At 43.3% G+C, this 144,179-nt stretch overlaps 2 protein-coding genes across 19 annotated transcripts in view; both read right to left on the bottom strand.

Moving 5' to 3' along the window:
* Positions 1 to 24,825, bottom strand: part of kif1b (kinesin family member 1B) — a 240,949-nt gene extending 216,124 nt beyond the window's left edge. For all 15 annotated transcript variants that reach the window (XM_055659646.1, XM_055659650.1, XM_055659647.1 and 12 more), the window contains exons 1-2: positions 24,448 to 24,825; positions 22,384 to 22,529 (exon numbers count right to left, since the gene is read on the bottom strand). In XM_055659646.1, the coding sequence (XP_055515621.1) occupies positions 22,384 to 22,489 (106 nt within the window). In that variant the 5' untranslated portion in view covers positions 22,490 to 22,529; positions 24,448 to 24,825. The remainder of the gene's footprint in view (positions 1 to 22,383; positions 22,530 to 24,447) is intronic.
* A 31,918-nt stretch (positions 24,826 to 56,743) lies between these two features.
* On the bottom strand, positions 56,744 to 135,335 carry ube4b (ubiquitination factor E4B, UFD2 homolog (S. cerevisiae)). 4 transcript variants are annotated; one of them, XM_055659641.1, is made up of 27 exons: positions 135,104 to 135,335; positions 115,099 to 115,279; positions 110,726 to 110,876; positions 109,910 to 110,000; positions 109,527 to 109,671; positions 108,546 to 108,774; positions 98,807 to 98,942; positions 96,388 to 96,488; positions 94,131 to 94,245; positions 92,317 to 92,400; positions 90,158 to 90,214; positions 89,283 to 89,399; positions 87,875 to 87,973; positions 85,723 to 85,836; positions 84,987 to 85,185; positions 84,424 to 84,559; positions 81,005 to 81,104; positions 79,628 to 79,755; positions 77,398 to 77,496; positions 76,771 to 77,006; positions 73,922 to 74,048; positions 73,392 to 73,536; positions 69,686 to 69,820; positions 68,433 to 68,624; positions 65,237 to 65,411; positions 59,309 to 59,455; positions 56,744 to 58,098 (listed from the first exon to the last, which is right to left on the bottom strand). In XM_055659641.1, the coding sequence occupies exons 1-27, from the start codon at positions 135,125 to 135,127 to the stop codon at positions 58,028 to 58,030; spliced, it is 3,534 nt and encodes a 1,177-aa protein (XP_055515616.1). In that variant the 5' UTR covers positions 135,128 to 135,335; the 3' UTR covers positions 56,744 to 58,027. The 4 variants fall into 4 exon arrangements, with proteins under 4 accessions (XP_055515616.1, XP_055515617.1, XP_055515619.1 ...); XM_055659642.1 differs by having other exon boundaries at positions 109,910 to 109,997; XM_055659644.1 differs by having other exon boundaries at positions 110,741 to 110,876.
* Positions 135,336 to 144,179: the final 8,844 nt, after the last annotated feature.

Genomic DNA, 144,179 nt, shown 5'->3' with positions numbered 1-144,179 from the left:
TATACAAGGCCTTCCTGGCAGATTAAATTGGATTCCAGCTTTACACAGCATTTCATGAAAGACTTCAAATACTGACAAGTTATAATGTGAAATAAATATTCAGCAGAAACATCATTTCAATGCAGATCTCTGAGGCCACATGTAATTTCATACATCAATCATTGCAGGGAAAAAACTGTGCATCCCCTCTGATAATATTTTATATTTTGGTTTAAAAATCCATCAAAACATACATTTATTTCCAAACACCAGTACCAACTTTACTTGTACATTATCCCAAGCAGCATATTTATTTTGTAGAATTAGTCGCATGCCCGTTACAGCACAGGAGACCGTTTAAGAAGGAACTGCAGATGCTGGTTTAAACCAAAGATAGACACAAAAAGGATGGAGAAACAGCATCTCTGGAGAGAAGGAACGGGTGACGTTTCGGGTCGAGAATATGGAGAGATAAAGAATAATTGAATGAAAGATATGCAAACAAGTATAACGATGATAAATGAAACAGGCCATTGTAAGCTGTTTGTAGGGTGAAAATGATAAGCTAGTCTGACTTGGATCGGGGAGGAATAGAGAGATAGAGAGGGAATGCTGGGGCTACCTGAAGTGAGGAAGATCAATATTCATACCACTGGGCTGTAAGCTGCCCATGCGAAATATGAGCACAGGAGACACATGTTTGACACATCTTGTGTTTGTTTAGGAAGGAACTGCAGATACTAGTTTAAACTGAAGATAGACACAAAAAGCTGGAGTAACTCAGCGGGACAGGCAGCATCTCTGGAGAGGAATGGGTGACGTTTCGGGTTGAGTGCCTGAAGAAGGGTCTCGATCCGAAACGTTACCCATTCACTCTCTCCAGAGATGCTGCCTGTCCCGCTGAGTTACTGCAGTTTTGTGTCTATCTTGTGTTTGTTTGCTGCCTAAAGAGTAGTCCACACAGTTCTTTCCCATGGAAATTATTTCCCCTCAAAATGACAAATTTGCAGAATACATCAATTCAATACTGCGTTATAGATTGTAAAGGACCAATGTAGAAATCCAATACTCTGGCATCTGATGAGAGTTAGTAATACAGCACGAAGACAGGCCCTTCAGCCCAACTTGCCCATACTGACCAACATGCCCCATCTACACTAGTCCCACCTGCCCGCAGTTGGCCCATATCCCTCTAAACCCGTCCTATCCATGTACCTGTCTAAATGTTCTTTAAACGTTGCGGTAGCCTCTGCCTCAACTACCTCCTCCAGCAGATTGTTCCATACATCCACCACCATTTGTGTAAACCAAGTTACCCCTCAGATTTGTGTTCAATCTTTCCCCCCTCACCTTAAACCCATGTCCTCTGAATTGCTCAGAGATCCTGTAGCTTCAGCATCTGTCTCATTCATTAGTCTGGAATGGAAGCCAAGCGTCCAGAGAACAAACAGGGGTCTAGATCCAGAGCCCGGTCGGTCTATAGGCTCTGCACTGCACCATCAGTCTCAGAAACACATGTAGGTTTACAGCAGATGCAGAGTCTAGCGTGCATGCAAAGCTCCCACACTATAAACACATCAGATTCACTGGAAAATCACATTAACACATACCATATAAGTGAAATTAACTGTTTGGCTTTTCGTTGACATTTCATTTATTATTATCACATGTGCCAAGACACAGAGAAAAACGTTGCTTTGCATGCTATCTAGGCAGATCACACCAATTTGCACACACATTTGTAATCATGCCACATGCAAGTACAACAGGCAGCCCATAAAGACAAAGGGTACAGAGTGCAGAACATGGCTGCCGAGAAAGTGCAGGTTTAAAAAAAAAGGGCAGGGGCTGCAACGAGGTAGACTGGAAGATCAGGACTTCATTGGGTATTCTGAAGTCTGTTAACAGCAGTGAAGAAACTGCTTCTGAATCTGGTGGGACATGCTTTGCATCTTCTGCGCGAGGGGAGAGGAGGGAATGACCAGGTGTGACTGGTCCATGATTATGTGTAGGAATGAACTGCAACTACTGGTTTAATCCAATGATAGACACAAAGTGCTGGAGGAACTCAGCGCGTCAGGCAGCATCTCTGGAGAAAAAGGATGAGTGACATTTCGGGTCGGAACCCTTCTTCAGACTGAAGTTGAGTCTACGAGTCTGAACAAGGGTTCTGAACCGAAACGTCATCCATCCTTTTTCTCCAGAGATGCCGCCTGATCCACCGAGTTACTCCAGCACTTTGTCTCTTCTCTGGATCGAGAATAAATTCTATATAAAAACTTTGAACACTGTAGTCTGCAGATGCTGGAATTTCAGCTCATTGTGTCTATCCAAGATTATGTTGGTTGCTTTCCCCGAAGCAGTGTGATGTATAGATGGAGTCGATTGGGGAGAGGTGAGGGGAGAGAGAGAGATGATACTTGTTTACGCGGTGGACTGGGCTGCGTCCATGACTGCACACTAGTCTGGAAATTCAGCTCATCCAGCAGTGGTTTCCAAAAGGGCCTGTCCCACGAGCATGTGCCTGCATGCGGTGAGCGCGACCAAACCGGAAGCAGGGGCCGCGCGGAGGTCAAGTGAGTGACGTGAAGTTCGAGCGAAGTCCGCGGGAAGTTCGCGCGTGATGTACGGCGTCAAGACTCTGCGTACTGCGTCAAGATGCTGCGCACGCTCATTGAGGCGGTACGTAGGCGTCAAGGCAGCTACTGGCTGCCTTGACGCTGTACACGGTCAGTTTTTCGGAGCCCCGCGCGATGTCAGGACCAGCTCCGCACAACTCCATAAGGCTCCAGCGATTGGTGGGACCGGCCCTGCAAGGCCGTACGGCTCAAGAGACCACGTTAGGTCGCGCTTGTCGCATGGAGTCGCATGCTCGTGGGACAGGCCCTGAAGGATGCTGGATTGCTACAGTTCTGCTAAATTTACTTTTCTGCATGTAAAGTCAAGATTTGTATTCAGTTTGCAACCTGAACAATGAATGAACAACTAACCACATTACAGTCAGCATCCCAATCAATGAACCAAAGTATCATGTTAATCCAAATGGTTTTCCAACCCAAGCTGTTCCATGTCTCAACATTCCCGAAAAAGGAAAATTGAATTAACAGAATATCTGGACCAGATATAAAAGTGTGCTATAATTAGATTTAGTTTGCTAAATAGAGTGCTTCCAGCACGGCTCAGAGTCATCTTCATGCCCTATCTGGTTCCCAAAAGCAAGAATGCAAATTGATCCTTCAAGATTACACTTACTCTTCAAGTTATGTACACTGAGCTGTCATTTTAATTCAACACATTTATGTCGCAAAGTTTCTGCATAACAAGAAGAAAGAAAATCACAGCTTGTATTGTTTCATTTAGTTTAAAAGGAACATACTTTTTTAAAATGTGCACACGTAATTGTGCTTGGATTTATAATGTAAAATGCTAATCAATAATAAAATGGCCTGCACAAAGTGGTTAACATGTTACGCACAGGCTTCAACCTCCAGGTTTCAACTGAAGGGCAACTCAGTGTCATTAGAGGATCGATAGAGGATGAAAGTCTGTGGTGGATAAAACAGAAGGCGTTAAAGAACAAGGAAATTATCAGATCCTGCTACATCCCCCTGGTCCACAAACATCCTCCAGGGAGGAAACCAGTTGACCCCACCCTGTCTGGTCTAGACGAGACTCCAGGCCCACCATTGTGATGTGCTCTTAAATACCTCTGCAGCTCAGGGGCAAATATAGGACAGGCAAGCGCTGGCACTATCAGCAACCACCCACTGTCTGAGATTGGATAAGTGAAAAAAAATGGAATAATATTTCATGACCAGCCTAATTACAAGGAGTTTAAACTAGCTGTTTACACTAAACCTTGGCCATTTCATCTTCTCTCTGCTCCCATTGAGCAGAAGATACCGAAGTTTGAAAGCTGCACTACCTGACTCAGGAGCAGCTTCTCCCCCCCTCTGTTATCAGGGTTCTGAACGTTGCTCCATAAACTACAGAATTGCCTCAACCCCATTGTAGACATTGGACTTTGTCTGTGGAACTGGTGGATCACAACGCTGAGAACTATATTCTGCACTCTGTATCTGCCCTTTTGCTCAACCTTTTGTGCTCGAGTTTGAATTGATTGTATTTATGTATAGTATCCAGTTTAGTTTAGAAATACAGCGTGGAAACAGTCCCTTCGGCCCACTGATTCCACACCGACCGTCGATCACCCATATACTAGTTCTGGGGTAACCCGGCAACTTTAATAGCACATAACAATGTTATTTCACTTATTTATGAACAACTAATGATGAACAGATGAACAGAACCAAACACAGTCAGTCAATGCAAAAAAATATGTACAGATCCAGAATCAACAAATGTTACCCCCTGGGTAGGCGAAATTTCCCCCAGGTTGGGAACCCTTGCACTAGTCCTATGTTAAACCACTACACACTAGGGGCAATGTAGAGAAGCCAATTTACCAACAAACCTACACGTCTGTGGGATGGGGGAGGAAACCAGAACACCCAGAGAAAACCCAGATGGTCACAGAAAGAACACTCACAGCACCCGGACCAGAGTCTCTGGTGCTGTGAGGCAGCAACGCCATCACTGCGCCACTGATTCCGTTGGATAGCATACAAAACAATGCTCCTCCCTGTACCTCAGTACACATTATAATCATATATCTAAATCTAAACCACACTAGATGGGCACACATAGAAGTCACTTTGACAAGATGATGCATAGGAAAGGCAGAGAGGGGTATGGGCCAACAGCCATTAACGGATGCATAGATAGGGCACCTTGGTCAGCATTGGCATATTGGGCCAAAAGAACTGTTTCCATGCTACGTGGCAACTCTGGACGAAGGAGTTTTATACATCCCAAGTGGTGGTAATGACAAAATATATTTACAGAACATGTTGTCCGAACTATAATCTGTAAGAAAGGACCAGTGATGGAAAGGTTTGAGGCCGAGATCACCCAACAAGCAAAAGCCACAAGGATGTACAGACTTTACTGAATTATCAACAATAATGAACCAGGCACAACAAAGGCCAACAATTTAAGCTTACAACAGCAAATAAAAACTTTTAACCAGGAGACCAATCTCACATTACCAATGATTGGATTCTCTGGATGCTCCCTCCAAGTCCAGGTCTCCAATGGATGATAATGATTGATTATCCAAAGTATTTGGCAGAAAACATATCACAAGTACTTTCACACCGAATCCAATTGAGAGTCAGAGAACATGGAAACAGGCCCCACAACACGACTCATCTATGCTGACCAAGGTGTGCCATCTATGCTACTCCCATTCACTCATGTTTAGCCCATATCTCTCTAAACCTTTCCTATCCTTGTACTTGTTCAAATGTCCTTTAGATTATGTTATTGGACGTGCCTCAGCTAGTTCCTCTAGCAGTTCCTTTCATACTCTTCAGGTTCCCTCTCAAATTAAACCTACATCCACTGGTTCTTGATTCTCCGACCCAGAGAAGAAGTGTTCACACCCTCCTGATTTTATCATTCTACATTCAGAATCTGACTCCACTGTGGGGAGCATACCTGCAGTATTGTCAGCGACACATCTAATTTAAATGCTATCGTGGCCTCTTTCAGCACCAATTCCACTGGAGCTCTCAATCATGGCAATGCATCCTGAGAACCAACCACAGCACCATTCTGTCCATTTGATTCTGGTTTGATCCCACAGTCAAAAGGTTGCAGTAAATCTCCAATAGTCCGCAGTTAGCAACAGGAGTAGTGTAGCTGGGACATGTTGTCCAGTGTGGGCAAGTTGGGCCGAAGGGCCTGTGTCCACATTGAATCACTCTATGACTCTAAGAGTAGTTCACAACTCAATAGACAATAGGTGCAGGAGTAGGCCATTTGGCCCTTTGAGCCAGCACCGCCATTCAATGTGACCATGGCTGGTCATCCCCAATCAGTGCCCCGTTCCTGCCTTCTCCCCATATCTCCCGACTCCGCTATTTTTGAGCAACTCCTGTCGCTTTGGCATCAGGTTTTGTGAGATACGAGGGCTACCTCTTCAGACGAGGGGCCGTGGATTCCGCGCTCCCTTGAAACCTAGCTGGTTCACTGGCATATTTATTACAATAATGTGTAACACGCTAAAGAAAGTGAATTAAAAGTGCGTTGAAATATTAATAGAAATAGTATCAAAATCACCTGAAAAATCTGCAGGGTTATCAGAGTTTTAGTACAAAGGCTTTACACTGCATCTTGGTACAAATGACAATGATAAACAAAACCCTAAAAGGTTTTCAGTAAATCTAGCTCACCCCACCAGTAGACGCCATTACATCATCACCAGTAAACGCCATTACATCCGGTTAAGTCTCCTTTCCATGGACAACAAACCTGAAAACTGAAATAGCTCATTCTGCAACAATAGAATCTGAAAATTTCCCATCTTAACTGTGGGCTCAGTCTTGGTGCATGGAGCGCAAAGGAACTCAGGCCCAGTTATAAATTCCCCGCAACTGACTTCATTTCCAGACGTGATTACTAAAACTGGGGAAATAAACTTTTCTACAATCATTTGGTTGCAGTGATGGGTTTTTATTCTAGCTCAATTATATATATAGTGAACCCTCTATATCTGACCCAGTCTGGAGAAGGGTCTTGACCCGAAACGTCACCTACTCCTTTTCTCCGTAGATGCTGCCTCACCCGCTGAGTTTCTCCAGCATTTTTTGTTTTACTTCCTCTTTATCATAGATGGTTTCTTAAAATTTGCCACAAACAACGTGACTACTGTATGTAGCAACAAGGAACTACAGGTGCAGATTTATACAAAAGGACACACAGTGCTGGAGTAACTCAGCAAGTCAGGCAGCATCTCTGGAGAGCATGGAGAGGTGACATTTGACCAATTCAGAATCTATCTGAAGAAGGGTCCCGAGCCGGAAAGCCGCCTAGCCATGTTCTCCAGAGACGCTGCCTGACCCGCTGCGTGACTCCAGCACTGTGCATCCGACATGAACACATCAAATGTCCTCCACAGCTGGTTTTAGTAAGATGATATTGCAGAGCAGAACCAAAAGATGCTAGACAGTTGGAAAATAAGGGCCCATTTGCATCTCAGATGACACAATTTCAATGAGTCATTCCCAAAGTACTCTTCGATATTTTTCCGTCGGTCAAAATTGCAAGGGATCATCTGGCCATTCTGATGCTGGTGTGGGAACTTGCCCGGATACAAGAGTGGCTGAATTTCAGAAGGGCTTCATTGGCTACAAGGCCCTTGGGACACCCAGAGGACTCCATCTTAGACCACTGAAACCAGCCATTCAGCCCATCGGGTTCATGCTGACTCTCAGAAGAGAAATCCCAACCCCTATCTCCTTCTCTCCCTGCAGCATACTCTCTCATACAGACTCATCAACTCACCTTTGATCGCTTTCTGCCCCACATCTGCACTCCATGGTAATTTACAGCAGTCAATTAACCCACAAGCACATATTTGGAATGTGGAAGGAAACCAGAGCACCCAGGAGAAACCCACACAGGCCCAGCGAGAGTGTGAACGCTCCACCTAAGCTCGGGATCAAACCCGGGCCCATGGAGCTGTGGGCTAGCAATACTACCTGCTGCACCATCGTGCCACAACTGAAACGCAAGCTTCTTCCTTGTTGCTTCATTCTTCTGTTTTTAAATTGCCTTGGATGTAAGTGTAAGCTTGGAACAACAAGCTTGAACCAAGGTCATGAAGGTAGACACAAAAAGCTGGAGTAACTCAGCGGGACAGGCAGCATCTCTCGAGAGAAGCAATGGGTGACGTTTCGGGTCTTCAGACTGATGAACAAGCTCTTTATTCCACTTAGAACACAGAACACAGCAGAGGGACAGGCCCCTCAGCCCTCAATGCCTGCGCCCAACATGTTTAAAAGGCAAATTACCCACATCTGCCTGCATAAAATCCATACCCCTCCATTACTTGACTATCCATGTGCCTATCCAAAAGCCTCGTAAACGCCACTATCATATCTACCTTCACCTCTAGCAGCGCATACCAGAAACTCACCTCTAGGCTTAGAAGTCGCTTTGAAGACCCTGAAAGTATAGCAAGAGTACGATCAAAATGCAGGTTTAGTTTAGTTAAGAGACACAGTGCGGAAATAGGCCACTCGACCCGCCGAGTCCGCACCAACTATCGATCCCCGCACAATAACACTACCCTACACACACTCGGGACAATGTTTACATTTATGCCAAGCCAAATAACCTACCAACCTGTATGTCTTTGGATTGTGGGAGGAAACAGAATATCTCGAAGAAAACCCGCAAAGATCACAGACAGAACGTACAAACTCCGTACAGGCAAACACCTGTAGTCAGGATCAAACCCGGGTCCCTGGTGCTGTAAGGCAGCAACTCTACCGCTGCGCCACCGTGCCACCCACAAGCTATTTCTTTCATTCCAAGCCCCCAATTCTTGCTTCTATGCTGCAGAGCTGCTAGTCTGACACTGGGTTAAAGAAGGAACTGCAGATGCTGGAAAATCGAAGGTAGATAAAAACGCTGGAGAAACTCAGCAGGTGCGGCAGCATCTATGGAGCAAAGGAAATAGGCAACGTTTCGGGCCGAAACCCAGAGGGTTTCGGCCTGAAACGTTGCCTATTTCCTTCGCTCCATAGATGCTGCCGCAACCGCCGAGTTTGTCTAGCATTTTTATCATTCTGACATTGGATATGGCCAATTACAATGCGACCAGTCCATGCATTTTCTACAAGGTGATCTATCTCGACCTCAATCAATGTACAAGTGAAGCTCAATACAATGGCAGATTCCAAATATATAGGTTTATACTTGACTGTGGAGTCAATCCTAACAGAGAGTGCATTAGAAGGCGCTAAAAATAAATCAACGTACTGACGCTGCTGAGATGCCAGTGTGAGTAGCCAAGGACAGAGGGGAATCAAGAATGCAAGATCACTCCCGGTGCAGCGCATTCCAAAGCCAAAATAGAATTAGAAATGAATCAACTTTGCAGGAATTTAAGCAGCGCAGATTAAAAATAATAAATCTGCATCAACTCCTTCTGAGCATTTGTCGGTACCTCGCGGACCACACACGTTGGAAATAAATAAACCTGCACAGGAACAGGTCACGTCGCACTGCGTCACTGTTACGTTTGATTCACAGACTCATTTAAAAAGGCTCCATTTTGATAACCTGCACTGTCCTTCCTTCCCGAGAACATGTCGGGCCCTGTCGGCATGGAGTTTGGACCTTCTCCCAGTGACCTGCTTGGGTTTTCACCGGGTGTGCCGGTTTCCCCCCCCCATGCTCCAAAGACATACAGGTTTGTAGGTAAATTAGCACTCGTGTGTGTAGGATAGTGCCAGTTTGTGGGGATCGCTAGTTTGTGTGGACTCAGAGGGTCGTGGGGCCTATGTACGTTATCAATTCTAATTATTAACTATGGAATTCTTATTTGATTAAGAGAAACAGCACAGAAACACCACCACCAACCACTGATAGACAATAGACAAGACAATAGGTGCAGGAGGAGGCCATTCGGCCCTTCGAGCCAGCACCGCCATTCACTGTGATCATGGCTGATCATCCCCAATCAGTACCCCGTTACTGCCTTCTCCCCATATCCCCTGACTCCGCTATTCCCAAGAGCCCTATCTAGCTCTCTCTTGAAAATATCCAGAAAACCGGCCTCCACCGCCCTCTGACGCAGAGAATTCCACAGACTCACAACTTTCTGTGAGAAAAAGTGTTTCCTCGTCTCCGTTCTAAATGGCTTACCCCTTATTCTTAAACTGTGGCCCCTGGTTCTGGACTCTCCCAACATCGGGAACACGTTTCCTGCTTCCAGCGCGTCCAATCCGTTAGTTACCTTTTATGTTTCAACAAGCTCCCTCTCTCATCCTTATAAATTCCAGTCTATACAAGTTCCTGAAATCTGCGCCCAGACTGTGCAGCAGATGAGAACCCCAAACCCCTTCCAGGGAAAGGTCGCCGTGGCAACGTGGGACAAGGGCCGCAGGGTCCATCGCTCGAGACCTAGTTGCCAATTGTTGGCTGCTCCGCTTTACAAGATGGCACCAAGACCCCAAGCTCAAATTAAACCATCGTGTCTGCAATAGGTTTGTCTGGCCCCACGTGGATGACAAACACAAGTCAGGGCCCGTGTCAAGTAAATCCTGCCAGCATTGCCTCCGTCTCAGACCCTTCAGTTACTCACTCCCCAGCTTCTCTCCACTACACTGCAGGAAATCAGCAGCCTAAATTAAGAATTATGTAGGAACATTATCTGTCGGAACTGCAGGTGCTGGTTTACAAAAGAAGACACAAAGTGCTGGAGTAACTCCGCGGGTCAGGCAGCATCTCCGGAGAACATAGACAGGTGACATTTCGGTTTGGGACCCTACAGATTAGAAGGGTCCTGACACGAAACATCGCCTACCCATATTCTCCAGAGATGCTGCCTGACCCGCTCAGTTACTGCAGCACTTTGACTCTTCTCTGGATCAAGAATAAATTCCATATAAAAAATTTGAACATTGTAGTCTGCAGATTATGGAATTTTAACACTGTTCAGTCAAACAGAATTCAATTTATTTTAAGTCCGTTTTGAAAACCTTTTCCTTTTGCCAATTAGAAAAAAAATGTAATGATATATCCTGTCTTTCAAAGCTAATGACTCGATGCGCTTTCTCCAACCTTTATTTGCCACTTAACATGATTACTAAAACCCCTGCCAGCAAAACAGCTTCCCTACATAACTACTCCGAATTTGACCAATTTGTGCGTTCAGAAGCTGGATCATAATTAGTTGAAGCCCTAATAAAAAAAAGTGTTTTCCTGGGCATTAATTGTGGTGGGAGAATACCTGCAGTATCAGTTTTCCATTAGCATTCGATTTCATTCCCTCGCTTTCAGTGCTTTATCCAAGCCAGGTCCACAGATCAATAATCCCTCCTTTAACAGCTACAGAAAGACTGCTGCAAAGATTAGATCAATTAGCAGCGAGCCAGAGACTATAATTCTGCAGCAGTTGCAGTGCACCAAGTTCGTGCACCATCATCATCATCCCTTGAACTAGATTACAGGTCCACCACGGATACCCCAGCAACTGGCGGTCCTTTATTTAGTTTCGAGGTACAGCACGGAAACAGACCCCTTCGGCCCACCGAGTCTGCACCGATCCCCGCACATTGCCACTATCCCTCACACATGAAGGACAATTTTACACATACACCAAATCAATTAACCTACAAACCTGCACGTCTTTGGAGTGTGGGAGGAAACCGAAGATCACGGAGACAACCCACGCGGGTCTCCGGCGCTGCAAGTGCTGTAAGACTCTACCGCTGCGCCACTGTGGCCGCCCTTTAATCCTGACAAAATTACCAGAGCGCACTCGAAACCCCCCCCCCGAAAATGTGGCAGCTGATCTCAACCTCAATGGACCTTCCTGGGCGTCAGTGCGGAATGAATTTGCACCTTGACCCGGAGTCTCTGGAATTCCGCCACGGCCGGAGCCGGCAGATCCATTCCCATAGCCGAGCTCCGAGGCCAACTTTACGGGACAGCCTGTGGGTGGCCTGGGCGAAACGCTCCGGTAACGTTCGGCTCCTCTTGGAGGCCGTGACCCATGTAGGTCCAGTAACACGGATGATCCGGCAAGGCTCTGGAACCAAGGGTGCCGGAAAATTAGTGGTGGAGGACCTATCCCAACAACAATAATTATAGAAACCCCAAATACCAGCAGCAAAGATGTAGTAACGAGGTAACTAACCAACAACATCCACCCTCTTCCCTGTGCACGACATGGAAGTGAAACCGTATCTCCCACTATCTCGACCCTCTATTCCCTTCCCATACATACCTCGTCGCTCCTTATCTCACAGCCTTCTGTCTTTTCATCTCTGGCCTTTGTCCAACCATCTGATGACCCAGACTGCCCACCTGTATCCACCTATCACTTACCTGCCTTTGTCCCACCCCCTCCTCTCTTCCAGCTTTCAACCCCCAACTAGAATCATCACCTATACATATTCTCCACAGATGCTGCCTGACCTGCTGGGTTACTCCAGCACTCAAGGATTTAAGAGAGAGTTAGATAGAGCTCTGGGGGCCAGTGGAATCGGGGGGATATGGGGAGAGGGCAGGCATGGGTTATTGATTGGGGACGATCAGCCATGATCACAATGAATGGCGGTGCTTGCTCGAAGGGTCGAATGGCCTCCTCCTGCACCTATTTTCTATGTTTCAACGTCAGCGATGAAGTTACTCTTTCAATAACTTCTTCAAAAAGAATAAAATGGAACAGCTTCCTCCTGAGTAACTAATGCACACATGCTTGATATTGCTGCATTCGATGGAGGAATATTTCCTCCATGTGATCCATCTACACTGGTAGAACAGACAGTTCTCTATTCATTTATTATGTTTTACAGCCTCTAGACAGTGTGTGCGTTGATGTTAATCTGGCCTCCTCCTCTAATACCACTACCGACATTTCCTTTGAGAATGAAATCAAAAAGTTATCAAATCAGACAACGATTTTAGCTACAAATTTATGACTATGTTTGGTTGCAGCTGTAAGGACAAAATAACACAATTCTTCCCTGGACTCTTTTTGTACTTCCAAGTCCATATTACCTGCATCTTTTAAAGTGAAAAGTGTTCCTCAGGAGAAGGAATAAAATGGAGCTAATTGGACATATCTTCCAAAGACACAACGTGGGAACAATTATCTGAATGCTGTCTACTGTATTCATTTTATGGGCCATTACTTCGAGAACATTACACTAAAGTAGCACCAAAATAAAAGCTAGAGTTTTCTTTCAGCTAAATTTTGCTTTGTGAATCGATTTCAATTTCATCTCCATCAATATTAGAAAATTCAGCGAGTTCCTGGGCATCAACCCACACTAGTACAAGTCTTCCCCAGAATATGATCACCAAACCTATGGACCTATATATGGAGGAGAGTTGGGGACCCCCTCACAGACACAAAAAGCTGGAGTAACCCAGCCGGGCAGACAGCATCTCTGGGGAGAAGGAACGGGTGACGTTTCGGGTCGAGAATCAATTCCATCTTACACCCTCAGGACGGTTGGGGAGGGATTTGCTGGCTGCTGTCAGGTTGCACGCATCTTCTGCCGAGTGAGAAGGGAGCATTTCTGCACCCCTTCTCTCTCCCTTCCGCTCCCAGCTTCAAGCCACAACAATCGGTGGCTAGGCGGTGCCGAGCCGAACTGGGAGCGTTGAGCGGACTCGCTGGCTGTTGTGGCCCCCCCGCCCCGCCTGCCCACACTACCGTCACTGCTCCAGCAGTGACCCTCCCCCACATGCTGTGTGTGTGTGCGTCCGTGTGTGCGCGCGTGCGTGTGTGCGCGCGTCCGTGTGTGTGTGTGAGAGTGCGTGCGTCCGTGTGTGTGTGTGTGTGTGTGTGTGTGTGTGAGTGCGCGCGCTGTGTGTGTGCGTCCGTGTCCATTTTTGTGTGTGTGTGTGTGTGCGTGTGTGTGTGTGCGCGTCCGTGTGTCAGAGTGTGTGCGTGTCCGTGTGTGTGCGTGTCCGTGTGTGTGTGTGTGTGTGTGTGTGTGTGTGTGTGTGTGTGTGTGTGTGTGCGTCCGTGTGTGTGTGTGTGTGTGTGGGCGTCCGTGTGTGTGTGTGTGTGTGTGGGTCCGTGTGTCCGTGTGTGTGTGCGTCCGTGTCCATTTTTGTGTGTGTGTGTGTGTGCGCGTCCGTGTGTGTGTGTGTGCGCGTCCGTGTGTGTGTGTGTGTGTGTGTGTGTGTGTGTGTGTGTGTGTGTGTGTGTGTGTGGTGTGTGTGTGTGTGTGTGTGTGTGTGTGTGTGTGTGCGCGCGTCCGTGTGTGTGTGTGTGTGTGGGCGTCCGTGTGTGTGTGTGTGTGTGTGTGTGTGTGTGTGTGTGTGTGTGCATTTCCAACTTACAAACAGCTCTCGGGAAGGGAACCCAGCCATGACCTGGGGATTTCCTGCGACAGGAACTCCCTTTGTACAACACTTTCGACAAAGTGTTTGCCATTCATTTTTATTTGACAGGAACGCCCACATTCTTTAGATAGATACAAAATGCTGGAGTAACACAGCGGATCAGGCAGCATCTCTAGAGAGAAGGAATGGGTAACGTTTTTGGTCGAGACCCTTCTTCAGCCCACATTCTTTAGGTGGTTGAACTCAGGGCTGTGCAGAACACAAACGTCACCCAGTCTTTTTCTCCAGAGATGCTGCCTGGCCCGCTGAGTTACTTCAGCATTGTGTGTCTATCGTCAGTATGTACCAGCATCTGCAGTTCCTCTCTCCACAGAAACACGTCTTTTAGCCCAACTCGTCCCTGCCGACCGAGGTGCCCCATCTACACCAGTCCCACATCCTCCTGAGCCTTTCCCATCCATGCACCTGCCCCAGTGTCTTGTACATTATTGTACCTGTCTTTACTACTCCTTCCATGTACCTCCGTGTGAAGAAGGTATCCCTCAGATCCAGTTAGAGTTTAGTTTATTGTCACGTGTACCGAGGTACAGGGAAAAGCTTTTGTTGCCTGCTAACCAGCCAGCGGAAAGACAATACATGGTACATGGTTACAATCGAGCCATTTACAGGGTACAGATAAATGATAAGGGAATAACGTTTAGTGCAACATAAAGCCAGTAAAGTCTGATCAAGGATCGTCCGAGGGTCACCAATAAGGTAGATAGTAGTTCTCTGGTTATGGCTTGATGATTCTGTTGCCTGATAACAGCTGGGAAGAAACTGACCCTGAATCTGGAAGTGTGCATTTTCACACTTCTGTAACTTTTGCCTGATGGGAGAGGGGAGCAGAGGGAGTGGCCAGGGTGCGACTCGTCCTTGATTATGCTGCTGGTCTTGCCGAGGCAGCTCGAGGTATAAATGGAGTCAATGGAAGGGAGGATGATCCCTTGAATGTTCTTGTGATCATTTCAACATTACTCTTGTGGTCCGACTTCACTGAACCCCCTCTGTTGCTTTACGTTTTATAGTGTTCCCAGCCTTGTTTGCCAGACATAGCTTATTAAAACAACTCTCTGGTCTGAGATGCAACAAGAAGCCGACCCATAAGGATTGCACATTTGGTGAATTTAATGCAAAAAAATCTATTGTACTTTAGAGGCGGCTACAAAGCCACAAAATAAGTGAAGGCAGTGATTAGAACCCTTACACAGGTCTGGCTCTAGTCTACAGAGATTTAAAGAGCAATGTACAATATGTATAAAATCACAAGAGGAATAGATCAGGTAGATGCACAGAGTCTCTTGCCCAGAGTAGGTGAATCAAGGACCAAAGGACATAGGTTTAAGGTGAAGGGGAAAAAATTTAATAGGAATCTGAGGGGTAACCTTTTCACACAAAGGATGGTGGGTGTATGGAACAAGCTGCCAGAGGAGGTAGTTGAGGCTGGGACTATACCAACGTTTAAGAAAAAGCTAGTGGATGTGGATACGATAGGTTTGGAGGGATATGGACCAAACGCATGCAGGTGGGACTAGTGTAGCTGTGACATGTTGGCCGGTGTGGGCACCATGGCACTGTTTCCACACAGTATCACTATGACTATCGCCCTAACCCCACCTGCATTGTGCAAATTCCACAATGCACCCTGGCTTTCATGTTCCCTCAAAAGTGGGTTTCTTTGTTCAAAAGTTGAGAAAACGCAGTTTACAATCACGGTAACAAAACCTCCAGCCTCTGAGTCAACGCTGTCTCCTGTCAGCCACTGGTGTCGAGGTGCCAAACACCAGCTGCTCTTCTCAGAAGTGTCCCCGAGCTCTGTGCATGTAAACAGTAATGGAAAAAAAACACCGGTGTCCAACGGCAACCAAGTGCCGCTAATTGTGTGTTTGATTCATGCCACATTTGAGAGCATAGAATTGTTTAATAAGTCACTGGTGCAAATAGCCACACACAGCGAAGGAAGCTGGGCACACCCTAAATACCAATGACTGGAGGGTCTCCAATACAGTCAAATCACAAGAGAAATGATCAGAAGCAAGCCCCGAAATATCTGACTGCAACCACTTAAATCCAGCACAGTGGCACAGCTGCTGCCTCACAACGGCAGATATCCAAATTGGGTCCTGACCTCAGGTGCTGTCTGTGTGGAGTTTGCACATTCTCCCTGTGACCACATGGGCTTCCTCCCAGTTCTCTGGTTTCCTCACACTTCCTGAATATGTGTGGGTTTGTAGGTTAACTGGCCCCTCCTATATAGGGAGCGGATGAGAAAGTGGGATAATATAGAACTAGTGTGAACGGGTGACTAATGTTCAGCGTAGACTCGGTGGGCTAAAGGGCTTGTTTCCACGCTGCATCTTTCGATCAGTCATATAACATATAACCATATAACAATTACAGCATGGAAACAGGCCATCTCGACCCTTCTAGTCCGTGCCGAACACATAATCTCCCCTAGTCCCATATACCTGCGCTCAAACCATAACCCTCCATTCCCTTCCCATCGATATAACTATCCATATAAGTCACTGGTGCAAATAGCACCAGTCAATGTGGAATTTAAAATGTTGTAACGATATAGCTACCAGAAATCATAAGAATTCCACGGGCTCTCCCATGTCCTTCGAGGAAGGTAATCTGCTGCCCTTACCTGGTTTGGAAGTCTTTATAACAGTGTGGTTCACTCGCTACTGGCCTTGAAAGCCACTCCAGTTCGAAGGCAATTAGAATGGACAATAAATATTGACCAGGTCATAACACTTAAATCCAGTGAATAGAAACTAGCTGAAGTCATGAATTACAATTTTACACACACACGCACAAATAACTTCCTTGAGGGTTGGTGCAAAGTCTGGATGTCACAAAAGATAATTGGAAGTTGGAGAAAGCCAGCACATATTGTAAGGCAGCACATAAACCTGAACATATGAATCACTTCTGCCGCAATATTACTCATAACACCAATTATTTTTAACCTTTCATAGCATCTATTCCATATATTGCTCAAAGTAAAACTAACAGCTTGGCATCTCCACTGGTCCCAGAGTAAATTGTACGTTTGGACACCTAATTACAGTAAATTCCCAATCAATCTGCCAAGGTTCACCACCCTGACTTTCCAAAGAGCCTATAATTGTGTCCACAACAGCATTAATTTGTTGCCATTAAATAAAATCCTCAATAAACTATGAACTAAACAAAAGGTGTAAGTCTCCTATTTTAGTTTCATGCTTCCTCGATCCCTTTCCCACATTCTCCTCAGCCAATCTCAGAAGTTACAATGATCGCAATCATGTCATGTGATAGTAGAATAAGGCCATTCAGCCCATCAAGTCTACTCTGTCATTCATTCGTGGCGGATCTATCTCTCCCTCCTAACCCCATTCTCCTCATAACCTCTGACCCCTTTACTAATCAAGAATCTATCTATCTCTGCCATAAAAATATCCACTGACTTGGCCAACACACCCTTCTGTGGCAAAGAATTCCACAGATTCACCACCCTCTGACTAAAGAAATTTCCCCTCATCTCTTTCTTAAAAGAACGTCCTTTAATTCTGAGGCTATGATCTCTAGTCCTAGACTCTCCTACTAGTGGAAACATCCTGTCCATGCCTTTCACTACTCTGTACGTTTCAATGAGGTCCCTCACTCATCCAAACTCCAGCAAGTACAGGCCCAGTGCCGACAAACCCTCATCATAGGTTAACCTACTCATTCCTAATCACTCAATCCCACCAGCCAAGTCCTGCCACGCTGCCCTGCCCCCGATGCCCACAACCCCTCCAGTCTCCAACACACTCCCTCCCCCAACCAGATGGCTCCACTCAGAAATGTTGCAGCCCCACCAAATCCCTCCCAGTTTACGCCAGACCAAGGCAGCCAGTCCCACTCACCTGCCCCATGCCCATACACCCTTGCACATCCTCTCTATTCAGAAACTTGCTCTACTCCACTGTTAACACACAACCAAACCTGCCCCCACTCCGATCTCTGGCCGTGCGGTCCACACACTCACCACCAGCAGAGCCAACATCATTTTCATCGTCACTGCTGGTTTTCTGTCAGTCATCTTCATTCTATACCTTCTGGCTCTTGCCCCTTCCACCAGCAGGAACAGTTTCACATTCCCTTCTCTCTATCTCCACGCTTTTCAATATCCCCATTCCTAAAGAACCACTTTAACTTCTCCAACCTGCAAAAGTCCATCATGAGAGGAAGGGTCCCAACCTGAAACGTCACCTATCCATGTTCTCCTGGAGAAGCTGCCTGACCCGCTGAGTTACTCCAGCACTTTTGTGGCCCCACTTTGTAAACCAGCACCTGCACTTCATTGTTTCTACAAAGTCTATCATTCCTAGAATCATCCTGGGGTCTTGACAACTTTCACAATGTCAAGTCCCCTGACATCTGGCTGATGAAATCCTGTGAACTCAGTCAGTGTTGAAGCATCGGGGCCTCTCAAACCAATGGGCCTCTCTTCCATTCCATCTGGAAATAAAAATCACTAAACAAATAGGGGGATTCAGCACGGTGGTGCAGTGGTAGAGTTACAGCCCTTCAACGCCAGAGGCCCAGGTTCGATCCTAAGTGTGCTGTCTGCAAAGAGTTTGTACGTTCTCCCCATGACCATGTGGGTTTTCTCTGGAGCACCCAAAGACTTTGTCCACACTCCAAAGACGTACAGGTTTGCAGGTCAATTACCTTTGGTAAAATTGTAAATTGTCCCTCGTGTGCAGGGCAGTGCAAGTGTACTGATCTATGTTCGGGGTGGACTCGATGGACAGAAGGGCCTGTTTTAGCTCTGAATCTCTAAAGTCTAAACAAATCAGGACATGACTCGTTGTACGTACACTCAGGAGCCCTCCAGCCCAATGGAACCCATGCAGAATTCCAACGCCATCTCATTCGGAGACAATCCTCAAGCTTCCTATTGTATAGATTCAGAGTAACCGACAGGTGATGCTTTACCACACTGGTGATACACCATAGTTACGTCAGTACAATGAAGGCATTATACCATGTAGTCATTAGACCAATTGCCTCAGTATAACAGCCTAAAGCCATTAAATAGTTAAATCTATCTTGTTCTTCCACCGGATTAATCAGCAAACTTTGTATTTAAATGCAATGTAATCTTGGTCATAGATTCCTTCTCTCCATAGATGTCACCTCACCCGCTGAGTTTCTCCAGCATTTTGTCTACTTTCAATTTTTCCAGCATCTGCAGTTCCTTCTTAAACGTACTCTAGTTCGTGTTTAAAAATATCGTGACAGAGTACAAATCCCGTATTGTCTTTCTGCTCATTGGTTAGCACGCAACAAAAAGGCTCTTCACTGTACCTCGGTACACGTGACAATAAACTAAACTGAAACAGAATACAAGGATATCAACTCGAGTACTTCCAGCATTCCCTATTTCAGCAACAGTAATCCACAACATGCATTTTCTAACACAATGTAGCACCACAAGTACTTCCTTCGTTATAGGCAGAAATTCCACCCAGCCAGGGTTGACTAGTGACCAAAGGAGATCAGAGACTACTTGATCAAAAAAACATTAAAACACAAACTCTGTTCACCCCTCAACATATTAAGACCCTCTGACTTTAGAACGCACATGAACGGGTCAACACTGCCTTTCTCTCCCCGAGGCAGTCACAGGAGACTAACTGCATGGATCAGTGGTGAACATAGAAAATAGGTGCAGGAGTAGGCCATTTGGATCCGAGCCAGCACTGCCATTCAATATGATCATGGCTGATCATCCAGAATCAGTACCCGGTTCCTGCTTTCTCCCCATATCCCTTGATTCCGTTAGCCCTACGAGCTATATCTAACTCTCTCTTGAATACATCCAGTGAATTGGCCTCCACTGCCTTCTGTGGCAGAGACTTCCAGATTTACAACTCTCTGGGTGAAAAAGTTTTTCCTCATCCAAGTCCTAAATGGCCTACCCCTTATTCTTAAACTATGACCCCTGGTTCTGGACTCCCCAACATGGGGAACATTTTTCCTGCATCTAGCCTCAAGAATTTTACACAAGATCATAGAAACATAGAAAATAGGCGCAGGAGTAGGCCATTCGACCCTTCGAGCCTGCACCGCCATTCGATATGAACATGGCTGATCCCCTCTCATCCTTCTAAATTCCAGTGAACATTACAAGCAAGATGTTGCAGCCGATACTAATGAACAAGATCCATCCATTGATGTTTTGTTGGAGAACTCTTAACTCAATTTGCCGTGTTTTTATATGGTGAGTAATTTGTGTAGTACATTACACAGCAAACTGTGTCGTCGCCAAAACTCTCTCACATCAGTTCAGCCAAACCTAATTATCAAATTTGAACATAACATCTGTGACGGGAGTAAATTTTTTTATCTAATATAAAAATAAACACAGTCTATTTAACTCTTCACACATAAGATCAGATGGGGCAGAATTATGATGTTCAGCCCATTGAGTCTGCTCCACCATTCGACCATGGCTGATCTATTTTTCCCTCTCAACTCCATTCGCCTGCCTTCTCCCCATAACCTGACACCCTTGCTAATCAAAAATGTATGAATCTCTGCTTTAAAAAATACCCAGCCATCTATGGCAATAAATTCCACAAATTCACCACCCTCTGGCTAAAGAAAATTCCTCCTCATCTCCTTTTTAAAAGGTATGTTGTTTTATTCTGAGGCTGTGCCCTCTGGACCCAAGATCCTTTCCACATCCACTCTTTCTATGTCTATCCCCCCCCCTACACACACTTTCTCCCCCCCCCCCCCAACTCATCTAAACTCCAGGGAGTACAGGCCCAGAGATATCAAACGCATCCATCACAAGAGGCAAGTGGAAAGAAGCAAACTTACTGCACTTACGTTATAGATTACACAGTAAGAAGCCCAAAGAGATAAATCAATAATAGAATTAGGCATGAAAGATGCAGCAGTTTCCAACCTTCTCTAGGAAAGGTTTCTGCCTGGTATTGTTCACCCACCACTGACACTAGATGACATGGTTGTTATCTGCAAATATCTGCACCAAAGGTACCTACGCAGTCAGATCTGTCCAAGTGCAGAGATTGACCTGGCGTACAGCCAATATCATCTCCTTCTCATTCATTCCACATGATGATTTTCCTCACATCAGAACACATCTGATTTCATAGGAGATTTTAAGCAATCTCACAAAACTGCAAAATGTCGATTTTCCCCCCCCCCCTTAATCCTTGCTATTTCAACGTAAAGGATTTAAAATAATCATCATTTGGATAATCTGCATCAAAGGAATGAGACAAATCCAGTCCCTCCCCCCACCTGCCAACTTAGTCAGTACTAAATTACACATGCTCGGAATGCTTGATCAGCACAGGAAATGCTCAGTGTGTGGACACATACACTCACTCACACACACTCACTCACACAGCAAAATTACCCAGAGCGATACACTGCATTAAAATCAATTTTAAAATCGGACACATCCAAGCACGTTGGTGTGCGGCAGTGTGGCTGCTCTGTCAAAATATATTCCCAGCAACAAACACTGTCAAACAAACATGTAGCAAGGAACTGCAGATGCTGATTTAAACTGAATAGACAAACAAAATGCTGGCGTAACTCAGCAGGACAGGCAGCACCTCTGGAGAGAAGGAATGGGTGACGTTTCTGGTCGAGACCCTTCTTCAGAGTAGGGTCATGGGGAAAGGGAAATTAGTAATATAGAACACGAATGAAAGGTCAAATTTCAAAACGTACAATGTTAGCGCATATGAAGTTAGTGCTTACAGATGATCATAAAAACTTTATTGCTGTAAAAGAGGAATATCAAAATAAAAGAATGTGATTCCACAACTAGAACATTCTATGCATTAAGGTTATAACATTTCAGTTGTATAAATACGAGTTGCCAGGATACATAAAGTTATTTTTAACATAACCACACATGTTCCCTCTCCTGATTCATATCACCAGAAAATAAATTATCATCATCTTTGATGTCAACGGGATTACTCCTGGGTTTAAGTAATTTACTCCAAATTAATTTGATTGCACCCACACTCAATCTTAAGCATCACAAAACTGTCAAAATGAAAACATGAATGCCATTGGAAGTAATAAAATAGCAAATGAATTGGCAATTCAGTTAAATTGGTGCAAAGTCATTAAGCATTTTTTTTTAAAACATGTCACATGTATAGAGTCCAAAAAGATCGGCGTGTTAAGGATAAAAGTAAATATTCTAAATATTCAAGAGGGGGTTTCCGTTTCACAAAGGGGAGGGGGTGGCTGCTGCTCTGTTTTATGTTGAAGGTAATCTGATGCCTTGTGACTGTATCTGCAGTGTGGCACAGTCAAAGGCAACAGAGCAGCCTGACTGACGCAGTGGGAACAGAGCAAGCGAGCAAGCGATGGAGGGAGGAGGATTTCACTTACTGGTGATGTTGCCTTGCATCTGAATGATGCATTTGGATTCCTTGTTGATCTCCCGAGTGTTAAAGGGTCTCACACGGACAGCCACCTTGACGGATGCCCCAGACATCTTGCCTTTTTCTCTCTCTCCGACTCACAGCGACCGGTTCCTGCATCAGAAGATTGCAATGAGACTCGTGTTAGCTAAGCCCGCCTCTCTCTCTATTATACACAGACACACAGGAAAATTCACCGGCGCCCCATGGCTCGTTGCCCTTCATCACTTTTCCAGTTGTTACATTTCAAACATGGCTGACGGGAATGTACAGCGGTGAGGATCAAACATTCTCAGCCCCAGATCAGGCACCGGCCATCGACTCACCCCACTCTTCATGCAAACAGCCAGACCCTGCAAACAGCCACTGCAACCTGCAGCCCGCAAACCTCGCATTGAGGGTGTCCACCCGAAACGTCGCCCATTCCTTCTTTCCAGAGATGCTGCCTGTCCCGCTAAGTTACTCCAGCTTTTTGCGTCTATCTTCGCATTAAATATCTTTCTTCCATCCCCTCCCTTAATTTTTTGGGGGAAATACTGTATATTAAAAAAAAACGAAATATTTTAGTCTCTTAATACCAATTGAGCCGACTGGTCGAGAGCCCCCAGCCTTTGGAAAATTAACAATTAAGAGTACACGCCCTTGATCTGCAATGTGACACAAAACAAATCAGTTACAGGCTCCCGCTGAAGCAGAGAATCTCTCCACCCAACGGAGCAGCAACTCGGACAGGCCCGGCTCCAGCTTATTGCCCCAACATGAATCAAAAACAGGAGCTAACCGGGAAAAATATATAAATAAACCTCAGAACAAAATCAACAAAATATTCAAAGAATTCAAATCTTTCTGGCTGGTGAGGAGCTAATTGGGAGGAGGGGAGGGGGAGAGAAGCTATACCGGTTTAAAGAAAGTTTTTAGAAAATTAAATCTGCTAACCGCTGGGGAAATAGATTACACAGGACGATCCCAAGTCTTGAGTCCAGCTGAGTTGGGGAAAGCAAGGGGGTGGGAGTTGAACTAAGGGGAGATTCAATCAGAGGGCTTTTGGGGGGCAATATTACACCGCAGTAACCCCCCCCCCCCCCTCCCCCTCCATCCCTAACTACACAAAGCCTCCTCCCCAGTGCTCCCCCCTATTCCAATACTCAGCCACCCATACCCAGCCTTGGACACCTTCATTCAACCCGGCCGTCACCCATCCACCTCCATTCCCTATCAACCCCCATCGTCTCCAGCGACCTTTCCAATCCCTTCCCCAGTCATTCACACCCTGGAGTGATCCAATCTTCCCAACAACCAATCCATTGATCCAATACACCATTTTTGGGACAGGCATTCCCATTCACCCCAACTAACACACCTTCATGGCTACCCACGCACACAACCCACTATAACCACATCCAACCTCACCCCCACCCCCCACCCACCCCCTCGCACACAAATCCACCCCCAATACCAATACTCACCCAGCTCTCTCCAAACACATCCAGACCCATTCACCTACCCATAAACCGCAAAGACCCAACCCCGCTCAATCACATCCAGCCTTATCCAAGCACATCCACCCCACCTCCTCACACACATACTGCCAACCTAATCCCACTCAATCAAGACCCCACCCTAACTTCATACATATTCGCCATCCACCAGCACCCCCTGCCACATTCATTTCACCCCCCCCCCCCCCATCTCTGACCCCCCTTCATTTGTAAGACCCTCACCACCAAATACAACTCCCCATTCACCCGAGGCTCATTAATTTCGAGCCCATCTCCCCTCCTAGCAGTAAGTGCATGCCCGAGGCCCCATCCCTGCTAAACCACACGTCTGCGGTACACAAAATAATGCTGGAGAAACTCAGCGGGTGCAGCAGCATATATGGAGCGAAGGAGCCTATTTCCTTCGCTCTATAGATGCTGTTGCACCCGCTGAGTTTCTCCTGCATATTTGTCTACCTTCGATTTTCCAGCCTCTGCAGTTCCTTCTTAACCACAGGTCTGTGAAGGTCCAGCTCTAACTCTGTCCCCCTTACCTTGAGGTGCAGACGGGTAGGTTGAGGGAGATGCAGCCGGGGGTTGCTGAGCTGGGGCTGAGCGGCGGCTACAATGTTACAGCGGGCGGCGGGCGGATACAATAGTGGCCGATGTGTCACCGCACTCCAAGCCCATGACAGACAGACAACCCGGGCTCCCCCGCTCCCAATCCAGCCCGCTTCAGCCCCGAGCAGTCCCCAATCTCCCCCCGGACACGCGCATTCGAGCTAATGCACCGCCAGGGAGCAAAAATCCAAATGCAAAAACGAAAAGAGGGAAGCAAAGATTTTTGTTCTACGTTAAATTCGCAGCGTAGAAGCGGCGGAGCGAAGTCACAGCGCCGGCCGGCTGCAGCTCCCTGGGCATTACGTCACCTTGCCGTGATTGACAGGGCCGCCGCCCTATGGGGATGCCCGTCGTCGCGACCGCCGCCAATGGGAACGCGGGGAGGGCGGGACATGGGCCTGGCGATGACGTAAGGATGCGGGCAGAGTGTGGGCCGGCGGCTGGCGGTGAGCTCTGCCGCCACCTGGCGCCAGGAGGCTGCGTGGCACCGGACCGCTGCCCCACTGCCCACTCACTGTAGAGGGTGCAGAGGGAGCCTCAGGCTCATATACAGGAGAGCTCACTTCAAAGCAAAGATCCTAAAGGCGGAAGGAAAATAAGATTCACCCTAAGATAAGAAAATAAAAACAACAAGATGAGAGTTTATTGTCATGTGTCCCAGATAGGACAATGAAATTCTTGCTTTGCTTCAGCACAACAGAATATGGTAGGCATGAAGACAGCAGGTAAATTAAGACTGGAGGTGCTACAACTCCCCAGAGAAAATGTGTAGGGAGGAACTGGTTTAAAAACCAAAAGCAGACACAAAAGGTCCTTTTCTCCAGACCTACTGAGTTACTCCGGCTTTTGTGTCACATATCTCCAGAGTTCCTGCCTGACCGGTTGAGTTACTCCAGCACTTTGTGTCTTTTTGTTTATAACCAGTATCTGCAGTAACTTTGTTTAAGAGGGAACTGCAGATGCTGGAGAATCGAAGGTTACACAAAAAACCTGGAGAAACTCAGCGGGTGCAGCAGCATCTATGGAGCGAAGGAAATAGGCAACGTTTCGGGCCGAAACCCTTCTTCAGACTGATCGGGGGCGGGGGTGGGTGGGGACAAGAAAGGGAAAAGGAGGAGTAGCCCGAAGGCTGGGGGATGGGAGGAGACAGCAGGGGGGTTGAGGAAGGAGAGGAGACAGCAAGGACTAACAAAATTGGGAGAATTCGATGTTCATGCCCCCGGGGTGCAGACTCCCCAAACGGAATATGAGGTGCTGTTCCTCCAATTTCCGGTGCTGCTCGCTGTGGCCATGGAGGAGACCCAGGACAGAGAGGTCGGAGACGGAGTGGGAGGGGGAGTTGAAGTGCTGAGCCACCGGGAGGTCAGCTTGGTTATTGCGGACCGAGCGGAGGTGTTCGGCGAAACGATCGCCCAACCTCCGCTTGGTCTCACCGATATAGATCTGCTGACATCTAGAGCAGCGGACGCAATAGATGAGGTTGGAAGAGATGACCGCTCCCTCCATAACTCCCTTGTCAATTCTCCCCTTCCCTCTCGGTCCACCCCCTCCCCGGGCACTTTCCCTTGCAACCGCAAGAGATGCAACACTTGTCCCTTTACCTCCCCCCTCGACTCCGTTCAAGGACCCAAGCAATCGTTCCAGGTGCGACAGAGGTTTACCTGCATCTCTTCCAACCTCATCTATTGCGTCCGCTGCTCTAGATGTCAGCAGATCTATATCGGTGAGACCAAGCGGAGGTTTGGGCGATCGTTTCGCCGAACACCTCCGCTCGGTCGGTCGCAATAACGGGCTACAATAATCCATAACCAATATCTGGGTTGCAAGCTGACCTCCCGGTGGCTCAGCACTTCAACTCCCCCTCCCACTCCGTCTCCGACCTCTCTGTCCTGGGTCTCCTCCATGGCCACAGCGAGCAGCACCGGAAATTGGAGGAATAGCACCTCATATTCCGTTTGGGGAGTCTGCACCCCGGGGGCATGAACATCGAATTCTCCCAATTTTGTTAGTCCTTGCTGTCTCCTACCCTCCCTCAGCCCCCCCTGCTGTCTCCTCCCATCCCCCAGCCTTCGGGCTACTCCTCCTTTTCCCTTTCTTGTCCCCACCCACCCCCGCCCCCGATCAGTCTGAAGAAGGGTTTCGGCCCTAAACGTTGCCTATTTCCTTCGCTCCATAGATGCTGCTGCACCCGCTGAGTTTCTCCAGCTTTTTTGTGTAATCTGCAGTAACTTTGTTACTTGTGAAGGAAAGGCTTACATTTCTATAGCACCTTTCTCATCCTTCACTGGATTCCCAACCAGCTTTACAAGGAATTATATATCTTAACAATGTGGAATTGTTATGCATGCAGCTGCTCCTCCTTTCAGATGGACACAAAGTGCTGGAGTAACTCAGTGGGTCAGGCAGCATCTCTGGAGAAAAGGAATACTGTGGGTGGCGTTTCCTCATTGTCACCCATCCTTTTCTCCAGAGATGCTGCCTGGCCCTCCGAGTTACTCCAGCACTTTGCGTTTAACCCACATCTGCAGTTCCTCTCTACATAGCTCCTGCTTTAAGCTATGTATAATGACCAGATTATTTATTTGAAGAAGGGTCTCGACCAGAAACGTCACCTATTTCCTTCGCTCCATAGATGCTGCCTCACCCGCTGAGTTTCTCCAGCATTTTTGTCTACCTTCGATTTTCCAGCATCTGCAGTTCCTTCTTAAACGGATTATTTATTTTAGCGATTTTCATTGAGGAATAAATCCCAACACGATTATATGTAAAAAGACTTGCTTCTCTTCGAAGTAGGGCCGCGTTTTCATGTAGTTATCTAAGAGATGCAATCTCGGTTTGATACCTTATCTGGGAGAGTAGTGTTAAAATTCCAACAAAGATAGACCCAAATTACTGGAGCAACTCAGCAGGTTAGGCAGCATCTCTGGAGAACACCGATAGGTGATGTTTCAGGTCGGGACCCGCAGTTCTTTGTTATTACATTAACATCTCAACAACCTGTATTTACACAGAGACTTTCAAACAGTAAATCATCTTGAGACACTTCACAACAATAGCAAACAACATTCAATGATGATTCAATTATACTTTATTGTCACATGTACTTAGGTCCAGAGAAATGCTTTCACATTGTCACCCATCCTAATGACCTGTATCCCATTATCCTGCCTTGACACCCGTTCTCTCCAAGAATTTGTCTATCAATGCCTTAAAAACATCCACTGACTTGGCCTCCACAGCCCTCTGTGGCAAAGAGTTCCACAGATTAACTACCCTTTGACTAAAGAAGTTCCTCCTCACCTCATTTCTGTAAGAGCACCCTTTAATTCTGAGGCTGTAACCTCTGGTCTTAGACTCTCCCACCAGTGGAAACATCCTCTCCACATCCACTCTATCTATGCCTTTTATTATTCTGTAAGTTTCAATGAAGTTCCCCCTCAACCTTCAAAACTCCAGTGAGTAGCGGCACAGTGCTGTCAAATGCTCATCATATGCTAACCAACTAATTCCTGGAACTGTGAGATGCTTTGTTTTACATACCTAGGCATACAAAGAGTCACCCATTGGTAAAGGGCACCATTGCCAATTAAAGTTTTAATCTTTGCATTTGGTGCTAATTGTTGTGGGTGGGTTCTGCTGCTGGGTGGCATGGGTTCAAGAGGAGCCACATGCACCTTTAACGATGTAGGCTTGCCACCCATGCACGGTGAAGGGATTTTTCAATCCATGCCGTGCTTCCTTAGTGATGTGACACTCCACACCCAGTGGAGTTTATTGGCCATTATTTGTGAACATTGAAAGATTGAAGGATACCAGAAATTCAAGATGGCACCAGAAACATGGCGTCTCTTGTGTACAATCTCAGTGTAATATACTATTCTTACACTCTTGTATTAATTATGGTTATGCTTATGCAAAAAAAAAGAATTTCACTGTACCTAGGTACATGTGACCACAACATTTCATTGAGCTATGTTATAATTCACAGGAGCAGAGTTGGGCCATTTGGCCCATCGAGTCTACTCTGCCATTCAGTCGTGGCTGTATCTATCTTTTCCTCTCAACCACATTCTCCTGCCTTCTCCTCATAATCTTTGACAACCGTTACTAATCAAGAATCTGGCTATCTCCGCCTTAGAAATACCTAACGACTTGGCCTCCACAGCTGTCTGTGGCAATGAATTCCACAGATTCACTACCCTCTGACTTAAGAAATTCCTTCTCATCTCCTTTCTAAAGGCGAGTCCTTTTATTCTGAGGCTATACCCTCGTTCCTAGACTCTCCCACTGGTGGAAACATCCTCTCTGCATCCACTCAATCCAGTCCCCCTCTAGTCTGAAGACGGGTTTCAGCCCGAAACGTTGCCTATTTCCTTTGCTCCACAGATGCTGCCGCACCCGCTGAGTTTCTCCAGCATTTTTGTCTACCTTTCACTATTCGGTAAGTTTCAATGAGGTCCCCCCTCACCCTGGAGCATTGATTTGTGCTTTGATTCAGCTGTTAAAGTATCACTATGGTTTGTGATTTGATAATCTATCACCAGCACAATCACCTTCCATTTTCTGGTTTTGCTTATGAAACAAAATGCAAATTAATTTCAACTGGCTTTGTGTGAAGTTCAAATTCTATAAAAAGGTAATAGTTACGGCTGCTAAAGATAGACACAAAGTGCTGGAGTAACTCAGCATCTCTGGAGAAAAGGAGTAAGTAACGATTCAGGTCGAGACATTTCTTCAGACAGAGAGTCAGCGGAAAGCGAAACGAGAAATATAGATGGTGCTGCTAAATTAGGTTAGCTATCTTCCAGAATCTGTGTGGTCAAATGTCACTTGAATGTGAATAACTGTGTGTGTAATACAAGATAGTTTATGACACGTTTTCAAACAACAAGTTTCAGCTTTACTAAAAATCCCCACAATCATTCACTCTATCAACCACATTTCTGTAAACGGTGTCAAAGGTCAGACAACATTCATGTTGATCTTAAACAAAGATCATCTCCGCTCGATGATCTTTGATCTTAAACACCCCACACTGAGAGAGACCTTGGGGTTTAGAGATCCTACAGGCCATGGACAATTTACAGAAGCCAATCAACCAAATTTGCACGTCTTTGGAGTGTGGGTGGAAACTGGAGGGGACCCACGTGGTCACTGTTTGAACGTGCAAATTCCATACAGACAGCACCCGATGTCAGAATCGAACCCAGGTCTCTGGCGCGGTGAGACAATGTGCTGCCCTTAAATGGTTGTAGATCTTGTGAGCTGCGAGTTTCACTCCAATTCAGGCACAGTTTTCTCACCCACCGCTCTCTCAGTTTTAAAGCAGATCACACTCGTATACCTTTGTTAAAAACAGCAAAGTTTAGCTCACTGGAGCTAAAGCTATCCCTGAGCTCACTGATGAGCTTCTTCCTCTAGCCCAGTTCTTTCTCTCTCAGTGTCATCATGTATGAAGATTGGTCGAGTGGTTTTGGGACATGTCAAGGTTTTGGTACTACACAGGCTCCACCAGACAAGCTGACTGACAGATTGCATCAGGAGTTGAGCAAGGACAGAGAGGGCACAGATATAAGGTGAGAGGGGGGAAAGTTAATAGAGATGCGCAGGGCAAGCTTTTTTTTTTACACAGAGATTGGTGGATGCCTGAAACGCATTGCCTGGGGTAGTGGTGATGGAGGCAGATGCAATAGTGGTGTTCAAGATGCTTTTGGATAGGCACATGGAAGTGCAGGGAATGGAGGGCGATGGATCATATGCAGGCAAATGAGATCAGTTTAACTGGGCATCATGTTCGGCACAGACATTATGTACAGAAGGGTCCGTTCCATGATTGTACGGTTTTATGTTCCATGTTGGAGATGGCAAAGAGTTGGCCTGGCCCTGCAGTGCTGCAGCGCAGAGAATGCCAGGGCTCAGGATGTCATTGACCAAGTGCTGGTTACTGGGATTAACACACAAAATGTGTCGGAAGGAACAGCAGATACTGGTTTAAACTGAAGAGAGACACAAAAACCTGGAGTAACTCACCTATTCCTTTTCTCCAGACCCTCTGTCAGACAGCATCTCTGGAGAAAAGGAATAGGTGACGTGTCTATGATTGAGTATAGAAGCTGGGATGTAATGTTAAAATTGTACAAGGCATTGGTGAGACCAAATCTGGAGTATGGTGTACAATTTTGGTCGCCCAATTATAGGAAAGATGTCAACAAAATAGAGAGAGTACAGAGGAGATTTACTAGAATGTTGCCTGGGTTTCAGCAACTAAGTTACAGAGAAAGGTTGAACAAGTTAGGTCTTTATTCTCTGGAGCGCAGAAGGTTAAGGGGGGACCTGATAGAGGTCTTTAAAATGATGAGAGGGATAGGCAGGGTTGATGTGGACAAGCTTTTCCCTTTGAGAATAGGGAAGATTCAAACAAGAGGACAGGACTTCAGAATTAAGGGACAGAAGTTTAGGGGGTAATATGAGGGGGAACTTTCTTTACTCAGAGAGTGGTAGCGGTGTGGAATGAGCTTCCAGTGGAAGTGGTGGAGGCAGGTTCATTGGTATCATTTAAAAATAAATTGGATAGGCATATGGATGAGAAGGGAATGGAGGGTTATGGTATGAGTGCAGGCAGGTGGGACTAGGGGGAAAAAAATTTGTTCGGCACGGACTTGTAGGGCCGAGATGGCCTGTTTCCATGCTGTAATTGTTATATGGTTATACGGTTATATGGTTAATTGGATTAGCACAGTTTGGTACTTGATGGTCTGCATGGACACAATGTGCTGAATGGCTGTATGATTCTATGACTGTAATAGCCAAATATTCTGACAGTCCAGCCCAGCAAAGGACACACAAAGAACCTCTCCAACCTCTCACTGCAAGTAGACCCCACATTTATTTGCAGTCCCTTACCTCATGAAAACTCATTAGAACTTCGCTCCTCAATGACTTTCTTAACACCCACCAGCAAAACGTCAGTTTGATACTGAATCAAACACTTTTATAATAATGTTATTGTAAATATTATGTTTATAGTCTGAAATATTAGCGTACTTTGATATTTCACCTGCTTGAAGCTAGTTCACATGTTTGGAGACACAACAGACTACAGATGTTGGAATCTTGAGCAAAAAACTAAGAACTCAGCAGGTCAGGCAGCATCTCTGGAGGGAAATGGACAAATGTGTACCTGTCCAAGTGTCTTTTAAATGTTGTTACAGGACCCACCTCAACTACCTCCTCTGGCAGCTCGTTCCATATCCACCACCCTTTCTGTAAAATGTTGCCCTTAACAGATTCCTATTAAATCTCACCTCTGGGTGAAAAGGTTACCTCTCGGGTTCACATTAAATCTTTCCTCTCTCACTTTAAACCTATGTCCTCTGGTTCTTAATTCCCCCTAACCTGGGTAAAAGACTGTGCATTCACCCTATCAATTCCACTCATGGTTTTATCACCCCTCAGCCTCCTGTGCTCCAAGAAACTAAAACATTGATTTCAACTACGATCATTTTGGAACCTAGAAGGGATATCTAAATTCACTGGTCTAAACTGAGGTTTAGATTTACGCACACTCACACCCATTGGAGATTTCTCGCCCACATTTTTATTTTGAGGCGAGTGGGTAGGGACACGGCTCAGATCTCAGTGCTGGCATCAGAATCTAAACCACTGCTGCTCCCAACAATTGTTGAAGGCTATTTGTATCTGATACACTCCCAACCAATTCTGGACCCTCTGTAACTATTGAATGGCAAAATGCAGGAAAAGGTTCAGGTAGAAATAAGCTGGGAAATCAGAGAAGCAGCAATTATGTCAAGAGTGTTGTATTGTTATTTGTCCCAGACAGAACAATGACAATGGCAGCAGCACAACAGAATATGTAAATATAGTACTCTAAACAATATAATATATGGAAAAGTTTTAAATATATATACACACATACACAGAACCACATATATGAACACATATATGTGCACACACACGCGCACACATATACAGACACATACACGCATATACACACACACATATGCACACGTACGCACACACAGAAACACATATATACACAAGCACATACACACACAAACACATATATATACACACGCGCACAGACACAGAAACACATATACACATGCACATACACACACATAAAGAAACGCATATTACACACGCGCACACACACACACATGCACAGAAACATAAATACACACACACACACACAGTTTATATACACACACACAGAAACACATATATACACACGCAACTATAATCACACACGCATGCAGAAACATATATATGCTCACACACACACACACACACACACACACATACATAAATAAATAAAAACAAACAAACAATGATGGGGCAAAAAGGATAAAACCAATGCCTCGAAGTCTATGTAGTTCAGAGTTTATTTGGAGGTTGTTGTGTTTAATAGCCTGATGGTTGTAGGGACAAGCTGTTCCTGAACCTGGACATTATAGTTTTCTGGCTCCTATACCTTCTTCACGATGGCTGGAGTGAAATGGTTTCTTGGGGCACAGGGTGGTGTGGGTCTCGGACGATGCTGCCTGCCTTTTTGAAGCAGCGGCCCCTGTAGATTCCTTCGATGGTGGGGAGGTGGAAAGGATCTGCTCAGCTGAGTCAAGCCTGTTTGTCCCACACAGTCACACTCCTTGCCAAACAGCACGTATTTCCTTATTTTGCCCTTTGTTTTTCTGGGGATTGATTGATCCGAGTTGAATTTCTAGGTACACAACGAACATAGGTCAGAACCAGACGAGTTTAATAACAAGTCTTTACATCAGAAGCATACGCATGGTTCTGTCTTCCTCACAAGGGTTGCAGCTGATTCAGAGATTGGTCACAGTTCTATTGCTGCTGCCACGTTTGCAGTGAGTCACTTGCTCCCAGCACATCGTTTCATGTGACGTCTTTCAGCAGCAAGGGGGCAGGAGGGCATCCAGCAGGTTAACAGCACTGAACGGAAATCACCTGAACAGAAGAGAACAACAGTGGGAGTAGAGGCCGACAGGAGAAGAGTGTGGCAGACATTCAGTGCAAAGGGAAACACAAGTGGCTCACTGCACACACAGCATTCACATTTGAATGACTTAAATCGCCTGATATTTCAGAAGCTGACACACTGGTCAACCTGAGGAGCACCTTCCGAAACAGACTGGTTCCACCAAGATGCAGGGCCGAACGCCACAGGAGATCCTTCTACCCTGCGACTATCAAACTGTACTCTCCTCCCCCTTCTGTCGTGGGGTAGACTGAATCCCCTCCCCCCCACCCCCCCCCCCCCCAAATTTGCTCATCCCCAATTCTTTCAACTGGTCACTTTAATTTCATGTTTCATGTATCGTGTGTGTTATAACTGTTGGCAGATCAATTTCCCTCCTGTGATTAATAAAGCTCTATTGTATCGTTTCATCAAACCTGTTTACAGTCGAAGGCATGCAGAGGGAGTACCGGGCATGTGGGTGAGTCCATCCACAAAGCTTCATCATCATTGAGGATCACATGGATGTGCAGGGGATGGAGGGATATGGATCATGTGCAGGCAGAGGAGATTAGTTTCACTCAGCATCAGGGCCAGCACGGACATTGTAGGCCGAACGGCTAGCTCCCACACGGCGCTGTTCTATGCTCTATCTGACGGATTAGGATGGTGCAGTGGAAACAACCCCTTTGATTGTTGGGTGGAAATAGTTGCCACAGCTGCCGGCCGTGTAGCTGGTGGTGACCAGCAGTGACCAGCAGTGACCAGCAGTGACCTAGCTGCCAGCTGCGCAGGGTGAGTGATGGGCAGAATGTGGGAAATCATGGTCATCATGAGGTTGTAGATGGTCGTAGGTAGGCCGTAGCAGGTCATGATGCTAGTCGTAGGTACTCGTGCCATCAAGTAGGTCGGGGCGTTTTTTCAACACGATGAAAAATGTCCACGAGTAAAAAAGGTCGTGAATTGGGTCGTGAAAGTGGGACAGGCCCTTTACTCCAGCATTTTGTGTCTACCTTCTCTATACCATTCCCAGCTTGATAACAGCTTTCCTGTAATATGGTGCCCAAAACTGAACACAATATTCTAAATGTAGCCTCTCCAACATCTTATATAACAGCAACATGACCTCCAACTCTTCTACTCAGCACTGTGACTGATGAAGGCTCATGAGCTGAAAGCCTTTTTGACCTCCCTATCTACCTGTGAGCTAAAGAGGGGAAAGCAAAAGGGAAGAGGATGAGTGAAGGGGGAAGGGAATTGGAGAAAGGAGATTGAGAGAAGGGTGAACCAAAGGAAAGTGTCGGGGATAAGGGAGAGGGGCAGGAAAGTGGCGTTGGTCGGAACAGATTTGCACCTCTCATCAGCTGGAGTACGGTCCCGACCTCCCATCTATCTCAGTGAACTATCTGTAATTGTTCTTTCTCCTGCACTAAATGTTGTACCCTTTATCCGTGCACTGTGGACGGCTTCTTTGAGTTCATGTATAGTCTATTCGCAGATTGGACAGCACGCAGAATGGACATCTCGCAGAATGGACAGCACGCAGACTGGAAACATAGAAACATAGAAATTAGGTGCAGGAGTAGGCCATTCGGCCCTTCGAGCCTGCACCGCCATTCAATATGATCATGGCTGATCATCCAACTCAGTATCCCGTACCTGCCTTCTCTCCATACCCCCTGATCCCCTTAGCCACAAGGGCCACATCTAACTCCCTCTTAAATATAGCCAATGAACTGGCCTCAACTACCCTCTGTGGCAGAGAGTTCCAGAGATTCACCACTCTCTGTGTGAAAAAAGTTCTTCTCATCTCGGTTTTAAAGGATTTCCCCTTTATCCTTAAGCTGTGACCCCTTGTCCTGGACTTCCCTAACATCGGGAACAATCTTCCTGCATCTAGCCTGTCCAACCCCTTAAGAATTTTGTAAGTTTCTATAAGATCCCCTCTCAATCTCCTAAATTCTAGAGAGTATAAACCAAGTCTATCCAGTCTTTCTACATAAGACAGTCCTGACATCCCAGGAATCAGTCTGGTGAACCGTCTCTGCACTCCCTCTATGTCAATAATGTCCTTCCTCAGATTTGTCGACCAAAACTGTACGCAATACTCCAGGTGTGGTCTCACCAAGACCCTGTACAACTGCAGTAGAACATCTCTGCTCCTATACTCAAATCCTTTTGCAATGAAAGCTAACATACCATTCGCTTTCTTTACTGCCTGCTGCACCTGCATGCCTACCTTCAATGACTGGTGTACCATGACACCCAGGTCTCGCTGCATCTCCCCCTTTCCCAATCGGCCACCATTTAGATAATAGTCTGCTTTCCTGTTATTGCCACCAAAATGGATAACCTCACATTTATCCACATTATACTGCATCTGCCAAACATTTGCCCACTCACCCAGCCTATCCAAGTCACCCTGCAGTCTCCTAGCATCCTCCTCACAGCTAACACTGCCCCCCAGCTTAGTGTCATCCGCAAACTTGGAGATATTGCCTTCAATTCCCTCATCCAGATCATTAATATATATTGTAAATAGCTGGGGTCCCAGTACTGAGCCTTGGGGTACCCCACTAGTCACTGCCTGCCATTGTGAAAAGGACCCGTTTACTCCTACTCTTTGCTTCCTGTTTGCCAGCCAGTTCTCTATCCACATCAATACTGAACCCCCAATGCCTTGTGCTTTAAGTTTGTATACTAATCTCTTATGTGGGACCTTGTCGAAAGCCTTCTGGAAGTCCAGATACACCACATCCACTGGTTCTCCCCTATCCACGCTACTAGTTACATCCTCGAAAAATTCTATAAGATTCGTCAGACATGATTTACCTTTCATAAATCCATGCTGATTTTGTCCAATGATTTCACCACTTTCCAAATGTGCTGCTATCCCATCTTTAATAACTGACTCTAGCAGTTTCCCCACTACCGATGTTAGACTAACTGGTCTGTAATTCCCCATTTTCTCTCTCCCTCCCTTCTTAAAAAGTGGGGTTACGTTTGCTACCCGCCAATCTTCAGGAACTACTCCAGAATCTAAAGAGTTTTGAAAGATTATTAACATCTCGCATCTCGCATCTCGCATAATGGACATCTCGCAGAATGGACAGCACACAGAATGGACAGCACGCAGAATGGACAGCATGCAACAAAAGGTTCTCACTGTAACTTGACTGTAACACTGTAACACAAACGCGAGGAGATCCAAGATGACAGGAGATCAGGCTCTGCTGCCCTGGCAGGACCCATTGAAATGGATTTGAGTTTCATACAGTGGCTTGCAAAAGTGTTCATACCCCTTGAACTTTTCCACATTTTGTCACGTTACAACCACAAACGTAAATGTATTTTATTGGGATTTTATGTGATAGACCAACACAAAGTGGCGCATAATTGTGAAGTGGAATGAAAATGATACATGGTTTTCAAATTTTTTTCCAAATAAAAAACTGAAAAGTGTGGCGTGCAAAGGTATTCAGCCCCCGTTACTATGATACCCCTAAATAAAATCCAGTGCAACCAATTGCCTTCAGAAGTCACCTAATTAGTAAATAGAGTCCACTTGTGTGTAATCTAATCTCAGTATAAATACAGTTGTTCTGTGAAGGCCTCAGAGGTTTGATTGAGAACATTAGTGAACAAACAGCATCATGAAGCCCAAGGAACATACCAGACAGGTCAGGGATAAAGTTGTGGAGAAGTTTAAAGTAGGGTTAGGTTTTAAAAAAATATCCCAAGCTTTGAACATCTCACGGAGCACTGTTCAATCCATCCGAAAATGGAAAGAGTATGGCACAACTGCAAACCTACCATGACATGGCCGTCCACCTAAACTGACAGGCCGGGCAAGGAGAGCATTGATCAGAGAAGCAGCCAAGAGGCCCATGGTAACTCTGGAGGAGCTGCAGAGATCCACAGTTCAGGTGGGAGAATCTGTCCACAGGACAACTATTAGTCGTGCACTCCACAAATCGGGCCTTTATGGAAGAGTGGCAAGAAGAAAGCCATTGTTGAAAAAAAGCCATAAGAAGTCCCATTTGCAGTTTGCCACAAGTCATGTGGGGGACACAGCAAACATGTGGCGGAAGGTGCTCTGGTCAGATGAGACCAAAATTGAAGTTTTTGGCCTAAATGCAAAATGCTATGTGTGGCGGAAAACTAACACTGCACATCACCCTGAACACACCATCCCCACTGTGAAACATGGTGGTGGCAGCATCATGCTGTGGGGATGCTTTTCTTCAGCAGGGACAGGGAAGCTGGTCAGAGTTGATGGGAAGATGGATGGAGCCAAATACAGGGCAATCTTGGAAGAAAAGCTGTTATAGTCTGCAAAAGACTTGAGACTGGGGCTGAGGTTAACCTTCCAACAGGACAACGACCCTAAACATACAGCCAGAGCTACAATGGAATGGTTTAGATCAAAGCATATTCAAAGTCTACTGGCAAGACTTGAAAATTGCTGTTCACAGTCGCTCTCCATCCAATCTGACTGAGTTTGAGCTATTTTGCAAATGGGCAAAAATATCAGTCTCTAGATGTGCAAAGCTGGTAGAGACATACCCCAAAAGACTTGCAGCTGTAATTGCAGTGAAAGGTGATTCTACAGTATTGACTAAGGGGGCTGAATACTTTTGCACGCCACACTTTTCAGTTTTTTATTTGTAAAAAAATTTGAAAACCATGTATCATTTTCCTTCCACTTCACAATTATGCACCACTTTGTGTTGGTCTATCACATAAAATCCCAATAAAATACATTTACGTTTGTGGTTGTAACGTGACAAAATGTGGAAAAGTTCAAGGGGTATGAAAACTTTTGCAAGCCACTGTATAAAACTCAAATCCATTTCCATGGGTCCTGCCAGGGCAGCAGAGCCTGATCTCCTGTCATCTTGGATCTCCTCGCGTATGTGCAAGGAAAGACCTGGCTGTGCATGTCATGGGCACTCCAAGGTTATTCACACACAGCAAATTCCCATTCGGGGCTGGGCTAGACGCCAAGCTCGACCCCAAAGCATGATTGAGAATCACAAGGAGCCCAATCAACAGGGCAATAACGAAACAGTTTCCAACCTTTCACTTTAACCAACACTTCACCCTCTCTTGCTTTAAAAACCTAAATTTGAGAGTTTTTTTCAAATTTAGCAATACGATGTGGAATCAGGCCCTTCAGGCCACTGAGTGTGCACCAACTGTCCCAGGAGACGTGTTATGATCAATCAAGTTGACCACTCCAGCCTTTGGTGGAAGGACAGTTTCGATGTTACGGTGGTCAATCTTATTTCTGCTCCGTGTATGAAGTTGTGAATAACGACAAGTAGTGTAACTTCATAATATGTTTCATTGTGTGAAAGATATGTCTTCTAGATGCTCTGGGACGCATCCTCAGTGATGTGACCTGGGTTCATCGGGTGTTTCGGGTCTCACAACATCAGCCACCCTCGCGCAGGTGACCCCCGGTTACCCTCGCCCAGGCAACCCCAGGTCACATCCCAGCGCATCTAGAAGATGTATCTTTCACACATTAACCATGAGGCAATCCGACTAGACAAAGCCCCTGCATTCCTCTCAAGTACTCCTTGTCTGAGCTGACCCTGGATGGCACGCATGCGCTAGACAAGATACTCCAGGAACAGTCTGTACGAATACCCGACATAGTGACTGATCTACACCGACCAGCGATCACCTTTACACTGGTTCCATACTACCCTGGTTTCGCATCCTACACACAAGGGACAATTTACAGAAACCAATGAACCCACAAACCCATACGTCTTTAGAGTGTGGGAGGAAACCGGAGCACCCAGAGAAAACCCAGGCAGTCACAGGGAGAACGTACAAACCCTGTACGCACAGCACCCGTAGTCAGGATCGAACCCAGTTCCCTGGTGCTGTAAAGCAGCAACTCTACCGCTGCGCCACTGTACAGTGAATGTTCGTCTGAGATGTCTCAAATGAGAAATATTCCCACATCTACCAAAAGTCAAACCACCGAAGATAAACAGGCCAGATTGTTGCCCTAAAGAAAATTTAAGCCACAGGATATATTTTGCAACCCTGGGATTTCTTCGCTTGACAACGGCGTGGCCTTTCTCTGAGATCTTCGGTTTCCTCCCACACTCCAAAGATGTACAGTTTGTAGGTTCATTAGTGGAGTAAATTGTCCTTGATGTGTGTAGGATAGTGTTAATGTACAGGGATGGTTGGTCGGTGTGGACTCGTTGGGCCGAAGGGCCTGTTCCCTTGCTGTATCTCTGAACTACATGAAACTAAACATACAGGTTTTTAGGTAGTCGAAAATGCTGGAGAAACTCAGCAGATGAGGCATCATCTATGGAGCGAAGGAATAGGTGACGTTTCGGGTCGAGACCCTTCTTCAGACTCAGACAGATTTGTACGTTAATTTAGCTTCAGTAAAAATTGTAAATTCTCCCTGGAGTTTAGAATTGTGCTCATGTACGGGGTGATTGCTGGTTGGTGCTGGTTCGGTGGGCTGAAGGGCCTGTTTCCATGCTGTCTCTCCAAACTAAACTAAACTTAGCCCAGCATGCCCTATCGATCCTCATTTCCATATTTGTCTGAAATTTCTTGGAAGCAACCACCTGGAAATATATTTTGTGTTTCTAAAAATGTTTTTTACTTCTTGGCTTCTATTTGAAGTGGAGAGATTTGCATGTTTGTCCTTTTAAATATGTGCCAAATTATTAATAAATCACTTTCAGCAGAGGAGGCTTGTCCTGATTGGACACGTCCTTCATTGACCTAATTGTAAATGGCTCTGTCTCTCTCGGGTACAAAAATCTTGGATAATGTTTTGAATATTGAGTGAATGATTGGTTGGTGAAAATAAATGATGGCGACCATGTTAAAACTGGTGAAGGATCCCATCTCCTCCCCTCCATTCGTTCTTGGAAGCCTGCTGTCCTCCTGCCATTCCCAATGTTGGTTCAACAGTAGTGAAACCCTCTCCTGATCCCAATAGCAGTTTCACAACAGCCTACGAAGAGTATTCCTACTTATTCACTATGGATTTTGAATTTCCCACGACAAATCATTTGGGGACTGGTGAGAAATGCTCACCTTCCCAATAATTCCTCTGTCTCGTGAGGTTCCACTCCTGTCACACACTGACTTGAAGGAGACATTCTGCTCATTCCTCACTGTGGTTGGGTCTAAATCCAAGAGCTCATTCTCTGGAAAGACTCCAGTGGTTTAAGGCCCAGGTCCATCACCAAGTTTTCAAGGGTAGATACAGACTGGGAATAAACGGCAGCTGTGACGAGGGCCCCAACATCCCCTGCACTGAATCAATTGCTGTCTGAATTAGCCGGTTATCAACTGGCAGGTACTTTCGTGCAAACTCCACAAAATAATTATTGACTGTCTACATTAATTATACATTTTTATAATCAATAATCTTAGCTCAAATTGCTTTTCTAATTCAGAGCAGAAAGATTTCTGAGTGCATTATGACATCGCCTGTATCCACCTATCACTTGGTGGACACAATGCCAGATTACTCAATGGGACAGGCAGCATATCTGGAGAGAAGTAATGGGTGACGTTTCGGGTCGAGACCCTTCTTGCCTGAAGAGAGGTCTTGACCCAAAGCATCACCCATTCCTTCTCTCCACAGATGCTGCCTGTCCTGCTGAGTTGCTCCTGCATTTTGTGTCTACCTTTGATTTAAAGCAGCATGTGCAGTTCCTTCCTCCACCTATCACTTGCCAGGCTTTTTCCCACCCCCACCTCTCTACTAGGTTTCATCTCCTCCCCCCCAAACCACAATCAGACTGAAGAAGGATTACGACCCAAAACGCCTCCTGCTTAGTTCAGCAGGTCAGGCAGCAAAGTTACTCCAGCACTTTGTCCATTTTTGTATACCAGTTCCTTAAAGTTCCTTGTATACCTGATTTAAAGCAGCATCTGCAGTTCCTTGTGTCTTGTTCTCTCCCCTTGTTTACCCTGAAGCTCCATACGATCTACTGCTTCTGTCTCTCCTCTGCCTCTGCTCTGTCGACACTCCCAGTCCTCACGCAGGGTCTCGAACTGAAACGTTGACCATCCCTTTGCCTCTACAGAGGCCTTGTGACCCGCTGAGCTCTTCCAGCAGTTTATTGCTCTGCTCCAGGTTCCAGCATCTATAATCTCTTCTGTCTCCATCTTTTATAACACTATGATTTTATTCATAGTTATAGTTGGTTAATATAATTCTTGTGTATGAAAGCTCTATGCCTGTGGTTTGATACAGAGGTGAACATGGTTCGGGGTGGCACAGCTGGTAGAGTCACTGCCTCACTGCGCCAGAGACCCGGGTTCGATCCTGACCTTGGGAGTTATCTGCGTTTAATAGGTCACACAGTACAAATAGCCACACACAGTGAAGGAAGCTGAGCACACGTTAAATACCATGAACTGGAGGGTCTCCAATTGTCAAACCACGAGAGAAATGCTCCGAAATATTTGACTACAACCACTCAAGGATGGTGCAGCGGGGAGAGCTGCTGCCTCACAACGCTGGAGGCCCGAACTCCATCCTGACCACGGGTGCTGTCTGTGTGAAGCTTGTACCTTCTCCCTGTGACCACCTGGGTTTTCTCTGGCTGCTCCGGTTTCCTCCCACATTCCATAGACGTGCAGGTTTGGAGGTTATTTGGCCTCATTAAAAATTACCCTGAATGTGTCGGGAGTGGATGAGAAAGTGGGATAACATAGATCTAGTGTGAACGGGTGATCGATGGTCGGTGTGGACTTGGTGGGCCGAAGGGCCTGTTTTCAAGCAGTAAATTTCTATCAATCCCACATGTCCAAACTGGTATATCCTGTATGTCGTTGACCTTTTTATATCCCACATCTGCTGAATCGCTCTGGTACAGTAAGCAGAGAAGTCATCGCTGTCTCTAAAATTACTCCGCTCTGCTGAAGCGGCATATTTAATTGGGCCGCCAGGGTAATTACTGACTTGAGCAATCGGTAAAGTGTAGAGGTTTCAGTGGAAGTGTCGGGGCCATGTGCTCACCAGGTTGTCCACCGGCCCGTGAGCTGTATTTATAGTCCGTCTATCTGTGCCGACAGCTGAAGCGAGAGCTGGCACGTGCATGTTAATCCCTGTAGTTCAGTGAGGGTGTCTCACCTGTCTCCGTTTTTCCTTTTATCTAATTGTCTGCTTGCAGCTATCATTCACCTGAGAATAGAAGCAGTCCCTGTGAATTATTTGTGCCTCGTGTGTGCGTTGTGCTCAGCGTATTTAAAATTCCAATGAGAATTATTGCCTCACAGCGCCAGAGACTCAGGTTTGATCGTGACTACGGGTGCTGTCTGTACAGTTTGTACCCAGTGACTGCGTGGGGTTTCTCCGGGTGCTCTTGGTTCCTCTCACACTCCTAATAAATGCAGGTTTGTAGGTTGATTGGCTTCTGTAAATTGCCCCTAGTGTGTAGGATCATGTTAGTGTGCGGGGATTGCTGGTCGGCGTGGACTCGGTGGGCCGAAGGGCCTGTTTGTATCTAAAATTAAACTAAACTTTGGTGGATGAATTGTGTGGGTAGTGGATGGATGGAAGCAAAAGGATTTGCGACACGCTGCAAACACCAACGATACTACCCACTGTCGTGTAGGAAAGAACTGCAGATGCTGGTTTAAATCAAAGATGGACACAATGCTGGAGTAACTCAACGGGACAGGCGGCATCTCTGGAGAGAAGGAATGGGTGATGTTTCGGGTCGAGACCCTTCACTCTGAAGAAGTCGAGTTCCTCCAGCATTTTGTGTCTCCCAACTGTCGTGATTGCACCAGGGACTCTTGGCTTTTGCTTTGTTTTGGACTTTATTGTGATATTTTATTTATTGAACCTTTTCTTTTGTTTATCGTTATCTATTGGGTGCAGTGTTTACAAATCTACTCTGCTGCTGCTGCTGCTGAACTAAAAAAATTATTGTTCTGTTTCAGTAAACATGGTAATAAAACATTCTTGTCTCTTGACCTTAATGGGCAATTGATGAACTGTCTTCACCAGTGTCTACACCTAAATGGCGGTTAGATGGACAATGCAATGTCATGAAATAAAATGATCATAACTACTCCCGACTGCCCATCTGAATCAGAGAAAATGATCAAAACTAAAGGCTGTATTGACAATCATTGTGTTAAACCTTCCAGCTTCCTCTAGGGAACCGGGGTGGATAGTCTTTTGATACAATGGGGTTTGGATATACCTCCATCACCAAACCCAATCACCAAGCTGTTAGATGGGAAAGGGCCAATAATATATACCCTTAAAAATAAAAACTACTGGCCGCCACTAAGGCAGGTGGAATGGAGGAAGCTCCACTTGTTCTATTTCGTCATTCATTTGGGCGGCCCAGTGGTAGAGTTGCTGTCTTACAGCACCAGAGACGCGGGTTCGATCCAGGCTACGGGTGCTGTCTGTACAGAGGAGATCTTCGCTTTGCTCCCACATTCCAAAGACGTAGAGGTGTGTAGGTTAATTGGCTTGGTATAAGTGTATATTGTCCCTCGTATGTGTAGGGTAGCGTTTTATGTGCGGGGATCGCTGGGCAGTGTGGACTCGACGGGCTCTAAACTAAAGAAAGCAATTCAATATGCAAGACTGCTGCGTGTGAATGGAACTGATGACGTTATTTATTCATTCACATTGATCAGGGATGGCAATTTCCCTCACTCGTTGAAGCTAAATTATTGATCCCTCCCACAGCAATGACACATCCAATAGTGGAACAGGGACACAAACTGCAGATGCTGGAAGTCGACAACAAAATAAATCAGGTAAATGTCAGAAACGTTCAGCAGCTCAGGCAGCAATGACGGAAAGACAAACAGTCACCTTTGGAGTCAAGGAATTGGGAAAGATAAGCAAATGTTTTTTACGTTTGAAGGAGGGGTGCAGATTGGAGGGGACAGAGGGAACGTCTTGGTGAGCAAACCAAGGACTTACCATCGCTCTCCCGCCGGGGGCACCAACATCAAGACCCAGACGGAGCAGGGCCTTACAGGAAATTCAGAGTGTCTCCGAGGATCCTCCAGTGCTTCTACGCAGCGGCGGTGGAAAGCATCTTGTCCAGGAACATTACCATCTGGTTTGGGAATTGCTCTGCCAAGGACAAGAAGGCTCTGCAGAGAGTAGTGCGTTCGGCCGAATGCACTATGGGAACTTCACTCGACCCCCTGCAGGAACTATACAACAGGAGGTGCAACTCCAGAGTAAATAAAATCATGGGAGACCCCTTCCACCCCTGCAACGGACTGTTCCAGCTGCTATGGTCAGGCAAACGCCTCCGTTGCCATACGGTGAGAACGGAGAGGTTGAGAAGGAGTTTCTTCCCAGAGGCAATTCGGACTGTAAACGCCTATCTCACCAGGGACTAACTCTACTGAATGTTTTTCCTTCCATTATTTATTATGTAAAATAATATGTGTGTTATGATTGTGTTTATAATTTGTTTGGTTGTTTTGTTGTTTGTCTTTTGCACAAAAGTCCGTGAGCATTGCCACTTTCATTTCACTGCACATCTCGTATGTGTATGTGACAAATAAACGTGACTTGACTACATCGCCCGGCACGGCCTTAACGGCCATGGGACTTACCATCACCTGCCGGGGGCTTTAACATCGGGAGAAGAATAAAGAACAGGGAGAGGCAAGACTTTGCCTTCCATCACAGTGAGGAGATGTTTGGAGATTCACTGTGATGGATGTTTTTGTAAATTGTGTTAATTGTATGTCGTTTTTTTTTCTTGTTTGTATGACTGCAGAAACGCAATTTCATTTGAACTTAAGTTCAAATGACAATAAATGTTATTCTATTTCTATTCCATTTCAAAGTTGTCAAGCTAAAATTGGCATTTGGAGATTGATAAGAAAACCAAATTGAAATCAAGGTACATTTGTAGAGAGAAAGATAAACATTGAAGTTAACAATTTCAGGCAAAGTCCTGCTAACTGCAACATACTGTGATAAGAAACCACGCTGCTGTTCCTTAGGTTGATGATGGAGCAATGTCGGAGGCCAGAGATGGAGACCTGAGTGGAGGTGGGATGGAGAATCTAAGTGATAGGCAGTTGCAAACCTGTGGACTCAAGATATCAATCCAGCATTTGGTTTGCCCTAACACGACATAAGTGCATGCTTCACCCGAGAGATATGTTTGGGTTCTTGGATGGAGGGAAGCGTCACCATGCCAGTCAGTGAACCTCCCAGATTATATGGGAACGCACTGTGAAAGGGGGAAATGTCAAAGATAAGAAGTTTAGCTTTAAATTCAGAGGGGAAAAATTTAAGGTGCAGGTTAAGTTTTTTTCTCCACAGCCACTAGTTTGTGCCTGGATCCTGCTGCAAGGGTTTTTTTTTGTTTTTTTTTAATGTTCTAGGAACAGAATTAGGCCATTCAGCCCATCAAGTCTATTCTGTCATTCAATCATGGCTGATCAATCTTTTCCTCTCAACCCTGTTCTCCTGCTTTCTCCCCATAACCCCCGACACCTGTACAATCAAGAATCTGTCAATCTCCACTATAAAGATATCCACTGACCTTGCCTCCACAACCATCTCTGGCAATTGATTTCCACAGATTCACCACCCTTTGACTAAAGACATTCCTCCTCATCTCCTTTCCAAATGTACATCCTTTTAATCTGAGGCTATGTCCTCTGATCCTAGATTCTCCCACTAGTGGAAACATCTAGTGGTGGAAGCACATGATAGAGGCTTGCAAGAGGCTTTCAGATGGGTACATGGACATGTAGAGAATGGATCATACAATGGGACGAGTGACTTTGGCATAATGTTCAGCACATTATGGGCTGAATGGCCTGTTCGTGTACTGTTCTGTGGTTACAATGATTAGGTATGTTACAAAACCTACCTGAATCGCCATTGGGAATCTGCCCAAAGCCACGTCTGCGATTTTGGCGCTGTTTGGAGGGGGCGGGTTTAAAACGCGATTTTTACTAGGCTGTACTAATCGCACATGTTCAGCCTAGTAAATCATTAACGAAAAATCGCTGCAAGACCCGGTCGCAAAAGGTATTATTAGTTTTATAGGCCTCGATAATATAGTTATAATAGTCTTAAAATTACTGTTTTATTCCGCAACCTCTCGCAGCCCCAGGGTTTTATAGAGCAAACAATTAAAGGTATGTACCTTATTTTTACATTAAATGGGGCATATATATAACCCTGTAATTAAAGTTATCTATAGCGAATAGTTTATTTTGGGCTTTTTATATCAAGCAGTATTTTTCTCGGCATTTGAGGGCACTAATCCAGCGCGCTGTCAACATTCTAAACCAGCGCGTTCACAGAAACCCACTAGAAAGCCGATTTAAATGGGCATTTATTTACAGCAATTGAACACTAAATTCCTTCCATTTGGCCTATAAATTAATGTAAATTAGATATAAAAATCATGTTATATTGTGAATTATTTGTGAATAATCTTTGGACACTTAGGCTATTTAAAAATGTTAATCTTTCCTTAAGAAATGGCCTGTTGACTATCCAAAATCACAGCTTTTTTGTAATGTCCATTGAAAATCAATAGGGAACAAGATGCTAATTTCCGAGTATGAAAATGGCCATAACTTTTTTAATACTTGAGATATGAAAGTGAATTTGGTGTCAAATTAAACTTATTGTTATGCTTTATCTGATGGGATAAATTGCAGACTTGATTTTTAAAATCTCAAAATTTTGTAACATTGCTACAATGATGAATGGAAAAACTTGCTCAATTAGCTGGTCTTGCAATTAATGACAGGAAAAAAAGGAAAAAAGTCCTGCTCTTACCAGCTGTGGAAAGGGAAAGCACACATGCACAAAGTAATGTATTGGGAAGTTTTATTCACATTGCATTTCAAGTTACAGAAACCTACAGGTTATCTTGGTTCTGAAGATAGAATCAGAGTGCTTTATTGTCATTTGTCCCAAAACAGAACATTGAAATTCTTACTTGTAGCAGCACAGATATGTAAACATAGTCTAATTCCCAACCCAAGATGTCACCTGTCCATTCACTCCACAGATGCTGCCTGACCCACCTAGTTCCTCCCACACTGTATTTTCCTCTAGATTCCAGCATCTGCCATTTCTTGTGTCTTCAGGTTATCCACTGGATAACGGACAACCTAGAAAATCAAAACGAGAATTCTCAGACCACAATGAAGACTTTGAAACACACACACATGTAACAATATGCATCATATATTTTTATATCATGCTGGAAATCTGTTCATTACATTGTCTTTAGCAGATGGAGGACAGTCCTGGTTATTTTTTACAAAATGAATTCTTGCCTTTGTCATTGTTATCTGTAACAGAGTCACATTCAGTGGCTACAAATTCCCCTTGTGTTGGCTTGCATCCGTCTAAATAATTTGAAAATTAGATATTTAAAGGGTCTGTCCCACTTTCACGATTTTTTACACTCGTGGACATTTTTCATGATGCTAGAAAAACGCCCCCACCTAAATGCCACGAGTACCTACGACTAGCATCATGGCCTGCTACGACCTCGTGACGACCATGCTGCGAGTACGAGTCAAGGGCAAACTCGGCAGAGGTCATGAAAGTGGGACATGCCCTTAAGCATTACAGGAGCAAATCGGCTGCAGCATCAGATTAACTGTCAAGCCAAGTTCACCACATATAGTAGTACAAAGAGAAGATAACTGGCACAGGCTGGGTTATAAATGACGGATGGTACCAGTTCAGCCATCTGTTATATGCAGGCAGCATCCAATGGTCCCATGTATTCAAAAAGAAATATGATTGGGAGCTGATCCAAATGCCATTTAGAGACACATTTCTACTCTTGAGAAATGAAGAGGCAATTACCTGCAATCAATTCTGCTTTTTATTTGAAGATTTATTGTCTGGATAAATAAGAGTGCTCAGCATGTATTGCAGATATGTGTCACCATGACATTTTCCATCCCGTTGGGTTGCTTTACACTGGCTGCTTCTGATAATCATTCTGTTGAATTAACCAGTGGTTGATGGGCAAGATCTCGTCACAGCAAGAATAAACAAACAGAAAGCCATTTGATTTTCAAAACAGTACATATTCAATGGGAATATCAACAATCAGTAAGTGTCAATCTGGTTCAGATTAGGTAGAAAAACAAACTTTAAATTGCGATTGCCCTTCCCCCACAGACTGTACCATTACAAATCTACCCTTTTCTGAACAATTATACAACCCACACGGCTTCAGGAGCACTGATCCGATGTAGCTCAAATGAAAGACACCGCATGAAGTTACTTAGCAGGCCAGACAGCATCTCTGGAGAACATGAGTAGACAACATTTCAGGTTGGGATCTTTCTGCAGACTAATTGCCAGGGAGACATACCTGGAGTCTGAGAAAGGGTCCCGACCCAAAACATCACTTATCCATGTTCTCCTGAGACATAGCCTCTCTCTGAGTTACTCCAGCACTGTCCTTTGTAAACCAGCGCCTGTAGTTCCTTCTTTCTACATTTTTGTACTTCAAATGTAGTACATTTGAAGAAATGTTCTAACCCAAAATGGCACATGTCCATCCCCTCCCTCAGATGCTGCCTGATCAGCCGAGTTCTTCCAGCACTGTTTTGTGCTCAAGTTTGCAGCATCTGTAGCCTCTTGTATCACTACATCAGATGAATGCTATTCATTGTTATTTCAATATTATAGCTTGCAAAATCCAAGGCAACATTCTAGTCTTGTGCCAGGGGAAATATGTTCAAATCCAGCTCATCAACAAGGAATTATAGCAAGAGAGAATGAAATGGGAAACTTGTGTCTTTTTCAGCAATAGTGCCATAAACCTGGAACTAGTGATCAGGTACCACATTACCAGTCACATTGAACCTGGGTTCAATGACTAGATTTATAAATGCCTCAGGCTTCATTATGGGAATTTGAAGTTGTTATCTAGACGGAACTGTCCTGCCTGCGATTGTTTTACCTAAACCATTTATAATATTCACTACACATCACAGGAAAAGATTTACCACCAAGTCAATGATTGTATACACTATCATTTGAAATGATACACACCTCTTATAAAGCTCATTCTTTCACTTATTTTGTGAAAAGGTGACAATTTACAGGCTTCTGTTTAACTCCTTTGCCAGTACAGGACAGAAAGCTTGTTTTTACAGCATCTTTCATGATCATAATCCTCTAAAATGGCAGCCCACAAGATAACGCAGAGTGTGACCAGTGTGGGAGTGTGGAGAATTACAGCAGACAACCTCCACAGTCTGCAGCAGAATAACAGCTAAATCATGGTGGGTGAGCAATGAGTATCGATCACTCCTGCTCTGCACATATCGCCATGAAATCATTTACTTCCAAAGATGGAAGAGGAGGCTTCAGTTTCAAAATATTCAAATAATGGTGTCTTCAGCAGTGTAGCATTATCTATACTTTACCACAGCATTGGCCAAATAATGTGTACGCTGATTAATGATGAGAACTAAAGCGATGCAGAATATACGAACACATTGCACGTGTGACATTTTAATGCACAAAACATTAATAAATACACAATACTCTAAATACTTTCAACCCAAAAAGTGGGAGATTCCACAAGATTCCCTCTTTGCTTTCCTCTGCAATTCTATGCAAGTTTTGCCTTTAATCAGACACTGTTTAAACATGTGGCTGTCTATTTGCTAACATATGGATTAGTTTATCTACAGTAAAGGCTTTAAGTTCCATATTGATCTAGAGAATGTGTTGGAAGGAACTGCAGATGCTGGTCTATACCAAAGATAGACACAAAATGCTGGAGTAACTCAGCGGGACAGGCAGCATCTGTGACGAGAAAGGATGGGTGATGTTTCGGGTCGAGACCCTTCTTCAGACAGTCGAAAAATCACCCATTCCCAAATCACCCAGAGATGCTGCCTGTTTCGTTGAGTTACTCCAGCATGTTGTGTCTATCGTTGATCTAGAGATTGCTGTGGAGAAAATGCTCCCTCTTCCATTTTCAGTAGCGGTCAGATGTCACTCAGGGTCCTCAGCTTACATCAGTGCATCATTCTACCAAGCTGGCCAGACAGAACAATCGCAAGAATTCTCAGAGATCAACCAAAAAGAAAAAGCTATTTTCTAAAGCAATTAGAGACATGTCAATATGATTAAGGTAGAAGCTGAGGTAACAAGTTTTAAATATAAAACATTTATTTTAAAACCAGTTATGTTATGGAATTTGTGCAAGAATTACAATACATATAGAAAATGGTTCATTTAAGATAAGAATGTTTCCCAGCCAGGAATTATGGCTTCGAACACCACTAAAACCCCACATACACTCCACACAACAAACCACTAGTGTCAGACACCTTTTACAATGGGGCTACTTCAGAAGCAACTTAAATTCATGTAAACTTAACATATTTCCCTTGATATTAATGACGGTGTAAATAGCCCAGCCTGTGGCAAGAGATAAATCACCTACTGAAATTCACACATTAAACTGTACTTGCTTTAAAATCCCAAAGTTGCTGTTAATAACACAAGGTAAAGCCAGTGAACACAGTTTGACCATCATTACCACTGTCAATTTGTGCATGTAACCTTTAACTAATAAAAATGTGGTTTTACAGGCTTTAATCTCACATTTGGCATTTTAAAACCTCGAGTACCCTAAATCCATTCCTCACACGCTCAGATTTTTAAACAGTTTTGGATCTCCACTTCTTCAAGACACTCATACAGCATGGAAACTGTCCCTCTGGTCCAACTTGCCCACGCCAACCAAGATGGCCCATCTACACTCGTCACAGCCTTTGGCCATATCCCTCAAAACCTTTCCTATCCATGAACCAAGATCCATAATATTTTCATCTAAAATGCCAGAGTGCTCCAAAAATTAAAAATAAAATATTCAGCAACATCATGACCAGATAATCTGCTTTAGTGATGTTAACTGAGAAGCATGGCCAAGGCAACATTTTCCCATGCGTTCCATCAAGTGCATTGACAGGGGACAGGGAAAATACAATGGCAATTCTATATGGCTATCAATTTCTGTATTAAGGGGATTTGAACTCAGAATCTTCTGACCCAAGGGAGAACAGTGCTGCTACCCACGGTGCCACAGTTGGCAAGGCATTTCAAATCTTGGAGAACTCCCAAGATAATCCTTCAATTAATTACACTTTGCAAACACCTAGGGCAAGACATTCACTGCATCAATCGAGCAAATGCCAAGTCTACAATGCACATTGGCAGGAACCTTCTACAAACAAACTTGAAACATGAAACAAAAACATTTAGAGGTCAAGTTGGAGGCCCAAGTTATGATAATTAAAAATGAAATGAAATGAAATGAAATGATGAAATGAAATGATTCAATTTATTGTCATTGTCAGTGTACAGTACAGAGACAACGAAATGCATTTTTAGCATCTCCCTTGAAAGGGAGACACAGGGCGTCGCGGTGTGCCCGCGCCTGCCGCCGTAATTACATTCCATTACAGGCAAAGGTGGGTGAAGTGTCTTGCCCAAGGACACAACGACAGTATGCACTCCAAGCGGGATTTGAACCGGCTACCTTCCGGTCGCCAGCCGAACTCTTAGCCCATTGTGCTATCTAACCTTCGATTGTGGTGATGTCATTCTGCTCTTTGGTGTTGTTTGAAATCTTTCAAATTAAATTGTTTGCTGATATTTTGCTATATATTGATCATTCTTTACTGCAATCATCTTGGATAAGCTTCAGTGAACGTTGTTCAAAGTGATTTGAGTTGTTGATACTTGTTGATACTCTGGCATTTTACATCCCCAGTATCAATGCAGCCAATTAGCAAAGTGACACATCTCTTCAATACAAGAGGAACGTCAATTTCCAATGTGCATTCCCAATCAAAAGCATTCACACTGTATATATATCCTCACACATTGTGTACCATGACTAAATATAATTTTTATTCAATGTTTATCACCTTAAGGAATATTGTTTCAAGTTACTCTTGCACTAACATTTTAAAATGCTCGAAACAATTTTACTTTTTGCCATTACAGGCAACAATTCAGACCAAATCCCAACCAGGGCCCAATGCGTATAAGTAACAGTAGAATAAGTTTCTTCAAAGAAACTCATACATACCTTTGCCAGGTGAGATACGAATATGATTAAACCTGTAAAATGGAGGCAGTATTATAACCAAACAAACCCCACATTAATGTTTAAGAGGGAACTGCAGATGCTGGAGAAACAAACCCCACATTAAGCTGGCTCCAACACTCTTAAATGAGTTGTACGTGACATAGCTGGTACCCCCAAGTGAAAATAACGCCACATGACTAACGCCTCCAGTCAGCTGAGTAGACAGTAGATTAGCACAGAGCCTCACTTGGAACTCTGTTCAGAACCTATTGTTTCAATTTATAGATGTCATTCAACTAAGTATCCATCATTTACTGTTTAAAAAAAAATTTTTTTCCTTTTAAAATCAAGTTCAGATAGTTAGTGTACTTTCAATGTACAGGCTATTTAGTACATTAAAAGTAGTAGTGTAAATATTAATCGCATACAGTAATACTTCATTTACTGCTTCCCCGCATAGCACCGGTTTGCTCTAACACTCTTTTCTCTTGGAGCCTTATTTTGATTACGTCAACGATTAAGAGTCATTATTAAAAATGTAGGCAAGATAAAAGCTTCTGTGATGGCGACCTCATGGTTAATGGAGACGACTTTGTTCAAGGAGCAACAAGAAGTTGATTAGTACAGGTGTCAGAGGTTATGTGGAGAAGGCAGGAGAATGGGGTTAGGAGGGAGAGATAGATCAGCCATGATTGAATGGCGGAGTAGACTTGATTGCCCAAATGGCCTAATTCTACACCTATCGCATGATAGTTTGAGCATTTTGAGAAAATGGAAGATATGCTTTGCGTTTGTGTTGATGACCAAACGCAGTTGTAATGGCCCTTGTGGAGCATTGTTTCCTTTAGCGCTTTATTTACTAGCAATGTATCTAGAGCACTAAGCAAGGTTTTACAGTGCTGATGATCTGTCAATATCCAGCATTCAAATGCCACAATTGAGTTATGTACTGGAGGGCTTGGAACAGCAAACTATGTGATACAATGAACTGAACCCAATCCCACAGGACACTTAACACTGGGAAACGGTTTGCTTCTGCTGTGGGCTTGCAATGAAAATGACATCTTTCAAACACTTCCTCAATTATCCTTCTTGCTACTCTGACAGTTAATTAATCCGCATGAAAACACATACAGATAACAAGGATAATATAATTAAAAGTAATAAACCTGGAAACTAGGAGATGCACACAATAATTCATCTTCAAACCAAACTGTGGCCATGCAACTGAATTGGGGGTTCAGTATTGATGTGAATAGAGAACTGGCTGGCAGACAGGAAGCAAAGAGTAGAAGTAAACGGGTCCTTTTCACAATGGCAAGCAGTGACTAGTGGGGTACCGCAAGGCTCAGTGCTGGGACCCCAGCTATTTACAATATATATTAATGATTTGGACGAGGGAATTGAATGCAACATCTCCAAATTTGTGGATGACACTAAGCTGGGGGGCAGTGTTAGCTGTGAGGAGGATGCTAGGAGGCTGCAAGATGACTTGGATAGGCTGGGTGAGTGGGCAAATGCATAGCAGATGCAGTATAATGTGGATAAATGTGAGGTTATCCACTTTGGCGGCAAAAACAGGAAAGTAGACTATTAACTGAATGGTGGCTGATTAGGAAAAGGGGAGATGCAACGAGACCTGGGTGTCATGGTACACCAGTCATTAAAAGCAGGCATGCAGGTGCAGCAGGCAGTGAAAAAAGCTAATGGCATGTTAGCATTCATAACAAAAGGATTTGAGTATAGGAGCAGGGAGGTTCTACTGCAGTTGTACAGGGTCTTGGTGAGACCATACCTGGAGTATTGCGTACAGTTTTGGTCTCCTAATCTGAGGAAAGACATTCTTGCCATAGAGGGAGTACAGAGAAGGTTCACCACACTGATTCCTGGGATGTCAGTACAGGTGCACAACCTTTTATCCGGTGTTCCGGAAACCGAAAACCTCCGAAAACCGGCCATTTTTTCCAGGATGTCATCGGCACAACAAAGTTCGCGTTTGGCGCCAAACTTGACCCGAAACGACCCATGGTCAACCCAGGTCTGTACTACTGTAGCGGCTGCCTCCTCCCCGGAGACCGGGGAGACACTTAAACATCTGTAAATCATTGCTTAAATGTTAGTCAGTTAGTTTGGAGGGCTTTTATGTGAAGGGGGGGTTGAAGGGGTAAACTTTAATTCTTAGTCCCCTACCTGGTCGGAGAGACGGGGAGCGGTCAATGCCTTACCGGGTCGCCGTGCAGTAAGCTCCGCAGCGCTGTGGCCGCCAACTCCCAGCTGGGGCTGCGGGCGGCGCCGGTTGTAGCTCCGACCTCGGCAACTCTACCCCTGGCTGCGAGACGCTCCAAATCCACTGCCGCCCGCGGCCGGACGCCCACCACCCGGACAATGCCTTACCGGGTCGCCGTGCAGTAAGCACCGCAGCGCTGGGATACCAGCGGGGAGCGGGCAATGCCTTACCGGGTCGCTGTGCGGTAAGCTCCAGGGCGCGGAGGTCGCCTTCTCCCAACATTCGCGGAGCTGGGGCCGCGGGCGGCGCTGGATTTGGAGCGCCTCGCAGCCAGGGGTAGAGTTGCCGGGGTCGGAGCTACAACCAGCGCCGCACGCGGCCGGACGGAGCCCCCAGCTCCGCGATGTTGGGAGTCGCCGACCAGGTATGGGACTAAGAATTAAAGTTTCCCCCTTCATCTACCCACCCCACCACCACCACCACCACCACATAAAATCCCTCCAAACTAACTGACTAACATTTATGCAATGATTTACAATGATTCCCCGGTCTCCGGGGAGGAGGCAGTCGCTCCAGACTTTTCAAGCCGCCCGCGCTACCTACCTAATCTACGCTAAAAATCTTCCATTCGGAAATCCGAAAATGTCCGAAATCCGACAAGTGTCTGGTCCCAAGGCTTTCGGATAAAAGGTTGTGCACCTGTACTTTCATATGAAGAAAGACTGGATAGACTTGGCTTGTACTCGCTAGAATTTAGATTGAGGGGGGATCCTATAGAAACTTACAAAATTCTTAAGGGGTTGGACAAGCTAGATGCAGGAAGATTGTTCCCGATGTTGGGGAAGTCCAGAACAAGGGGTCACAGTTTGAGAATAAGGGGGAAATCTTTTAGGACCGAGATGAGGAAAACATTTTTCACACAGAGAGTGGTGAATCTCTGGAATTCTCTGCCACAGAAGGTAGTTGAGGCCAGTTCATTGGCTATATTTAAGAGGGAGTTAGATGTGGCCCTTGTGGCTAAAGGGATCAGGGGGTATGGAGAGAAGGCAGGTACAGGATACGGAGTTGGATGATCAGCCATGATCATATTGAATGGCGGTGCAGACTCGAAGGGCCGAATGGCCTACTCCTGCACCTATTTTCTATTTTCTATGTTTCTAATTGAATGGGAGCACTTGAAGGAAATATTTGGAAAAATACAGGGATAGAATATTAACAACTAAATTATATATCGCCTTTACCTATTAACCCGACAATAAAATGCCCTCATTATTTTAATTGTGAACTTTTACATCACTAAAATTAGGTATTTATAATCTGCATGAATGTAATAAAACTTTCGTATTTGACTTTAAAATGATTTTAACACTTGTACAGTAAAAATTAAACTAGAATTTCAAGATTAGTAGCAGCTATCATGCTCATAAGCCGAGAATTTATAGCAGTTGTTTTCAATTAAGAGATTCCAGCAGAACACTCATCACAAACTAGCAATGTAAACAATTTCCGTTTTAGTATTGGACTAAATTCAAAATAAAGAATATGTATCTTGGCAACAAAAGGATTTCCTTTTTCCATTACAGATGTTACCGCAGTGAAGGGAACGGTGTCCACTCCCATTTTACTACATCTGATTCATGCAGTATGTCGATTTTATAGTAAAACATCTCTGAAGAAAGGTCCCAACCCGAAACATCACCTATCCGTGATTTCCAGGGATGCTGTCTGATCCGCTGAGTTACTCCAGCACTTTGCGTCCTTCCTGATAAAACATCTTCCTGATACAGAGTGATTTATAACTACGAGAAGTAGAGGCAGCGGAGACAATATTTCTGAAGTCACTGCACGTTTGTGGAAAAGTGACATTTAGCTGGCAATCAATGAAATTTAGGATTTTTCTTCCATACTTTATTTAACTTGCAAATAAGATTTCCAAAATGCAAAGTAACTTCACATTACTTCAGTTTGCTACAATTCAGGACAGTTGAAATAACCAACTCTGCAGCAAATTATACAAAATGTAAATGAGATAAAAAAATTATTCAGAAAATGTAGACAACCAACATGAATTAAAAGCTCAAATTAACAGGAGTGAATACAATAGGGCAGACAAAAAAAAAATCTTGATTTTCTTTCTATTCACAAGTCAGATACTCGAGAGCATCAACAATAATGAACAGATGCTGCCTGATCAAACGAGGATGTGCAGCGCTGTCTGCTTTTATTCCTGATTGCCAGCATCTGCAGTCATTTTTGGCATGAACTATACCATTTGGAACATTTCAGTGTAAGGCTGAAGAACTCTTGGAAAACAAGAGTGCCCTCTGGTGTGCTGTCACAATAAAGGCCCTCCGGGAGAGGAAGGAAATCGAATGGCTCCTGCATTTAGGATGCTTCTCAGAGCATGTCTTGAGAAAACCTTATTGCAATCAAAATATCCCAATAATGCAGCTCATACAGTGGAAAAAGCAATGGCCGTAAAACATGGTTGGTAGAAACGGAGGAGAGTCGTAACTTCTTAGCTACAGTGTTTGCAAACAAGTCTATGCATAAAGTGGAACAGGAGGGAGAGAGGCAGCTAGAAAAAATATAAATTAATGATAAACAAATAGAATTCAATAGTCTCACCTTTAATCCTGTGAGCCAACAGATTATGCCTCATAATTAAAACATCAGTTTTTAGGGATAGGGCCTGTGCATCACTTTGGTTTTGAAGAACATTTAGTGCAGCAAACAAAACAGTCCCTTCAGCAGCGACTGGGCACAAGATACAGTAATAATTTCAACCTAAAATACAGACCATCTTCCGTTAATACAGTCGTTTAAAAAACATCGTTGCTCAGACCCTTTTAGTTTCCAAATTACAGATCCGAGTACACCACTGTTACACTTGGACTGGTCACATGTTGCTGTACTGAAAAAGGTATTTTAACTTGTACCCTACACCTCTGAACTTTTTCTCCTTTAAATTGTTTGTTCTTTTAAATTAAATTTATTTACAGCGACATAACATTTTTCTAATGTTTTCAGTTCACCCTTTTTAATACGAGTGCAGCAGTCCTGCCTGCAACAATTCATTGTGGAGCAGATTTTCTCTTGGGTCTCAATATACTGGTGGTCTACACTCAGAACTACAAACATCTCGCATTGGATCCATCTTCCATGAAACATCACTGCAAAAAGCGATTTGAATGTTGCTTCGCTTTCATCCAGGCATGGATCTTTTCCTTTAGTTCAGGCACTAAAATACAAAATGGAACAATGTAGAGAGCAGAGTGGAATTAGTCAAGCAATCGACTTTCAAAACACTTAAAGACATGGTTAAGCAAAATTTAAAGGGTGCTTGCTTACACATATCTGAATATTTCATGTTTGTTTCCTGCTTTGTTACTGTGAGATGTTGCATTGATGGAATTTGCAGTGAGAATTTTACATATTGCAATCCACTCTAGATAGGCAAGCCCCAACTTCACAAGTATTTTTAACTCCACCGCATTATCTCCAGTAAGACAGTGGTACAGCCAGTTGAGCCGCTGCCTCACAGCATGAGACCAGGTTTCAGTGTGGATCTCAGGTGCTGTCTGTGAAGAGTTTGCACGGTCACCCTGTGACTACATAGATTTTTCTCTGGTATTCTCCCACATCCCAAAGACGTGTGGGATTGTAGGTTAATTGGCCTTTAACATTGCACCTGTTTAACAATTGACATCAGTCGGCAGGGAGTGGATGTGAAAGTGCGAACGTGTGATCGAAGGTAGCCATGGACTTGGTGGGCAGTATCTCTAAACTAAACTAACACTTCCACGGGTGCAAGAAGCTTTCATTTGAGAGCAGCTTGGTGTTTAACTATGCTGACCGTAACAATGCTGACTAACCCTGGACCCAGATGATGTGCAAACACTTTCCACCAGGAATGCTTGTTGGTCTTCAGTGAGGAAACTCTGGCTCAATGTTTCCCTGTGCCGTATGTAACCAATTATACACATCATTGTGGTATCGGAACACAAACCAGACTGGACACTGAACCAGGTAGGCCCAGGTTTACTCCAAGAGGTCTGGTTGTATCCCACATCGCATGGTGTATGGGCTCGTAGGTAAAGTGAGCTCTCTAAATTATCGCAACTGTATGGAGGTGGGGGTGATGGGGCAAAGAAAAAGGAGTTGATGAGACAGTGGGGAGATACCATGGGTTAGTGTTTGATATTAAGCATGGACGATGGCCAAAGAGCCCCTTCCTATGTGCGCTCTCTCTCGCTGAGATGAGATTTCTACTCTGCAGTCTGAAGAAGGGTCTCGACCTGAAACGTCACCCATTCCTTCTCTCCAGAGATGCTGCCTGTCCCGCTGAGTTACTTCATTTTTTGTCTATTTTCCACTCTACAGAGTTCAGCAAATTATGCTGATATTTTTGAGCTGCAAATCTTATCTATGTTTAGAATAACATACTTTACCTGGCTCTAGCATATTCTCTGTTAAATGTTGGCGGTTAAATGGGTCAGTTGGAGAATTCAGTAAATGTCTTAAAATAATGGAGCGGTCCATTATCGTTCCTGAAGGCAGCCTGACAGGATCATTCATCAGGGTGTCCATCAGTGGATCTGCAACAATGAAGACCTTTCAATCACAGCTCAACTCCACCAAACAGTTCAAGATTAATTTACCCAAATTACTCTGTAGGCTCCGGTGCTACTTGTCAGCAATGCGCTGGGTCCCAGCACTGAGACATCTGCCTCTAAGCATCCATCAGCTACAAAGTGAAAATGAGGAAGGTACATGAACGTGGGTTACATCACCCCTTGATGTCAGCATCACCACTTCTGGGAGAAATAAGCAGTTCACGTTCAGCTCTCAATAGTCCTGCCATCTTGCTTCCATTACAGAAATGGAGACACAGGAGACTGCAGATGCTGGAATCTTGAGCAACAGAACGTGTTGGAAGAACACGGGGCTCCAATTAAGGATGGCACGGTGGCACAGCGGTAGAGTCGCTGCCTTACAGTTCCGGACACTAGAGTTCAATCCTGACTACGGATGCTGTCTGTATGGAGTTTGTACATTCTCCCCGTGACCTGCGTGCGTTCTCTCCGGTTTCCTCCCACTCTCCAAGGACGTACACGTTTGCAGGTTAATTTGCTTCAGTAAAATTGCGTGCGTGATAGTGTTAGTGGACGGGGATCGCTGGTCGGCACCGACTCTGGGTCAAAGTGCCAGTTTCTGCACTATCTCTAAATTAAAACCCAAACTAAACTCAGCGGCTCAGGCAATATCAGTGGTGGGAAGTGGACAGACAACGTTTTGGGTCGGGACTCTTCCTCAGAGTGACCCATCAATCTGAAGTGTCCCAACTCAAAGTGTGGTTTGTCTATTTCCCTCCACAGATGTTGCCTGACCCAGAGTTCTTCCAGCAGTTTGCCTTTGGCCTACTTCTATTACAGTGAGGTTTCGATATAAGGCCCTCATTAGCTCGAGCACTGCCACATCACGCAAGCTTAAACTGCCACTGTTATACCAGTCTTGTAAGGAGAGTTTGGGAGATTAGTTTCTACAATGAGTTATAGAAATTCAACCCTGCAATTAAAAGGACAGCAGTTATACAGATTACTGTTGTATGAATGAATTTACTACAGGTGCACAACCTTTTATCCGGTGTTCCAGAAACCGAAAAGCTCCGAAAACCGGCCATTTTTTCCAGATGTCGTCTGCGCACTAAAGCTCCGTTTGGCGCCAAACTTGACCCAAAACGACCCACGGTCAACCCAGGTCTGTACTACTGTAGCGGCTGCCTCCTCCCTGGAGACCGGGAGACGCTTAAACATCTGTAAATCATTGCTTAAATGTTAGTCAGTTAGTTTGGAGGGCTTTTATGTGAAGGGGGGGTGAAGGGGTAAACTTTAATTCTTGGTCCCCTACCTGGTCGGAGAGGCGGGGAGCGGTCAATGCCTTACCGGGTCGCCGTGCAGTAAGCTCCGCAGCGCTGTGGCCGTTGGGGCTGCGGGCGGCGCCAGTTGTAGCTCCGACCCCGGCAACTCTACCCCTGGCTGCGAGGCGCTCCAAATCCAGCGCGGCCCGCGGCCGGACGCCCCAGCTCCGCAAATGTCGGGAGTCGCCGGCTTCGCAGCGCTGGGAAACCAGCGGGGAGCGGGCAATGCCTTACCGGGTCGCCGTGCGGCAAGCTCCGGAGCGCTGTGGCCGCCGACACACAACATCGCGGCGCGTCGCTGGATTTGGAGCCGCGCAGCCAGGGGTAGAGTTGCCGGGGTTGGAGCTCCAACCGGCGCCGCCCGCGGCCGGACGGAGCCCCCAGCTCCGCGAGGTTGGGAGTCGCCGACCAGGTAGGGGACTAAGAATTAAAGTTTCCCCCTTCACCTCTACACCACCACCACCACATAAAATCCCTCCAAACTAACTGACTAACATTTATGCAATGATTCTCCCGGTCACCCGGGAGGAGGCAGCAGCTCCAGACTTTTCAAGCCGCCCGCGCTACCTACCTAATCTACGCTAAAAATCTTCCATTCTGAAATCCGAAAATGTCCGAAATCCGACAAGTGTCTGGTCCCAAGGCTTTCGGATAAAAGGTTGTGCACCTGTATCAAGATTTTATAAAATCCACAACCCAGCGTTGATTGGAAATCAACCTATAACAATGTCTGCACACTGAATAATTCTCAGATCTATACATCATACTTCATTGGTATCTTTTTTCAAAGACAGACAAGGATTTTGACCATGCCAACATCCTCATAATTAAGTGCTCCTCAGTTGATCAGATTGGACAAAGCAGGTGCTCTGCCGTAGCAGTGATGTCTTTTGCTCAGGTCCTGGTGTGGGGCTGGCAAACAAAGTCAGGAATCAAACAGTTGCCAAGTGAGACAATTGCCTCAACACCTGCGGCTACAATGAGTCCAAAGGAGTCTAATTAACAAACTATACTCGCGTGTGGAACACTGCCGTTTCAAGGCTGAAGTGTGCCTCAATCAACTCTATTTTGTAAAATAATATATGGTCACACTGATCTGTTCTGTATTTATTTATGCCTACTATATTCTGTAGCTGAAGCAAGAATTTCATTATCCTATCTGGGACACATGACAATAAACTCTCTTGAATCTCGAATCGTGAATTAATGTACAATTTGCAATCAGTCCAATTTAAGTAAACTTGTAAATCTGCATTTATAACTGGTTCACACCCAACTAACATTATACAATGCCGGGTGTTCACTATCCCCCCCAACCTCCCCCTCTCCAACACCGAACGGTCTGTCCTCAACAGAGGTCTTACCTTTGCCCCCCTCCATCCCCATCTCAATGAATTCCACGCCCACCACGACTTGGAGCGCTTCTACCGTCGCCTCCGCCTCACAGCGTTCTTCCATGGGAAGGAGTCCTCGCCCCCCACTGATGACCCCTTTTCCCGTCTCCAACGCACCCCCTCCTCGTGGAACCCCCCTCGTGGCCGATTTCCGGCTTTAGAACTCTTCATCAATAACTGCCGTCGCGACATCAACCGCCTCAACTTCTCCACTCCCCTGTCTCACTCCAATCTCTCACCGCATGAACGTTCTGCCATCGACTCACTCCGCAACAACCCAGATTTGGTTATCAAACCCGCTGACAAGGGAGGTGCCGTGGTAGTCTGGCGCGCCGATCTCTACAAAGCTGAGGCCATGCGCCAACTCTCGGACACCTCCTCCTACTTACCCCTGGACCATGACCCCACTGACGAGCACCAGGCCACCATCTCCAGCACCATCACCGACTTCATCCACTCCAATGCCCTACCCGACCGAACCTCCAACCTCATCGTTCCCCAGCCCCGCACGGCCCGATTTTACCTTCTCCCCTAAAATCCACAAACCTGACTGTCCCGGAAGACCTATTTTCTCTGCCTGTTCGTGCCCCACCGAACTCATTTCCAAATACCTTGACTCCATCCTATCCCCCTTGGTTAAATCCCTCCCTACCTATGTTCAAGACACCTCAGAGACACTCTCCGTCGTCTCCTCGCATTCCATTCTCTAGGCCCTCACCCCCTCATCTTCATCATGGACGTCCAGTCACTCTACACCTCCATCCCCCACCAGGATGGTCTCAAAGCCCTCCGGTTCTTCCTCGACCAGAGGAGCAACCTATACCCAGCCACTGACACTCTCCTCCGCCTAGCGGAGGTGGTCCTTACCCTCAATAACTTCACATTCGACTCCTCCCATTTCCTCCACATACAAGGCGTAGCTATGGGCACACGCATGGGCCCCAGCTATGCCTACCTATTTGTCGGGTATGTCGAGCAATCCTTGTTCAATACATACCAGGGCCCCATCCCCGACCTCTACCTCCGCTACATCGATGACTGCTTTGGTGCCACCTCCTGCACCAGCACACAACTGACTGACTTCATCCACTTCACCACTAACTTCCATCCGGCACTCAAATACACCTGGACCATTTCCGACACTTCCCTACCATTCCTTGACCTCACTATCTCCATTGCAGGTGATAAGACTTCTGACCGACATCCACTATAAACCCACTGACTCCCATGGCTATCTGGACTTCTTCCCACCCTGCTTCCTGTAAGGACTCCATCCCCTACTCCCAATTCCTCCGTCTACGCCGCATCTGCTTCACGGATGAGGCGTTCCACACCAGGACATCTGAAATTTCCTCATTATTCAGGGAACGGGGGCTCCCCTCCTCCACCATAGATGAGGCTCGCACCAGGGTCTCTTCCATACCTCTCTCCACATCCCCCCACTCGCAACGTCAGAGTCACCCAAGTCCTCATCTTTCACCCCACCAGCCGTCACATACAAAAAGTAATCCTCCGTCAGTTTCGCCACCTCCAACGTGACCCCACCACTCGCCACATCTTCCCATCCCCCCCCATATCTGCCTTCCGCAAAGACCGCTCCCTCCATAATTCCCTTGTCAATTCTTCCCTTCCCTCTCGTACCACCCCCTCCCCGGGCACTTTCCCTTGCAACCGCAAGAGATGCAACACTTGTCCCTTTACCTCCCCCCTCAACTCCGTTCAAGGACCCAAGCAGTCGTTCCAGGTGCGACAGAGGTTTACCTACATCTCCTCCAACCTCATCTATTGCATCCGCTGCTCTAGATGTCAGCAGATCTATATCGGTGAGACCAAGCGGAGGTTGGGCGATCGTTTCGCCGAACACCTCCGCTCGGTCCGCAATAACCAAGCTGACCTCCCGGTGGCTCAGCACTTCAACTCCCCCTCCCACTCCGTCTCTGACCTCTCTGTCCTGGGTCTCCTCCATGGCCACAGCGAGCAGCACAGGAAATTGGAGGAACAGCACCTCATATTCCGTTTGGGGAGTCTGCATCCTGGGGGCATGAACATCGAATTCTCCCAATTTTGTTAGTCCTTGCTGTCTCCTCCCCCTCCTCAGTCCCCCTGCTGTCTCCTCCCATCCCCCAGCCTTCGGGCTCCTCCTCCTTTTTCCTTTCTTGTCCCCGCCCCCGATCAATCTGAAGAAGGGTTTTGGCCCGAAACGTTGCCTATTTCCTTCGCTCCATAGATGCTGCTGCACCCGCTGAGTTTCTCCAGCTTTTTTGTGTACCTAACATTATACAATGCTCTGGTACATTACACTTAGAATAGTATCATTGGTATGATCTTCGTAACCAAAGATTGATACACTTGTAATAGTTCAATAAAGGTTTACTGACACCTCAAATTCAAAGACACCCCCACAGAGAGATAGTAAACAGAGATCAAGCATTTAAAAGACAAAGGAGCTCTAATTGAAACAGATTCTTGGAAGACTTTATCAGGGCAAATGAGGAGTTGCTGCATTCCCTGGCGAGGACATCTAGAACCAGGCACACAGTCTCAAAATAAGGTCATGCATCGACATCAGAGACAAGAAATGTCTTCACCCAGAGGCCTTGGTCCCTGACTGTACTCAAATTAGAGAACAATAGATTGTTCTACATTAAAAAAGAATCAAAGTAAGATGAATGAGGGGAAAATAACATTGAGGTAAACAATCTTATTGAATGGCAAAACAGCTGCGACACCTACTTCAACTTCTAATGCTCAAACATACAATTAATTAATTTGAAGCCACAGACTGCAGAAAATATTTAATTGGCTCTTTTGGTTTCACTTCATTTACCCCCAGCATCAGATCGAGAGACAAATATGAGGAACTTCTGCCTACGAAACAGTACGAGTTTCTCTTCATAAGAGCTGGTTGTATAGTGGGAAGGCATTTCAGACATTATTTTATTCCGAATTCCCAGATTATAACCAAACCAATATGACACAAATTCCATTGAATTTTCTAATGATGGGCTTCAGGGAGAACCAGTCCACTCTGATTCAGCATTAGAATTTTTCCAACATTCACTCACCTCTGAACTCATCTGGTGCATCACCGTAGTCGATTTCCGCACGGGCATTCTTTGTCACAATCTCTTCTACCTTTTCTGCCAGCAGCCTGAACTTTTCTATAGCTATTGTTGATTTAATTCCTGCTTTTCTCATTTTCGAAATGACTTCATCAAAGAGTTCTTTACTGTACGATCGCTGTTCCCAAAAGCGCAAAACAGAAATGAAAGACAATTTACAAGTGAAATTATAGCAAATCCATTACACAAAACATTTACATAATAGAAGGGTATCAAATCCATTTATTTTTGTATTATCTTTTAAACAGGAATGTGTTTATTAGAGCTAATACAATTAAAATTATGTAAAATTATGAGGCATAAAATCGCAATTTGATTTCAGAAGTTACTGATTTGGATCCAAAAATAATAGGAGTTAGGGGAAGAGAAGCTGAGGAGGTAGATGAATATAACACATTCCCTCAATACCCAAAGATGAAGTTACTCTATACCCCAATTCAGTTCCAGTGGTTTAGCAGGAAAGCTCACCTGTATTCCTTCATCTCACTACACCGCAGGCTGCAACTCTGCTCAAAGTCTCCTTGCAAACACTTTCCCAAAGATGTCACTTTTAAACCTTCACCCAGCAAAATTAGCCCACAATGAATAAACAAGTGAAAAATAACTGCAAAGCGGTGATAAAAATCAGCAGATAAAATGTCTTTGCACTAGCATTCAATGATCTTTACAAGTATCAGAAGGAACATGTAAAGGACATGGTTAGAGGCAACATTTAATGACACCACATGAAGTTTAGTTTAGATAATGTGGAAATAGGTCTGTTCACCATGATCATTAATCACCCGTTGACAATAGTTCACTGTCATCCCACTTTTTCATCCACTCTACACGTCAGGGGACAATTTTAAAGGCCAGATAACCTACAACCTCGCACGTCATTGGGGTGTGGCAGGAAGCCCAAGCGCCTGGAGGAAACCCATGTGGTCACAGAGAACGTGCAAACACCACACAGACAGCAGCCGAGGTCAGGATTGAACCCAGGTCTCTAACATCGGGACAGCAGCTGTACCAACTGCATCACCGCACCATGGCACAGACAAAAATCAAGAGCACAGATTGGCCACTTGGGCCTTCCAACCTGCTGCATCGTTCAATAGTCATGGCCAATCCAATTTTAACCTCAACGTCACATTCCCATCTGGCACTGGTACCCTGTCACCCTTCAGTTTATCAAGAATCTATCTACTTCGGCCTTAAAAAAAATCCAATATTCTGTGTTCCAAAATTGGTAATTCAATATTCTCCGACAGAAAACCACCACCCTGTGAAAACCTCCCAGAATCGTGCATGTTTCACGTGGCGCAGTGAAAGACTTCAGATCACCTAGAGTGCTGCGTACAGTTCTGGTTGCCACACTACAGAATAAATGTTGTGGCAACAGGTTCACCATGTTGTTGCCTGGACAGGAGGGCTGTAATCTCTTACAAAGAGAAATTGGATCGTCTTTATCCCAGGTTGTGAAAGGTTAGAACTAGAGGGAAGATATTGAGAGAGTTGAAGGGGTACGTTTTTTCCCCCCAACGAGCATATGGGCTGAACGGAACAATTTCTATGTCTGACAATGATTCTATGGGTAATGAGGAACTGCAGATGCTGGTTTAAACCAGAGATAGCCATAAAAAGCTGGAGTAACTCAGGCAGCATCACTGGAGAGAAGGAATGGTGACGTTTTGGGTCGAGACACTTCTTCAGACTGGTTAGGGATAAGGGAAATGAGAGATATAGACAATGATGTGGAAAGATAAAGAACAATGAGTATAGAAGCTGGGATGTAATGTTAAAATTGTACAAGGCATTGGTGAGGCCAAATCTGGAGTATGGTGTACAATTTTGGTCGTCCAATTATAGGAAGGATGTCAACAAAATAGAGAGAGTACAGAGGAGATTTACTAGAATGTTGCCTGGGTTTCAACAACTAAGTTACAGAGATAGGTTGAATAAGTTAGGTCTTTATTCTCTGGAGCACAGAAGGTTAAGGGGGGACCTGATAGAGGTCTTTAAAATGATGAGAGGGATAGACAGAGTTGATGTGGACAAGCTTTTCCCTTTGAGAATAGGGAAGATTCAAACAAGAGGACATGACTTCAGAATTAAGGGACAGAAGTTTAGGGGTAATATGAGGGGGAACTTCTTTACGCAGAGAGTGGTGGCAGTGTGGAATGAGCTCCCAGTGGAAGTGGTGGAGGCAGGTTCATTGGTATCATTTAAAAATAAATTGGATAGGCATATGGATGAGAAGGGAATGGAGGGTTATGGTATGAGTGCAGGCAGGTGGGACTAAGGGGAAAAAAAATGTGTTCGGCATGGACTTGTAGGGCCGAGATGGCCAGTTTCCGTGCTGTAATTGTTATATGGTTATATGGTTAATGAATAACAGATGGAAAAATTAACGATGATAAATGAAACAGGCTATTGTTAGCTGTTTGTTGGGTGAAAACAGGAAGCTGGTGCGACTTGGGTGGGGGGGAGGGATAGAGAGAGAGAGGGAATGCCGGGGCTACCTGAAGTGAGAGAAATCAATATTCATGCCACTGGGCTGTAAGCTGCCCAAGCGAAATATGATATGCTGTTGCTCCAATTTGCGTTTAGCCTCACTCTGACAACGGAGGAGACCTAGGACAAAGATCTGTGTGGGAATGGGAAGGAGAATTCAAGTGTTTAACATCTGGGAGATCAGGTAGGTTCAGGAAGGCTAAGCGAGGCTTTTCAGCTAAACGATTGCCCAGTCTGCGTTCGGTCTCGCCGATGTATAAGAGTCAACATCTTGAACAACGGATACAGTAGATGAGGTTGGAGGAAGTGCAAGTGAACCTCTGCCTAATCTGAAAGGACTGTCATGGTCCCTGGACAGAGTCGAGGGGAGGAGGTATAGGGATAGGTGTTGCATCTTCTGCGGTTGCAGGAGAAGGTACCTGGGGAAGGATTCTATGAGATCAGCTACCGCCATTCTCCTAAAACAGCATACATTACAAGTAAAAGAAAAAAAACTGCAGACGCTGGAAATCTGAAATGAAAAACAGAAAAAGCTAGAAACATCAGTACATTAGGCAGCATCAATTCAGAGAGAAAGAGCTAATGTTATAAGTCGGAGACTATTACATTGTCAGTTGTTTAAAACTCTGAATGCATGTGCACAAACCTGGTCATCAGCAATGGCTTTTGCAAATCTGGGACAATCCAAATGCAGGTAGATGTCAGTCAACTGATCCAAAAGCTTCTTCGGTTCAAAACCATACTTCTCCGGGTTTTCTACTTTTAGGTCACGGCATTTCGGACCACACAGCTGCTGCAGGTTGAAGTTCAGCATTGCTGCTAAACGCGGCCCAAGCTCCTGCAAGTCATTTCAGCAAAATCAACTGGTGTGTTACAAAAGCCCCTCCTTTATCAGTTTTCCAATTGGATAATAGTATTTCAGAGTGTCGCGCTAATCAAGAAACGTTTTCCTGCACAAACTAATGAATTGTAACCTACCCAATGTCAATAAGGAGAGTAGTTGTGATGAACTGGTTATCCCCCCCCCCCCCCCCCCCCCCCCCCCCCCCCCCCCCCCCCCCCCCCCCCCCCCCGTTTGCCAACCCCCACACAAATAGTTGAAAGAGAGAACATGAACGGCTGAATAATTGCACACAGAGCTTTGGTCAGCAGGGTTGTGTACAACACCAGTGCAAGCCGAGGTACACACCTCTCACTGCCATTCTGCTCATTTACCTCAAAACTGCCAAGTTCTGAACAGGCACGCTCACATCTGTCTTGACAAAATGCCTGCTGAAAACCAAACACGACCGCTGCTCAGTTTTAGACTTGATATATACAGGCCCTTCAGCCTACCGTGTCCATCCTGACCAGCGATCAACCCGTACACTAACCTACACACACCTCAAGCCAAATAACCTACAAGCCTGTACACCTTTGGGGTGTCGGGGGGGAAACCAGAGCAGCCGGAGAAAACCCACATGGCCACAGGGAGAATGCACAAACTGTCTGTACAGACACAACCCAGAGTCAGGATTTAACCTGGGTCTCTGGCGCTGTAAGGCAACAACTCTACAGCTGCGCCACTGTGCCACCCAGTTAGCTGGGGAACAAAACATAACTAAAACTACAACGATGGTGGCAGCAGTTTGTGTAATGGAAATTAGCCCTTACTTAGGAATTGAGAAATCGCTAGCGAAAAAATCTAAAATACAGATGAAAATTCACTCCAGGAAACTTGTGAAGGTAAATAAAATTGCAACTAATTTCCTGACACATGCAGATGCAGCTTTGCGTTACAGAAAACAGTGATACCCAAAGTTTCCATTGAACGCAATCCCCTCCCCACCACCCGTGCAGCTGTAAATGTAGATCTTCCACGTTCATTTGGTAACTAATGAGAAAACAGAAATTACTCACGGGTCGAAGGAAAGGTTTTTGCACTTGTTTCGTGAGGTAATGGAACATATCCACAGTCTCGGCACCAAGAGCGAGGTATGAACGGGAGACACGCTCGTCTTGAGTCAGCTGGGACTGCCGGCTCTGTTGCTGATCCTTACAAATGTAAAAGGCAACCATTGAGGTGAACACCAAACTTGAGTGAACAAATGGAATATGCTATTTCAACTGTCATTATTCTGCCACGGACTAGAGATGAAAGCAGTTTATTATTTACGACATGGCAGCATGATTATTCTCAGAATGAGCTTAAAAGATTTAATGGCTCATTAGAGAGAGACGCTATTAGATACTCCAAAGGGACACTATATGACAGCTTAATGGCGCTTTAAGAAACGTATTTAAAAAAAATGGAGAAGCAAACAGTATTATTGGCAAAACAGTTATTTTACGTTCATATATTTACTAGATGCGGGCTCAACTGTCATCCATTTTCAATACCATCAATTCATTTTAGAAATTAGTCAAGTCAGTGTCAAACAGCAAGGAAACGGGCTCTTCGGCCCAACATGCTCATGAAGGCCAAGATGTCCCATCTACAGCAGCCCCACTTGCCCGCGTTTAGCCTTTATCCATTTAAACCTTTCCTATCCATGTACCTGTCCAAAAGTTATTATACCTGCTTCAGCTACCTCCACAGACAGCTCATTCCATATATCTACCATCGTGTGTGGAAAAGTTGCCCCTCAGGTTCCTATTAAATCTTTCCCCTCTCCCCTTTAATCTATGTTCTCGGGTTTGTGATTCCCTCTGCATAAAAGACTGTGCATCTACCCTATTTATTCCCCTCGTGATTTTATATACCTCTATAAGATCACTTCTGATCCTCCTGAATTCCAAAGAATAAAGTCCTAGCCTGCTGAACCTCTCCCTACAGCTCTGGCCCTCAAGTCCTGTCAACTTGAGTCCGGAGTTCATCTAAAATCACATCTGTGCCAAATCAATGAAGTGCTCCTTTCTTTATGGGATGTCAGTGAATTAGCTAGACTTTATGACATGAAGTTTCAGATTCACTTGACAAGATTCTAAACTGCAAGTCCAGTTAGTTGTGCTACCAAAATCATACTTGGTCCATCAAATATGAATGTTTGGTTTGTTCTGTGAGAAAACAATCCCAAAGGGAAGCCAGAAAAAGTTGTGTTATAAAAATGGTTTAGCAGTACACATACTTCCTTCAGCAGCAACCATGTGTCTTGTGCATAATCCACAAATATGAAACATGACTGCACAAATGATTGACAGCAGGCCATGCAAATAAAAATAATCCAGCACACTACTCAAAAATGTCAAAAACACTACTTCTGTGCATTCCAAAATTGGAAATACTTCCATTCCATCTAGTCATAGAGTGATACAGTGTGGAAACAGGCCCTTCAGCACAACTTGCCCACACTGGTCAACATGTCCCAGTTACAATAGTCCCACCTGCCAGCATTTGGTCCATATCCCTCCAAACCTGTCCTATCCACGTACCTAACAGTTTCTTAAACGTTGGGATAGTCCCAGCCTCAACTACCTCCTCTGGCGGCTCGTTCCATTCACCCACCACCCTTAGTGTGAAAAAGTTACCTCTCAGATTCCTGTTAAATCTTTTCCCCTTCACCTTAAACTTATGTCCTCTGGTCATTGAATTACCTACTCTGGACATGAGACCGTGTACCTACCCGATCTATTCCTCTCATGATTCCAACACCTCCAGAAGATAACTCCTCATCCTCCTGCGCTCCCAGTCTACACAACCTCTCCCTATAGCTCAGACCGTCTGGTCCTGGCAAAATCCTCGTAAATATTCTCTGTACCCTTTTGAGCTTGACACCTTTCTTACAACATGGTGCCTAGAAATGAACACAATACTCTAAATGCAGTCTCACCAACGTCTTATACAACTCCCAATTTCTGTACTCAATGTTCTGACTGATAAAGGCCAATGTACCAAAAGCCTTTTTGACCACCTTATCTACCTGCGACTCAACCTTCAAGGAATCATGCACCTGCATTCCTAGACCCCTCTGCTCTTCATCTCCCCAGAGCCCTACCATTCACTGTGTAGATACTGCCCACGATAGACTTCCCAAAATGCAACTCGCATTTCTCTGTATTAAATTCCATCAACCATTCCTCCACCCACCTGGCAAATTGATCACGATCCTGCTGCAATTTTTCACAACCATCTTCACTATCTGCAAACCACCCACTTTTGCATCATCAGCAAACTTGCTAATCTTGCCCTGTATGTTCTCATCCATATCATTGATGTAGATGACAAACAGCAACTGGCCCAGCACCAAACTGCGTGGCACACCACCAGTCACAGGCCTCCAGTCCGAGAAGCAATCTTCCACTATCACCCTCCGTCTCCTTCCATGGAGCCAATTTTCTATCCATTCAGCTATCTCTCCTTGGATCCCATGCGATCTAATCTTCCAGAGCAGACTACCATGTGGAACCTTGTCGAATGCCCTACTGATGTCCATGTGCACAACATCTACAGCTCTGCCCTCATCAACCTTTTTGGTCACGTCTTCAAAAAACTCAGATTTGTGAGACATGACCGCCATGTACGAAATCATGCTGACTATCCCTAATCAGCCCTTTTCATCCAAATGCCAGTATATCCCGTCCCTCAGAATACCCTCTAGTAACTACAGATGTTAAGCTCAATGGCCTATCATCCCAGCAATTTCCCTGCAGCCCTTCTTGAGTGGAAGTATAACATTTGCCACCCTCTGGTCTTCCGGCACCCCTCCTTTATTTAAAGATGACTTAAATTTCAACCAGGGCTTCGGCAATTTCCTCTCTAGTTTTACACAATGTCCTCGGATATATTTGATCAGGCCCTGGAGATTTATCGACCTTCATACCCAACTGTATCTTCAGCACCACCTCAACGGTCACACTGACTGCTCTCAAGACACGTCCAATGACTGCCCCAAATTCCTCAGTCCTCCTGTCTTTCTCTTTTGTAAACAGAGGAAAATACTCAGAGGACCTTGCCCATCTCCTGTGGCTCCACACAGACGTGACCGCATTGATTCCGGAGAGGACCCACTGTCTCGAGTTCCCCTTCCCCCCGTCTCTATCTCCTACACACAACCCAGAGCCCTCCATAACCTGCGTTCCTATCCAAAAGTCTCTTAAATGTCACTATTACCACCCCCAGCGGCACTTTCCATGCACTCACCACCCTCTTAAAAACGTGCCCCGCACATCTCCTTTAAACTTTGCCCCTCTCACCAAAGCTCTGTCCTCTGGTATTTGAAGTTGTGATGGTCCCACTCAAATCCCAGTCACCAGGTCAGCCTCAATTCCCAACACAAGGTCCAGTGTGTTCTCTTGTCGGATTGGACCATCTGCATACTGTTTCAAGAAACCCTTTTGGACACAGGTAATAGATTCTGCCCCCTCCAAGCCTTTTGCACTAAGTCCCAGTCAATATTGGGGAAGTTAAAAATCACCCACTAAGACAACCCTGATACTCTAGCCTCTATCGGGAAGCTGTCTACATATCAGTTCCTCTATCGCCCACTTGCTAATGGGGACCCTACAGCACAATCCCATGAGAGTGCTTGCAACTTTATGTCTAAGCTTCATCCTTCTTTCACTGGCCATCACCCGTCTCCTTGCTGAAAAACAAATTAACTAACATGAAACAAAATATCGGGTTTACCCTGGGTAACGCGTCCCAACGCTCTTTGTTCTTCATTTCTTCCTGCACCTCGTGGATACGTTTAAGAGAATCCAGGCTCTCATCCAGCAGGTATGTGGTATCATTTATTAACATATTGATGTAACGGACAAATTGCTTTCCAGAACTATTATAAAACAAAATGTGCAAATGTAGAGTTAGATATCCCCAAAAAGAGCAAGTTGGTAAATCCACTTTAACTACCAAAAGCCTTTGACTGCACACTATTGTACTTATTGCCATAAATTTAGTCCTGCTCTCCCCACCTCTTTTCCAGCTTTCTTCCCCCCCATTCCCATCAGTCTGAAGGGCCTCTCCCAAAATGACGCCCATCCATTCCCTCCACAGATGCTGCCTGACCGCCAAGTTCCTCCAGTACTTTGTGTTTTGCTCAAGATTCCATGATCCTTCATTTCTTGTGCCTCCATGTTACTGCTTCACTGCAAAATCGCTAGCTTCTTCACTCTTGCACGTTTACCCATCATCGGAGAAAAAGAGATGCGGCAACTTACTTAAACTCTTCCATAAAGGTGCCTTGATGCGCTACGTTCTGCCAAAGGCTCTTAAATATTGTGCTGATGTGATAACGGATAGTGAACTTGTCATAGAATTCACTTGTTGCTCCAGTATGTTCAACATCTAAGTAGTAAATTAAATATCAAGTTAATACTACTTCTCAAATTCATCTGAAACTCAGTATAAAACAGTAGAAACGGGGTTTGCAGTCTCTCCCTGCGGGGGAATACGATCTTTTTGTCGTATTCCCCTTCCCTGCCTCCGTCTTTGCTGAGGCCTAATGGAGCTGACGACCTCGAGGCTCCGGAGGCAGAGCACCATCAGGACTCACCCCGAGCTCGCTCCCGTGAGGGTGGTCCGGCTCAGGGCTGGAAGAGGTTGGGACGCTCCCGTGAGGACGGCCAGCCCGAGGGTGGAACGAGGCTCCCGTCGGAGCGGCCGAGCTCGGGAAGGTGCGGCACTGGCAGCCCGAGGGAGGTTCGGCGCCCGAGTCGGGGCAGCTCAGCCCGGGGAAGAAGCGACGCCCAAGTCGGGGCGGCCCGGTCCAGGGGAGAAGCGACGCCCAAGTCGGGGCGGCCCGGTCCAGGGGAGAAGCGACGCCCAAGTCGGGGCGGCCCAGCCCGAGGCTGAAGACGGCACAGTACTCACGTGAGGGTGGCTGGGACGGTGTTCTGGCGGTGGTGGCCCGAGTCCGGGGTTCGGCCACGGGCCAGCGGCTGCAGGACTGGTGGGCGGCAGCTTCAACCACCCCGGGCCGCGGTGTTTGAGCCGCGGGACTGTTTTTAAAATAGCCCGGTGGGTATCTCCCCAGCGCAGAGGGAGAAGAGGAGGGAAGAGACTGCAGACCTAAGATTTTTGCCTCCATCACAGTGAGGAGATGCTGGGTGGACTCACTGTGGTGGATGTTAATATGTGTTCATTGTTGTTTTATTGTATTGTATTATATGTATGACTGCTGCAATTTCGTTCAGACTTCGGTCTGAATGACAATAAAAGGCTATCTATCTATCTAGGCACAAACCTTTTAAATACGTGTGAGAGAAACTGGCCTGTGATCCCCGACACTTATGCACGCAAGGTTACTGACCGACAGCGCACTCCTCTCTATGTTCAGAGATCAGCAGAACTGGATACATAGAACCTAGCACATCAGAGTAGTCAACTAGTTCTCCTGTGCCCAGCACATGAAGACAAGTCTCTTCAATGACGTGCTTCTTTCACACAATATTAATGCAAAAATGCAGCCCTGGTTGCAGAAGGCAAAATAAAGTCTTAATCCAAGAATGTAATGACTTCAACATAATGCCGCCTAAGGGCCAAATTAAAAGAAAGATCCACAGCTCAATACAAACACGCTAAATTTCAATTGTGTTTTATTTAATGGTTGGGTTTCAAAATGAACAAATCATGTGAAATCTGTTCATGCTACCTTTGTTCTCAGCTGAGGCAGTTCTTGCAATCATTTGGTTTTGTCACTTGATATTTCTCCTTAAAAGCAATAGGTATCGTTTTGGAATGAATACTTTTTGAAGCCAAACCAACTAGAAGACCAGCTAAGAGGATGTGTATTGGGTTGTCAACACCACAGTGAAAATACGCCATAATGGGTCCAACTCTCCAAGAGGGGAATGAAAGGGCTGGAATAAAAAATCTAAGCAAGCATTTCTTTGTGATGGGTCTGTACAGGCCCACCACCAATTTTCCGGCACCCTTGGTTTAAGGGCCTTGCCAGATTATCTATTTTATGATCTTATTTTGTCGGACCAAGAGACCACATCCTTGGGGGGCTGAGATACTGTGGACGTCGGCTATGGGAATGGATTAGCCAGCTCTGGCTGGGCCCGTGCTCCAGAGCGCAAATCCAATCCACCAATCGGTCCCGGAAGTCCTGATGAAGTCGTGATCAGCCACCTCACCTGGCCTAGGAGCCACATTTTGGGGGGGGTTTCAAGTGCTCTCTTAGAATTTTGTCTGCATTAAAGGAGGTACTGGACAGTCGGTGGTGGACTTTACTTTAAGTACAAAGGGAAAATTCTCTTTTTATTAAATATACACATTTTCTTGTAATTATTTAGCTTTGTCACAGGATATTTCTCCTTAAAACAAACATAAATAAGCCGCCTTCAGTCTCGACCCGAAACTTCGCCCATTTCTTTTGCTCCATAGATGTTGCCTCACCTGCTGAGTTTCCCAGCATTTTTGTCTGCCATAAATAAGCAGCAGGTATGGGCCAATTCAGTCCCCAAACCCTTCAAAAGATTGCTGATCCAGCTGTAACCTCCTGTGCACTTATATCGCAGAAACCTTTCTAAACTTTGCATCTCTAGTAAAACATTGCCTTAAAAATGTTCAAAGAAATTGCCTCCACTCCACTTTGAGAAGAGATTTCCAAAGATTCACGACTATCAAAAAATGGCACCTCCTTTCTACATGAAATGAGCAACTCCTTAATTTTGTTTTTGTAACAGCAACCCGTTTTTAAGATTCTCCCACAAGTATCAACTTTTCCATACCCATGACATCAAAACCTCTGGATCTTAGGAATAACTTTAACTAGTCTTGGGCCCCGTGGACTCTTTCAGGAAACCAAAAAAAATCTCAATCTGTTTGAAAAATTGTCACCCACTATCTGATGTTGGTCTAATGATTCTGCTTCACTACTGAACAAAGAAACTTGACTATTTTCAGAAGTAATATAATAAAAGTTTGATTTAAACAATAGTGATCTCACAAAGCCTTGAACACCACTCTAAGCTCACCTGTCCAAATATATATGACGCATTCCCCTTGCACTAACTGGAGTGTTTCCATCCCATTGTTCAAAGCAAATTTAAAAACGTGATACCTGTGTAAAATTTCATTAATGCAGGCACAAGTTGTTTCGTGGCTAATGGGTGATTTTCCATCATTTCATAGAACTTCTGTGTTCGAGGCTGAACTGTCGGGTTGGTCACAAATACGACTTCCACAAGCTTGGCAATTAGATAAGGATTTCGGATATAGTTTTGACTACAGGTGAATACAACAAGGAAGGTCACGACATCCTGAGTACATGGCTCGTATAAAACCTGAGGGGAATATCTGTAGAAAATGAATAGCATTAAATTAAATGCACAAACTGGCACATGGCACAACAAAACAAAGGCACTCAGAAATTCAATAGACCTCATAAAAAAATAAAATAAAAAAAATCCTCGAATTCTTGCCAGGGTAAATGTAAACCTCAACATAAGGGACTGCTGGTTTTCACAAAAAGAGTGCTGAAGTAACTCAGCAGACCCTTCTTCAGGAGAGTCGACCCAAAACGTCACCTATTCACGTCCCCCAGCCCGATGTGCTGAGTTACTCCAGCACTTTGTCTGAATTAAAAATTAAGCAGCACAGTATAAATACAAGTTTATATTAGTTTAGGTGCCGACAAAGTTAGAATTACCCCCGCGATGTCAATCCCATTGAAATTACATTTACTTACTGTACAACAAACAGCAAAAATTCAGCAATATCTTCCAAGTAGAATTCAGGCAATGCTGCAAACACCTTGGGGATATCAGGATTAAGGGGCAGTGTCATGCTGCAAGGAAGGAAGAACAAACATTTTGCACTCGAACTTCATAAAGCACAACTTGAGGTTCACAATCTCATCCTTTTCCTGGCTGCACCTCAAGGCAGACTGACCCAAGTTGAGTGTGACTTTTTAAACATCGCTCAGAGCATGTTATCAAGACCACTTACAATAACACCCCTCTGGACTCTCACTGGCTACTGCTTCCCCTTATTTACCCACTCCAGTCCGGCCTACTCTAATGCACAAGCTGAAGATATTCAGATGCAAAGTAAGCAGGAATATAATATCCACTAATTATCATGACGAGGAGATCTAACTGCATAGGAACATTTCCATATCCTAACAAATTACTACTTTTCCTTCTGACCCAGCTGGCCATTTAGGCCATGTTACACAAGGTCACAGAATAACCCTGTTCCTCTGACTACGGTCAGGAAGCAGTGAATCTATTACAGTGCCCTCCATAATGTTTGGGACAAAGACCTATCATTTATTTATTTGCCTCTGTACTCCACAATTTGAGAATTGTAATAGAGAGAAAAAAAAAGGAAAAAAATCACATGTGGTTAAAGTGCACATTGTCAGATTTTAATAAAGGCTATTTTTATATATTTTGGTTTCACCATGTAGAAATTATGGCAGTGTTTAGATAGTCCCCCCATTTCAGGGCACCATAATGTTTGGGACACAGCAATGTCATGTAAATGAATGTAGTCATGTTTAGTATTTTGTTGCATATCCTTTGCATGCAATGACTGCTTGAAGTCTGCGAGTCATGGACATCACCAGTTGCTGGGTGTCTTCTCTGGTGATGCTCTGCCAGGCCTGTATTGCAGCCATCTTTAGTTTGTTTGTTTCGGGGGTTAGTCCCCTTCAGTTTTCTCTTCAGCATATAAAAGGCATGCTCAATTGGGTTCAGATCGGGTGATTGACTTGGCCACTCAAGAATTGACCAAGCTTTGAAAAACTCCTTTGTTGCTTTAGCAGGATCAGTATCTTGCTGTAGAATGAACCGCCGGCCAGAGTTTTGAGGCATTTGTTTGAACTTGAGCAGATAGGGTGTGTCTATACACTTCAGAATTCATTACGCCACTACCATCAGCAGTTGTATCATCAATGAAGATAAGTGAGTCAGTACCTTCAACAGCCATACATGCCCAGGCCATAACACCCCCACCATCGTGTTTCACAGATGAGGTGGCATGCTTTGGATTTTGGGCAGTTCCTTCTCTCCACCATACTTTGCTCTTGCCATCACTCTGATATAACTTAATCTTCGCCTCATCTGTCCACAAGACCTTTTTTCCAGAACTGTGGTTGTTCTTTTAAGTATTTCTTGGCAAACTGTAACCTGGCCATCCTATTTTTGCAGCTAACCAGTGGTTTGCATCTTGCAGTGTAGCCTCTGTATTTCGGTTCATGAAGTCTTCTGTGGACAGTGGTCATTGACACCCGACTCCTGAAGAGTGTTTCTGATCTGTTGGACAGGTGTTTGAAGATTTTCTTTATTATAGAGAGAATTCTTCTGTCATCAGCTGTGGAGGTCTTCCTTGACCTGTCAGTCCCTTTGCGATTAGTAAGCTCACCAGTGCTCTCTTTCTTCTGATGTTCCGAACAGTTGATTTTGGTAAGCCTAAGGTTTGGCGGATGTCTCTAACAGTTTTATTCTTGTTTCTCAGTCTCATAATGGCTTCTTTGACTTTCATTGGCACAACTTTGGTCCTCGTGTTGATAAACAGCAATAAAAGTTTCCAAAGGTAATGGAAAGACTGCAGGAAAGTCTAGGTGCTGAGAGCTCTCTTATACCTGCATTAAGGAGGTATTTAAACACACCTGAGCAATGACAAATGCCTGTGAAGCCATGTGTCCCAAACATTATGGTGGCCTGTCATGGGTGGCCTACTTATAAACACATCTGCAATTTCTACATGGTGAAACCAAAATGTATAAAAATGGCCTTTAATAAAATCTGACAATGTGCACTTTAACCACGTGATTTTTCCTATAACACATCTCAAATTGTGGAGTAGAGGCAAATAAATAAATGATGGGTCTTTGTCCCAAACATTATGAAAGGCACTGTAGCTACGCCACTATGCTGGGCAAAATTTGTTCAGCTCTGCTGTGGAATACTTACTCTGGGTAGCGCGAATCAATCAGGCGAAAGATCAGTTGAATTAACGTGCCATAGAACTGGAGGCATCTCCTCAACAGATGTTCATCCAACAAACCTGCATCAGCACAAGCCTTACTCCGCACCAATTTCTAGAGGCAAAATACAAAGATAAAATGTCTCCGTAAATAGAAAATAAATTCTCATCCAAACTGTACTAGGTTAGTTGTGTTTTTATACACAGAATTTAAGGACTTAATCCAATGCCAAATTGCTATGTCAGGTTTACAAGTAATAAAAATGCTATTTAAAATATTCATGAAGTTGAGTCAAACAAACCTGATACACCAATAGTAGAAAACCAAAATAAACTTAGAGCTTGCATACAATAACCAATCTATACATTTTAAACTGACAATCCCACTGAATGCACTTAGTCATCAAGTGGATAATCTAGGCTGATATCTCAAAGTACAAAGACAATGCAAAACAATTGGACGTTCTACTTCAAGGCTATATCCAAAAGGTTCAGATTGCAATTTCCACCGCACATATAGAAAGTAGGGCACTAGCTCAAGATAGAACAAGGAAGTTATCCTTGTGTTGACAAAATTGTGTCTCAATTATCAGATTTAAAGTGGCGGATGTATTAAATTGTTTACAGGATCTTGCTGTGCTTATATTAACTGCTCCATCTCCCAGACTTGACAACAGAGCTTGTGTTTCCAAGGTGCTTCAATGGACTTGAAGTACTTTGGATCATGTAGTTATACAAGGTCCTAAGAAACTTGGAAATAGCCACAAATTCACACAAGTCTTCTTTGTAAGTTTAATGACAATTTCAAACTTTTTCAATGTCCAACTTTTTATTGCTATTACTACACAGGCAGGGAGGAGTAGCAACTGATGTCTGTGGGAGAATCGCAGACAAATTTATGTCTGTGGGAGAATCGCAGACAATCGCAGACAAATTTATCATCTGCGATTCATCATCCATGAATCGCAGATGATAAAAACAAATCCTTTCCAGTTCTTTCCAGTTTAATTGATTCTTTATTGAAGTAGTTGTACAGACAAAGAAGTGAACATACCAGATCCTCTTTATTCTTATACAAATTGTAGCTTTCCGTTCTTACTATCTGACCTGGTAAAAACTGTATTCTTTCTCCAGTCTGATGTAGCCACTCCCTGTGACTACGCTTATATGTAACGTTCATCTATGTATCAAAAGCCCACCCCCAAGTGTTGAAAATAATTCTGCAAGAAATATCTAGACAAAATAAAGTATGCTAACAGTAACTAGCCCAAGCATGAATGGCTCCTACAGTAAGATTCTAAAACGGCTGCAATCAAGGAGCAGCTCTGGTGGTAAAGGGGCATTGCTATCCAAGGCTTACATACCTTCAATTGAGTTTTACATCGTTTCAACATCTCTCTATGTCTGTTTGCCAATGGAGAATCTTTCCACTGGTTTTCACTATTTTTCAGTTCCTCAACGGTCCTATGAGAAGAAACAAGGTAAATGTTATCATCAATCTGAAGGGCCGAGACCTGAAACACCACCTATCCACCTTCTCCAGAGATGCTTGCCCAACCCACTGAATTACTCCAGCAGTCTTTGTAAACCAACATCAGAATATAGTTTGAAGATAGATCCTATAAAAGTTGGCATTGGTACATTTACAGTTGAAGAATGCTTGTATGAGAGTGGTGTAATTGTTATGATGCCAATCAACTACAGTTGCTGGTTTACAAAAAAAGTGTTGGAATAACTCAGTGGGTCGGGCAGCATCTCTGGAGAACATGGATAAGCAATGTTTTGGATCGGAACCCTCCTGAAGGAGGATCCTGAACAGAAACGTCATCAATCCAGAGATGCTGCCAGAACAATTGGGTTACTTCTGCACTTTGTGTCTTTAATTGTTACAAACTTCTTTCATTAAGTATTACCATTCCACACACAATTTAATTTTCCAAGTGCAGACAATTATTTCATCTCTGCTATTCTTCCAAGCCGGACAACGTCAGCGGATTAATTCAATGATGTAGTGAACCAATGAGCACAAGTGCAAATAAATCTTTTAACAACGAGGTTAATTGTGCATCCTTCGTCATTCACTGTACCAATATCAGTGTTCCCACTGTAAATGAAACATTTGTACTTAGTGTCTTTCGTAATCTCTGGAGACCCAAAAACACATTACAGCCAATTCAATTCTTCATGTTCATCAAATTAGTAGCCAATTTGTACACAGCAATCTCCCACAGACAGCAATGTGATAATGACCACATCCGAATTAGTGATGTCAACTGAAAGATAAATACTGGCAGGGATACTGATACATGCTTGTCAAAGCAAGTGCCGTGGGAATTCAAAGACTTTCATGAGAGCAGGCATATCTCTCACTTCTCATTAAAAGATCACACCATTGAAGGACAGCACTTCCTCAATGAGACACAGGGTGTCAACCTGAACTATGATCTCACTACTGCTTCATAAAGCCAGAGACTAGAGTTCAATTCTGGCCTCGCGTGCCGTCCACGTGGAGTTTGCATGTTTTTTGCAACTGCGGATGCACTGATTTCCTCCCACATCCCAAAGTCGTGCAGGTTTGTAGGTTAATGGGCTTCTGTAAATTACCCCCTAGTTTGTAGGGAATGGGATAACAGAACTAGTGCGAACAGGTGATCTATGGTTGACATGTGGGTCAAAGGGCCAGTTTCCATGCTGTATATCTAAGCCAAATCTCTAGAGTATATTTTGAGTACCAGGGAGCAGCCTTTGAAAACTCCTCTCATGTGACACAGCATGTTATTCAGTATGAAACATAGTTAAGGAAAATTCTATACTATCGTATCCCTGGTGTAGCAGTCACATGAAGTAACCCTGACCCAACGATCAAAGCCAAAGGGGAGTTGTAATTACTGCTGTAATTCTGAGATTCAACATGTTTGAACATTGGATGTGGTTTGGTAAGTGAACCAGTAAAATCTGGTAATTTAAACACGTTTGGTGCCAATTATACCCACTGTAAAAAGACAGTTGAGAGATGTGAGGTAAAGCAAAATCTCTCAATTTTGAGGCAGAACCATTCCTTCTCAATCTCTAACTTGAAGATGTGTAACTTTACAAATTTTTTATACAAAAGATTTCTGTACTGTTATTGGCCACAAATGTATGCACATCATAAAACATCAACAAATGGGCAAACTCTCTAAGACCACATTTAGAGTATTCCGTCCAGTTCTGGTCACCCCAATACAGGAAGGATGTGGAGGCATTGGAGAGGGTGCAGAGGTGGTTTACCAGAATGTTGCCTGCATTAGAGGGTTTCACCTACAGGGAAAGGTTTGATAGACTTGGATTGTTTTCTCTGGAACGTCGGAAGTTGGGGGGTGGGGGAACTCGATACAAGAATATAAAATTATGAGGCATAACAGTCAGAACTTTTTTTCACCCAGAGTGGAAATGCCCACTAGATGGCATCGCCAACAAGATGAGAGGGGGAATGTTTAGTGTGGGGCAAGTTTTCTTTTTCCCCCCGCATAAAGAGTGGTGGGGTCTGGAACACATTGCCAGGGGATGGTGGTGGAGACAGAAGCTATAGTGGCATTTAAATTTTTAGATAGTCACATGGAAGTGCAGGGAATAGAGAGATATGGATCATATACAGGCAGACAGGATCGGCTTAATTTGGCAACACATTTGGCATAAACATTGTGGGCTTACTGGCCCTGTCCCACAGTACGAGTTCATTCCAAGAGCTCTCCCAAGTTAAAAAGAAAATCAAACTCGTGGTAAGCACGGAGAATGAACGTAGTGGGTACGTCAGAGCTCGGGGATGTCTCACTAACTGCAGGTAAGCTCGGGAAGACGTGAAGATTTTTCAACGTTGAAAGATGTCCACGAGAGCCCCGAGTGCCAACGAGCGGCCATTACCGTAAATCTCCAAGTTCGAATCGGGGCAAACTCGGGAGAGTTCTTGGAATGAACTCGTACCGTAGGACAGGGCTTTTAGGGCCCATTTGTCTGTTTACTGTTCTATATTCAATGCAAAAATAAATAAACATTCAGGTAAACCACATGATTATACGAGTTGAATACTGGAGGGAGCAAATTTGCAAACCAAAAAACGGCACTATCTATTTGATATTGCATGTATAAAATCAGAAGCAATGGCTCAGTCAATAGCAATCTTGTTTCAGGATCAAAATAATGGTATTCTAGAGGTGCAAGCAGCAGAGCTTCAGACAACTCTACTAGGGAGGAGGAGTGCTGCACTATTGGAGATGGCAAGCTGCTACACAAAGGTCCATCAACTCAAATCAAACTTATCATAAACAAGACATTAGCACAAAAACGATTAGCAAAAACAGGCCAATTGTAGTGCAAGAAGTGGCCTGTAGTATTCTATTGTAAAGGTAGTTTAGTTTGTCTTGTATACTGGGATAGAGTGAAAAGCTTCTGTTGCATGCTAACCAGCCAGCAGGAAGACAATACATGATTACAATCGAGCCATTCACACTGTTGATACAGAAGGGAATAAAGCCAATTGCAAGGTAAAGCCAGTAAAGTCCAATCAAAGATAGTCCGAGGGTCCCTGATGAGGTGGATGGTTGTTCAGTACTGATCTCTAGTTGTGGTGGGGTTAGGAGCTTATTTTCTGTGAATATTTCTGCTGTAATCAACATAAATGGAATACCTGGCCATTATCAGATTGCTGTTTATGTAGGAATCAGTTGCTGGACTTTCCTTCAGTACATCAAAGTGAAAAGCACAATATAACCAGAAAATCACATCTCTATTTTTTCCTTCCTACCTGTTGAGATCTCGAATAGCTCGTAGTCTTCGTATATAACGTCGGCAACTTGGCAAGATAGCAAGATGATGGGCATGTAGCGTCAGGAAAAAACATTCTGTTGGGAACTTTGGCTCGGCAAACGTTGACTGATCATCTATTGGTTAATATTTTAAAAAGATGAGATTGCACAAAGTCACAATGTTATTTTCAGAATATTTAGAATTAATATCAATCAAGCCTGGTGACTATACTGGCACATTGTGACATTTTAAACACAATTTAAACCAACACCAGTCTCTGCTGTTTTCTAATAACATTACCCCGTTTTTTATTGAGAGGATGCTGCCGTTTCTGCTTCAAGCTTCATTTTCTGTTTTCTATGCAGAATGTATTGTGTAAATGTACTTTTATTCTATGTGTAATTAACAACTGAGCACCCAGACATGCAGCATGCCCTGTCTTTGGCTCAATAATTGACATTCTAAAGAGGAAAATAATTCTATAGATGATTTAGTAAATACACAATTTTTGAGCAGTGTTATTGTTATTGCATTTTTATGTAATATTCCATATTTACTCACTGAGCTCTGCAAGCCAACTTTTAATTTCGTCCATCGAGGCTTTCACACGAGTCTCGTCTGCTAGAATGTTGATACGACATTTTGGGTGGAAAATATACATTGGATCTACAGTTTCTAACTTGATCTTTGTGCTCAGTTGCTGAAGCACCCAAAGAAAATTCAGCATGAATCCATCTGTCGATACCATCCGGTCATCTGTCTGAGAAATGGATTTGTTGTATTTAGATTTTTCCCCAATGCAACTCAATTCTCTGTTGTAACTACAAACGGTTTCAAAAGTTTTTAATGTTCTATATTCTTTACAAAAACTAAATTTATACTTTAGGTTTTGGCTTATTATCACATGTGCTGAGGTACAGCGAAAAGTTTTGTATTATGCATGGTATATCCGATCGGTTTGGATGGCATGCATAACACTCAGTTCAAACTCGGGTACAATAGAGAGCAAAGGGGAAGATACAAGGTTCAGTTTTCTTTGCTGGGTACACTTATTTCTGCTAAATTCTACAACAATCAGAATTATTACCTTTTGCACCACCTGATGGGCTTATATGGCCTGGATAGTACACAAAGCATAGTTTTTCACTGCATTGTGCCAAGCACGACATTAATAAACCAATTCCAATAAAGATCTAAAGTTTCATATCTTTATCCATCACCAAAGGTTTTCATTTCATCTTCATTTCGAAGTAGCAGCAATGAGATAACCTGCCATTGAGATTCATCCTGCACTTACTTGCATTTGTGCTTTCTTCATGTTGCGATTTATCACTGCCGCCATATAATTTAAAGCACTCTCTCTGGTCTCACCATTAAGCAAGATGTTGTGCAAAATTTTGAAAAGATCATTCTGTAACACAAATAGACATTACAAGCTGTGAGAACATCGAACCCACCACTCACCCGAAATAATTCCAAAAGGCCCCAGTTGTTACTAATTTGGAAATAGCACAGCATATCATGGGTTTTAATCTGCATATGTCACTACAGTAATTCCTTACTAAGGCGACAACCAAGGGGACTGATCTTCCATTCCAACTATGACAGCAACATGTTGCACACTAAAAGATGCAGACTTCAAATAGTTGCAATAAAACCAGAAAGTGCTGTAAATACTCAGCCAATCAAGACACCTTTGTGCGAAGAGAAATGACGCTAACGTTTCAGGTTGAAAACCCTTGATTGAACTTAAAGATTAAGGTTACAATATTTGTTACTCCAAATGCTAACATGGTTTCAATTATTACATTTTTCACCATCAACCCAACTACCTCTGAGAGGGTGAAGTGGGTTACATTTGGACTGTTGCAGTGCTTATAATTAGAGTCCTTCCACACAATGCTGGATGGGGAGTTCCGGCCTTTAAGCCCAGGGACAACTGAACTGCTATATAATTCCAGGACAGGATGGTGCACAACTTAAACCTGCAAGTATGTACTTGTGTAGGAAAGAACTGCAGGTGGTGGTTTAAATCGAAGGTAGATATAAAATGCTGGAGCAACTCAGCGGGACAGGCAGCATCTCTGGAGAGAATGAATGGGTGACATTTCAGGTCGAGACCTTTCTTCAGATTTGACCTTGTGGTGCTCTTATCATTGTAGATGTGGTTTAGAAAATATTGGTAAAATAACGTACAGTGCATTTTATAGTTGGTACACAACACAGCCATGGGGTGCTGGCAGAGGAGTGAATGTTTAGAGCGGTGGACAGTATCAATGGTACTTTATCATCACATGTACCTAGGCACAGTGATTTGTTTTTGCATGCAGTTGAGTACCAATGTTGCTATACATTCGATACAATCATACACAAGTACAAGAGTGTAAGATAGCTGGTAACATTGAGACAGTACTCAAGGTTTCTAGTGCCATCTCTTGCTTTGCCCTGAACAGAACCAATCATGCATGAAGCTTCACAGATCCAGGCTCTCACACACACACACAAAAAACAGCTGATGTTTCAGGAAATGCCTAGCCCGAAAGATATGCAAACTGAAACTTTTGTTAACTTCCAACATCTATTATTTCAAGTTTTCAGCATTTGTGATTTTTCTGCTAGTTATTTGCCTGTGCACTTTTAACTAGCATTCAATTAATTATAATATTGCAACAATATTTCATATAAATAAAAAACAGATGTCTGTAATAGATAAAATGGTCGCACAAACCAGGGCAGTGAGCTTGGGTTAGAAAGAGTTGTATTATTTAGAGGTTGATCAATGAATGTACATTTCCTTTATTTTTAATTTATTTTTTTATAACTATTTTTATTAGAAGTGATGTACAATAATAATAATATAAGACATGAATAACTTCTTATTTTAAATTTAATAGTAGAAAAAAAAGTAAGAAAAGCAAGAACTAGAGAGAGAGAGAGAGAGTATTGTATAGCTCGAAAAAGAAAAGCAGCGGTGATGTGAACTAAGCAAAAATAAAAAGAGTAGGAAAGAGAAGAGAAGAAAAAAAGAAAGAAAAAGAAATTGAAAGGGATATGCCTCCTTCATATCTTTACCCACCTCTCACCCGGTTCTGAAAGACTTAATTTCTAAGGTTGTGTTGCACCACATGCTTGTAATAGATCGATAAATGGAGACCAAATCTTTAAGAATTGGTCTGATAGGACTGAATGTACATTTCCAAAGCTGCATTAACTCCACTAATAGGTTTATGTGGAATTTAGGCAAATACAAAACATCATCTGACCACGATCTAGCAGATAAATCAGTGAGATGCTTTTTTTTTTTTTTTAATTACCACCAAAGGGATCAAGATATTTATTGCTGCTGCATTTTATAGAGATGTCTTGTGGATACAAGGATAAAAAGCACTTTGCAAAAAACAGTTTAGGAAAAGCCAGAACATATTAGAGATTCAGCTGGAAATACTTACCCTGGCCGATTCCAGATGGTGTTGCAAGGATTGACTGACAACTCGAGTATTTTCAAGTGTAAGTGTAGGCCCAGAGAAATATTTCTCCACAACTCTCGTCTGATACAAAACACAGATTAAGTCAGAACCCTGACACCTTGCATTAAGAAAATGACCATTCAAAAAAATAACATTGAATTATTAGCTTCTTGGGTCTAGCATGTAGAACGCAAATGAATGATTAGGGTCAGATATTCATGTCTACATTCATCATTCACTTGCTTATGAAAGACCATGAAAAATGAGGGAGGAATCATTTTGAAGCATCCTAAGTAGGATAAAACTGGCTTAATTTATATCTTTTCACAATTTTCTAACTAAAACTAAAGCTTATTTTGGGAAGTAGTGAGACTGGGATCTACGATAATTAAAAATAGATAATTTACTTTTATTTTTTAAGTAATTGTTTAGATTTGAAGTAAAGATTCAATTTGAAGTCGCAGATCACACTAAAGTAATTTCCCACCACTTTCTCTGTACCTAGATTGCATCGCAATGAGTTTATAAGGTCAGCCAACTTGTCACCAAGTCGAAAAATGCCAGCAGCATTTTAATTTTATTATGCATACTGGGTGAGCTGTTTTCTAGCTATTAGCACAGAGGTCACAGGTTTAATTTGAGAAAGGTTAGATAGCAGATGAACAAAAGTTACTCACGAGGTTAAGGTCTTGCCCAAAATAACAGAATACTTGGAAACTAATCATGTGCCCTCTTCCTGTGCTGTAACTTTCTATGATGCAGTCTTTATGTGTAACCTTTCTGCCCTATGTCTCAATTGGTTCGAGGTAGTTACACCACTAGGTGCTTGGTCTGGTCTTAATTATGATTGACGGCGCTAAAATGTGTACACCTATTTAACGACTCACAGCTTTTTAACCATTCCTCAAGAGCGAAAAATGGTAAGAGTAAATGAGTATAAATCCCTTCTCGAACTTAGATTGGATAAAGTGTGTCAAGGCATAGTTTCTCATGCAGTTACTAAAAGCTATTCTGCAATTCTAAAAATCAGTTCTCTATTCAATTCAATTATACTTTACTGTCACGTGTACCCAGGTACAGTGAAATGCATTGTTTTGCATACAACCCAGTAACATCATACAGCAGACCTCACCCAGGCAAGTTTCGCTACGTTCCTAGCGCTGGCAAAGTTACAAAAGTTCAGCGAACAGTCCCATCTTCTATCTGGCTCCGCACATGGCAGCAGGTGCCCCCCCACCAGACCACCCCCCTTCATTTGCCTTCCTTCCCCCAACCCCCCGCCGGGTCACCCCTTCGCTCTCGACGGCTTCCCCACCGGTTCACCATTACAATCAGAATGGTACTTTGAATTAAAGATGAAACAGATAATTAAACACACTGCAGTACTTACATCATCCTCAGCAAATACAGACAGGCTGAAGCAAGCACCAAGGAATGACAGCCTTTGCAGCTCTCTGCCTGTGCCTTGACTCAAAGGATCAGGCAAAAACAACGGCAATGATATCACCTATGAAGGCAAAATAATGTAGAGTTCATGGTGGATTTACCACAAGCATTTCCCATTGGCAAATAAGGTCCCTGCCAAGCCTCATCAACTAACAGTAAAAATGTAAACTTCCCCAGCTTCAAGCAGAGATGCTGGAGAAATCACTGGCCCGATTTGTCTATCCCAATTTAAGAATGCCAAGAATAACTATAAACATAGAAAATAGTTGCAGGAGTAGGCCATTCTGCCCTTCGAGCCAGCACAGCCATTCAATATGATCATGGCTGATCATCCAAAATCAGTACCCCGTCTCTGGCTTTTCCCCCCCCATATCCCTTGATTCCCTTAGTTCTAAGAGCTAAATCTAACTCTCTTGAAAACATCCAGTGAATTGGCCTCCACTGCCTTCTGTGACAGAGAATTTCACAGATTCACAACTCTCTGGGTGAAAGAGTCTTTCCTCGTCTCAGTCCTAAATGGCCTACCCCTTATTCTTAAACTGTGACCCCTGGTTCTGGACTCCAACATCGGGAACACGTTTCCTACATTTACCCCGTCCAATCATATAGCAGGCCAAAACACCCTGAACTGAAGCAAACTAATTTAAAACTGACCAGAGAATGAACCTAGAGATATTCAAGTCTGCATAGATTAGTTACGCATTGGATTCTGTCAACAAGCTACTTATTTATAGTTAGTAAAAAGTTTAATCTTGGCATTAAAAAATAAGTTAAAAGTGTATGTAGCTGGAGACAGATTCAATAGAAAATAAAACTTACCAAAGTGCACACAGGATGAGTTTTCCCAAACTTAATTTCACACAGTTCTTGTAATGCCTAAAAGGAAAGGAACTTATGACAAGATCGGAGAACTAACAGACACTAGCTATGGAAGACCAAATCAATTGGTCACTGATCAACTTTCAGATAAATAACATTTATAAATGTTCCATTTTGCCCTGGTTTTGTTTTAGAAACATAACTTTATATACTTGCAACTTAATATTCTTTTGACATCCATGGTCAGTAGATGTCAGGACTTCTTCTACCCACCCACAAAGTTGGATATATTCCAAATTTCTTCCCCAAAAAGTAATACAACTAGTTTTAATGTTAAAGATTTTTCTAATACTGAAATTTTACATTGTAAACAAACCACTCAACACGAGGCAACATTTCCACAACTCAGGGGTTGAAGCAGGAGTATAAAGTTTGCTTTGAGGAGTTTTGCAGTAATCAATAGTTATCATAGTCTGAGCAATGCAGAATGTAAAAGCAAGTAGCCTGAGCTCTATTAGATATCTGAAGCCTCTGGGCACTTGGACTGTGGTACTAATACAGGACATTTATGTTGTTTACAAGACTTTACAGGGAAGATCCACTTTTTTTGTTACTTCAAGTTCCAAAATAATTGTGCACGAGAATTAGATGATCTGCCCAAGGTGTAACGTTTGAGACCACGTAAGGCCCTGTTGTGACTAGCACAAGCAGAAGGAAAACACGTCCGACATCTTGTAAGTATGATTTATTCTGCCCCACCCGCGCACACTTCTCCAAGGTCACCTGCTCTCGATCACGAGGCACAGCCCTTTATATTAAAGGGGCACTGGCATTTACATATACAGCACATCTCCCCCTTTACTTTAATTACAATTCTCCCCCTTCCCTTAAATTACCTTACATTCCCCCCCCCCCCCTTCAACGTTGGTCAAAGTTAATAACTTGAACCTTAATGAATTTAATGTGGATAAAGTACCACAAATAACAGTGCTCGTCATACTACAAAACTATAAAAAAATTGCCCAACAATTTTACATAACAAGTCGAGTTGGGGGTTTTGACAACCGCCCACTTCTCGTGCAAGTCGTCTTTCCAAATCGTTCTGTGTCGTATTTCTGTTGTGTGCGAGTGTGGCTTGGCTCGCTTTGAGCCGATTCCCCCTCCACAGACCCTTGTGATGCGGCCTGTGATAGTTTGCTTGAGTTTTGGAGACTAGCTCCTTCTGGGTGAGGGGATCCTCCTTGTGGGAGAGTGTTCGCATTTGTCTGCTGCGTGTTGCCAGGGCATTAAGGTTCAAGTTATTAACTTTACAATACAAACGTTACAGTAATAATATAATCTGCTTTGAAGCAACTGGTTAATCAAATTTGAAAGAAAAACAGAGGAGTAGAATTGTATTTTTATATAAACTTCCTTGTTTTTTTTACTAGTTTGTGGGATAGGGGCAGCACTGACAAGCACCGCAAAGCCAATTCCAAATTGTCTTAATCTCATGTCTGTGAATACTTGAGGAACACTGCTCAAGGGTAAATTCCCAAATTTTGACCCATTAGCAATGAAGTATAATGTATTTCCAAGTCGGGATGGGTTATATATTGAAGGGGAACTTGGAGGTAATACTGATCTCAATTTACTGTTTCCCAAGCCTTCCAAGGTCACCTGCTCTCGATCACGAGGCACAGCCCTTTATATTAAAGGTGCACTGGCATTTACATATACATCACACAAGGGAATTCTTTGAATCTGGAATGTCTGCGCCCCAGGATAACAGATCCACCAAAAGATCAAGGAGAAAAAAAAAACATTTGTAGAGTGCTGCAAGTGAGTCACATTAATCTGCACAATAAACTGAAGACAAAGTGCTGGAGTAGCTCAACAGGTCACGCAACATCTCAGGAGAACATGGATAGGTGATGTTTCGGGTTGGGACCCTTTGTGTGTGCGTGTGCGCATGTGTGTGTGTGTGTGTGTGTGTGTGTGTGTGTGTGTGTGTGTGTGTGTGTGTGTGTGTGTGTGTGTGTGTGTGTGTGTGTGTGTGTGTGTGTGTGTGTGTGTAAGAGGAAAGTAAGCTGGAAGGACAAATGTAATAGCAGTGAACTACTGACGTACTTGGACTCAAACAGAATCCCCACTGTCCCCTCCCCCGAAGGCCTTCTTACCACAAGTGGATACTTGAAGTTATCACCATCCAAGGAGCATTCTTTCACGGCTGATGCCAGGCCTTGAATAATTGGAATAAAGATCTGTTGAACACAAGATAAAAACATCAAGCTCAAAATAAGTAACACTACAATATAACCTACTCAAATTTACAAAGTCAAGTTCCATCCATGTGATGTCCAAGAGTGGAAAATGTGCAGCTAACCCTTGTTATAATGAACCATAGGTGGGGGAATGGTGTCTGTTATTGCCGATTATCCGCTATAATCAAACAAGAGATTTGCTTCAACCACCTAGCGGTCACACTGAGAGGCAACAAGTTGTTTGCAAATAAAGTTTATTTCAGCTAAAAATTTATTTTTGTTACTGCAAAAAATATTACGGGCTGTTCATTACATTGTTTAATAGAATATCACTGCACAAGTGTTAATCGAAGCAATTGCTTTTCAATTTCAATGCCTTCCCGCAGTGTAACTAGCAGCCGTATTCTTAAAGGGACGGTTCCATCTACTATAACTAAAATCTGTCATAGAGGTCCATAATGCCGAGGGTACTGTAGATGAAAAGATGATAATGTAGGGAGGAAGTGCAGGTATATGAAAGTACATTTTAATCATCCTGGCAGTATCTAAGGTTATAATTCTTCCTGCTATTTCTGCTTATTTATACAATACATTCAAAATCTATATGCCATTCCCAACTTTTCCTAATATCCATGCAAAAGAGTATGTTCATAAGCTTGTTTAACCCAGAAATGCTACTAAAGAATAAATCTCTTTAAACCAATGCACAAATTCATTATTTTCCCTTTTTGTCTAGTGCCCCTACTGCCATCACCACCCAAACTTGGTATTAGTACTGTTACTGATATTGGTTTATTAATGTCACATGTACTTGAGTAATGCTATCCAGTCAAGTCATACAACAAGGACAATCAAACTATACGCAAGGAAAATAGCTAATGGAAAGCGAAAAATACAAAGTGTAGAATCAGAGCGTTACAGCTAGAGGAATTGCAGATAAAAAGTTGCAAGGACCACAACACAGCAGGTTGGGAGATCCAAACCACACCATTATCTAACAAGTAGTCTGTTCAATGGTCTGAAAACAAGGAAGCAGACAGACTTCGTAATTCATCACAATTGCCTTTATTTTTCACTCTACGAGTCAGCAGATATCCCTAGATGGCCATCACTTACATTTGTTTAGAAATTAAAAACCTGCACCAAAAATTGTAAAGCAATGCAGAAGGCAGATTTAAAATTCAAAACAGACATAACAAGGACAGAAACAAAATAACCATGCTATTTAAATTATCCGGATGATCGAAGATGGTGTTCTAAATAGTCAATTCATTTCTTGAACTGAAATTAGCTGTGAATGAGATGCTCCATAACCCCCATTTGCAATGCCAACAGTGCTTATTTAAAAATGTTGGAAAATTACATTTTTGGCTATTAACATTGTCACCAAGAGCAGCCAGCACTCCAGCACTGACTTTCTCCGAGGGAACAAATAAAGAGCACTTTAGGAAAATTGTTAAGCACAAAAATTATGTTATGCAAAGCATATTTAAATTTAGAGACTCGAGAAATGTCACAGTGAATGAAGTAATCTAACTGCAAACAAATATCTTTATCTTATTGATCGAAAGATACAGCATGAAAACTGACCCTTCGACCCGCAGGCTACACACCACACTCTGTGGAATCATGAAGCTACAGCTTTCTGATTTAGGAACAAGAGTGAAACAAGTCTGGCTTTTTTTCCCCATAAGATACAAATGAATGAATCTTGAAATAGCTGAACTCACCTGTTTGAATACCTCTTGGTCCTGGTGAGTCATTCTAATCAGCTCTTGAATGAAGCCATATGGAAGATTCCGACACAGCATGTAGGGCACTAGCAATGACTGCTGCAACAGTGACCTGCAGAATACAAACACATTTTTCGCCTCATTAACTTTTGTAACAATCCAATTCCACGATGACCACTTGCTTTACTCAAATTTGAAGGAATGTTTAGTGAACTATTAAGGTTTATTTGCATCAAGATGCCTGCGCTATTAAAATGCTAATTAAACAAACAAGATCAAAACATTACCATGCCATTACAAATTATACTATCATAAAGGCCATCTTTTACAACCCCTGTGAATGCAATTTCAAGGAAACTCAATTGTTCAGATCTGTTACATTTACAGTACATTTTCTATCTTCTGATAAGCAATTCCATCTTCTGCAGGTGAACAGTGCTGAAGTTATGTTATCAGTACCACATCTGCATGAAAGGAGCACCAGATGTGGTAAATTTGGATTTCCAGAAGACATTTAATAAAGGTGCCACTGTCTGGTGCACCAGATAAAACTCGGAGCAATGGTAGAAAGAGTGAGCATAGATTAAAGACTGGCCACCACAGAATTCAGTCGGAATAAGAGCATCCTTACAACTGGAAAAATGTAACTGGCGGAGTGCCTCCAAGGTGCAGTTCTTCGCAATTATTTACTTCTGCAGTAATGATTTGGAGGAAACAGAATGCAGACATCCAAGTTTGCTGATGATACAAAAATATGTGGGAAGACACACTGCGAGAATGATTGGACTGTGGCAAGATGCAGATATATTGTGTGAAAACATGGCAAATGCAGTTTAATGTAGGACAATACAAGCTCATGTAATTCACAGGGAAGAATGAAAGGGTAGATTTATAATCTAAATGGAAAATACTGCAAATGAGTGAGATACATGGGGATCTACTTGTTCTTATGCATTTACAAGAGTTGTAAAAGTTAGCCTTTATAACAGTATAATCGCATGAAACATTAACATACAGGTGAAGCAATTTATTGTGCAAAATTTCACATTGACAGTTAGCCAAAGGCTAAAAATTAAAAATTGGAATGTATTGTTACAATCATAGAGCAGCTCGGAGGACACGCCTGGAATTATATTTTCTACTTCAGACCCCTTAAAGGATATACCAGCATTGGATGCAGTCCAGAAGAGAATTATTAGGTTATTATGCAAAATGGGTCCATTTCAGAATTCCATTAACTCCTCATGGAGGCTGATGGAGACTAGATCATTGAAGGAGGATAATTTTTTGAAAGATCTGATAAATGAGGGACGTGACCATATTGAACAGCAGAGCAGTCTCAAGGTCCTTGCGCTTAACCTATTCCTGTTTGTGTTTTTTTGCATGTCAGATAATATTATAAACATTCTGTGAACTACCTGAAACATGCCGATTTCCCCCAATTGCTTATGAGTGGGCACAGCCATGTACTATTTACTGCAAAGTACAAAATCTTTTTACACCCCCCCCCTCTTCATCATCTTATAAATCACCCAGCACCAGTAATCTTATTTACCAGGAAATCAGCTTATCGGTCCATATTTCCTGCTTATTTCATGAAAGTAATAAAAATCATACTAAGGATAGCCACCTCAGTGTTCCTCTTAGCAGAGCAACAGGGTTCGATCCTGACCTCAGGAATGTCTGTGTGGAGATTGTGTGACCAAATGGGTTTGTTCTCTAATCACAAAAATGTATTTGCAGGTTAATTGGTCTCTAAATTGCCCCAAGTGGATGAGAAAATGGGAAAACAGAACTAGTGTAAACAGTGATTGATGGTCGGCATGGACTGTGTGGGCCGGAAGACCTTTTTCATTCTGTATCTTTAAGTTAGTCTAGCCACTACTAGACTAGGTCATAGGAGAAGAATTAGGCCATTCGACCCATTGAGTCTATGCCATTCAAATGCCCTCTCAACCCCATTCTCCTGCCTTTCCCCCATAACTCTTGACACCCTTACTAATCAAGAACTTACTAATAGCACCCTTACTAATCATCCCTAGAAACAAAGTTTAAATTCCACAAAGTTGTGATGGCATATGAACTTGTTTCGGTTTCATTAGTCCAGGCATCTAAATGACAAGTGTAATAGCAAAATACCATGCTATCCAATGATTTGCTCCCCCCAGATTGCCAAGAATCCCACACACCCAATCCCTTGACCGAGCCAAAGAAACTGAAGACCGTTTACAATGTGAGCAAGTAACCAACCCACCTCGGCTGTGTGAGGGATCCTTGCAACACGAGAGCAGCATGGGAAATACACTGGGATCGGATGTTGCTGAGCAGCTGACTGACACATGGTTGATTGCACATCTGAAAACATTCAAGAAATGCTTGGTTACATCTAAACATGCAGCTGTTCAAGTGTAAGAACATTTGAAAAGATACAATATTATATGCTCAGAAAGACTCCAGTTGAAGGACAGGACAGTGCCATAACAGAAGAGCTGCTGCCTTACAGTGCCAGAGACCCGGGTGCGATCCTGGCTGCAGGTGCTGTCTGAATGGAGTTTGTACGTGTTCCCTGTGACCCGTGGGTTTTCTCGGGGTGCTCCGGTTTCCTCCCACAATCCAAAGACGTGCTGGTTTGCAGGTTAATTGGCTTTGGTAAAATTGTAAATTGTCCCTAGTGTGTCAGATAGTGCTGGCATATTGGGTGATCGCTGGTCAGTGCGGACTCGGTGGGCTGAAGGGTCCATTTCCGAGCTGTATCTCCAAAGTTTAAAATGACAAATGTTCAATAGCTGCTCCCACAACAAAAATCACTGAAAAACAAGTTGACAAATCCTGCTTCCTTTATTTTCACCGCCAGTACATTCATTAGGAATTTCTCAGAAGCATGAGGTAGGGCAGTCATGTGGCAAGCCTGATATTTCTTTTGATGTGATAAAAAAAATGAAGCAAGTTGTCCACTACACATTGGATTGTGCAACTAATTAAAAAACAAGCTTTAAACTGGATGCAGTCAACATGTTTACTGATTTGAAATGTATTTTTAGTCACCAGTTGCTTTTTGAAGTCACCTACAGTGTTCCAATGTTTCAAATATCAGCTGCCATCATGGGTTCATTGAAAAGCCTTGCTAGTGTCATCGTCTGTTTAACTAATCAGTCGGCAATTTAAAACAAATACTTAAAAATGAACTTTCTCTTTAGAAAATGTGTCATTCTGCTGCAATGTGAAAACCTGCAATAAATTGGCACAGGTTATGGAAATAATTTCAGTTAATGACATGAAATATTGCTTTTGGCCACTCGACTATCTGCAGGTCCCTACAATTCAGTTCCTGCATATTGCTTGACATGCATTCTGGCTTTTGTTCCACAATGACTTTAAAAAAGCCAAAACGATCAACCTCTGCAGGTAGCCGATAAAGAGCGTCAATTAAACGAAACAGACAAGCGGTTTGAAGATCTTTTCATTTCAATTAGACTATCTGACTCAATTAACGAATGTAATCTCAAGAGCACAACAACCACATGGAAGACAAATCCATACTTATTAAAATCAAAATCTGCTCTGCCAGTTGAATTTAAATCCTATGTATTCTAAACATTTTTTTTTAATGTTAAGAGAGTTCAATTTGATCTGTAAAATACATTTGGACAGATATGGATAGGAAAGGTTTGGAGGGATTTGGGCGAGATGCAGGCAAATGGACTAGCCCAATATGCCAATCTTGTTAGCATGGACAAAGTGGGCTGAAGGGCCTGCTTCCCATGCCGTCTAGCTCTCTGACCATGACTAGTCAACATTTCAGACATCAGTTATGCTTCTTTTGTTCCACCCTCTCAAACAAATATGGCAAACTCTGGATTATAACAGGTTATGGGATGGGAAAAGGTGTCTGTCATTGGTGATTGTCTGCTAACACCGAGTACAGCATTATCATTGTACGTAGATGAAACAAAGAATTGCAGAAGCTGCTTAATACACTAAGTGCTAGAGTAACTCGGGCAAAGGTTGGACTGAACAAAGCAACGGGCCAGCAGGAAGCTGGCCAGCAGCATGCCCTGTCGGTGGCCTGAAGAAAGCAGTCACCAGGGGCTACAATGTGAGCTGCGACAACAACCGACAGTGGTGCAGGTAGAATTGCTGCCTTACAGCGCCGGAGACCCGGGTTCAAGCCTGACTGCAGGTGCTGCCTGTATGGAGTGTGTACGTTCTCCAGGTGACAGTGTGGGTTTTCTCCGAGATCTTCAGTTTCCTCCCACACTCCAAAGATGTACAGGTTTGTAGGTAAATTGGCTTGGTGTATGTTGCCCCTAGTGTGTATGTGTGTAGGATAGTGATCATTTGTAGGGATGAGGCAAGGAATGAAGAAGATTGCTATGAGAGAGATGGCTGTGCAAGTGTAGAAATAACATTGCATTTTGCTCAATTGAGTTTGCACATAATTACCTAGAGATTAAACAATTACAGTTGATTGCTATAGATCCTACTTGGTCTATGAAAGCGGTAAGTCAGATTGTCTTTGTGTGAAGATAGGCTAATTGCTGGAGTAACACAGTGGGCCGGGCAGCATCTCTGGAGAGAAAGACTTTTCTTCAGACCTGCCTTGTTTCATGCTTCACCTTGCTACGTTTTGGGATATTTCCGCAGCTGGTTCAAAGAAACACCAAGTAGTTTACCTTTGGAGCTTTCCGCTCTTCTATTCCAACTCTGTCAAAGCACTCTATGAGGTAGTTCAACATCTCCGTCTCCTTACACGCTTCAATTGTGAAACGATCGCTGCCAGACTCTGAACAAGTGCCAATTGTGCCCACACTGTGATAAGAGATGAGGAAAAAAGACAAAAATCCACATATTATCAAGTAGTCTATTCAATGGTAGCGGTGATGCGTGTTCATGCATTGCAAACCAAGTGTAGAAATGCTGCTTTGATCATTTCAATTCTGGACATCTTGAAGAAATCTAAATAGACGCCACATACATGTTGTTAACAAGCCTATTGGTATTAAAATCTGGACTCCAGTTGTGGATCGAAAACACAGGTGAGAAACTCACTTCTACATAGGGGAACATAGATGAAAGCATTTGTCATGTTGGGAAGGAAATGGTTTTGGGAGGTGGAAAAGAATAAAGCTTCTTTTAAAAAATTAAAAAAATGAAAAAATCATTCCTGGTCAGAGTAAAAAGATTGATGCTTAACCAGTCAAATTGTTTGTTCCAAAGGAATGTCATGGACAGGTGACAGTCAGGAAATACAAACAGTTATATTTTTACGACAGCCTTAAAAGAAATCAAGTTAGTTAACATGCAACTGTCTGCAATTATGAAGGACCAACTTTTCAATGCAAGCTATCCATAGGCACAGTATCAAAACAAGTGTTTAATGAACTATAGTGGAATAAAAACGCTTTGACCAACAGAAGCAACAGTGTTGGGGTTTCAACGATTAGTTTAAAACACGAGTGAGCACACACTGAGAGGCAGCTTGCAGCATTAATTCAAACTTTGTCACCATTCATTTCACATTAGAAGGACATCCTAAGATAATACATCCCAACTTCAAAAATCAGAAGTACTGTTACCCAAATTGGTCAACTGCAACAAATCTACTTGCAGTTTAGTACTGTAAATCCCTGCATATCAAACTTGCTGGATTTATTTAAACAAAATTAAATTGCCTTAGTACTTGATTAGCAACTTGGCAGATGTCATATTAGTAGGGTTGTAGATAGAGAAGCAGGTTGTCAAAATGATATAGCAGCGTAGAGATCAGTTTAAGATATGGCTGGAGCATTGGCAAATGAAGTTTAATCCAGACAAGGAGGAGGTGCTACACTTCAGGAGATCGAACTCAAGGAGAAAGTGTACGGCAGGATCTTCAGGAGCACTGAAGTACATAGAGATCATGTGTTGCAAAACAGTTCCCTAAACTGGTAACACTAGTAAATAGGGCAGTGAAGGCTGGTATGTAGAGAATGGAGGAATACGAATCATGTGCAGGCAGATGGGGGTTAGTTTATTTTGGTGTCATGGATGGTCAAAGGGCTTTTTCCTGTGTTGCACGTTCTTGTAAGCTTCTTGCACCAGAAAAAAACACAATTTAAACGTTGTATGGTTGATTTAATGAAATTTGGGTTATTAAAGCGTAGCAATTATGCACTTTGACCATCATTCCCCATGTTTTTCTGAAGCAATGAATGACACTTGCTTGCATCTCGATGGAACCGTTGTCACTTGGAGTTCCTCTTACGACAAACAGGAAAAGTAATCAACTAAGATCTCAATGGGGAAAATACACTCGAGAGCAATTAACTTCTTCCAAATAAGACAGCGGATGAAGGGTCGCTGATCTCTGCATTGCAGAAACTCACTAAAAATATTACCAGCTAGCCTTTAAACTCCAACATACTGATTTCCTCTTTTCATAGCAATATTTGCAGCCAGCCTGAAATTAAGAAATCTTAGAGACACATGACACTGCAAATGCTGGAATCTTGAGCAAAATACAGACTGTTGGAGAAACTCAGCAGATCAGACAGCATCTGTGAAAGGATACGGGGCGAGTTGGAAGACGGGTCCCAACTGGATACTTTGTCGGCCCATTTTCCCATCACAGATGCTGCCTGACCTGCTGAGTTTTTCCAGAAGCCCGTTGAATAAAAAATATTAATTTATTACCACAAAAAAAAAAAAATTTATATTGGACAAAACGCAGTCAAAAATTCAGTTCACTAGGAAACCAATTTACCAAGTTTATATGTTTATGATTAATTTGATGCCTTTTACAGAAGTACAAGGTTTCATTAGACAGGTTCACCATCGATTTTTTGGCAACTGGCGGTTTGGCACCTCCTTTAATGCAGACAAAATTACAAAAGCACACTTGAAACCCCGCCCCCCCGGAAGGCCCCCGCGAGCGTGGCGCGTAGGGCAGGCAAGGCGGCCAATCTCAACCTCATCGGGACTTCCGCGCCGATCAGTGGGTCGAACTTGCTCCCTGCTGCCAGGGCTCTGGAACATCAGCTCAGCCAGAACCATTCCCGTAGCCAACTTGCAGGCTGACTTTGCAGGTTGGTATCTCGGCTCCTCGGCTGCCTAGGCGGATTGTTCGACTCAACTCGGAGGCTGTGACCTCTGGTAGTCCAACAAGAAAGGCCCTGGAACCAAGGGTGCTGGACCTGAAAATTGGTGGCGGACAAGCTATTTCTTAGTTGGATGGAACAACTGATAAAAGACCTCAAAATTGTTGGTTGCAGATCTGAGTCACCATTACTGCAATACTTCCCTTTGTTTAAATGAGACAAACATAGCACAATATATTCTAGCACCTACGTAGGGCATAGAGAGTGACAAGTCACTGGATAGCAAACACAACAGCGAACAATTCACTTTTTCAAAAGAAACAGTAGATGAAGGGTCATTTGGAACTTGCAATTAATACTTCCCTTCATGGTCCAAGGCTTACAAACAGAATAAAGGGATTTATGTTACTTGGTTATGCCATAACAAACTTAACTCCCTGGTTATTTCCTGGTCCAGCAACTATTGTTCTGAGCTAAAACAAAAGGAGTGCTCAGCTGCTACACACCAGAAAGTTGAAGAGAATGGGAGAATAGGAGGGTGAAGGAGGCTAGGTAATAAAAATTACTGCAAGTGCAGACAACACACACTGTTAGTTGCACTTCCAAATGCATACACTCATGCCTGTTACAGTAAAGGCTGCCCCAGCCTTGTGCCACTGATACCTGGAACCAAACTGCACACTAGATAAATCAACATCGTCTTCCTCATCATCATCAGCATCATCATCACTGCTGTCCTCCGGTAAGTCAGAAAGAGCGAAGAGGAGAAGAGAAAAGGGATTGTTGTATATACTACCAAAGCGAAGATAGAGAGATTTAGCAAAATAAAGGGAAGAAAAGGACACAAAATCAAAACAAGAAATGCAATGATTTTAGATTTTACTAATCGATAATGAACATGAACAAAGTATTAAACAATGGAGTCTTAAAGTTAAAAGTGGGTAATCCAACTAAACACTAACTTTTCAGACATCTTGATGTAGACTTTGAAATGTTCTCCAACTAATGGACAAGCAATCATAACTATCACATAGAATTCAAAGAGTGAAAAATATCACTTGAATTTACACAAATTTGTGTTTTTTAGATTTTTTAAATGACCAATCAGGTTACCAAATTAAAAATCGAAAAGATTAAGTGCCATAATTTGCGGAAATTCAGCTCTCTCAATTCTCAGGTACCGACCCTAATGCTGTTGAGGATAAACAGACAACAAATAGTCAATGAGAAACATCTTATCCTAAATAAAGGACGCCATTGGGTCCTACCAAGGTAGTGACCCAAGGTATCTTTCAAAAACTCCAAGCCATGAAAAAAAGAGAACAAACTAATCATATATGTGTATATGAAATTAAAAAATGACATAATCTGATAGACTACAAAAACAATAATCAACCCAGTATCTAATGGATCAAAACTATATCACAAACTAGCTATTTCATTCCAGAATCTTACAAAAGTCACTGATAACGAGTCAAAAAAATGAATCACTGATCCAGAGGATGTTCAAGATCTGAGGTACATGATTGGGACAGTGTAAATGGAGCTTAATACTTCAACTTGCCCCATTGTTCAACGAGAATAGCTCAGTATAGGCATTAAACACAGTGTTTAACATATTAAGTGCAGCTATTCCCCACAATGCCAATCCATATTCTTAAACACAGTAAGGAAGATAAACTTTTAACGTCAGAACTTGTGACAAAGTCATTTTAATTTGAAAATTCACTTTTCCACAAAATTTAGTTTCCTTTGTCCAATGGGGATTAACTAATTTTCCTCCAGAGTTTCAACTGTTCAGTACAATTAAATGCCACTATAAACTTAGTGTCTAAATGTTTTGCCCATCGACTATCCGTGTAGTGAAAAGATATTACAAAATTACCACCACACTAATCCAATTAATGTCACATAAATTGAGTGCTGCCCTTTAGCTTTTGTAAACTTCAAAGAACAAGGATACTGAACGCAAGAACTAAACGTAGAGAAAAAAAGCTGAATTCTGCAAAAGACTGCACCTTGACAAATGATTGCTTGCCATTTAGCAACGTAAATATATTGAGTAGCAGAGACCTTATTTAAAATAGCAATGTAGAATAATCACAGTGGGAAACTTTGATACCGCTGTGTGGGGATGTTTATGTTAAAGACTATCGTGTTCTGTGTTCCTTATTTTATTCGTATGGCTGTATGGTGACCACAAATTTCACTGTACCAATTGGTACATGTGACAATAAATGTCTCGTCTCGTCTTGTCTTGAAAGAATTTGCTAATTTATCATCTGCAAATCTATCCTGTAATCTCACTAATCACAACCTCTCATCATCCAGTTAACACCACCATGGCCTTCTTTGGTCAATCTTTTTCTTACAGAACAGAAGTTAAATTCCTGATGCATTCTTACACTTTCATCTGATGAACACCTAGCATCCACTTTCATATTTTTATTATGGATAGTACTCAAAACAATGTTATGGCTAGGTCGAAGTAGTGCAATATTATGCAATACCACCATTGGTTTCTATGGAAAACCATAAGGTATTGCATGGCTCAATTACTTTGTCCCAAGCTTGCTACACTATTCCTACCTTAAAGATAGCAAACTTTGCACCGGCACAAAATTTAAATTTAGAATTCTTTAATCCTAAAGGCTAATATTACCAGACACAATAAAAGTAATTCTCATAACAAAACAAATACACAGTGCCCTCCATAATGTTTGGGACAAAGACCTATCATTTATTTGCCTCTGTACTCCACAATTTGAGATTTATAATAGAGAAAAAAAAAATCACATGAGGTTAATGTGCACATTGTCAGATTTTAATAAAGGCCATTTTTATACATTTTGGTTTCACCATGTAGAAATTGCAGCTGTGTTTATACATAGTCCCCCCATTTTAGGGCACCATAATGTTTGGAACACAGCAATGTCATGTAAATGAAAGTAGTCATGTTTAGTATTTTGTTGCATATCCTTTGCATGCAATGACTGCTTGAAGTCTGCGATTCATGGACATCACCAGTCGCTGGGTGTCTTCTCTGTTGATGCTCTGCCAGGCCTGTATTGCAGCCATCTTTAACGTGCTTGTTTTGGGGGCTATTCCCCTTCAGTTTTCTCTTCAGCATAGGCATGCTCAATTGTGTTCAGATCGGGTGGTTGACTTGGCCACTCAGGAATTGACCATTTTTTAGCTGACAAACTCCTTTGTTGTTTTAGCAGTATGTTTGGGATCAGTTTTATTCTTGTTTCTCAGTCTCATAATGGCTTCTTTGACTTTCATTGGCACAACTTTGGTCCTCATGTTGTCGGGGGAGGGGACTTTAAAATCTTTTCCCTGTACGGAGAACCCAACCTTTTCTTTGTCGGGTCTCCGTTGTCGTTGGGGCCTAGCACCATGGGCGGCCCCCAACCGGAACGACCTGGTGCTCCAGTCGCGGAGCCTGCGGACTTACCCACCATCGCAGAGCTGGCCGAGTTCGGAGCGGGAAGAGCTGTGGTGGCGAGCTGCTACGGCCCGACCCTGGAGATTCGGAGGCTCAAGCCACAGATCTGGTGGACAGTAACACCGGGAGCCCGCGGGTCCCTGGTGGGAGACCGCTTTTCGGGGCTTCCGCAACGGCGACTTCTCCCGCCCGAGTTGCGGGGTTGAAAAGTACCTGGAGCAGGGCCTTACATCGCCCGGCGCAGCTTTAAATGGCCGCTGGACTTGCTAGCCACTGCCGGGGGGCTCCAACACCAAGACCCGGAGCCCGGCTTTGCATCGCCCGGCGTGGCTTTAATGGCCGCGGGACACTTACCATCGCCCGCCGGGGGCTTTGACTCTGACATCAGGAGGAGAATGAGGAGTGCAGGGGAGAGATAAGACTTTGCCTTCCATCACAGTGAGGAGGGGATTCACTGTGATGGATGTTTGTTTAAATTGTGTTGTGTCTTGGTTCTTTTTCTTGTGTGTATGACTGCAGAAACCAAATTTCGTTTGAACCTCAATGAGGTTCAAATGACAACAAATAAATTGTATCATTGTATCATTAAAATCTGACAATATGCACTTTAACCACATGTGATTTTTTTCTATTACAACTCTCAAATTGTGGAACACAGAGGCAAATAAATAAATGATGGGTCTTTGTCCCAAACATTATGGAGGGCACTGTATTTAACTTCTGCGAAAATGACAAACTTTGGAATAAATGTTGCAGCATTGTAACTTTTAAAAGCTTAATACAAAAGTTTTCACACATTCTAGCACACAATACCTAGAAGGTGGCTGGCTCATTGGAGAAGAGCGAGAGGTTGATGCAGACGGAGTAACTGGAAATAATGGTGGACCCATTATGGAGGTTCTTTGTCTTGGAGAACTTATTGGGATTGAAGGGCTCCTGGATACAGTTTGTGAGCTAGAAGACAGAGTTGTGATTGGCAATGCATTGGTGCCAACATTTCTTAGCCTGGGAGAAGTAGAGAATAAGGGGGGGCAGATCATTGTGAATGACGGTTGTCCAGAAGAACAGACTTGAGGCGAGGATGGACTAGTAGCAATGGTGCGCTGGTATGGAGAACTGGGTGTCAATGAAGCAGGACTCATAAAATTAGGCTGCTGGGTTGTAGGACCAGCTGTCATGGAAGTGTGGCTGGCTGACAGGAATCGAGAACTTGGGCTGGTTCCATACAAACTAGAACATTGAGACAGAGGGAAAGGAAAAAAAAATTACAAAAAAAAATCAGGAAAACGGAAAAGAAAAAAAGGCATGTAAAATGTTAGAACCATGATAAAGTTGTATATACACATTTGTGCTTTCCTGTACATTAGTGTTTTTACACAGGCACAGTATCAGCTCAATTATTTTTATAAATGGTTTTATAATAAATGATAGTATTACAATATCAAAGAATTTGTAAAACAGTTTCAGCATGACTAAATTAAATGAGCTTAGTCACATAAAATAGTGCAGCATCTTTTGCTTATGCTTTCCAATTTATGTTCTGCCATTAATGGAATTTGCAGCCATTAATACAAATTGCCTCCAAACACTCTCCCACCTTAATTATAGAAGCAAATAAAGGATTCTGCAGGCAAAAGCAGTGTCAAATCAATCTCATTCCTCCATCAGACACGCATCTTTACAGACTAACAATGCAACCTGAAACATGGTCAAAGATTCGGTGGCAAAATTTAATAATATTTTAAAAAATCTAATGACAAGACTCTGCAATTAATTAAAATGAAATATATTAACTTCAAAAAATGCATTAGCCTCTAATTCTTTGCCCTTAGGCCTGTAGTCATTGGACCAAAATAGAAAAAGAAATTCAATTATCATTTATGGAGAAACAAATTAAAATCATACACGCACCACACAAATTTAAATGTGATTTATACCCATCTGATAGCTTTCACACACATCACAAAAAGTATTTGTAATTGCTCCTTAATACTGTCTGTTCACTGTCAGTTTCTTCCTTCTACCACCATTTATCGCCAATCACACACCCCCCCCCCCCAAAAGTTCTGTAATACCAGCTTCCCTTTTCAGGAACTCCGTCAACTCTACCTTTCTATCATGCTGAGAAGTGTTTGCCCATTATCAACCAGTTCACCCATCAGCCTGAAGAAGGGTCCCAACCCGAAACGTCACTTGTTTATGTTCTCCAAGCAACACCCAGGGATGCTGCTTGACCACTCCATCTTTGTGTCTTTCCTTGATAAGGCAAGGTCACAATCACAGCAATTATAGCAACAATTAACCAACTACCTACCCACAAATCTTTTCACAAAACATAAACAAAATATGTTCTGTGAATGTTTGTCGAATTTCAGAAAATAAAGAGCACACGACCAAAATGTGTGTAATTTGTTTAACTGTATGCTCACCCTCCCACTCCACTTCCCCCACCAGCATCAACAATGTTTGTTTGTCTTTAAAAAGTCTATTTCCTAAGAAATTGCCTGGTGCAGTTCCTACAAGTTTTGAAAAATGTTTAGGTTTCAAACCATCAAGAAAAACAACGTTAAAATGTCCACTGATGTCCTGGAGAGATGTTTTGCAAAATTCAATTAATTAATTTAATTAATTCCAAAAGTAAACAAGTCATACCTCAAGACTTGCCTGAATGCTATTGTTTATTAACAATATAGAGCGACAATGTGGAAACAGGCCCTTAGGCCCAACTCGCCCACACCGGCCAACAATGTCCCAGGTACACTGGTCCCACTTGCCTGTGCTTGGTCCATATCCCTCCAAACCTGCCCTATCCATATACCTGTTTCTTAAGCGATAGGATAGTCCAGGCCTCAACTACCTCCTCTGGCAGCTTGTTCCATACACCCACATGTGAAATTGTTACCTCAGATTCCTAATAAATCTTTTCCCCTTCACTTTGAACCTATGTCCTCTGGACTTCGATTCCCCTACTCTGGGCAAAAGACACTGTGCATCTAGCCGATCTATTCCTCTCATGATTGTATACCTCTATAAGATCGCCCCTCATCCTCCTGCGCTCCATGGAATACAGCCCCAGCCTACTCAACCTCTCCCTATAGTTCACACCCTTTAGTCCAGGCAGCATCCTCATAAATCTTTTCTGAACCCTTTCAAGCTTGACAATATCTTTCCTATAACTGTTTAGATTTATTCTGTATGTGTTATGTATGCAATTTATTCTAATTATTAAATTCAACTGGTACAAATATTTTATTTGGATGGTGGCAGTAAGTCATGAATACTTAGCTATATTATCGCACTCTACAAAAACAAATCTTCAAGTAAGCCAGAGTGCACTAATGTACTGATAATCTGGAGAAAAAGTTCAGCCACGTGTCCATGTAATTTTTAATTACAGCTGAGTACTTAGCTATTAGATGAAAACTAGAGCCTACTGAAGTCAGTTATAGGAACTCAAGATAAAATGATCAACGTGGAAAGGCCAAAAGAGACTTGTTTTGGTTATACCAAAGAGGAAAAAAACAAGAGATTAAAATTCAAAAGCCTTTATCAAACAATTCTAAGTGCATGGTTTCACAATATGACAATGCCCCATATTATAACCCGTCAAATGTAGAATCCTTGCAAATAAATTATCATTATGAAAATAACAGCTTTAATTATGGCTGAGTACTTAACTAGTAGATGAAACTGGAAGACAAAATGAGGTCAGTCGTAGAAACTAAAGATAAAATGGTCAACATGGAAAGCACCAAAAGTGACTTTCTTTTGGTTATCCCTGTGTTGTCCATCACAAATATTTCAATTCAAATGAAAAATACCTCAACTATTTTTATCTTTTAAGTCAATAATTCAATAGCAGGAAATATCTGGACGTTACAGACATACCTTGATAAAGAACTGGCGCCAAAAGAACCCGGACTACAAAACATAGGACTTGTTCCTTGACTTGACAAAGGGATAAGTGGCAAGCTCCTATCCGGTGACCGTGCAGCAGCTGCAATTGGCTGAGACGTAGCAGTCAAACTGGCAAATGGGTTGTCTTCTGGCATTTGAGTGGACAGCATCAGGACTTCCATCAGAATCTGGCCAATTAAGTCCTTCCAGTCTGAAAAAACTAAAAGCAAAGATTACACTTCAATACAACAATTTAACAACGTAATTTCTAAATACCACCATTCTGAGATGGTGTACTTTGGGCTCCTTTCACAGTTTAGCTGGTTCACTATTTCACCTTATGCTGTTCACATCCACCCCATTGTATCTACCTACTTGTAATTTCTTAATCCCATTATCACGCTGAGGAGACATTGCCCCTCCAATTATTTTTTAATTGAGATCCACTTTCTGGTCTGTGTTTATTGAACACTGAATGTCCATACATATAAATCCAAATAAACACATTTGATCATGAACATTATGGACATGCTGAGTATTTAGTTTAAAGATACAGCATGGAGCAAGGCCCTTCGGATCACCGAGTCCATGCCGACCATCTATCACCTATTGGCACTAGTTCTATACCATTGCACTCCCTATGCACTAGGGACAATTTACATAAACTAATTCACCTACAAACCCGCGGGTCTTTGGTTTATGGAGGAAACCGGAGCACCCACAGAAATACCACACAGTCCGAGGGAGAACATGCAAACTCCACACAGACAGTACCCGAGGTCGGTATTGAACCAGGGTCTCTGCACTGTGAGGCAACAACCGTTGACAGTATGGTAAATGTTGGCAGCATTCCAATAAAAGGATAATACCCGACCTGGAGTATATTTCTAGAATTATTTGTTTTTGATTCTTAATTGAGATTACTGGCTGTGTTAAACTTTGAAACCATCGATTATTGTCATTAATTCTCACCTTCTTTTGCACTCTGTTTAAACTCTGCAGCCAGACCAGGCAAGAAAATTACATCTCGGTCGTGTTCCTTCCAGGAGACTCGGAAAATTTTACAGATAAGCGAAAGTGCTTGCTCTTCTGACACATCTGACCCCAAAGACGGTTCCTAAACACAAAACATTTATTACTGACTCTCTGGCAGCTTTCGATCTCCACACCAAGGCCAGAATAGGTTATTTCACCCCTTCAAGACTTTTCTGTCATTCAGAGAAAACATGGCTGATCTGTGGCACAACCTCAATCACATTTTCCATCATTATCCTCGGTATCTTCTGTTAATGAAGATTTACGAATGACAATTTAAATTAAATTAAGAAAATCTGCACATATTCGAGTGGATGTACCTTATCAGTCAGGCTCCGTTTTTCCCTGCGATCACCCTCATCAACTTCCATATTTTCAATTCCGGAGTCCACATCCACTTGGGACATGCTGCTTCAAGTAAAATAGTAAATATTAATAAGCAACAAGTTTGCTCAGAATAAAAACTTGAATTGAAAGCAACTCTTAAACAATAGGAAATCCGAATCCATTCGCAAGATGAAACAGCTGAATAGAACAGGTGGTCATCGTTGGGTAATCAAGAGTTAGAATCTTTCCAAAATAAATGCAATGTTAGTGTTAAAGTGGAGCTTTACTGAACATTATGACTTTACATCAACTTTATTGTATTGTTGGTCTACAGTTAGACCAACAATACAGCACAATACAGCAATTTCACTCGTACAATACACCATTTCACTAGTAGAAACCCAATACCTTTTACAAAGCCAAACCGGAATAAACACTTAACATTTTATGGGTTCTAGAAAAGCCCTATTTTGCACAAATTTCCACTAGAACATGTCTCTAAATTAGCTTGGTGTTTTGTAACTGTTTAAATAGTAAATCTTGTACCATTACTATAACAGCCATTTGCTCCAACATTACATGTGTTTATTCAAATTACTATACAACCTCAAATCATAGACAAATGCAGCTTTATATATGTATCATTCAGCAACAAACTTCATTATTTCAATTAGGCCCTCTGTTCTAACAAATACAGCAGTTGGAATGTTGATCAGCAATACAATTCCGCAAAAAAAAACTTAGGAATTTAGACTTCAATATTCCAAACATCGCTGTCCAATTATAATAGCACCACACAGGAACATTACCTGAACATTAAGTACCTTTTCTCACAGGACACACTGTCAATATCCATACTTTGAGATCGGGAAAGACTCTGAGACTGGTTTTCAAGGCTGTTTGATGGGGAACTACTGAGTGAGCTGACTCCTTCGCTGCTCTGGCTTCTGTGTGCAACACCTGAGAAAACAGATAACAGTCACAAATCGTTTTATCTTTAAAAGAGGAAAGCAAAAGATTTTAAATTCTAATTTAAATTTAGATTCTGAAGAAGGGTCTCGACCCGAAACATCACCCATTCCTTCTCTACAGAGACGCTGCCTGTCCCTCTGAGTTACTCCATCTTTCTGTGTCTATCTTTGGTTTAAACCAGCATCTGCAGTTCCTTCCTACAGATCTAGTACAGACCCTTCTTCAATTTTCACACTGTGACATCAACCATCTCAACTTTTCCACCCCCCTTACCTACTCTAACCTCAGTCTGAAGAAGGATCTTTACCCAAAATGTCACCCATTCCTTCTCCCCAGAGATGCTGCCTGTCCCGCTGAATTACTCCTGCATTGTGTCTACCAAAAGATTTTAAGTTTGAAAAGAAATACCGTTTTTAAAACAATTTCTGTGGGGATGCCTTAATACTGGGACAAGAGAAGGCTCAAGCATATTCTACCATCTTCATCTGTGGCAGAGTTAGCAATTTAAATTTGATTTAGACTAATGATGATTAATGTGCCACTTATACCATGAAACCCACCAAAACAGACAGTCAAAATGTTGTCAAGGGATCATGGTGGTTGCTCGAGTACGGAAGCTGAAGCTCCCCCAGATTTAACACATCAATCAGCTCAGACAGAATAAGCAGCCTAAGTAAGATATTGAATCAAGGCTTAAGGCATGAAGATTCTAATGCAAGATGAACTGAATGGGCCTCGACACACAGCAAGGACTTGATATTCCGGAGATCACAGAAAGACCATCAAGGAGACTCACATTTTAAACCAAAGTTTGATTCATTACTGTAATTCCATGTCAAATCATTCATAACTGTTCAAAATATAGTGGACAGATTTACCCCACAATCCTGAGCACAGTAGAAACTTCAATCAGAAAATCTCTGTAGCACCCATCTCCTAGTGCCACGGATATCCATGTCTCTAAAACAGGGCACCTAGAGGCACCAAAGCAATTAGTCAAGACCACAGTATTGGGCAATCCAAAATTCAAGATTGTTCCAATTTAGACAGGGGTATTGCCAAAAATAAATTATATAATATGCATTACGATCAGTCTTCAACTCTTCATTTTGTCTCGTAAAGAGGAAAGCATGTGTGATGCACAAAGCACCAGCCAACAGCAGAATTGCTAAAAAGAAAAAGGCAATTATTTGAACATCCCATCTTTTAATGTAGAATATCTCTTGCAAGGAAGTTAAATTAAATTTTATTGACAAACATTGATCCAACAAGCCTAATGTAGACACAAGGGAATATCATGCTGGAAAAATAAAAGTGTTAGTGTAACTCAACTTGTCAGGCAACATCTCTGGAGAACATGGATAGGCAACATTTCGGGAAGGGAAACGTCATCTAATTATGTCCACCAGGAGATGCAGCCTGACCCGCTGAGTTACTCCAGCATCTTGTCCTTTTCTCCAAGCAGGCCTCACTTCATTGACCAAATGATTTCCACAAAATGTCATGTTAATTGTGACATTATTTAAAAAATTCACATACACAGTGCTCATGACTTCAAGGCTGGCTTAAAAGCATTTAGATTTACATGACAATCAGCGCTACCAGAATCATTTATTCATAGTTACAAACAAATTTTACTGACCTATATTATCCAGCTTTTCAGCTCAAAGTATTGAAAATGTCAAAGTTTCCACAACAAACAAATCAAAAGTTGTTTGATGTAGCTTAATAAAATGTGGTTTGAACAATTCCCTGATGAAACACTGATAAGGTGCCACACCTGAGGCTGCTAAAGAAGATAGCCCATGGTATCAGAGGGAAGATAGTAACATGGATAGACGGTTGACTGGAAAGCAGAAGGCAGAGTAGCAATAAAGGTCACTTTTTCTAGTTGGCTGCCGGTGATAATTGGTGTTCCACAGGGGTCGGGCCACTACTCTTCACATTGTCTATCAATGATTTGGATAAGGGAAATGAAAGCTTTGTGGCCAAGTTTGCAGATGATACAAAGATAGGTAGAGGGTCAGGTTGAGTAGACTCTGCAGAAGGACTCTCCCAACTTGAAGAGTGGGGAAAGAAGTGGCAGATGGAATACAGCATAGCAAAGCATGGAATCATGTATGTTGGTAAACTATTAAAGGCATAGACTATTTTCTAAACGGGGAAATAATTCAGAAATTGGAGGTGCAAAGGGACTTGGGAGTGCTAGTGCAGGGTTCCCAAAAAGTTAAATTGCAAGTCGAATTGACAGTAAGGAAGGCAAATGCAATGCTGGCATTTATTTCCAAGAGGACTAGAATATAAAAAACAGATGTAAGGCACTTTATAAGGCACTGATCAGATTGCAAGAAGGATGTGCTGCTGTTGGATAGGGTCCAGAGGAGGTTTACGAGAATGATCCCAGGAATGATTGGGTTAACATATGACCAATGTTTGACAGTACCAGGCCTGTACTCGCTGGACTTTTGTGGGATGATGAGGTATCTCATCGAAACTTACCAGATAGTGAAATGCCTGGTTAGAGTGAATGTGGAGAGGATGTTCCCACTAGTGGGGGAGCCTAGAACTAGAGGCCATAGCCTCTGAATGAAAGGATGGGAAAGGAAATTAAGAGAAATGTCTTTAGTCAGAGGGTGGTGAATTTGTGAAATTCATTGCCACAGAAGCCTGTGGGGGCCATCAATGGATATTTTAAGGCAGAGATTGACAGATTGTTGATTAGTATGGGTGTCAGGGGTATGGGAAGGTGGCAGGAGAATAAGGTTGTGAGGGAAAGATAGATCAGCCATGATTGAATGGCAGAGTAGACTTGATGGGCCGAATGGCCCAAGTCTGTTCCCGTCACTTATGAACTTGTGCAAAAACACAGTGCTGGAGGAACTCAATGGGTCAGGCAGCATCTGTGTGGAGAATGGACAGAAAGTGCCGGTCCACAGCCCGTCACTATAACAGAGCTACTGGTCAATAGTCTGACCCCTGTGATGGAAGGAGAGTCCTGACCCAACACGTTATGTTGCCTGTCCATTCCCTCCACAGATGCTGCCTGATCCAAGTTCCACCAGCACTATTTTGCTCAAGATTGCAGCATCTGCAATTTCTTGCAACTCCACTGGTAGTTTTTTTGTAGATTACAATTTTTTTATTTTTTTTAATTTAGCATTGCTACCAGATTCCTTCCAGCAATGCAAACCCAATTTACTGGGCATCTCACAGAAAAACAAACTCAAAGAACAACTGTCAAATCAAAAATCTGGACAATTATAGACTGAAATTATTAACCTTTCAGTTCTTGCAGCCCTTTTGGGGAAAATGTCCTTCATCCACCAATACCTAGTTAAACTATTACAGTGAAGATACAGTAACCATAAGCGCATGGGGATTTTAAATGTACATGAAACTTTAGCAACAGCTTGTAGTAATGGATGGGTGGCTCTAGCGTAGAATTGAAAACTAATATTTTATGAAGATGGATATGGCTAAATCTAGTTTTAATGATCCAATAAATTAATCAGAGTTATCGGATCCCAAAAATGTTAATATTAAATACAGCTAAATTCAGGATAATTTAAGATCAAAAGGATATCATGTGTCATGATCATGAAGATCTTTAATGACCACAAATTAAAATCTACACCTAACAGCTATCAGAGTGCATTACAAATTGGTTTGGCTCTACCCAAGACTGCAAGAGATTGTAGAGAGCTGTGTGCACAGCCCAGTCTATCACACAAACCAACTCCCCACCCGGAAAGTAATCAACAATTTCAGGGCCTTGAACACCCCCGGTCATTCCTTTTCCCCCACTCTTCCATTTGGCAGAAGATACAAAACTTTGAAAACATATAATATACTAAAGAGTAACTTTCTTGCTGTTATATCAGACGATTAAAATGGACCTCTTATAAGCCAACTGAGTTCATGATCTCCCAATCCATCCACTTGCACTTTTTAAAATCTGCACTCTCTCTGTGGCTGTAACACTATATTCTGTACCATTTCCCCTTTAGCATTACCTGTTGTACTCTTGGATGGTATGATTTGCCTGATAGCACGCAAAAGTGTTTTCCAGTACATTGGACAAAAAGTTACAGGAAAAATAATTATAATGTATTGTGTTTAAGTAATTAACATCACAAGACTAAACCTTGTGGAAAAAGTTACAATATTCTCATTTTAATTCAATTAGTTCAAACCACCTCATTCTCCTTACCTGTTGCTCCAATTGGTGATGTGGCAGGAGTCACACTATGTACACTCAGGCCCAGGTTTTGAGACATCCCTGGTGTTGCTGCAGACACGCCTGGTGGATTTTCTCGCTGTGGGGAAGTTAACGGCGTGGTGGGCTGCGACGTTGGTCCGCCAGCTAGTCGTGCAAGACGTCTTCTGCGGATCTGTCAGTGAGAAAATGTTACTGCTCAAAAGAGAACTTTGAAATTCTGCTGATATGACAAATGCTCCGCAGTTCCAATACAAACGTGGAGCGTGCACAAGCCAATAATCAAAGAAACTGAGAAACAAGATCTTCATCATTAAATGCCTTTCCCATAAATGCCAGCAGGCAAAATTATGGAGCAAATAATCAACATTTACATAGTGTCTTTAGCATCACTGTATTCCAAGTTTCATATAAAATCGGGTACTGAGACACAAAAATGATATTAGACATGTGGTGAACGGCTGGTTAAAGCAGCATGGGAAATGAGAATTCGTTTTTAGTAGGGTTAAAAAATGTTCTTAAAAACAGGGAGACATTGCAGGAAGATTGTGGGGGTTTTGTTGAGGGCAAAAAAAGTTTTACCTGGATGCATCTGGAGTTTTACAGGGCCCTGGTGAGACCGCACCTAGAGTATTGTGTGCAATTTGTCCACTGTCAGAGTGAGGTCAAACGCAAGCTGGAGGAATTTGAGGAAGGACATTCTTGCTATTGAGAGTGCAGCGTAGCTCCATGATGTTAATCCTAATGGCTGGACTGGCATTACTGCAGAAGGACGACCCTGTAAAACTGCAGAAGGACGACTTTGCTCCGACACTCAACTCCCCTTGTTATGAAGGTCACCATGCCATCAGCTTTCTTCACTGCATGCATGCTTGCTTTCAGTGACTGATGTACAAGGACACCCAGATCTCATTGTACTTCCCCTTTTCCTAACTTGACACCATTCAGATATCTGCCATCCTGTTCTTATGTTGAAAGAATGGAGCGACTGGGCTTGTATACACTGGAATTTAGAAGGATGAGAGGGAATCTTATTGAAACATATCAGATTAAGGGATTGGACACGCAAGAGGCAGGAAACATGTTCCTGATGTTGGGGGAGTGCAGAACCAGGGGCCCCATTTTAAGAATAAGGGGTAGGCCATTTAGAACAGAGATGAAGAAAAACTTTCACCCAGAGAGTTGTGAATCTGTGGAATTCTCTACCTCAGAAGGCATTGGAGGCCGATTCTCTGGATGCTTTCAAGAGAGTTAGATAGAGCTCTTAAAGATAGCGGAGTCAAGGGATATGGGGAGAAGGCAGGAACAGGGTACTGATGGTGGATGATCAGCCATGGCGGTGAATGGCGGTGCTGGCTCGAAGGGGCAAATGGCCTACTCCTGCACCTATTATCTATTGGTCGATAATCTATCTCCTGTGGTGGAGATGGCGAGATCAAGAAACGGTAGGGAGATGTCGGAGATGGTCCAAGTGAATTTGCATGCAGGATGGAAATTAGTTGTGAAGTTTCGTACTGTATTCGTAATGAAGATATTTCCAGCCTGGCTACCCAATGCTAATAATTTTATGCGCTTCTATTGGGTCGCCTCAAACTCCAGAGTTCCAGGGAAAACAATCCAAGTCTGTCAAAACTCTCCATGTAGCCAATACCCTAATCCAAGCATCATTCTAATATTCCTCCTCTGCACACTCTCCAAAGCCTCCACATCCTCCTGTAATGGGGCAACCAGAAGTCCACACAATACTCCAAATGCAGCCTAACCCAAGTGTTATAAAGAAGATAGACACAAAAAGCTGCAGTAACACAGGCAACATTCGGCCCTTCGAGCCAGCACCGCCATTCAATGTGATCAAGGCTGATCATCCACAATCAGTACCCCGTTCCTGCCTTCGCCCCATATCCCCTGACTCCGCTATCTTCAAGAGCCCTATCTAGCTCTCTCTTGAAAGTATCCAGAGAACCGGCCTCCACCACTCGGAGGCAGAGAATTCCAGACTCACTACTGTATGAAAAAGTGTTTCCTCATCTCCGTTCTAAATGGCTTAACCCTTATTGTTAAACTGTTGCCCCTGGTTCTGGACTCCCCAACATCGGGAACATGTTTCCTGCCTCTACCGTGTCCAAACCCTTAATAATCTTATATGTTTCAATAAGATCCCCTCTCATCCTAAATTCCAGAGCATGCAAGCTCAGCCACTCCATTCTCTCAGCATATGACAGTCGGGTCTTCTGAAGAAGCGTCTCGACCCGAAACGTCACCCATTCCTTCTCTCCAGAGATGCTGCCTGTCCCGCTGAGTTATTCCAGCTTTTTGTGTCTATCTTCGGTTTAAACCAGCATCTGCAGTTCCTTCTTAAGCAAGTCTTATGAAGCTGCACCATGGCTTCCTATCAGTAGGTATGTTACAAAACCTACCTGAATCGTGGCTGAGCATCTGCCCTACCCCGTGTGCGCGATTTTGGCGCTGTTTAGAGGGGGCGGGTTTAAAACGCGATTTTTACTAGGCTGTTCCAATCGAAAATGTTCAGCCTAGTAAATCATAAACGGAAAATCGCTGAAAGACCCCGTCGCAAAAGGTATTATTAGTTTTTATGGCCTTGTATAATATTTATAGTAGTTTAAAAATCACTCTCTCACTCCGCAACCTCTCGCAGCCCCAGGGTTTTATAAAGCAAACAATTAAAGGTATGTACCTTATTTTTACATTAAATGGGGCTTGTAAATAACCCTGTATATAAAGTTTTCTATAGCGAGTAGTTCATTTTGGGCTCTTTATATCCCGCAGTATTTTTCTGGGCACTTGAGGGCACAAATCCAGCGCAATGTGAACGTTCTAAACCAGCGCGTTCACAGGAACCCACTAGAAAGCAGATTTAAATTGACTTTAATTTACAGCAAATGAACACTAAATTCCTTCCATTTGGCCTATAAATTGATGTAAATGAGATTTAAAAATCATGTTTTATTGTGAATTATTTGTGAATATTATTTGGACACTTGGGCTATTTAAAAATGTTAATCATTTATTAAGAAATGGATAGATGTTTAGATCTAGTGATTGAAGTTTGAAATTAGCTACAATTGGGTAACTAACTAATTATATGCTTTAATTTCAGGTCATCCAAGTAAGATTATTTTATATTAGTTTCAGAATGCTTCAATCTATGATAACTGAAAATTTCATTCAGTTCTCTTAATTTTTAAGAAGGTTATGGGCTTTTGACTGCACACGATCACAGCTTTTTTGTTATGTCCATAGAAAATCAATAGGGAACAAGATGCTAATTTCCGAGTATGAAAATGGCCATAACTGTTTTATTACTTGAGATATGAAAGTGAATTAGGTGTCAAATTAAACTTATTGTTATGCTATATCTTATGGGATAAATTGCAGACTTGATTTTTTAAATCTCAAAATTTTGTAACATTGCTACTATCAGTAAGCCAGTTACAAATTCATACAGTCAAGCCACTGTTAATCACATGCATTCTAACCTTCTGGATCAGCCTACCATGGGGACTTTATCAAACGTCATACTAAAATCATGCAGACAACATCCACTGCCCTGCCCTCATCAATCAACTTTGCAATATAGCTTTAGAATGAGATGGGGAAGTGGAAGTTTAAAGATGATCTGCAGGGCAAGTTGTTGTTTGTATTTTTACACATGCACACTAGAAGTAGTAGGTCCTGGAACATACTGCAAAGGGTGGTGGTGGAAGTGGATAGGATAGTTGTCTTTAAAAGGTTTTGAGGGGGGAGGGGAGGTTGAAGGGAAAAAAGGTGGAAGAGAGGGGGAGAAAGACAAAACGTAGGTAGGTAATGGGTGAACACAAGCAAGAAGGGGTTTTGATAGGCAGATGGTTGAACAAAGGCAAGAAATGAAAATGTACGAGACAAAAGGATTGAAAAGTTGCCAATTCTGAAGCCAGAGGAAGGAATGTAAATGGAGGGGAGAAATAGGCGCGAGTACAGATGGGGCACAGAGGAGGGGGGTGGGGGGTTGTTTGAGGTTACTTAAAATTGGAGAATTCAATGTTCAGACCGTTGGACTGTGATCCAACCAAACGGTGCCGATCCTACAGTTTGCATGTGGCCTCAATCCAGCAATGGAAGAGACCCGGGACAGAAAGGTCAATATGGGTATGGGAAGTAGTTTAAATGGTTAGCAACTAGGAGATCCAGTAAATCTTGACGAACCAAGCGCAAATGTTTGATGAACCAGTCGTCAAATCTACGCTCTGATAAACTACTTTTGCACCCTCTCCAAAGCCTCCACATTGGTCCTACAAGGGGATGGCAAGAACAGTCCAAATCTTAATGGGGAAAGTTATTGCATGTGTGTTTATTTCCATGCCAGGACATGTTTAAAGGTACTTTAGACTCCCTGAAAAAGTCATAGTTGAGATTTTGGAAAAAGTGTGGTCACTTTATGTACAGAAAAAATCCAATGCAAACCAATGCAATAAAGATCACAATCTATTTCAGTGATGATAAATCCTTTACAATATTGTGTAATTTTATACCACACCATTATAGAATCCGAGGTAGAGTTACAGATGCTTAAATATTAACAATAGGATTAAAAATTGTACTAATGTGGGCTGCCATTAAGCCAAAGTTACAATTAAACAAAGAGGCACAAAATGCATTAAGGATCTTAATTATATTGCTCATCTAATGAAGGATCTGTCAATTGATTTTTTTCTAGTTAATGAAGCTCAAGATAAACAATCTGGAGGTTGGTGAACATTTAAAGAGTGTGTATATCTACCAAAACATAAAATTACTGTGAGCATTTCCAGTCAGAAGAACTGTGCTCACCACAAACATTAAAGAAGACTGTCCCAGAAGCTACAGTTGGCTCTGGCATGGCTTTCCCCATTGCAGATATTAGTTGCCATCAGACATCCCCTCTAGCATACAACATTTAAACTGGCTAGACACAAAACTGGCAAGACACTCAGCGGGACATGCAGCATCTCTGGAGGGAAGAAATGGGTGACGTTTCGGGTCGAGACCCTTCTTCAGACCGAGAGTCAGGGGAGAGGGACTAAATATTGATTTCTCCAACTTCAAGTAACCCTTCCTTCCCTCTCACCATCCCTCCCCCACCCTAGCTTTCTGACTAGACTCGCCTGCCCCCTGATTAACTTCACTGTTTGTATGCCTCGTTGTGCCCTTCCCCGCAGCCAACCAGCTTAGAGATTTTCAACAGGCAGTAAACAATAATTTAAAAAATCTAAATGTGATAAGTAATTTTTCTTACAGAAAATATATAAATGAATTTAAAGTAAAAGATTAGATACCAAAGTTATTGTTTTCCTTTTATTTGAAAATGTGACATTTTGACATTTGAGGGAGCTAGATTTCACACAAGCTAAATGAGTTTTTCCAAAGTTGAGGTTTCTCTGATGTACATTACTCCCCATTCAATTGTAGAACATTCACTAGCTTACGAGCAGAATAATTACTAAAATGATTAAAAATACATTAACTGATTTGATATTTACTCTAAGATATGATAACACACATGGCAATTAGTAACTGCAGTAGTATGAAAAGCAATCAAGACTAAATTCAATTGATTTGGGATTTAAATACCAGAGCAAATCCAACAGTATGAAATGTTCAAATTCGGGTTTCCAAAATATAGTCAATTATATCTTGTGGTCCTAACAAGGTCTACCATTTGATTTGAAAAGCAAAAAATTGATTGCTTTTAAATTTACCCAAAATATTAATTACACCATTGTTGGAATATTCCATGCAAATTTGAAAACCTTTGTGGGAAGAACATTACAAATAAATTAAAGATTTACAATCTGGCAAACTTCCAAACATCCTTGGCTATGTCTCACTATCTTTTTCCGCCCTAATCACTGCCTAACGCTGAAATCACTTAGACTTTGAGAGATTTACATTGAGTTAGCCAGGTTTCATAGGATTAGACATTTTTCTGCAATGGCAATGAATAAAAACTATCTTTAAGAAATGGCTTGTTTCCTAAAATTATAACTCTGGAGGATTGTGAGAAACAACCAGTCACAGAATCACAGCAGTAGCTACTTTCTATACATATTTACTACAATCCTTCGTATTCCCCAATTATCTTTTCTTGGACTTTTCATATTAGTCCATCTTTTGTCAACAGCAACAAAATGAAGTTCATTTCCACAACAGGCAACTGCATCTGTCTTCTCGCAAGCTTAGGTAGACACAAAATGCTGGAGTAACTCAGCAGGACAGGCAGGATCTCAGGAGAGAAGGAATGGCTGACGTTTCAGGTCGAGACCCTTCTTCAGACAGAGTCAGGGGAGGGGGAGATACAGAGATAAGGGAGTGACAATGGAGGAGGCCCAGGACAGAAAGGTCAGATTGTGAATGGGAGGGGGAGTTAAAGTGCTGAGCAACCAGGAGATCAGGTAGGTTAAGGCGGACTGACCGGAGGTGTTCAGCTAAACGATCGCCAAGCCTGCGATGATCGCGAGTTTGAGTCTTCAATGTAGGTTTTTCTTGCAGAATAGGAGAGAATAGGGAGGGTTAGGCTGGGATCCTTCTCTGCGAGATGATCTTAGTGCGGGGGACAAGGGTAGGAGAGTAGGTAAAGGAACAGATGAGGTAAAGGTGTTGCATCTCCTGCAGTTGCAGGGGAAAGCACCTGGGGAAGGGGTGGTTTGGGTGGGGATGAGTTGACCGGGGAGTTGCGGAGGGAATGGTCTCTGCGGAAAGCAGAAAGGGGTGGAGATAGGATGATATGGCCAGTAGTGGGATCCCGTTGGAGGTGGCAAAAATGTTGGATGATTATATGCTGTATGCGACAGCTAATGGGGTGGAAGGAGAAGACAAGGGGGACTCTGTCCTTGTTGCAAATGACGGGTGGGGGAGCAAGAGCAGAGCTCTGGAATATCTAGTAGGAGCCTCAACTATAATGGAAAGGGGGAACCCCCGTTTCCTAAAGAATGAGGACATCTCCAATGATCCAGTATCGAAAACCTCATCCTGGGCACAGATGCGGTGCAGACGGAGGAATTGGGAGATGGGGATAGTCTTTACAGGAAGCAGGATGGGAAGAACACCTACATACTTCTGCACACTTCCTCCATTTCTCGCAAGCTTAGTTAAGTTGTTGAAGAAATAAACGTCAGCCATATCATTCTTAACTCCCCCCATCTGTCACTAAAAACTTGCCCATGCCTTGTTACCACCACACTTAATACCTTCTTAATATACCTGCTTTAACATCTTCATTCTGCCATTGAGGCATTCCCCCATTCACCTGTACTTGCTGATAAAGCGACTCATTAAGCAATGCCGCTATTTTAAATTCTCATCTTTGCTTTCAAATATATCCAATGTCTAGCCCTCCCCACCTCCAATGTCCCTCCAAAATCGCGTGCTCCTGATTTTAATCTCTTCATCCTCTCAAAACATAATCATTAGAACCATAGAAGCATTCCGCTTCTATCCTTCTAATTTTGGAAATTCCCTCACTAAACTTCTCCATCTCCCTTTAAATGATTTCTGAAAACCTAGTAGTCTGAAGAAGGGTCTCGACCCAAAACATCACCCATTCCTTCTCTCCAGAGATGCTGCCTGTCCCACTGAGTTACACCAGCATTTTGTGTCTATCTTCGCGATAAGCCAGCATCTGCAGTTCATTCCTATACGTCTTTGAACAAGCCTTGGGTCGACTGTTCTAACATCTTATGTGGATCAACATTTTTTGTTTTATGATATTCCCATGAAAAACCTAGAAACATTTGAAAGTAGTTCACTCTTGCCAATGAATTCATGACTGCTTACATTTTTGTTGCCATAAAATGAGGATTAAACAGTACATTTTTTTTAATTTTTTTTTTTTTTTTTTAAACAATATGGTTTAATATATTACTACTAAAATTCTACAACCAGGCATTGACCATTTATTTTACGGCTAAGAAGACCAGCAGAAATAAAAGTACTGCAAAAATAAATCCTTCAAGTTACCCATTATTCTTTCTCCCACCCAACAACCTTCCACCTCACCACCTAGCTTGGCTTGTAACCCAATGGTATGAACATTAAATTCTCCAGTTTCAATTTAAATCCCTCTCTCCTCTCTATCTATCAGAAGATTATTGGGACACAGCTACCAGCCTTGGAGGGCATCTACCACACACGTTGCCTCAGGAAGGCCGTCAGCCTCCATAAAGACTGCTCACACCCTTGTAATGGACTGTTCGAACTCCTACCTTCCGGCAGACGTTACAAGGCCTTCTACGCCCACACCTCCAGACTCAAGAACAGCTTCATTCCCAGAACTATAGCTGTTCTGAACCGGCCCTGCTGAGTGCCCCCCACTCCCATGGACTGTCTCCCTCGGATGGTCGGGTCACACAGACACATTTGCACTTTAGACTGTTTTGACTGTTTTTATAAACCATGTTCTCAGGGTATCCAAATCTAAATTTTATTAGTTGTTTAAGTTATGACATCGGATGGAAGCTGCATACCAAATCTCGTTGCACTTATGTGCAATGACAATAAAATATATTATTATTATTTTAGGTGCACCCCACCTCATTGCATAGTCCAGGGATGCAACTTGGACCTACCAAGTCAATACGGTTTAGTACTACTTTGTGTTGCAGTTACCCAATTAGGTTACTGAATACAAAATTAAGTAGATTATGCTCCATTTATAAAGGGCATTGGCAAGACCAGAAAAATTAACACTTTCCACAGGTGCTGCCTGGCCAACTGGCCATCACCACCATCTTCATTTTTTAAAATATCAGATTTCCAGCATCTGCAGCTTTTTTATTTTCATTTATTTAATCTAGCTGAAGTGAGTGAGGCATCTAATGAGGAAAGGGCTCATGGGCGAGACTTGTATCTGCTGGAAGGACCGGCAAAACACTGGATTCAGAGAGATCTTGTCAAGTTGGATGTTGAGAGTGTCTAGAAGCGGGTGTTCAAGACACAAGATAGTTTTATTGTCATATGTACAGACACTTCCAAACAAAGTTCAAGAGAATCCTCTTTGACATACCAAATCTCCTTAATCTTCTCAGGAAGTACAGGTGTTGATGTGCTTAATTTATAATTGCATCAGTGTGCTGGGCCGAGGAAAGCTCTTCGGAAATATGCATGCCCAGGAATGTGATGTTTTTGACTCTCTCCACCATCATCCCGTTGATATAAACAGGATTGTGGGTCCTCATCTTTCCTCTTCCAAAGTCTACAATCAATTCATTGGTTTTACTGATTTTGAGAGCCAGGTCGTTGTGCTGGCACCATTTGTTCAATCGGTCAATCTCACTTCTATACTCGGACTCATCACCATCAGTAATTTTGTCAACAACGGTGGTGTCGTCGACGAACATGAAGATGGAGTTCTCACTATGTCCGGCTACCCAGTCATGAGTATAGAGTTAGTAGAGCAGGGGGCTGAGCACGCAGCCTTGAGGTGCTCCCGTACTGATTGTTAATGAGGAAGAAGTATTTCTGCCAATTCGAACAGACTGTGGTCTGTGGATGAGGAAGTCGAGGATCCAAATGCAGAGGGATGCGCAGAGACCCAGTTCTGTGAGCTTGATAACCAGCTTGAAGGGGATGCTGGTATTAAAGTCTATAAACAACAGCCTGACATAAGTGTTTTTATTGTCCAGGTGGTCCAGTGCGGAGTGGACAGTAAATGAGATCACATCTTCCATTGACCTGTTTTGATGGTAGGCAAACTGTAGAGGGTCCAGGTTCTTGTTGAGTAGACGTTGATGTCCACCATAACCAACCTCTCAAAGCACTTCATCACCAGACGTTAGTGCCAATGGATGATAGTCATTGGGGCACGTCACCTTGTGCCCGAGAAGAGTAAGGTGACATATTATTGATGTCCTCTTACAGCAGGTGGGAACCTCAGACCTCAGTAGTGAGGTCGAAAATGTTCGCAAAAACCCCAGCCAGTTGGTCGGCACAGGTTTTGAGAACTTTACCGGGTACACCATCAGGTCCAGGCACTTCCGAGGGTTCACCATCATGAAGGATCTTCTGACGTTGGCCTCTGTGACTGATACCATCAGGGCGATTAGGGGCTCAGGAAGGCACATAAAAGTGTTCTCCCTATCAAAGTATGCGCAGAACACATTGAGCTCGTCACAGAGTGATGCTCCACTGTCGCTTGAGCTGCTTCCTGGTTTTGCCTTGTAGGAGGTGATGGCATTCAAACCCTGCCACTGTTGCCGACCATCCGTCCCATCCGCCAGCTTTGAGAGGAAGACACATTTGGCCTTTATGATGGCCTTGTCAAGGTCGTGTCTGGAGTTCTTATAGACCTCTGCATCACCAGACCTGAATGCCCAACATCTGGTCCTCAGAAGAATGCAGATCTCCTGGTTCATCCAAGGCTTCTGGTTATGAAGCACTCAGAAGGTTTTTGTAGGAACACAGTCCTCCACACAGTTCTTTATGAAGTCTGTAACGACTGTGGCGTATTAATTCAGGTCTGTTGCCGAGTCCTTGAACATTGCCCAGTCTACTGACTCCAAGCAGTCCTGTAGTTGTTCCTCTGCCTCCCCTGACTAGCTCTGCACAGTCCTCACCTCCGGGGGGCGATCTCTTCAGTTGCTGCCTGTATGCAGGAAAAAGCAGCACCGCTGAATGGTCAGATTACCCAAAGTGAGGACGACAGAGAGCGATAGGCATCCTTGATGGTCTTATAGCAGTGGTCAAGGATGTTTAATCCTCTGATGCTGCAGGCGACATGTTGGTGGTAGTTTGGGAGTGATTTCTTTCAGGTTGGCTTTGATGAGATCCCCGGCTATAGTGGTAAACGTGTTGCGTTACGCTGTTTGGTGCTTGTTGACCACAGCGTACAGCTCTTCCAATACTACATGGCCGTCTGCATGGGGTGGGATGTAGACCGCAGTCAGGATGATGGAGGTGAATTCTCTCGGGAGGCAGAAGGGACCCACTTCACCGCCAGATGTTCCAGGTGCGGAGAGCAGGAGTTAAAACTGCCATGCCCAAGCACTGCCACGCCCGAGTTCACCATGAGGCAGACACACCCACCTCTCTCTTTCCCAGATGCCTGCATATGATCCATATGATGGATAAAGAAACCTTCAGGCTGGATGGCTGAGTCTGGGGAGCTGGGGGTGAGCCATGTCTCTGTGAAACAGAACACAGAGCATTCCCTCATCTATATCTGGTAAAGCAGCTTTGACCTTAAATCCTCCACTTTATTTACCAGTCATTGTACGTTGGTTAGCAGGATGTTAGAGAAACGGGGGTCGTAGCTTAAGTCTGACTTGCAGTCCTGCCCTCCAGCCACGTTTCCAAACTGGAGGCCTCCCCGGTGTTTCCAGGTACAGTACTTACCTCCACCAAGTCGGGTATTCCCCTGCGATCGGGAATTCCCTTAGTCGGCAGCTCCGTTGCAGCCGGTAGATTGCAATAACGTAATGCGTAATACAGTAAAATTAACTCTTCAAAAGTAAGCTCAGTTGATACAAAGTCTAGTGTGCAGAGACCCCATTTATCAAAGTCCCTGCACGTGTGAAGCTAGTTAATCTTTTTTTATTGCAGAAGAAACCCAGCACATGTACTCTGCAAGACAGCAAAGCTGGCAATAAACATTTCAATGGCCCCTGATGAAAAGAAAGCTGCATAAACAACGATTAGTATTGGCTTCACTTACATTGATCTTTATGGAATAATTCCTTACCATAACCTATTTGATATACACAAACAAGTCAATTGGATGAAGTACTGACTGGTGATGCTCACATCCCACAAGTGAATAAGCCCTGGGATGCGAGCATCAATTTTCCTCAATGTCAAGACCACAGTCATTACTTGCACCAAATATAAAAATTTAATCCAAGTTTAAAGCAATAAACAAACTATAATCAGAACAGGTCCAGGCAGCATCTCCGGAGAACATGGACAGTTGACGTTTTAGAAACATACAAAAAAGGTGCAGGAGTAGGCCATTCGGCCCTTTGAGCTTGCACCGCCATTCAATATGATCATGGCTGAACATCCAACTCTGTATCCTGTACCTGCCTTCTCTCCATACCCCCTGATCCCTTTAGCCACAAGGGCCACATCTAACTCCCTCTTAAATATAGCCAATGAACTGGCCTCCACTACCTTCTGTGGCAGAGAATTCCAGAGATTCACCACTGTCTGTGTGAAAAATGTTTTCCTCATCTCGGTCCTAAAAGACTTCCCCCTTATCCTTAAACTGTGACCCCTTGTTCTGGACTTCCCCAACATCGGGAACAATCTTCCTGCATCTAGTCTGTCCAACCCCTTAAGAATTTTTAAGTTTCTATAAGATCCCCCCTCAATCTTCTAAATTCTAGCGAGTACAAGCCGAGTCTATCCAGTCTTTCTTCATATGAAAGTCTTGACATCCCAGGAATCAGTCTGGTGAACCTTCTCTTGTATGGCAAGAATGTCTTTCCTCAGATTAGGAGACCAAAACTGTACACAATACTCCAGGTGTGGTCTCACCAAGACCCTGTACAACTGCAGTAGAACCTCCCTGCTCCTATACTCAAATCCTTTTGCTATGAATGCTAACATACCATTCGCTTTCTTCATTGCCTGCTGCACCTGCATGCCTACTGGTAATGACTGGTGTACCATGACACCCAGGTCTTGTTGCATCTCCCCTTTTCCTAATCAGCCACCATTCAGATACAAATCTACTTTCCTGTTTTTGCCGCCAAAGAGGATAACCTCACATTTATCCACATTATACTGCATCTGCCATGCATTTGCCCACTCAGGGTCAGGAGTCTTATTCAGACTGATTGTAGTTTGGGGGGGATGGAGGGGGGGGGGGGGGGGGGGGGGGGGGGGGGGGGATGGATACATGCACACATAGAGTCAAAGTGTGATACAGCATGGTAACAGGCCCTTCGGCCTAACTTGTCCACACAGGTCAATAAGTCCCAACTACACTAGTCCCACTTGCCTGTGCTTGGTCCATGTCCCTTCAAACTTGACCTATCCATGTACTTGTTCAACTGTTTCTTAAACAATGGGATAGTCCCAGCCTCAACTACCTCCTCTGGCAGTTTCTTCCATACACCCACCACCCTTTGTGTGGAAAAGTTAACCCTCAGATTCCTGTTAAATCTTTTCCTCTTCACCTTGAACCTATGTCCTCTGGTCCTCAATTCCCCTACTCTAGGCAAGAGATTCTGGGCATCTACCCGATCTATTCTTCTCATGATTTTATACATCTCCATAAGATCATCCCTCACCACTCATACGAGGTGGGTTTATTGGCAGTTAAGTGGAAAAAAGCTGGAATTGAAAAGGAGAGAAAAGGGTGTAGAATGAGAGTAGAGGCATGAAAGCTGAAGCCAGAGGAACGGAAATGGATGGAAGGGGCCACCTAGCGATTGGTATCCATTTACATGGATTTGAATGCAGAAAGCAAACTTTTGTAATTCAAAGATGATGAATCTTTAAAATAGGTACATCGGTACCACAGTTTGCAATTTCCTGCAGTGCCAATTTGTTAAAGATCTTTGGTTCCAGAGGCAGAACACTCAATATTGTGGCCACACTGCTCATCCCAGCCTGTTCCACATCTGAATGCCGAGGGACCACATCGTTCACCGCAGCCTATCTACACTCAGTCATGGGCAAGTTATTGCTATGAGATGATCAGCACAGTAAAGGTCCCTGATGCAGCAGCACAGAGCAACACAGTGGGCTCCAGATTGCTGACATGGCCGCAGCGAGGGCAAGATTCTCCAGGTGCCGGAACAGCCATATTAAAGTTAGCAAAGCTTCTCTACACATGCAACACTATCGTGACCCTTTTTGCACAAATGCCATCACCACCCCGGGAGCACATCGAGCGCGAGACGTAGTTCAAGTGGAGACTGTGAGGCGATTAGCAGCAGTTTTCAGTGAGAACACACAGGTAAAATATGCAAACTCATTGCTGATACCCAAATACAATTATTTAGGGTAACTAGAAAGGAAAAGTGAGGGACAGAATGGCATACATGTGTTTTAAAATAGGGGTTGGAAAAGTAGACTAGGGTCACACACTCAAATCTCAGAGGTGATAATTTTTTAATACCGCATACGGAATCCTTAAATTTATAAATAAGACTGTAAAACCTTACAAAGCAAGGGAGAAATTAGCAAACAGTAAAGTCCAATACTTAGAAATGCATTTCATAAAGGATATCATGGATTTTGCCAATGCTGATGAGATGCAGGAGTGTAGCATCACAGATATGAGAATTCAGCAGTGCAGAGAGACCAGTGCAGATGGGATTGTTCTCACCAAGAAAGGAGGAGATTGAACAGAGGTGTGCAACACGAAATGGGCTTTTGATACAATCAGTAGGGAGCATGATTCTAGAAGTAAGGCAGCTGGAGACAAAAGTGCAACTACCTTACAACCTGCAAGAAACTTAGTGATCTATAAAATGGAAAAAGTGATACGGCTACAAAAAAGTCTAACAGGATAGTTTAAGAGGCCTTTCCGATATCATTTCCTTCCACCAAACCTTTCCCTCAAAATTGGCAAGCGTGCCTTTAGTACCATAGGTCTGTGGTTGATAATTCCTTCTCTGAACCCTTCAGCTGCCCCCTCTGTTTCTTCCATTAAAGTTTCATTTCGAATACTAATTTTACATTCAATGGCTGTGCTCATCTCATTACTCTTGCATAGATTTTTTTTAATATTAAGAGGTGCGAGTTGTTATTCTATGTAATTGGAACATTTATATTTATCCTATTACTTCACATATTTCTTTCTCCTTGCTCTTCATGTGTAGACTACTGCACTGGTAACCAAAGGCATAATATTTTGAAGGGTCCCAACACAAAATGCTGCCTATCCATGTCCTGCAGAGACACACCTGTAGAAGTTCAAGAAAATCCTCTCTGACATACTGAATCTCCGTAATCTTTTCAGGAAGTAGAGGCGTTGATGCGCTTTCTTTATAGCATCAGCTTGTTGGGTCTAAGAAAGATCTTCAGACATATGCACATTCAGAATTTGAAACTTTCGTCTCTCTCCACCATCACCCCATCGATATAGACAGGTTTGTGGGTCCTCATCCTTTCTCTACCAAAGTCCACAATCATTTCCTTGGTCTAACTGGCATTGAGAGCCAGGTCGTTGTGCTGGCATCATTTGGTCAGTCGATCGATCGCACTACTATGCCCTGACTCATCAGCATCTGTAACTTCTGCAACAACTGTGGTGTCGTCGGCGAACTTGATGGAGTTCGCACTGTGTCTGACTATACAGTCGTGAGTATAGAGTAGACTTTTCTCAGAGTTTCCTCACAGGTGGAATTTCTAATACTAGGAACATCCTTATAAATCTGTCCTACATCTTTCCCGTTGCAATATATATGCTCCTGTAATGCACGACCTAAACTGTTCGCAATACTCAAAAATGTAGGTTAACTAGTGCTGCATGCAGTTCCTGCTTGTATATTTAATTCCTCAGCCAAGGAAAGCAACCCACTGCCCTTTTAACCATCTTCATGACCTGTCCTGCTAACTTTAGACATGTGCACACAGTACTAATATCCTCCTGCTCCCCCAGATCTTTCAACATCCTCCCATGTATTGTCCATTCTCTTACCATGTTGCATTACCCCACTTTTCTCTGTATTTAATGCATTTTGCCACTCTTCTGCACAACTGAACAGACCATTCATCTTTGTGCAGTCTGAAGCTTTAAGGGCCTGTCCCACTTGGGCGTCATTTGCGCATCACGCAGGTGGCGCACGAAGATTTTGTGAATCCCAAATCCTGGGGCGCCGCGCGCGACACACGGGTCGTGACGCGTAAATTATGTTGCGTAAATGGCACGCAGAATGTCGCCCAAGTAGGACAGGCCCTCGACTCCTGTCAACCAATCTATCCTTCTTTGTATCATTTTAAAACTTCTTTCACACACTCCCTATATTTAAGACGAACCATATAGTAAAAGAATGTATTCCACTACTGTGGAATTTCCAGTCACATTACCAACATTCAACTAATACCTTTCTAGCCCTGCCAACAAGCCAATTTTGGATCCAATTTGCCCATTACCCTTAGATACTGTAGGATTTAACTTTTAATTGCCCAGCCTCCTCAAAAGCCTCGCTAAACTCAGAGACAACACAATGTGTATTGATACTCTTATTCCCTCAAATAATTCAATTTAGTCAAACATGACTTCCCATTGAATCCATGCTAGATGTCCAGATTAATCTGCATATTTTTCCAAATGATCGTGAATTCAGTCCTTTAAAATGGATCCCAGTAATTTGTCCACCAAACAAAAATTAACAGGTCGCTAATTACATAATTTAACCTCTGCTCTTTTAAACAACAGTATAACATTAGGTGTCCAATCTTCTGACATGACTCCTGCAGTCAGAAAAAATGTAATTAGACCTTAGCAATTTTCTCTTGTGATTCCAAAATTAGAAATAAAATTGCTAGAAGTAATCAGCAGATGAATACCCCTGAAAGGAAACAGTAAATGATTTCAGTTCATTGACAGGGGAAATCTGAGCAAGTTATTTGTTGCAACTCTCAGTTGTGCATCATTCCCTCTCAAAGTTATCAGTTACTTAATAACTAATCATCAAAATGCAAGGCAGGCTAGTCAAAGGCATACTTACTATTTATCTTCCATACTGCAGCATGTTGTAAAAACTTCCACGTACAATTGGTAACATACATTGGAACTGCAGTTACCCTCAAGCAGGTCTGACAGGAATTTGCAACTTTGAACTGAAAGTTTTACTGGGTCTGAATACTACATTTTGAATTGATGCGAGCAGATTAGAAAGATTAATGTGAAAAAATTGGAAAGGTGCATGTTGAGGCAGAAAGCAGGGAGGTGCAGGAAGGGCACGGTCTCGAGTGTGGCATTGTTTCCACTCCAATCTATGGAAGAAGAAGAAGCAAAACGCACAGCTGGAGGGTTTAGGGTGGGAAGGAATAGAGGAGAGGGGAAAAGGGACACAAGATGGAAGATGCCGGAGATGAGCATACAGAGGGGATGAAACAGGATGGGGTGATGGGAAATGGTGGCAGAAATACGTACGCACTGAGGGGGGGGGGGGGGGGGGGGGGGGGGTAAAGATAAGGGGAAATTGGAAGGTAAAACTTGAAATTGGAGAATTCAATTATCATACTCATTAGATTGGAAAATTCTTTCACCACCCGGTCCTGTTCCACCCTATACCTCCCTCTACTTTGCACTCCTCCTCTCCTTATCTGACACCCTTTTGTCTCCTTTCCACCACAAGCCTTTGTCACCATCTCCACGCATTTGCCAATCAACCCCCTTTTACCTGCACCCATTTATCATTTGCCAGGCCCTGCCCCACCCCCACTTTCCTTTTTCAGCTTTCACCCCTACTCCATCAGTATGAAGAAGGGTCCTGACTAAACAGGTCTATCCACTCCATCCATTCTAAGATGGAGAGACTGTCAATTCAGTGAAGGATGCTCTTTGATCTGTCTGAAACTTGTTAGTCTTCCAGCACAGTGAGATCTCTGTAAAGGAATGCTGCCGACTGGCCCATTTTAGACTGCATGTACATGCTGATCGATGCACTGAAGCTCAGTGCAGCCAACGCAATAGGCTCTGCGGGAGAGGACCACAGTCTAGAGTCCTTCCACTGTCGAGATCGCAGGGGTTAAGTTTGGATGCAGACCCCTCAAACAAGGAAGAGATGTCACCCCAGGTGACAATGCTGCTCTGGGTAAGGGAAAAGAGATAAGCTAACACTACAGAGTACCAAACTAGCAATACGTACAGACAAAATGGGTAGGGAAGAACTGCAGATGTTATTTGAAACCAAAGACAGACACAAAAAGCTGGAGCAACTCACCAAGTCAGGCAGCATCTTTGGAGAAAAGGAATAGTGGACATTTCGGATCGAGACCCTGCTTCAGAACAGTCTCGACCCGAAACGTCATAATTTGTTTAGTTTATTTTTAATTTTTTTTTTAAATGCCTCCACAGATGCTACATGACCCAGAGTTCCTCCAGCACTTTTTTTCACAAATAACTGGAGTTTATATCACAAATTTGGATAGTTTAAGCTGTCAATATGTTACTTGAAGAGACAATAGCAGCCTGTAACAATTCCACCATCAAGAAAAAGACAGTTTGTTGCTCAATCATAGTAATGGTCATAAAATCGTTCCTAGATAATGCTGGACCAACAGCAGCTACAGCAAAAGCCATTACTCCTCTGTAGGAGTAAAACCTGGGTAAGAAAGAAAACTTGAAGAAAAATATTATACTGTTTTTTAAAATCTTTCATTTTTTACTAAACGTTTGAAAAATAATGTTTATGTTAAATGTACAGGAAGAAACTGCAGATGCTGGTTTAAACCAAAGATAGACACACAAAAAATGGAGTAACTCAGCGGGTCAGATAACTTCTCTGGAGAAAAGGAATAAGTGATGCTTCAGATGAAGGGTCTTGACCTGAAACATCACTTATAACTTCTCTGGAGAAAAGGAATAAGTGATGTTTCAGGTCAAGACCCTTCATCTGAAGAGGTTCTGTAGGGTCTCGACCTGAAACGCCACCTATTCCTTTTCTTCAGAGATACTGTCCGACCCACTGAGTTACACCAACTTTTTGACTGTTTAATGTTTAAGCTAAACACGCTTTAATTTAAAAAAAATGACAAGATACAGTATTTATAGCAAGCTGATCAGTAAATGGTCGTATTATAAATGCAAGGCTATAACTTCTGTCGTCAGCAATGGTAGAAAATAATTTCACCTGCAGTCAGGATGCATCCCCTGATAGATTAAAGTAAAGCTGAACAAGACTCTCTGCTAAATCTTAGAGCTCAGCAGTTGTGCAGTCCAGATTTAGCCAAGTGCAACCTAGAGAAAGCTTCAGGAGCAATAATTTGATATTGAACAAAATAATGAGCGAGACATATATTAGAAACTATATGGGACAATTGCTAGTAAACTATGCAAAGGACCAAAGCTTAATTTACTTTCTTAAGAGAGATAATCACATATTTTCAGTCTACATCTTTCCCAGTTATATTCACAAGATTCTAAGTTTGTTTAGAATCAGATGGAGAGCTAAAGTTTGCCACATTTTCCCTAAAAAAAAGGATAGTTTCTTAAAACAATGATTTTAAATTAGTATGCAGTTTTTAAAAAATCGTTCCACATTAATATGCCCGCTTAAAAATGGATTAAGTGTAATCAAATATGAAGGATGTCAGTGAAAGTCACTAAATTAATGTTCCAACTATCCTCAATGCAAAAAATAAAAACTTATTCTGCTGAATGACATTACAAAATCAAGCCAAATTTCAATAACGTGTTACTGAAGATAGTTTTATTGAGATTAAAACGTAACCGAGTGCTCAGTATTGGTTGTTCACGTTCATATAGAACGGTAGGCCTCTCACACATTTAGGCAACCATACTTTCAGATAATCCATTGCTAATTAATAAAGATCTCTCACTTGTTCTCCTTCAATCATCCTTCCCCCCCTCCCTACAGAAAACGTAGAGGCCTACAGCTTCAGGCTAAAAGTCAAAAGTAGAATCAGATTTTAAAAACTAAAGAAAATTAATAAATTGGTTTGGACAATGTACAGAATGTAGGTTTCAAGCAGCGTATTTTCCAAAATCGCACAAATACAAAAGATACACATCATTTCTATAGAGACAAAGATTCATTTTCACATCTGCACCTACGTTTACAGTCTCTGCACTTTTCAACAACCTTGTATAAGAATTACTTCTAGAAAAGCATATTTGGAAAGCAAAATTGAAAAATGTCAAGAAACCTTTTAAACCACGAAATCGCCAAAGAATGGCCTACAATTGTCGATTTCAAAGATTTCAACAACAAAAGGACATGCATCGAGTTTCGTACATTAATACTTTCAATTATTGTCTGTTAATAACCAGGTTACTAAACAAATGAGAAACAAGACAATATGAATTAACAAGGGCTCTCCTCACCTCATCAGCACTTAGTTCTTCCATTCTTTAAGTATATTTTTCGCGTTTTTTTAAAAGAAAAAAGCCGTATATTTTTCAGCAGAGGTGCATAGTTTGTGTGAGAGTGTTAGAGGGAACGCGGGGGGAGGTTGGTGGAGGGCGGGATGGAGGGTTATTCTTCCTTCAGCCTGCTGCCTGCCTCTGTGGAGAGGCCTGCCCCTGACACAAAGTCTCTTATTCATCAAAACAACGCCGCCGCCATTTTGATTCGGTCAGGTGACAGGGCGCAGGCGCGGCGGCGTCAGCAGGAGGCGAGAGAGAGTGCGCCAAGACTGGCTGGTGTCAGCTCTGTGGGTCTGTGTGTCTCTCCCTCCCTCTCTCTATCTCTCAATTACACGCAAAACCACCATTGGGGCCACAGAAGGCTCATGACCAAAACAAAAACCCTGGTGTGTGGGGGTGAAAATAAGTTTTTTTAAAGATGCATCTCAAAATGCCTTTTGAAAAAAATGGCAATGTACCAGATCAGATTAGAGGAAAAAGCCTACACACACAAAGTGCTGGAGTAACTCAGCAGGTCAACCAGCATCTGTGGAGAACATGGATCGGTGACGTTTCGGGTCAAAACTCTTCTTCAGAACTGCAACATAGATAGACAATGTTTTAGGTTGAGACCCTTCCTCACACTGCTATATGGATAGCTGACGTTTTGGATTGAGATCCTTCACCATACTGGGCCCTCCTTTGCCGACCATCTACCCTCTCTGGACCAGCGCAACATCAACCGTCTTTAATTCACTACCCCCTTAGATTCTCCGAACACACAGCCCACTCACTGAACAACAATCCGAATATTGTTATTAAACCCGTTGACAAGAGAGGTGCTGTTGTAGTCTGGCGGGCCGAGAGAAACCTCAAAAGATGCTGCCTGAGATATGAAGGGTCTAGTCAGGTAGAAGAAGGATAGATATGACAGATATAGACAGCTGGAGTCAAGCAAGTCCTTGAGATATATAAGAGATGCAAGAATACACTTAAGAAGAAAACTAGGAGGGCAATAAACTGCCATGAGATATCACAGGCAGACACGTTAAAAGATAATTCAAAAAGATTTCTATATTAAGATCAAAAAGGAGACTAGGGATAGAGTAGGTTCCCTAAGGATCAATGGTAAGAATATTTCTCGGCTGTATTCACGGATCCGGACATGGAAGCTAGTGAGTTCAGGGTAAGGAACAGTAGAATATATTGGAGGTCTTGAAGCACATAAAAGTGGACAATTCATCAGGCTCAGCCAAGCATATCCCAAGATATTATGGGAAGCGGGAGATTGCTGGTGCCTTGGCATATACTTTTATATCTTTATTAGCCAAGGGTGAAGTACCAGAAGACTGGAGGTTAAAAATGTTGTGCCTTTATTTAAGAAGGGCACATGGATAAGCCAGACAACTACTGGCTGATGAGTCTTGCATTAGTGGTAGGAAAGTTATTGGAAGGAGTTCTGAGGGTTTGCCAAACACTTTAATTCCCACTCCAACACTAATCTTTCCGTCCTAAGCCTCATCCATTGTCAGAGTGAGGCTAATCGCAAATTAGAGGAACGGCATCTCATATTTCACTTGGGCAGCTTTCAACCCAGTGGTATGAATATTGATTTCTCTAACTTCAAATAACCCTTACATTTCCTCTCCCCTCCTCCACCCAGGTCCTACCAGCTTCAAAGTCATTTGCTGAGTCTCATTGTCTGCACTCGTTCTCACCTAGCACACAGCTAACAATGGCCTGTTTCCTTTATCATCGTTACTTTATTGCATATCTTTCATTCATTTGTTCTAAATCACTTTATATCACCGTCTATATCTCTCGTTTCCCTTTCCGCTGACTCTCAGTCTGAACAAAGGTCTTGACCCGAAACATCACTTATTCCTTTTCTCCAGAGATGCTGTCTGACCCGATGAGTTACTCCAGCTTTTTGTGTTTATTTGAGGGATAAGAATTATTTGCATTTGGAAAGGCAAGGACTGAATAGGGATAGATGTGTGAGAAATCGGTCTTACAAATTTTATTTTGAAGTGGTGACCAAGAGAATTGACACGGTAAGACAGTAGATAATGTATACATGGACTTTAGCAAGGTCTTCAACAAGGGCCTACCTAGTAGGCTAGTCAGGAAGATTATAGCGCACAGGATCCAGGAGAACGTAGAAAATTAGATAGAAAATTGGCTTGGTGGTACGAGGCAGAGAGTGGTAGTGGAAAATTGTTTGTCAGATTTTGCACTTTGGGAGATCAAATGAAAGGGGAAAATGTACAATTAGAACCATAGAAAATAAGTGCAGGAGGAGGCCATTCAGCCCCTCGAGCCAGCATCGCCATTCATTGCGATCATGGCTGATCGTCCCCAATCAATAACCCGCGCCTGCCTTAATGGCTCTGACCATCAACAGCATTGATATACAGAGGGATCTTGGTGTCCAAGTCCATAGCTCCACGAAAGTGACAATAGAAGCAGAAAAAGTGGTAAAGAAAACATATAGTATGCTTGCCTTCATAGGTTGGGATATTGAGAAGAAGAGTCAGTATGTCATGATGCAGCTTTATAGGACATTGGTTAGGCCATATTTGTTCTGGTCACCCCATTACAGGAAAGTTGTAGAGGCTTTGGAAAGGTTGCAGGGGAGGTTTACCAGAATGTTGTTGGGATTATGAGATATTACCTATTGGGAGAGATTGGACAGGCTTGGATTGTTTTCTTTGGCACACCTGTAACTTCTTCAGACTGAAGAAGGGTTTCGGCCCGAAACGTTGCCTATTTCCTTCGCTCCATAGATGCTGCTGCACCCGCTGAGTATCTCGGGCACTTTTACCCATCTATCTATCTCTCTATCTATCTATCTATCTATCTATCTATCTATCTATCTATCTATCTATCTATCTGTCTATCTGTCTATCTATCTATCTATCTATCTATCTATCTATCTATCTATCTATCTATCTGTCTATCTATCTATCTATCTATCTATCTATCTATCTATCTATCTATCTATCTCTATCTATCTATCTATCTCTATCTATCTATCTATCTATCTATCTATCTATCTATCTGTCTGTCTGTCTGTCTATCTATCTATCTATCTATCTATCTATCTATCTATCTCCATCTATCTATTTATATATATATATATCTATCTAACTATCTCTAAAACTCTCATCTTGACCACTTTCTGTCTGCATTGTAATTAAATTTGCGCAAAAATGATCCGCCAAAACGCTATGATTTATTGCCACCTTACTCACCATTCTCCTCTGCTGCAAATCAAATATGTTTTGTTCCGATCGGTGAAATAGTACAAAAGTTATGAAGCTTTTGAAGGTTCCCCCTCCCCCACACAGCGTCCCACTTAATCTAGTCAAATACTAAAGGGCATAGCAAAGTTTAAAGGAGATGTGCAGACAAGTTGTTTTACACAGAAGGTAATGAGTGGCTGGAATGCACTGCCAGTGTTGGTGGTTGAGACAAATACAATAGTGGCATTTAAGAAGCTTTTTGATAAGCATATGGATACGCAGGAAATGGAAGGATATGAATTATGGCCTGGTAGATAAGAGATGGAATCATGATCGGCACAGACATTGTGGGCTGATGGTCCTGTTCTTATGCTGTACTGTTCTCTGTAGATTGGGAGCTAATGACAAATGGTGTGCTGGAAGGATTGATGCTGAATCGATATATATTAACAAGAAGGATGAGAATGTAGATGATATGATTAGTGAATTTGCAATGCCACAAAGATTCTTGGTATACTGGGCAGTGAAGAAGATTGTCTAAATTTACAGCAGGGGCCTGATCCTGTTGTTGAATAGAGAGACCTTGGGCTACAAATACATGGTACAAGTACAATAGACGGGGTGGCGAGGAAGGTGTATAGCATTCTTGTCTTCATTGGTTAAGGCATTGAGCTTAAGAATTGGGATGTCATCTTACCAGGGCTGCCAACTCTCACGCTTTGAGCATGACACTCACGCATTTCAGCCAATTCTCACGCCCTCACGCTGAAGACAGAATTCTCACGCTGACAGGCTGTCTTCAGTCCCTGCACAGCAAAGATCCTATAGCGGAGCTATAGGATCTTTGCTGCACAGTCTGTCCCTTTGCGCCACATGACAGCGATCTGCACGGATTGGGGAAGCCAGTCGGTCCCGGGTAGCGGGTGTCAGCGCTTTTGTGCGCCGTCTACGAGCGCTGCCCTTCCGGCTGCCGCGGCAAACTCGCTCCCTCCCTCCCTCCCTCCCTCCTGCCCTTCAACTCACACGGCAGCGCCAGCGCCGCTAATTCACGCTGCACCGTGCCCGCCAGACTCCCCATTGGGCGGCCGGGGAAAGAGAGGGAGGGGAGAAAGAGAGAGAGAGAAAGAAAAAAAGGGAGGGATGGAGGCAAAGAGAGACAGGGGAGGGAATGCAGTAAGGGATTGAAGGATGGGAAGGAAAAAGAGGAGAAAGAGGAAGCGTGAGGAAAAAGGGAGGGTGAGGAAAGAGAGGGAGGGGAGGATGGAGGGGGGGAGGAAAGGTGTGTGTGTGTCTGTTTCCCTGTGTGTGTCTCCTTGTGTGTGTGTGTGCCTTCCTGTGTGTGGCTGCCTGTGTGTGTGTGCGTGTCTCTGTGTGTGTCTCTGTGTGTGTCTCCCCGTGTGTGTCTCCCCGTGTGTGTCTCCCCGTGTGTGTGTGTGTGTCTCCCCGTGTGTGTGTGTCTGTGTCTCCCTGTGTGTGTGTGTCTGTCTCCCTGTGTGTGTGTGTCTGTCTCCCTGTGTGTGTGTCTGCCTCCCTGTGTATGTTAGTCTGTCTCCCTGTGTGTGTGTGTCTGTCTCCCTGTGTGTGTGTGTGTGTCTGTGTCCCTGTGTGTGTGTGTGTGTGTGTCTGTGTGTGTGTGTGTGTGTGTGTGTGTGTGTGTGTGTGTGTCTCCCTGTGTGTGTGTGTGTGTGTGTGTGTGTGTGTGTGTGTGTGTGTGTGTGTGTGTGTGTGTGTGTGTGTGTGTGTGTGTGTGTGTGTGTGTCTGTCTCCCTGAGTGTGCGTGTGTCTTCCTTTGTGTATGCGTCTCCCTGTGCATCTGTTGTCACATCCTGGCCTTAGACAGGGCTGCCAACTCTCACGCTTTGAGCGTGAGAGTCACGCATTTCAGCCAATTCTCACGCTGTTGACAGAATTCTCACGCTGTCTTCAGTCCCTGCAAAGTTTGTCTTTTTGCACCATATCACAACGATCTGTGCAGTCTGGGGAAGCGCGTCAGTTGGCGGCTGTGAGTGACGTTGCATCTCTTCTCTTCTCTTTTTTCTTGGTTGGATGTGCAGCCGCCGACTACATGAAGCAGCCGGAGATAAAATTAACCAGGTGAATCGGTTGTAAAACATGGGGAGGACCACAATGAGGCCAAACATCTAGGACAGGGTTCGGCAACCTACGGCACATGGGCTGAATCCGGCCCGTAACCCGAAAAACCACGTTTTTTTTCAATTCGTTTTCGCAGGGTCGGGGCAGGCAGACCTGAGAACTGCAGCCAGTCCCTGGGACGCGAGCTGATCTGAGAACGGCAGCCAGTCCCTGGGCACGCAGAATGCCAACTTGATCATTATGGACAAATTGGGCCAGCCACGTACATGTTGTATAACTCTGACTCTGAAGATCTGAATGGGCTTAGAATGACCATTTAAGCAAAATTGCCCCCACTTTCCCCATTATGATTCTTGAGATTAATATCCCTTTGCTATGTTAACAGCGTTAAAAGTAATTATTAGGTAGAGTCAGGAAAGGGAACGTGTTATTTCTTTTTAGTTTGCTTTAATTTGTTAGTTGAGTGCCATCATTTCTGAAATGGTCTTAAAGTAACTTAACTGTTATAAAGCAGTAATAAGTGATTTTTGTCCAAACAATTGGAACTTGCATAAAATGTTTGCATTATTAGTAGGACTGCCAACTCTCACGCATTGAGCGTGAGACTCACGCATTTCACAAAATTCTCATGCTCTCACGCTGATCACAACATTTCTCACGCTCAAATATCTGCGGGTGCTGAAAGTTCAAAATAAAGCTAAAATTGTTTCAGAGGTGAGTAAAAGCCATGAGGGGAATATCAGGTGAATGCATAGTCTTTTTCCCAGGATATGTGATTCAAGCACAAGTTTAAAGCAGGGCTATCAAACTACCAGCACCAACCCCCCCTCCCCCTTCCTCCCTGAGGCACAGCACACACCTCCCACCCTCACCTCCGCGGCTCTATGTCCGTCGATCGCTCTGTCCACACCCCATGGCGTTTTAACCCCGGCCCGGAGCCAGGAGCGGACCGGGTGAGTGCCGCCTCCGGAGCCTACTATGGGGGGAGGGGGGGAACACCCCCTCCCACACCCTCCCCCCCTCGGTCGCTATGCTCCCTCGCAATTTCTCACTCTCACCTCTCACCCAATGTTGGCAGCCCTGTCTTACTGTTGTACAAAATGCTGGTTAGGCCACACTTGCAGTACTGTGTGAAGGTCTGGTGACCATATGGTATGGGTCTTTATTTGTCCCATGTATCGAGGTACAGTGAAATTTACTTTTGTAAACAGTTCAGTACAAGTATCACTATACATGAGCACTTAGATACATGTTGGATAAGCATCTCAGTTACAGTACAAGTGTATAGCAGTTGCTAAGTGTATAGCAGTTGTACGCTAAGACAGTATACAGAGTCGCCAGTTTAGCGCCATTTTCAAGTCTCATTTGTTGCAAGTGCAGGGATCTTGATCTGACGATGAAGGTCTGTTGTCCGTCCTGGCGGCGTTGCAGGGTCGGCCTGGCCAAGTGCAGCTATGTAATCCTCCACTGCAGCGCTACCACTGTAGGCCGCGTGTGGTCCATGTGCTTGGCCCCTTGGAGCGGCGTCCGTCCCAGCCAAGCCCCAGGCTGTTGCAGGGCCTCCCGCAGCCCACTCCCCCGTCGAGGCCGTGCACTCCCACAGCCGGTCTGCTAACTGGCCCTCCAGGTGGGTTCCCATTGGTCCTCAATCCGCTTGGCGGGTTGGCTGGGCCTACAGAGCGGCTTCTGCTCTGTGACGTGGTTCCACCGCCGCAGCAGACAAGTCGGGTCTGCCGGGCAAGTTCCCGGTCTCCAGTGGGCGATATGGACCTTCCGGCCGAGTCCTCGATGTACAGGCCACTGCGCTCCCTGGGATACTACCGTCACGTGCGTAGCGCCTCTCTCCTCGCTCTGCTGGCGGCCTGATTAAACAATGATATTTTGTGGATTAGCTGGCTTGAGTTATCAGGAGAGAGTGGATAGGCTAGATCTGTTTTTCCTGGAGTTAAGGGGGCTGAGAGATAACATAGAGGTTAAAATTGAGAGATGTCGATAGGGTAAAAAGCTGGAGTCTGTTTCTCATGGTGGAGGAGTCTAAAACTAGAGGGCACAAGGGTCAGGGAGGTTTAAAGAGATCTGAGGGGTAGAATTTTCAGGCAAATAGTTTGTATCTGGAATGAGATGCCAGAGGAGGTGGTGAGGCAGTAACAGTGGCAACAGTTAAGAAGCATCTGGAGAGGTACTTGAATAAGCAGGTTGTAGAGAGAGTTTGAATTAATATGAGGGTTATTAGCAGGGTTGTGACAGGCCAAAGGACCTGTTTCTATGTTGTACAACTCTGAATCTATTAAGGAGACACAAGGAACTGCAGATGCTGGTTTACAAAAAAACACAAAATGCTGGAGTAACTCAGCGTGTCAGACAGCATCTCTAGAGGACACGGATATGCAATGTTTCAGAAACTAAATGTCGCCTGTCGATTCTTTCCACGGATGCTGCCAGACCCACTGAGCTTTTCCAGTGCTTTGTGTTTTTTTCTATGACTCCAGAATACTGCAGTGCCACCACTGGGGGGATAATGAGATTACAGTTACTTGTTGCAGTTTCAGTTAACGTTGCAAGTTACATTTTAAAATTGAGGTTTGCTGGAGCAATGGTTAAGTTGCTGTAACAACGATCAAGGGGTCTGGACCATTGATCAGAGATGAGATTGAATCTAATTGTGGCAATTAGGGTGTTTAAATTAAATAAATCTAGAAGCCTTTGGCTAGGCGTAATGACAAAATTACGGGATTGTTTAAACACCCCGACAATCAGTGAAATACATTTGTGATCCTTGGCTGGTCTGGCCCATTTTTGGCTTCAGTCACTAATTTGTTTGACCCTAATGCCCATGAACTTAAGAGAAAGTTAGGGATGGACAACAAATGGTGAATTGTCAGCAACGGCTGTGGGCTGTGGATGGATGAATTATAATGGTGCATGGACATAAATATGTAATAAAGTAGGAATTAATGCAACCTTAAAATGGAATTTGATTTGATGTCTGCCATCTCTGGAGATATCTCTCATCTCTAAGCCTATATTTAGAAAACAAAATATGATTATGCTTTTAGTGTGACATGCGTCAGAGATAAATTTGTTTCCCCTTATATTTTAATAGATGTTCCTCTGTGATGCTTTTTTATAGGTAACAAAATGCCTTTTTAACAAGTGTTGTAAACCTCTAATGCAGAGTGGACAGGCGCCTATCCAAGCCGATGGTTACAGTGTGTATCAGAGCAAGAGATACTTTTTGAAATATATAAATAAAAGCTAACCACAAAGTCATCATTACGATGTGATGCAGTTTGAGATGTATCTGAAAAACATGAAGATGCAAAAGGAATACAACTTTTTTCCATCAAATTTGAAAGAGAGTTGTTCAAATTCACTTTCCCTGTAACAGTTGGATAATGTGGAAAGCTTTTCATCTTTTGGAATAATTGTGTTTTTATTCGAGGTTTCCAAAACTCAGCTCTTGATTTTCATGTCAGCAGGAAGCCATTTGGCCCATCATGGTTGTGATGGCATTTTGAAAGTCTACACTTCCACTTTACATTCTGTACATACAACATAAATACAGTGTTAATTGAAATATTTTACTCAGTTGTGCAACGTGTCGGCATTGGTACCAGGTAAGCATTTAATGCCCATTCCTAATTGCCCTTCAGAGTGGGAGTTGATGCCTGTTTGAACCAGTTCAAGATGGTGAAGAGTTCCAATCATGTTGAAGG

The sequence above is a fragment of the Leucoraja erinacea genome, chromosome 30, assembly GCF_028641065.1.
Source record: "Leucoraja erinacea ecotype New England chromosome 30, Leri_hhj_1, whole genome shotgun sequence".
Lineage (NCBI taxonomy): Eukaryota > Metazoa > Chordata > Chondrichthyes > Rajiformes > Rajidae > Leucoraja > Leucoraja erinaceus.
Note: the sequence above shows the minus strand (reverse complement) of the source record. Positions and strands in the feature narration are given on the sequence as shown.

Excerpts from the sequence above, each read along its gene's own strand:
- ube4b (XM_055659641.1), bottom strand. The coding sequence starts at position 135,127 with ATGGAAGAACTAAGTGCTGATGAG. Across the intron at positions 79,756-81,004 it reads GATGTAAAACTCAATTGAAG|AAATTGGTGCGGAGTAAGGC; the intron begins GTATGTAAGCCT and ends TTTTGCCTCTAG. Across the intron at positions 74,049-76,770 it reads ATTAATGAAATTTTACACAG|ATGTTGAACATACTGGAGCA; the intron begins GTATCACGTTTT and ends TTTACTACTTAG.